This window comes from Strongylocentrotus purpuratus, unplaced genomic scaffold (genome assembly GCF_000002235.5).
Source record: "Strongylocentrotus purpuratus isolate Spur 01 unplaced genomic scaffold, Spur_5.0 spur5_scaffold_21, whole genome shotgun sequence".
Lineage (NCBI taxonomy): Eukaryota > Metazoa > Echinodermata > Echinoidea > Camarodonta > Strongylocentrotidae > Strongylocentrotus > Strongylocentrotus purpuratus.
Window position 1 is genome coordinate 21,213,836 of NW_022145607.1, and position 144,179 is coordinate 21,358,014.

At 37.8% G+C, this 144,179-nt stretch overlaps 5 protein-coding genes across 6 annotated transcripts; all 5 read right to left on the reverse strand.

Moving 5' to 3' along the window:
• Positions 1-6,995: 6,995 nt before the first annotated feature.
• LOC115928268 (2-oxoisovalerate dehydrogenase subunit beta, mitochondrial-like) lies at positions 6,996-57,965 on the reverse strand. The gene is given in 12 exon segments (XM_030995333.1): positions 6,996-9,996; positions 31,502-31,664; positions 40,333-40,419; positions 44,643-44,788; positions 49,754-49,816; positions 50,470-50,578; positions 51,954-52,109; positions 53,945-54,078; positions 54,691-54,728; positions 54,730-54,757; positions 55,160-55,237; positions 57,792-57,965. Coding segments are annotated over 11 exon segments (1,128 nt in total). The 5' UTR covers positions 57,940-57,965; the 3' UTR covers positions 6,996-9,996; positions 31,502-31,523.
• On the reverse strand, positions 27,334-31,109 carry LOC115928267. The gene is made up of 2 exons (XM_030995332.1): positions 30,395-31,109; positions 27,334-29,891 (listed from the first exon to the last, which is right to left on the reverse strand). The coding sequence occupies exons 1-2, from the start codon at positions 30,699-30,701 to the stop codon at positions 27,739-27,741; spliced, it is 2,460 nt and encodes an 819-aa protein (XP_030851192.1). The 5' UTR covers positions 30,702-31,109; the 3' UTR covers positions 27,334-27,738.
• A 6,692-nt stretch (positions 57,966-64,657) lies between the features above and the next one.
• LOC115928270 (coiled-coil domain-containing protein 60-like) lies at positions 64,658-67,849 on the reverse strand. Its single transcript, XM_030995336.1, has 4 exons — positions 67,686-67,849; positions 66,703-66,861; positions 65,354-65,543; positions 64,658-64,779 (listed from the first exon to the last, which is right to left on the reverse strand). Exons 1-4 carry the CDS (start codon positions 67,715-67,717, stop codon positions 64,669-64,671), a joined length of 492 nt encoding a protein of 163 aa, XP_030851196.1. The 5' UTR covers positions 67,718-67,849; the 3' UTR covers positions 64,658-64,668.
• A 465-nt stretch (positions 67,850-68,314) lies between these two features.
• On the reverse strand, positions 68,315-82,866 carry LOC115928269 (coiled-coil domain-containing protein 60-like). 2 transcript variants are annotated; one of them, XM_030995334.1, is made up of 13 exons: positions 82,077-82,866; positions 81,174-81,352; positions 80,633-80,702; positions 79,679-79,806; positions 79,080-79,130; positions 78,324-78,563; positions 76,742-76,852; positions 76,000-76,111; positions 74,863-74,886; positions 71,680-71,872; positions 70,749-70,827; positions 69,794-69,869; positions 68,315-68,443 (listed from the first exon to the last, which is right to left on the reverse strand). In XM_030995334.1, exons 1-13 carry the CDS (start codon positions 82,482-82,484, stop codon positions 68,339-68,341), a joined length of 1,776 nt encoding a protein of 591 aa, XP_030851194.1. In that variant the 5' UTR covers positions 82,485-82,866; the 3' UTR covers positions 68,315-68,338. The 2 variants fall into 2 exon arrangements, with proteins under 2 accessions (XP_030851194.1, XP_030851195.1); XM_030995335.1 differs by lacking the exon at positions 74,863-74,886.
• A 6,185-nt stretch (positions 82,867-89,051) lies between these two features.
• Positions 89,052-112,910, reverse strand: LOC100893184. The gene is made up of 2 exons (XM_003724179.3): positions 112,517-112,910; positions 89,052-92,935 (listed from the first exon to the last, which is right to left on the reverse strand). The coding sequence occupies exon 2, from the start codon at positions 92,920-92,922 to the stop codon at positions 90,478-90,480; it is 2,445 nt and encodes an 814-aa protein (XP_003724227.3). The 5' UTR covers positions 92,923-92,935; positions 112,517-112,910; the 3' UTR covers positions 89,052-90,477.
• Between the last annotated feature and the right edge of the window lie 31,269 nt (positions 112,911-144,179).

The following is a 144,179-nucleotide window of genomic DNA, read 5'->3' on the forward strand; positions in this document are numbered from 1 at the left end:
GAGGGAGCTATACCACATAAAGAGTGTATTATTTACAATTTCATAACTTTAGACTCGATTTCAACCCCGAAAACGATCAATTAATATTGTAGGATCGCATATGCTTCGAATATGTTCATTTGAACCAAATTGATGACCCCATACCAAAACTTTGTATTACCTTTAAGCCGTTCGATTCAGTCAGTTAGCTAAAAAGTGAAAAATAACCATCATAACATATGTATTGTTATCATGTTATATTTGATGCTTGTAGAGTATACCCGTTTATCTTGACTTCAATCAATCCTGATATGAATATAGCATTTTACGGGCATATCATTTACATTATTCCAAACTGAGGGGGGGGGGGGGGTTAGAAATTACTTCAAGTTGACCTTCTACCTAGAGTCACCAGACGGTGCGCTCTAAAGTAAAGGATAAGAAATATCTGTTTCCTCAAGATAGTCTTTCATATTTGCAACAAGACTGACTGATAATAGTGCTATAGTTTATAGGCTCATATAGACTCAAACTCAAAGTGCCCTTGTCACATTTCTCCCTTCTGCATACAAGGCTCTCTAGTAGTCTTTTATTTCATACTCATAATCACAAGTTATGTAGTTATACATGTAGGCCTAGATCTAAACTGAATGGGAGCAAGTAAAGCTATTACTTTTTGTTATTGTACAGCTTTGCCTGGTCATAAGTTATAGGAATTTAGAGTGTTGAAGCTCCGACGACAACAATACAAAATCCCTTTATTTGAATTAATGTGATCGATAAAACAGGTGTCAGAATTAGCAATTATTCCTTTTCTAAGAAATACGATCAATTGCAGACCATTTCTTTTAAAGCCAGGCAACCCTGTCTATTACTCCCCCCCCCCCAAGCATCCCTGATGGATTTAGGATGTGGAGGGAGGGAGGGAGGGGGGGGGGGGGGGGGCTTTTATGTGCTCCGTTAGGTACCTACCAAGTACAAATAGCTGCATTACTATCCTGGCTGTGTATTTTAAAACTGTTCTATTGATTCTCAAAATTTCAAACACCACTGTACAAAACTCAACTGACTTCACTCAAAATCGGTATTTTGGCTTTTAGTGACAATTATTGATGACAATTGAGTTTTTTAACTTACCGATGTTTAAAAGAATAATTTGAAAATTCAAATCGCGAGTCTACTGTCAAACTTGCCGATCAGCCACATCGTATTCATTGTGTGCATTTGTGTGTAATGTGTGTATTGACTATTCATGTGTGCAATTTCTGCCTCTTAGCACGTAGTACAACGCTAAACTTAAGGTCAATACGCATTAGCATTGACTCTCTATGCTTTGCTGGAGTGCCTTTATACCAAGTGGTAACCTTTCACCTTCTTCTTCTTTCTTTCTTTCTTTCTAATAATTTTATTTTTTCTTTCATTTTTGCCTGACAAGGATTTGTCGGACCCCCCTTAAACACACTTTTTTTAAATACAAAATTCGGGGCCGCCCCTGAAAAAGATTCTGCTCAACGCATATTATCTACCGACATAGCACCGCATCAACAAGTCTGAGTAGGCAGACTATGCTCGCATTAGACTGGTATCCGCGATTGATGAAGTAGTAACATATGTTGATATGGGCAAGTTCTGAATCAAGGTTAGCCCAGCAGGGGTTTGTGTGTTCCTGTTTACGGTGCTTTAGGGGGTCACCTTCTCACCACGTTAACCTGTAAACAGTCCCGGTCGCGGGTCCCACTGTGTAAAAACAGCTTGCTTTAGCAGCAACAGCGCCATAGTCTCAAGACACAGACGAAAGAATTTCTATGATCTGTTTCATTTTTAGAATAAAAACTTATTATGTAGCTAGCTATATAGCTAGGAGAGAGAAGGAAGAAAGTGGGTGAAACGGGAGGGAGAGGGAGGGAGGGGGAAGGACGGAGCGAGAGAGAGAGAGGGAGAGAGAGAGAGGGAGAGAGAGGGAGGGGGAGGGAAGAGAGAGAGAGAGAGAGAGACAGAGAAATACTAACATGACAGACAGAAAGAGAGAGAGGCAAGCAAACAGAGACAGTGATAAACAGAAAGACAGACAGAGAGAGTGGGGGAGGGAAGGGGAGACAGAGGGAGGGAGACAGAGACAGAGAGACATGACAGACAGAAAGAGAGACATACAAGCAAACATAGACAGTAATAGACAGAAAGACAGACAGTGTGTGTGTGTGAGAGAGAGAGAGAGAGAGAGAGAGAGAGAGAGAGAGAGAGAGAGAGCCTGAACTCGGAGACTAGATAGTTAATGAATGTAATATTTTGAAGAAATAAATATCACGCACTGTTTCATAGCGAAACTATACCTCATATTGACAAATTTAGGTTCATATTTCATACCTTTCCATGTTTTATGTCATGGTTTTGGGGAAAACAGATTAAGAATAGCCGTAGAAAATTCACATTCTATATCCTGTTACACTGAAAGAAATTTGGGCACAAAAATCACCTAACCCTTTTAACCACCCAGAGGAAATGCGATCTACCTTTTTCTTAATTATCCGCAGTAATTTTCTGATAATTTCGTCATATTTCTTGAATAAAAATCCCGGTTATTTTTGTTATCCGGCAGGTGGGATTTTAAAAATTCTAAATGTAGAAGTTCCAGATATCATGCGGTTTAATTATTGACTACAAGACCATTGCACCAAAAAACAATCACTTTGTGGTTATCTTTTTATGCTTTTTTTGTTATGATATATTTTTTTCACCAAAAATTTATAAATGAATTTCCTCGACACAAATATTCTGAACAACAGTTTGCTGTGTATCTAGACAATTAGACAGTAATCATCATCATGTGTTTAAGACGTCATAATCAAATCATTCCGCAGGAAATATTAAACCACATTTATGAAGGGTGGTTTCAAAATGATGATTTAAAGCCTATCTGCACTAGTTTGGCCAGGAGGGATTAGACCTCCCTACATGGTCACTGACAGGTGGTTATCTCATCAAATCAGCTCTCAATTAACATAAGAAAAAGGGGATTACGGGGGACCAACGGGTACCGCTTAGGCATTGTTTGCTATTATAGAGGGCGCAGCAACAAGTAGTGCAGTCCCGCTTTAAAAGAAATTGATATACTTATCTTTCAAACGGGATTAATACATTTGTCATTAATCTTTATTAGTAGATGAGGGGTAGGCGTGAGTCAATAGAGATATTAAATTTATTGGATGTTGTTATCATCAAAATAAAAAAATATGATATTAAAAGCAAATGCCATGATATACATGTACAGTATAGCCGAGATGGGCACAGCTGAATCAATAAATAATAGACGTGCTTATTACACCTAACAACAAGTGGAACTTTACAAGTCGATTAGATTCCAGCATTCCGGAACGATTTAGATTCCAAGCAACTTGAATAGTTGAATATACCCCCCCCAAAAAAAAAGAAGAACAAGAACACAGACAGGACACCACAGACCCTGAAATCTGTTCCCGGAAATAGGCTGACCCCTCCCCCCCCCCCCCCCCCCCCCCACCCCCGACAAGTAGCCCCAGACAACTACCCCTGTCAGGAAAGAAAAACATTCCCAAACTGTCCAAAAATGGTTAATCACATCGCCTCCCCCACACTTCTTGATAAAATGCTATCCCTATCCTATTAAAATTGTTACCATTAAAAAAACGAACTCATTATGTATTAGGGTCATTCGTAAGCCTAAATAGTTGTCATAATAACAAATAAACCCATAATATAGTGATTAGAGCATTTGTAACCCTGATATATAATTTCCATTACAAAAAAACAACCTTTGTACACCTGTCAAAATCATGATTATGTAATCATGGACCTACTCCATGATGTAATCATCGGGATCCTTCAAATGACATGGAAACAGTCAGGTAACTTCCACTCCATTTCATTTCAGACATTTTAGTAGCTATATGGAAAAACAACAACAACAGAAGAACATTATGATGCATTGAACTCGATTAAATTTCAGACTTTTCAATTTTTCACCCGCGAAATTAATGGAGGTAAAACAGCTTTAAAAATCAACTCTAAAGGAATTGAAGGCAGCACTTTATCCTCAAGATTACTGAACCAACTAAGAAGATTGAATATTTTCTTGGGGGAAAAAGAATCGGTGGTACACATTGACGTAGCAAGGGGTATCAAGGGGGCAATGCCATCCCCGTTCATAAACTTCATTCGCTAAAAAAAAAAAAAAAAAGAAGGGGGGGGGGGGGGGGCGATATTTGTGTGTGGACCTATATGTGACTGTGACGTTGTATCCCATTGAAAACCATGATGTCAAGGTTTTACCCAGTGTCGACATACTAGAATGTGCGGGGCTATTTCTTTTGTTGGAAAATTTCGGATAACCTGCCAGTCACTAATTTGGTCCCCCTTCTTCTTTTCCTTCTTCTATTGTACGGACATTCATTCCATCGATGGTGTCTGTTCGTACTGCTGCTCAACAGCGGGTTTTAAAAAGGGCTACATGTGTTATACTAAGCTGTGTGCACGTAAAAATGCCAGGTCAAACTATGGTCAAACAAAGCCCCCTCCCTTATAGCGCCGTCCTTGGTAACATACAGATCATGTTCAACCATTCAAGATCGCATCACTGGTATATTTCAGGGGCGCAAAAAACACAGCGCCCCTCCCTCACCGGCATTATCTATAAGCATGATAAGTATACACCGAAAGCAAAAATGTGCCCCTTATTGTGGTTTAAAACACCCTTTTCTTTAGCACTAAAAAGGGCATCTGAAAATGTAATGAATCCTTTCTTCTTTTGACAACTTTCGGAATTGCCCCCCCCCTTCAAAAACTTCCTGGATCAGCCTCTGGATAGGATGGTGGAAGGGTCTTAAGGTCTACCACATAGGTCAGACTGGTAACATGATCTCAAGCGATGTATCATCTATACTAACATCGGGTTTCATCCAAGACAGACTACTACAGAGAGGTCAGACTGGTAATATAATCAATCTCAGTGGTGTAGCTTTGGGGAACACGGGGGACGTGCCCCCTAATCTGCTGAAAATGAAATGAAATCATGAAAGAGAAAATGAGAGAAAAGGTTTACGGGGAAAGGGAGCAAAAATGTCTACGCCCACTCCCACGCTATGCCATTGATTCGTATTTCACCCACCGATTAAGTCCGTGCCCCCGCAGATGTGAACCGCCCCTCATTATGATACCGGTGCCCCCATCAATGTCTGGAACCCTGCTATACTAGTAATGGATACCATTATACTACCAATCTATTCCGTCCTCGGGTGGACTTTTGATACTCTGAAGGTAGAAAGTTTAAACAGATCAATGCTGAATACCAAATTAATATTCTTAGTTTGAATTTAATGCTTGCCCTTCTAAGGAGTTTATTTTGAAATCTTAACAATGCGATTCCTTTCCTAGAGTATTAAATGTTGTCATGTCAGTGGTATGCAGCTACCGGAGTGTACAGGCCGAGGGTACGTGTTCCCTCTCTCAGGGGCGGATGCCATGGATCCAGCCGGCGGCGAGGGAGGAGGCCCAATTCGTGAGAAAATATTTAGCGGCGACTCAGCCAGCAGGCCGAATAAGCAGGGAGGGGGGGGGGGGGTGGATTTTTAAATTTAGCTCAACGGGGGTCGGAGGTGGATTTTTTTTCTAACTAGGGAGGGGCCTGGATCCGCCCCTGCCCTGTCCCCCTTCATCCTAATGGAGAAGGGGGGGGTCGCTCTACAGATTAAAATCATGATTGTAAAGACTTAAAACTCAAGGGCAACTTATGTTCGGCTTACGTAATAAGTCATTGTAGTGATCACACATGTCAAAACATGATGTACGAGGCTATATTGATTGCGGGTTTTTTTTAATTGTTGAAAGGGAAAGACAGAGAAAGAAAGAGAGAGGGAGAGAGAGAGAGAGAGAGAGAGAGAGAGAGAGGGACAGAGAGAGAGAAAGAGAGGGAAAGAGAGGAGGGAAAAAAAAAGGGGGGGGGGTAATAACAAAGTCTATGAAATACACGATCGCATAGACTTTCTAAAAATCAACATGACTTGTCATCAGGCAATTTCAACAGCCGTGCTATCGCCTGTACTGAAATGTGTGAACAGAACCCGAGGACGATTTATATTGGAATCACATGGATACACCTCGGTGCTTTTACTTTGTTAGTTTAAAATTCAGTGAATAGCAGTGCGTGAAACATATTCTATGAGATCTGGTTCAGCAAAACAAAAACAAAAATAAGGGGAAAATGAGCTCCATACGACCAATGATGAAATAAATAACTGAAACACAAGTGTTAAGCTTGCCTTTTCAAGGTCAGGTTACAGAAACAACAGTACGCTAAGAAAATATACACATGTCAAGTAAAATGTTGTCAAATTCACTCATAAATTTGAATTAAAAAAAAAATATTTTGAATATTTGAAAGCCATTCATACTCTAGACAGATTTTATAAAACAATTTTTCTATGAACAAACTCATTTAGGCCTTCAAAAAACATACGTCACTTTCCATATGGCAAATTCGCAGATGAAGAATTTTCAATTAATCTCTGTTAATAAAAAAGTCAGGGGGTGTAAAATTTCATTCTATTTTGGACCGAGCCTTGCTTTTATTATTCTTCCTTCTTGCACAAAATGTATATAGTTAAGTTTTCTGCATCGAAAGACATGTCGGTTGCCCCAGAATATCTACCCAAACTGATGGATTCTTGCAATGTAAAGAAAGGACAGGATTTTTAGAATCTATACACACGTCTTCCATTTAATTTCTCCCATTATTTCTCACTCTGGGGCGTTTTAACTAGTAATTCTTGACAAAGTTCAAAGGTCGCATACTCTCTGTTTGCCTAAGTAGTAAGTTGAGCAGTACCAGTTTGATAAATTTTGTAAGCTTCTTCACTTGAGGTAGCACATTTTTATCAAATAATGATGCCTTCTGAAAAATATAATATTTTACATGCAGTAAATATCAAGCAATAACAATATAAAATGATAAATTCACAAACAAAGGAAACCGGAAAAGGCAATAATTTGTATTCATCATAATTTATTCCTAAATTACTAAAAAATACAAGGTAAACAATATATCCATTGTTCTGGCTTAGAGCAAGGAAATAACTTTATTCTAAATGAAGAAAGCACTTTCCAATTGCTTTTGGTGTTTTCCTTTTATTTCCTGATTCTTTGACTGACTTAAGGTATAAATAGTCAGTTTTGACAGAATTGCCTTAAAACATAATCTAACAACAACAACAACAACAACTGATAGACTTAACCTCTTTAATACCACTTGAAAAGTCCTCATAAAAGTTCAGCGATTCAAGTTTAATTGTTGATATCTCACGTTACTATAATGTTTATCATATTTGTTGTTGGTGTCATTGAAAAGCCTGTTTATTTCCTTTTATAATAATACCCCATTTGTAATGATTATGTAATCAAGGACTGTGTAATACACCTAAATATGGGTTCAAGTAAAAAGAGAAATGTTGCAAAATGCATTGTTAATCCTTCACGACACAATTCCTGAATAACTTACTATTGACAAGAACAAAATCAAACAAAAAAACACCATGATGTGAATGAAGATATTTTCTTTATTATTAACCATTCCAAAAAAAAAAACATGCCTTAAAGTTCAACATGTCTTCAAAGAAAGTGCACTGTATAATATCATTTAAACATGTACAAGTATGCCTTGCTTATCAGCAAAAAAATCTCAAATATAAATTCTAGGAAATGCTTGATTTTGTCATATGCACAATCTTTACACACCATGATATCCCAAAGTAAATCAACTCTCATATTTGCAGCATGTTAACATCCTCAATTCCCAATTTCCTACGTCATAACACACTTGTACAAACCGAACCTTGAATCCAAACGTAAATACATACCATTAAACTGAACCAGTGTGATGTCCCTGTATGTAAATTGACATAAATCAGTATGCGGGTCTAGTGTAAACATATAACCCTTTCAATTTCTGTCATCCATAGGCAAATATGCTTCGATTGCAGATGCATCATTCCGATAAGTTGACAATAGTCCTCATTTTTTTGTTCGTGTTTGTCTTTCAGCCCATTTTTCAGCCCATCTTTCAACTCCATTCCACTTAAATGCTTGACTGCTTCTTCACATTCATTTCTACTGAATACAACCAGCAATAATAATGATCGTATTTTGTGTACATATCAAAAAATATATTTGGATATATCAAACTTAAACTCTGTAGTTTTTCACTTCCACATATAAATATACAGTCTCATATTGTTAAAAAGTAGTTTTCTTAGTGTGAGAGTACCACCCAAAAAAAAGCATTTTAAAAGACCTTGATACCAAAGGGTTCGGATCTTGGATCTTGGATTATTTTCTCCTAAATACCCTGAAGAAGAATTTTGACTGGAGGTGGATGTACCTGGGCTAGCTAATTAAAATCCAGGGTCCATATTCATAAATCCTTCATGAGCTAGTTGTCAATTAATTACCAAGGCTATAGTACATAGCTAGTTGACAACTACCGGTAGGCTTAGAAAGGTTTTATGAATATGAGCCCAGAACCCTGTTTAAAAATAACAGTTTTCTATAACAACTATCATGGATCTATGACCAAACTGCTCATAGCCAATCATATGTGAGGATATCAGTTGTTTATCACTGTAATTTGTGTGCCTTGTATAACTCATTTGTAACAATATTCATGAAACAGGCCCCAGACTAGTCCAGAATCTGGCCTATTTAATTTGATCTCCACCACAGTGACCACACCAACGCAATATGCGACCTTTCTCCTACTTACTTGCTACCAGCCGGCGATGGCTTGATTCATTGTTAAATTAGCCCAAACTTGCAGGACTTGTACAGGTACACACAGCTCCCCCCCCCCCACACCCCCACACACAAATACAAATGTAAGAATCTGCCAAGATGCCCAACATATCATAATGTCAATACGGTATTGGTGCATATAGACCCTCACTATTTGTTTTGGACCCCTGCCATAAGTCTTGCCACTATCAACATCGTGGTTCACCAAACGTTATCAATTTGAAAAGCACTTACATACATGCATGTGGTGTAAATGACAACATAATTGATATTGTATATATTACATATTCACATATCAAACTAGATGTTCTCCACATAATGGTGTGACAGATTGCCTTTTATTATTCTACATGATAATGACAACCCTGTATCTAGGTTAAAGAGCTTGTTATAGGAGCATCTGTCTTTAAAATGAGCTATCGTCACTAACGACCTATCATCACTAACGACCCTTTGAATAAAGTTACTGGACCATCACAGGCTTCATCAATCTCAATCATGTTCTTAAATGAATTAGGAAAAGTGATAGACTCTTTAACATTACCCTGCTCTAAAGAACTTTCGGTCCAGATCATTGAAGATGAGAAGAATAAATAAATCTCACTCATGTTTCTACATAAATCAGGGAAATGATAGTCCCTTGACTATTCCCCTCTACTACTTCTACTACCCTTCTACTACCTGGTATAAAATTTGTGGGGGGGGGGGGGGGGGTGTTGGCAAACAAACACAAATTTGAGCCCACTTTTTTCTAGTATATATCGCATGACAGGTTGGGTTTTATATTGTGTCTTGGATCAACCAATATGCATTTACAAGTTGGTTTCTGTAAAAAAAAAAATATATGGTATCTTAAAGATTACAAGAAAACATAACAGCACACCAATACTAGACTGAAAAATCTGTCTGCTGGGAGGAGTTTAAAAAAAAAGTTTTGTCTTTTGAAACTCCTCCATGGAATTCAGGGAAGCCAGATGTAGTCCCAGACGAAATAGACCGATTTTTCGGTCTACACCTATACATGATCCATTCAAGGTTTGTGCACCATCAGATCCTTGAAACTTCCCTGGGAGTATGTTCACAAATGTCTTCACCCGCATGGAGAATACAAAGACAATATATCTTATTTACAGTCAGCAGAAATAGAATGGATGTGATCCATTCACAGGACAAACAGCGACGGCAGGAACCGACATCTCCGATCTGCATAAAAGAAAAAGAAAAAGAAAATACAGCTGATAATTGGAGAAAAGTCATCTTCCTTTAAAAAGACTGACGGACCAGAAGACCGAGAGCCCACAGCTCATGAGTTCAGGCCGAAAGACAGAAAACATATATCTCTTACACTGTATTTACAGTCAGAGAAAATAGAATGAATAAATCCATTCAATGGATGAACAGTGATAGCGGGAGCAGGCATCATTGATCTGAACTTTAAAAAAAAAATTAAAAAAAGAAAGATAGAAGAAAGAAAGAGAGAAAAGAAACAAAGAAACATATACAGAAAGAAAGATAGAGAGAGACAAAGAAGAAACAAAGAAAGAAAGAAAGAGAAATATACACCCACGAGCTAAACATTTGAGAAAATGTCAACTCATTTCAAATAGTAATTATATAATAAACATTTGTAATGCACCATACCTGTCCAAAATTACTCTCCTGGCACAGATGTGACAAAATAGTATAATTGTGGGCATATATCTGTACAAGTGAATGCAGTTTGCATTAAAAAAAACGTCAGTAATCTAGTAAGTATGAAAGACCTTCTGTATAAGTTTAGGACAGCTACAACTACATATACAACTAGATGTATATTTAGTCAAACTGGCCCCTTTAACCATCTGGGCTTCTATTACAGAGAGCAATTTATCAAAGAGATTCACAATTCAAGTTTAGAATAATATAAATCTCACTTCTTCTGGCTTGTGGATACAAAAATCTCATTGAATCTCTTTCTTGAAAATACTTTTCATAGTCAGAGGTCAACCAAAGAGGAGCATATACATGTAGGAGCCTATTTTGTAAACTGAATCTTTCTGAATGTTTTTAATATGGGTTTGTACAAGGTCCTTTAACCCTAATAAGGCCGGGGGGGGGGGGGGGGGGGCCATTATGGCCCCCCCCCCTCCACAATTTTTCAGATTGCTCGGGAACGCATATGGATGGCGCCCCGCCGCTCGCTGACTTTTTTCTATCGAGTCTTGCGCAACTTTTAAAATCATTTTTTTGAAAATCGGACCTACGGTTAAAAGGTCACGTGACCTTTTGCCCTTGCACGTCAACCCGAAAATCGCTCATTTTCGTGATTTGTGTACAAAACATATGGAAAAGTAATTTTTCCTAAAAACAGATCAAACATGGGTTATTGGGTCTTGTTTAAAGTTTAGGTGGTTGTTTTGGGAGTCAAAATAGTTGAATTGTAGTAAGAATTGAAATAAAACAACAAAAACAATGAAATACATAAGAAATTATCAAAACAAGGTATAATAAACATAAGGAGTAAGCTGGCTCTTCCAATTTTTTTTGTCGTAATATTATTCAGAATGGTCTAATGAATATATGTAGTGAAAAAGAATGCTTAAATATGAATAATAAATGATTTATGGGTAAAAATGTGATTTTTATGACTTTATTTGCATAAATTACCATAAATATGCAAATGAGTGAATTTTTCAAAAAATTGAAATTATCATATTATTCTATACACTTCACTTGACATGCGTGCAAATTTTCGCGGCGATCGGCCGAGATTTGCGGCCGAGATCTTAAGGGGGGGCCATAATGCCCCCCCCCCCCCCCCGGCCGTACTAAGACCTCAAATAGTCCGGCCTTTTTAGGGTTAAGTGTTAACAGGGTAACTGCAGGAAATCACCCAGTTTGATAACATTCTCAGAATATTGTGAAATAGAAAGTGTAAAGGGAAATCCCCTGGTAATTTGAAAGAAATCAATCATACGATCTTCTTCCTGTGCTACCTGAAGAAGAGAAGGGAGGGGCTGACAGCCAACTCTCTGGAGTTGTTTTCTCTGGAGTTCTCTGGAGTTGTTTTCAATGCAAATCTTTTCTCATGCCTGGCCTGCTGTATTAGGCCATGGTAATATGGATATGCTTCTGCGCCAGGTGTTCCATGGTCTATTTAGAAGATTACCATATCCATTAACAGAATTTCAACCCTGGACCCCAAACTATAACCTAGTAACCCCTAACCCTAACCTTATTATACCTACGGTATACCTAACCAGGGAGGTAACATAACTCCTTGACCTAACCCTGAATCTAAACCAAAACCCTATAGCAACCCTAACCCTTACCCTATACCTGTGATGAAATAAAGCCTGGAGCAATTGTCACCAGAGCAACTTTGGCTCAGTTTGATGGTTGGTTTTACCCGTCTGCTAGGAAAGCATGTGTATGCTTGTATTAGTATGCAACCAGGGGACAGACGGCTTTAAGTCCTCTCTGAGGAACTTGGAAATGAAGGCATTAATCCTCATTACCAGGTCCCTCGGAGAGGACCTAAAACCGTCGGCAGTCTGGTTGCTTACTTTAATAGAAGCGTTTATGCTTTGTTAGCAGTCAGGTAAAATAACCACCAATAACCAAGATTAATGCCTTACCAAAGGGCACTAGCGCATTGACTTGGTTTAGAATCTGGGACCACCTGGTTAGGAGACCACTGCTCTACCACTGAGCCATCGTGCCTCCTTTATATTTGTTCACCATGCAGGCATAACATATAAGTATGATAATACCCCTAATGACGCAAATCCACTCACTCACATCAAACGTTTGTTATAAAGTCTACAGGCATGCTGTTAAATAATACTGCGATAACAATGGAAAAACAGAGCTGAACTTTGTTCTGTAAATAGAACACTTGTTATTTCAATAAAAGAAACTATCATAATATTTGTTCTAACAGTATGATTTGATAAGTCAATACATATGCATATTGGTACATGACTTGGCAACTCCCAAAAGCCTTGCCTTGATTGTATTATTGCCATTTATCACGCAATGCAATTTCATGTCCACCCACCGTATATAAATCCATATTCTTGATCTTAACAATTGTGCAAGTTAAGAAAGGAGAGACTTTAAGGCCAAATAAAAAAAATTAAAAAAAATGTTTTAATAGCGTCCTGCTTTTTGAAAAATAGGAAGAGGAGGCCCCTTTTTTTTCTTTCTCAAAATGGCCGCTCGGTACATTTTCCCTGACAGTCGGGCTATTGTTCAAGATGGTCGCCAGCATTTTTTCTTTAAAAAAAAGAAGAAAACAAAAAATTTAATCAAAAAAAAAGAAGAAAAAAAGGAGGTGGCCCCCCAAAAGGAAGCGGGCGGGATGTTTAGCATGTATATATTTTTTTAATGGCATAAGAATATTGTTTTGAGTATTTGATAGTGATTGAACTGGAAGCCCGACTGCTGAGAACACAGCATTTTCCCAGAATCTTGGGTAAAGGTAAAGGTAGTTACGACCATAAAGCAGGATAAATAAATGTGAAATATAAAACTACTAAGTATTTCAAGGGAATAAAAGTTTCTTTCCCTTTTAAAAAGAATGTTATCTCTAGCTACGTCACTGTTGAATATCCAGTAGTATTATTTACATTTTTCATTCAAGTTACTTTGGAGACTCTTGTACAACAAAATAGCATCCTGATCTTGTGGTTAATTGCTTGTTTTCTTTAATAACAATACAGCTTTTTTCTTTTTACATCTAGTACAATTTCCATGTGTTATTTTACTTGACTTTATTTGCCTTAAACATATCTAGAAATATACTCCACTCTCTAGGGTTCATTAAAAAGTGCTTGCACTATTTCAAACTTTATAGGAGGAAATTGAAGTATCTGCATACGGTAGCTTAAAATATAAGAAAAAATAGTACAAGTATAGTAAAAGGATAGAAATATACAAATTTGCAATCTAATTTTATTTTTATAAATTTACTCAACCCCCCCCCCCCCCCCCGCAAAAAAAAGAGAAACGTCAAATTGAAATGAAATAGTGACAAAGAAATAGCCACAATCAAACAATGCATGGAACCGTATTCTACTTCTACAAGTAAAATGCACATATATGCAAGCTGTTCAAATTATTACACAATATAGATATTTTGTAAGGTGTATTCACAATCATGATAATTATGAAATATTCGTAGAAAAGGCACATGATTCTAAATGTCAATGGATTAAAATAAATACAAGAACCTGAAACTTAAAAGGGATTGCGTATCTTAACTATCTTTGCCTCAGACTCTTAAAAAAAATCCTAGATTTAGCTCATGCTGCAATTATAATTATAAACCTTTAGGTCAGTCAGGAGTCCCAAGAATTTTACAAGCCGTTCACCCGTCTGATTATCAAGATATTTATGATTGGAATTAGAAAATTTAAAAACCTTTTCCCCAACGTTTTGTTAACAATATACTATATTGGGAAAAATGAGTATGGTAAAACCGGTCACTCAAAGATTTTTTACATTTTTGAAGCATTTCATGATCATTTTGAAGTGCTTTTTAGGGCTTCAATATTACACCATATCACAGGCACTGATAACCAAAGGGCCATGCATCTCAGATTTGTAAAACTGGAAACATTGTTAAGCAATGCTTATCAAGCTGGGCAGCATTCCATAAAACCGTCAAAAGTACAAGTTCGCAGACAAATTTAACACATGTTTCAATGGGATGTCAGTGAACTTGTACATGTACTAATATGTATGACAGTTTCATGAAATGGTGCCCTGGTCTAAATCTAATTATGAAGAGGTTGGTATACATGGGCCACAGTCACCCTCCAATTAACTTCTGAATATATATATATATATATATATATATATATATATATATATATATATATAAATCTTCATGTGTGCTTGAAAATTGAAATGAATTTTTTTTAAGAGAAGGTCAGTAGTGGTATTTTGACCTGCTTACATTGAAAACTATGAGTTGAGCATCACAAGCAGGTGATATAGTATACAAATAATGAATGGTTATGAGTTCAATAGTGCAAATATTTTCATGAGTTGAAAGATTAACATTCTATTCAACGAGGCGTTAGCCGAGTTGAATAGAAATAATGTTAATCTTTCAACGAATGAAAATATTTGCACCATTGAACGAATGAAAAACATTCATTATTTGTTTTATACAACATCGAAGAAGATCTAATAGAACGTTAATCAACAAATTATGCTTTACTCTTTATATTAAAGATAAATTCAAGTTGGATTCAAGCCTTCTCGATTACATTCAGATTGCCTTCGCGTCGGATACACGCAGGGATACGCGCGTGCACGGCAGAGAGGTACGCAGTCTGCATATAACCAAAAATGCACGACCGTGCAATATACCATCTATTGAATATCATGTGACCAACAATCCTCCAATCAAATGACAGGGATCCACGTAGGTGTTGTATAAATTGACTTAATTAGGGGCTGGATAAAGAGATATATGTGTTATGGTTCTGTGAGCAACTGGTTATATCTAAAAACCATCTTTGGTCAGATGGAACCAAAAGATGACCATGTTCATACAATCCCTTTTTCTCCTCCTGCTCCCCTCCCCCTCCTTTCGTTCCTCCTCCACCACCTCCTCCTCCTCCTTTTCCTTCTTGTTCTCCTTCCTCTTTCCCTTCTCCTTCTCCTTCCTCTTCCCCTCTCCTCCTCCTCCTCCTCCTCTTTCTCTTCCTTTATTCCTTCTTCTTCTTCTTCCTCCTCCCCCTCTCCTCCTTTTCCTCCTCCTCCTCCTCCTCTTGTCTTTTCTCCCCTTCTTCTACAATTGATAGCATAAACTTGAAGAAAACATTTTATAACCCAGGATGGGCAAGAATGGGTTAGTTTTGTAGTAGGACTGAGCTTTTACTAGAGTCACCAGCAACCACCTGTGCAGAGGTATGCATGCCCTAGTGAGAGTGCTCGCCAGTGTGAAAATAGCTTTCCGTTTGCATCTTCTGTTTTAAGATTTGGTGATGTATATGTGTGATTTACTCACATTGATATTCAAGTTTGTTTTTCTTTACCAGAGCTCTTTTAGAGACACCACAGCTGATTCACTCACCGCTCCCTTGTATTTCTTTATTTCTTGACTGCTCTCAAGATTAATTCTTAGACTACTACATCAAAGATGCCAGTAAGAATTGATCAGAGGGCCTGAAAATCACCTAGAATGAGCTATTTTGTGCACAAAAAAGCCTAAACTATGGTCTGAAAATACCTTGCCAGGGCCTGAATTCAGGCTATTGCCTGGAAACTTGCATCCCTGACATGTATATCTCATCATATGCAGGTTGTAGACTACATTGCCTAACTTTTTCAACATCCACTTGACTTAAGTAGACAGTGACTAAAGACACCAAGTGGCAACTTATCAAAATTGAGCACAATTTTAACATAATTTTTCAACATTCATCAATCTAAGCTGACGTCAAACCGCAAGAGGAACGGAACCAGGCAGTGTGTGGATGCAGCGAGCAATTTGATTCCTATCTGGCTGTCGTCACAGTTACGATGAGAGCTAGTGGAGTGCGGTGGTATGAAGCCATCACTTCATCCAGAGCGGCCCGCATCATAACACCATCTGGTCCTGGCCTGTTTGACAGCTTGTTCAGATCACATACAAAAAACGTATTAAGAAACATTGTATTAAGAAACGTCATATAAAGAAACGTATAAAGAATAATCATATAATGAAAGGAGCATATAGACTAGAAAACAATGTCGTATAAAGAAACTGATATTGACGAAGTCAGTTGACACGACAGCTGGCCAATCATTAGTGCGTGCTCACGATAAGCCCCGCCCACTTGTACGATTTTCATATGTTACGACGTTGAGACTAGAGCGGTTCCTCGATTCTTTATCAATTTTTCATTTGAAATGACGCTCGAACAGACATTTTGCTATAGGATGTATGCAACGTTCAGACTCAGAATTTTGTTAGTACTCATCGTACAAGACTCGTATTGCTGCTATACTATGGACGCTGGAAGTCTGAACGCAAGGTGATACCGATGACATCCGGCAAGCAGATATCTACATTAACCCACAGTAGTTCAACCCCACCTTCAACGACGATTTTGCATTATGTTCTGATCCTGAATGCAATGAATTACACATAAAATGTGACTAGAAAGAGTTCAAAAGACAGACAATTTGAGTCCTTATTGGTTGCTGTTCATGAACTCTTTAATTTGGCAATATGAAGTGCGATTTCTAATCTACTACATGTGAGAATAGGCAATTATTTTGAAATATTTTGTTTTAATTCAATTGAAAACTAATTTAGTATACATGAACATTGTGTGAGTCTTAAAAGTAGTGAATGAGTGAAAGAAAAAGAAAATGGTGCCAATTCACGGATCTAAATCATTGAAACTTTTATAAGATTCTTATTCTCCATGGGCTTAAAGGTCACCCCAAACCCTGGCCTCTTTACAAATTTTCCAATGTCATCCATGATGAGGAACATGATTCATATTGGCGGAAAGACTATGTCAAGAGACCATGACCCATATTCACAAAAAAGCAGGCTTTTAAAGTTTAACCTGGTTAATGCTTGCAGTATGTTATTGGTAGAATTTTACTGATGCATGGAGGAAAAAGTTTATTGACATTTGGATTCTGCAACCACCATCTATCATTAGCGATGTTCGCACAGCACCGTGATACATTTGAACGTTAAGTTTGAGAAATCTCCAAGTTCACTCAAGGTTTGATGCTTTCAAAACGCTTTATAGGTGTTGTGGTCCACAGGGAAAAAAAAACTTTTCCCCTAACAATTTCGGAGGCCACTTTTTTTAAGCTTGCTTGCATGAAAATAACACTCTTTAATTTGTTTCGCATTGAACTCTATGCAATTTTGTTTGGGCTCTTTTATGACTTTCGGGGGCTCTTTTTAGCATTTTGAGGGTTACTACGCCCCGAGCCCCCGTGTATTTTTTCACTGGTGGTCCAGGGGATAAGTCACTGGACTGTAAATCACAAGTAACAGGGTTCAAATCCCAGACTGGCACTAATGTCCTTTAACAAGACATTGATCTACATGTGCCACTCTCCACCCAGGCATTAAATGGGTACCAGGTAGGATGGGAATGTTAATGAAGGTCGCTCAGCATTGTGAGCGTCTGTAAGATGGCACCTGGATGGAACCAGGATAGAATGCTCCTCAGGGAGTGGAGAATGTGCACAGGTATACATAGTGTGCGACCAAGCCTGAATCCAATGACGGGGGTAATAATATATCTGTAAAGCGCTTAGAGACAGCGTCGATGTATTAAGCGCTATATAAACGCGGAATATTATTTAAAAGTTTTTTAAAACATGTGTGTGTTCATATGGTCCTTACCTACTATGTACCCTCACAGTTTAAACCCACAAGCTAAACCTTAATGTTTATGGACTCTCATATGAACCTGGCCACATACATAAGACATGACAGATGGGTTCCAATTCAGAAAATGATAGAAGTGACTTCAATATGGTACTGGTAGTCTTCGAACACATACTCTTAATTTGACATTTATGAAAACTGAATGATGTAGATTCGAGCCTAAAGTTTAGCAAGTACAGTGGTAGGCATCATATAATCGGTCTTTCTAAAAAATAGCCACAACCCTAACCCTACCTGATGCATGTGGTAATGTATGAAAATTGTAAGCAAATGGATGCAAATTAGCTACCTCAACTACATTACGTTGTAGCTATCTTTTTAGAAACAGGCCTCTGCTACTGATAAAATAATGCCTGCCAGGTAGGGTGGATAAAATAGGAAGGGGTTGGTCTGCAAGAGGAGACAGTTCATAACTTGTGTTTTGAGTATGAAAGAGGAGGGTTTGTGCAGAAGAGATACCAACTTAAAGAGCAGAATGAGTATGTAATATAATTTGTAAGCTTTTTGTTTTTGTTTTCCCCATTATTTATTCATTGAATAATATTTACATAAAGAACACATACTTGTATTGATACCAAAGATTTTTAATTGTTTTTGTCATTGTGTATCAGATTGAAATAATATCATAGTAGAAATTTCCACTGAAAAGAATTCTAATTATGACTAGAAATAGCTCAAAAGTTTGAAACAGACTTTCATCATACATGCATGTGTAGTCCATATATGGTTCTATGTGCAGTCCATGTGACCGTCTGCAAGACTGTGTCAATTTCCTTTAATAAGCCAGTTCGTAAATAGCTTCGGAACGCATGACCCCAAAATATCCACAGATCTTTTACACGATGGATACATTCCACTTGTGCATTTTAGAATAATTACTGCCAAAGTGATCGAGGTGCTTCATGAATATCTTTTGTTTGCCTCTTCAGAAGAATACTTCTAGCTGTGTATTAGATAAGTGTATTGTCGGTGCATACTGATTACATAACTTTCATGAGCCCGATACCAGGATTTGTCTCAATGGGTTTACAATTTGAGAACGAATTACCTTTATCTGCCCATGCGCAAATCCTAATTACGATCTCATTTATTTTGACTAGGTATACAAAAACCTCAGTGTACATTGATTCTCACTTACTAAGTTGTCACCTTTTTCATAATTGCTTCCAGGCAATTTCTTTCACAATGGAATCTCATGACCAGAACTCTCTTTATCTGACTTTAGCGAGGTTTTCTCGACAGTCCGTTAACTTTAAGTTGAGGTCGTGGTTTTAAACTTCAAAGTGAACTTGTAGTTAGGGACCTTGAGGTTACAAACCTTGACAGCTACGCTATGTGCTATGCAGATGGAATTAACTTTGAGGTTAGGACAGCTTGTAGTTAAAAGAAAAACCAACCAAATAGACAACTACTCTATTTAAAACGAAAGCAGAAACATCAGAGTATCAACTGATGAAAGTTTCAATTAAATCTGAGTAAATGTAAGAAAGCTATACATTTTTGAAAGTTGTAATCACTATACGTCAATGTGAAGTAGTGCAGGACTACTTTCCCATCTGTTTCAACATATAAATTACTAAAATTTAAATTGTTCAAAAGTTCAGGGCTCAGGAGGGTCAATTCCTTTTAGAGGACCTACAATAATATGCTAGCAATAACGTATTTTGAGTAGTGCCCCAAGAGAGACGGAATTTACGAGAAAAACAGAAATTAGTGATATTTGTGTACACAGCAAACGGGAGATTTATTCACGTCCTACGTCATTCACAATCCACTACAAACCAAACTACCGTACCAATTTGAGATTCGCATATATTTCAAACATTCATAACTTCCTTACTATTGGTCCGATTCATTTCAAACTTTTGCCATTCTGTTTCTGTTATTTTTCTGCTTTCATACAAATCATCTAATTACAAGGGTTGGATTGCCCTTTAACATGAATGTTTCCCCACCTTGCGGTTAACTGAAAATACTTGACGTTTCAGTCCCTTTTTAATTTTAACCCTGGTGATCATCGTTTTACTTTGAGGTTTCGCAAATGTATAGTTTAAAGCTACTGGTACATGTGAATGTAGCTTTTATAAACAACTGGAAGCGCAAGCAAGCAGCGAGGATCACAGCTGTTACACTGTGTGGCCCACTTAAGAGGAAAGGGTTCATCGTATCTGTCAACAACCAATTTATTCTTCAAAACAACTTGCAATTTTTTTTTAGCCTTTTCCCTTCTTCAGCAGTGAGTGATAATAACTGATGCAGAGTTGGCCCTTTGACTTTGGTGACCTCTTACCTCCTTTTTCTACTTGATTTTTTCCTTTTTCCTCCTTCTTCTTCTCACCCTTCTCCTTTTCTTTTGTTCTTTTTTCGTCTCATTCTTCTTCTTTATGTTCTTTTCTTCTGAACTTCCTGCTTCTTCTGCTTTTTCCTCTTTTCCTTGTTTTAGTTCTTGTTCTTTTTCGCCTTCCTCCCCCCCTCTCCCTCCCTCCCTCCCTCCCTCCCTCCCTCCCTCCTCCTCCTCCTCCTTCTCTTTGTTTATTATTTAATTCATTTGTTTGTTCGTTGTTTTTTTCTTCTCCTTCACCTTCTTATTATGAAGTAATAAAGGAGAGAAAAACATGAGAAAAAAAAGAAGAACAAAATATGAAAGGGGACCAGGAATAAGGAGAGAGAGAGAGAGAGAGAGAGAGAGAATAAGAGAGCAGAGGATATATATATATATATATATATATATATATATATAGAGAGAGAGAGAGAGAGAGAGAGAGAGAGAGAGAGAGAGAGAGAGAGACAGACAGACAGACAGAAACAGACAGACAGACTGTATAAGTCCTTAAACATGTGTACAAGAGGTTAAGAGGAGGTCTATGATACAATAATTGCCTATAAAATAGTATAAGCAAGACAGATGCGGAAGAGTTTGAAGAACACTGGTGCAGACCACTCAAACCAAACTGAAACATGTTTTGATTACTGCACACTGCAATATTGCTTGCGAAGCAGCCGTTTGCGGGTCTAAGAGCAAACCGCTTGCCTGCTTCGCAAGCAAAATTGCAGTATGCTCTAAGAGTACTAAGACCAAAATATGAGTGTTCAAATACTTCAGTCAGCTAGTCACAAATACATGTAATACACTAAAAGAGCTCTGTTTACATAAAATTGCAATCTCAATACAATATTTGTGAGATACTACAGTCACACCAATCTTGCTTCCTTGTTTTTCTTTTGACAGCGATTCTGTTTGTATGGTGTCCTGTACAAATGAACGGATAAAGACAAATGTTGTACTTGAACAGTTTGCCAATCTTGCCCTTGAGAGAAAAACACTTCCTTGGTGACCCTTTTCCATGGTCCCTTTTCATAACCCCAAAGCACAAGAGATGTCCCGATGGCAATTTCTGAAATTATTTTCTCATGATACATGCATGAAGCCTCCACTCACAGAGTATGGTTAAGAAGTAATTGTCACTTCTTCTTCAGGCATAGTAGTTAACATTAACAAACAGAGAAAATAGTAATAGCCATTCCACACCGACTACTCTTAACATCTGGAAAACGGAACTGCAGAGATGACAAGATTTCCATTCCTTGTGTTGTCTGGGTAATGTGGACTCGGTGACACCAACTTGACCTCGATGCCAATAACTGTATACTTGTCTGATCTACTGATGAGTTTAACTCATTTAGGGCAAATTGGCAGCATTTTGTGGTGCAGCTCAATAACTTTGGTGTCACAATAAACAGAGCCGTATAATAAATATACATCACATGAAATGAATAGAAAGTGCTAACACTTCTATAAGCACCGTGTCCATATTTGTTCATGAAGAGTCAGATATAGGGTTCTTAACTCATGAATTTTCCAACAGAAAGCATTTAAATTCTCAAACTGGTCCCAGAAATGAAATGAAAAGATCAGAATGCCTGTTTTTCCTATAAGAATTGGTAGTCTCTTTACCTTTTCATGTATTCCTTTCTATTCCTTTCAATATACAGTGTTTTTTATTAGAAATATGTAACAACAAAAAAGAGAAAAATACCAGTACCGGTATTGCCAATTTGATATTAAAGGGAAAGGTGATCAATCCAGCTCTAAAAATGTCCTGCCTAGAGTGGGTTAAAACCTCTGGGGGCCGGACTTCATAATAACAAAAATCTTTTTGATTTCTATTGCCTTGTCATTTGGGTTGCTAAACTGGGTATCAAAGCAACTGGGCATAGTTTCACAAAACCGTTAATTACAAGTTTGCACAAATATTGTTTAAAACTTGAAATCATGTTAACTTTAATACACAACATTTGACAAGATGTTGGTGAACATGTACCTAGTTTTGCTGATCATACAAACCCTTCTAGGTTTGTCACTTGAGGTTAAAAAGTACAGCGTCTGTAGACTCTGCACTTGGTAGACTTTCAAGTAGGGTGACTTTTTTCATGCCACCAATGAATCTGTATGTCGCATCAAAATGACGCATCACAAACTTATGTAGCTACACACTATACACAAGGGTTCGAAAATCTGCGCCCGGTCTGTGTTGAGGGCTGTTGTTCAATATCGTCTGCTGTAACGATGCTCGCGATCGGTGTTGATGTTTTAAATGTAATTTCCCCTTTCACCAACCCCTAGAGAATGGAAAATTTTTGATTTCAAGTTCGGTGTTGGTGTTGCAGCATACGGCAGGTAACTATGCAGGCATCTGGCACGAATCTCACGATCATGCCAAGGTAGAATCCATTGTACAGTCAAAACAGCTGTAAATCATTGGAGCTATATATGTTTTTCAAGAAAATTATATTATCTCTATTGATTTCCCAATATGACTTTAGATTTTACATTCTGTATGATGAAATTTGAATGCTATATTTTACACTGATTTTACTTTCATCGTTGAGACTTTTTGCGTGAAGGTGTGACGTCCCTCAGTGTTCAGTATCGTCCTTCTAAACTGATCGCTGGTGTTGGAGCTAGGTTCAGCAGCTTTTCCAAGCTTTCAACACCAACACTGAATATTGAACTTGAACTTACCCACTGCGGTCAAACCAATATAAAAATCAGCTAACTACAGATATTGATTAATGGCTACCATTGTGATTGTTACTCTTCAAACAAACAATTGTGGTCAGCAATTTCCAGCTGTTCATGCTTGTCCAATTGATTTTTTTTTTCTCTCTTGCCTTTTATTAGAGGGCAAATCATTGATATTAAATTATCAAATTATCAGGTTTTTCTTGCTCACACTCTGACAGATGTCTGTTAGGCAATTGCATCTAATTGATATAATTTTGCCCATACTATCTGTTTATTATAGCTTTCAGAAGAGTTGAAACACTAGGAAAAGATTCCATCTGGTGATTAGCATTCAATGACAGATTGCCACCGAGGAAGTATATTCTATATGGATAAAAATGTTGGAGGATTATTCAACATCCCCTATGAGTATTGTAAAACGTGATGCTTTTGTACACACTCAAAGAATGGTCACCAGCTTTGAACCTGATTTGGATACATAATAATAATAATAATATGGTAGTAATAATTACATTTATAGGGCGCTTTACACAGGTGTAAAGCACACAGGTGGTACTTTCTACCTCAGTATAATTATTCAACATGTTCAATAGCTTAAAGATAAACTTGAGTACTGGTAATGCAATTGCATTGTGAAAGAAAAGGTGTGGAATGGATCAGAAAAGTTGATCATATAGCATGTAAGTAATGGTGTGTATGCAAGGTTCTAGAGTCATCAAAATCATCATAAATTTGGCAGAGTCTTGGTAAAGTAACAATCACTTACACAGATAGATGTATATGGGACAACACACATGGTGTCGGCCCTGTCGAGGCTAGTACCACCCTGATTTCCTTATCTTTCTATGCTCATTACTCAGCCAGTATACATTTTCTTCCAAAATTGTTTGGCACATGACATTTATTTGTAATCTTTAACATTCAGTGTAATTTTCGTTAGATTCTGTGAGAATTCAGTTGAATGGAATTAACTACTTGTATGTGCCTCCAGTATACTTTAACTGTTTCAAAATATGGGTTTTGAGAAGGGTTTTGAATGATTCAATGGATGGGGCATTTTGAATATGATTTTTTTTTTTTAATTCCACTCCTAGCAAAAGTTTAATCACAACAGACACCAAATTAAATTTTAACAATGCATAGAAGTTTCTTGCCTTGAGAGTGGCTGTCATTTATGATTCACAAAATTTTGATATCAAGAAAGTTTCTGCTTTTACTCAGATGAAGCCAAAATAAAATAATGACAGCTGAAATTTGAATAATCCGGGATAAAAATTTAAAAATTAGCCACATAAGCAATAATTTTCTGTATAGAGTTGTTATTCATTTTAGCCCAGGTGATTCCTCTATGCCAGACCTCTTCCCCAAAACTACATCCACCAGAAAAGTTGTTTTTATTTGTTGCGGCCAAATATTGCACATAGCAGAAATGTTCAGGATGGGGGGGGGGGGACGGGTATGACCTCCTGAATACACCCCTCTCCCTACCACCCTACCCTCTCACTTCGACCCTCATCTCTAGTAATGGCATTGCAGCTATGGAATTTTTTTCCACCCAACCCCCCCCCCCCTCCCTCCCTCCCCCATCTATTGTCAAAACTGAATAATACACGCCACTTCAAAACATACACCTACATGTACAGAGTGAAATCCAAACCTTTATGAAACCCACACTCACATAATAATTAAAAAAAATCTTTTATACTCTATGCACACATTTCAAAGCTTTTGTTTAACTTAAACAATCAAATATGAAATCCATATACCTGTTATTGTAATATATCCATGCACTTGAGCAATTCAAAACACTTACAGAAAGTAGTTTGTATTCAATTCTTAACAAAGAAATATAAATTCTCATTAATTGAAATGGAGCATCAACTATCCACTTGAAAAGTTTTAAACCTTAATTGAAATATGTATCCAAATGTCAATATGTGAGGAAGTACTTGAAACAAATAATATCAATGTATACCACACAGTTTAGCTTAGATTGAGGTCATACAAACGCTTTGAATTGTATCTCAATTATTGTAAGATAAGAAATATATTCAACCAAATGCAAAAATCAGATACCACTGTTTGAAAAAGTTTGTCAGCTGTTAACAGTTATTGTGATAAGGAAAGATTAATAGCAAAAACAAATCATAAACAAAAAAAATGAGTGAAAAAATTGATTCATTTTACCAAATGTTTCTGAGTATCTACATGTATGTTCAGTTTACTTGTTTGTTTTTATGTTATACACTGTAGAATTGGTGTACAAATTATATTTTGGTCAAGTTTAATATCTTTTATGTTGCTGTGCAGCCAAGGTTATTTTGTAATATTTTATTGTTTGAATATTTAGATGACTAGTCATGGAATAGTGCATGTATCGATCTTTTGTGAAAATGATTATGTTGATAATTAATAAAGAAACCCTGTGGAAGGCTAAATACATGCAGGAAAAAAAGAAAAGAGGTATACCACATACCAGATACCAGATACCACACATTTTCACAAGTTGGGTAGAAAGGATATTTCATTCCACACATTGCACTTTCCTTTCTCATTACATTCAAGTAGTTCAATTCTGTCAATTAAGTTGAAAGATCTTCATGCTTTTTAAATTAGTTGACAAAAGAAAGTTCAGAACAAGGAAACAAACTGTCTTGTAATTTAAGAAATGTTTATGTAACACTATACATGTATACATGTACGTGTATACACCGGAAAGGTTTTATGTTTCTTGTGTCCTGGAAAAGCAAAAAATCAACACGCAAAAACCAGGATATGTTTACTGCTTTAATTAATTGATGGTAGTTCCTAGTAGAAGAGGTTATATTGTCACTGTATGACCCCGTTCTCATTCACTTCGTTGGAGCGGTCTAACTAAGACCCGTTCCTCAGGAGCAGTTCTTAGGTGAGTGAGAACGGTCAAAGTGGTCCAGGAAGTGGACTTCTGGACCGCTCCAGAAGACCACCTCGGGAGGTGGTCTTGAGGAACGGGTCTTATTAAGAGCGGTTTGGACCGCTCTAACGTGCAATGTGAACGGAAGCGTACTTTGACCGGAAGTGAGCTAGTGACGTTCCGTGCGAAACATGTAGTACGGTACATACGGTTTGTATTCCGCGCACGGAAAACTGACCTGCTGACCTGAGCTGCCATAGCAACAAGACCACTTTGACTCGTGGAGCGGTTAGAGCCATAAAAAACTGCTCGGAGTGTGAACGCTCGCAAACCGTTCCTCAAGACCCGTTCCTCTGGAGCGGTCTAACTAAGACCACTTTCAAAGTGAGTGAGAACGGGGTCTAACTTACAATTTTAATCAAAGTGTACAAATTACCCAAAAGTAGTTGGCTCTGTATGTTGGAAGTTCCTTGTCACTATATACTGCAGTGCAAGTTTTCCCAATATGAGCTGCAAATGTTATTTCTATATTAAAGAGAGTACTGCAAGTTTAAATACTCTCTGAATTAACGTGACACGACTTGTTGTACACTAGTCATTCAATGCATCCTAATGGGCTTGCATCGAAAAGAACCCACTATAAGGGCCCACACAGAGCCAAAGTCGACTTGGGTTACGTGTGCAGTGTTTAACTTTTACATTTAAAAGTTCATTTCTTTATACTCCTTTTAGTGACTTTTAGCCCATAGATTGCTTGTTCACTTATTGTTGATTTCATACATTCTAGCTGGACACAAATAAAATTCACAGTTCCCATTCTACTAAAATCCAGTTAACCTTGACCCTTGGTCTACAATCACATACATGTACATAACGAAAGGAGAGCATTGACCTCTGACCTTTCAGTTCAGTTTATTTATTTAACCATAAAAATGAAAAACATGTACATACAAATGTGTAACATAGTAAACATAATACGGTAAAGGACACCCTTAGAAGCAAAAAAAGACCTTAAATTTTTAGTAAAATACCGGTCTTGGAGGCTTTTATTCCCACTTGCTCCTAGATCTAGTTCAGTAATCTAAAAGTTGATTTTATTAATTTTGAAGTGCTTGATATTGAATTAAATGAAAGGAAATGCTAGAACTGTCAAAATTGGGTTAATTCTCCTACAGGAAATCATGCAGCAAATGAGGAAAGAATCTAACATTCTGTAAAATACAGGGATGTGAGTGCAGCAAACTAAAAAAAGAGGAGATTTGCAAAGCGTAGCGAGCAGACTCATACCCAATGGCTGGGGGTCCAGGAACAAAGCCCCTAATGGGGGTCGAGGGGGCAAAGCCCCCCGAAACCAGAGGTTTTTGCATTTTAAAATGTAGAGAAAACACTATTTCATAGGGGTAAGATTATAATTTTACAATGTTTTAAACATTTAATTTTCCATATTATTTACAATATACATAATAGAGTACATAGAGCATCATTTACTAAATTTCTTCACCATTCCATATGATACCAAATCCAGAAACATCTTCTATTATGGTCTACAATAAAAAATGATTAACGTACCTAAAGTTAAGTATTTGATGCTCTAAGTATTTCTCATTTGCTAGTTCTTTACTCCAGTCATTTTTTTTTCAGTACTTTTTTGCTACTAGAAGGTAGTTCATGCATTTCAGATTTCCTTTTCTCCACTTTCTTCATCAGTTTATGTGTGTGCTCCACCCGTGCCTTGTCAGCATCTTCAATTGCTTTCTCCTTAGTTTGTTTCTTTGAAGGACAAGCAGACTTTCTGGGTACAGTTTGTGACATTCCAGACTTGTGTTCCTTTTCCTGTACATATGACTTGTATGCTGATCTCATATTCTTGCAGAGTTTGGGATTTACCTGATCTTTCAGGTAATTTTTTCTTCTGAAATATCTGATTCCTGATTTTCCACTTGCTGTTAACTCATACTTCACTGTTTGTATGGATGAAAATGTTTCAATGTGCAAGTTGGGCCTTTCAGTGTTTAGAACATTCCCCATTATACTGAAAGATGACTCCACCTGTGGTCCATGAAAGCAACTAACCAGTGCCAGTGCCACTCTTGTCATAACTGGATATTTCTCTCGTAATGAACTCCAGAATATGTCTATTCTCTCTTCTGTATTAACAATTTCTTTGTCTGTATTATACTGCCTTGCTTCCTTCTCATATTCATGAGTTTGCACATCTTTCAGAGCAAATGCCACTAATTGTGGTAGCTGGAGTAAGCGCTGGAGTGTGATTGTGTGGCCTCTACATGCTGGATCAATAGCTGAAGCACACCTCAGCAGTTTGTTGTTCACTGGCATCTTTCTCTGTAAGGTTTGACCACATTTCAGATATGCAGTCTTTAGCTTGTTCACTAGTTCACTTGCAGCAGGTCCCTGTAAATTCTCCTTGATGTACCTGACGAGGAACACCGCATTGTCAGGTAGTATGTTCTCCTCACTCACATTTACTTTATGCAAGGCTTGTGTGTTCAAGATTTCAGGTTTAATGAAACATACAAGAAAGTCCTTCAGTAAATCCTGCTGTTTGTCATTGAGTTTGTGGACAAGTGGTGTCACAGACTGAAAATACAGGACATACTTCTTGAGCATAGGAAGAATGGAGGTGTAAATGTGGAGAAGTACTTTGGTTTTACTCGGGGTATGGAACAGCTTCTTCACAATCCTCTTCTTACGGTCTTTTCCAGCCTGGGTCATTGTTTTTGTCTTATTTGACATTTTAGACTGATGTTTACAGATTTCCTTCTTTACTGATTCACTGATTGAATGTTTTTGATACATGCTATCAACAACTGGGAGATAAGTTGAACTGTCTGATCCAGACAAAAAGGGATAGTAAAAAAGTATCAGAGCATCTAGCAATCGAGATGTATCTACACAAACATCGTATACAGAAAGCCACCTATGGGGCACATATCGCTCTGGAATTGTTGCTTTGATGCCCAGTGCATCACAGATGAAACGCAAGACCTCTTTTTGGTCACTGGACCACTTGAAATCAGTATAGATGTCATTGAGAAGTCCCTCGATGTAGTTATCAAATCCATGGCAGAAGGCTTTTGCAGCATTATGTGCGTGGTGGCATGAGTCTCCATCTATGTCAAGCAACTGAGGAGCTTTCTTACTTCTAATGCGTGTTTCAAGTCCACTTTTTGAACCGCGCATGACGGCACAAGAGTCCATCAAAATAGAAACCAAGTTCTCCCATTTAAGGGAATACTTATCAAATAGAGCTACTAAATGATTGTACAGAGTCTCGCTGTTTACGGTCACTACTTTAAAAGATGACAGATGTTTTGTGACTACTTTGTTCTCCTTCTCTGAAAAATAACTGACTAGGACAGTTACAACGCGTTGATTTGTCTCACTTGTGCATTCATCAATATTCAGTGAGAAGTGAGAGGATTTCAAATCCTCAATGAGTTCTTCATGAAATGTTTTTGATAATCCATGGGTCATCTTATACGAAGCTGTAGTTCTGTCCATTGATAAATTTTCGAGCACTTGTTTATCTTTGGCAAGTTCTTGGTTAAGATGAATAAGATCATTCACGATTGAAAATGGCAGGGAATGTTCAGCTGTAAACGCAAGTATGGTTGCTTCTGCATATGCCTGTCTGTCGGGCAATGACACATTTGGCTCAGAGAGTCCACCTTTCAACTGTTGTTCATGCTTATCCAATTGTTTTTTGAACATGGGGTGAATTCCATATGTTGATGTAGTAGTCATTGGTTGTTTTTGACCTACAAGACAAACAAAAAAAAAATATATAAATAAATGAATAAATACAAAAAAGGCAAACTCATGAACAAGGTTACATTCATATACATGCACCTGCCCAAGTATCACTGTACTCACCCCAAATTCTTTGAAAATAAGTATGTTCTGTACGAAATAATGCATGACAATATATGCCAACATTTATATGTAGAAATGAACAAATCAAATTCCTGCCCACACACACACACACACACCCATCACATGAAAATTTGGGCAGCATAACACCCCCCTAGGCACTGGCCAGCAAAATCACTGATGCCATTCAAATGACATGATTTGACACATGTAACTTGAATGTACCAGTCTTATTAATAAAACTTTCCAGTATAATTATAAAAATGCATAGGCCTACAGCACAAACAAACAACAACAAAAAACACACACACACACAAGAAAACAATTTGATCAGTTAAAGGATTTTGAGGGGTCCGCGATTCTAATTTCTAAAATACAATTGTAAACTCACCTGGAAGTAAAGTATTTGCTGCTCTCAGTTTCAAAACTTTTTGGTGTGCAACAGAGTCCAAATGATCAGTCAATGAAACTCGTCCACGAGAACCATATTTGCACTCCTTATCACACACTACGCACACGGCGTAGCCAGCTTTTTTTACAAGACGGAAAGAGTGAGAAAGTTTTTGATCTTTGTGCGTGAAGTCCATCCAAGACCATTTCCATGGATTTTTAACCAGTGGATCCCGCTTATCTTCCTCCAATGATTCCGAGTCCAATTTCGTTCCTCGCTCAATAAAATTCCGATCTCGAGTTGCCATGTTGTCTCATATTTCACAGATTTTCTTTGAAAGTAATACATATTTCCAAAAGAGAACGCCGATTCTGATTGAAATATCGTAACAAAAATCAATAGCACACTGCACGAAGACATGTGAATCAATGCAAACACCGTACCGTAGATAGTATAGCGATCGAAATGCACGGTACGCCCGGCGCACGCGGCGCGCTGAGCTAGCAATACTCGATGCAGGCGCTGTACTATCTTTGAAGCAGGCGCGCGCGCGCGCTTTTGCTTTTGTATTAGTCTCGCATTCGCAGACCCTTAAAGTAATAAGTTGTCTTGGGGCAAAACGCGGATTTTTTCAATGGAGAAAATAAAAACGCGACGGGGCGATCTAAAAACGCGGAAATTCGCGGAAACGCGGAACTCTCACATCCCTGAAAATAATTGATTTTGGAAATGAGGCTGGAATGCTAATCCTAAATTTCTGCCCAGATGTTTCCTCCGGACTTGTGCCCTCCACATGCAAACCTTTGTATTGTGAACTTGAGAATAATTGATCGTACCGGAAACTATCGCACACTCTCTATTGGAGAGAAAAAAAGTGATAGTCGCAAGTTGCAAGTGACTGCCCTCAACCTATCATGCAGGGAGGACGTATGAGTGATTTTTATAACACATGCTGAATTAACAAACTCTGATTGAGGAAAGAGGATAAGGAACTGAGAGGGTGGGGGGGGGGGGTAAGAGATGAGAGGGGGAGGGGTGGGGATGAGTCTCATTTCACCTGGGAGACAAAATAAGAATATAGCATGTAGGCTAGACACCATTACTCACCATAAATATTGCGAGATTTTCTTCAGTAGTTGATCATCTTCTTAATGGCGTCCAGACACCTCCATTTGTCCGGGAGGTAGAAGGGCTCAAATATATGAGGGAAGGGCGAGTCCCAGCCGCAGACCCTCTGTATGGGGGCTTCTAGCTGCAGGAAGCACTCCTCCTGGAAAGGTAGAGCAAGGTAAAGAAAGTGGTGAGTTCTAGTGATGATGATTGTCAGACAAACCATCAAAAATATACCATGAATTTACACCCCCTTTTATGCCAAAGGGACTTTAACCCCCACCCGACCCCTCTCCCACCATTTGTTGGGGAGATACTACATCAGAGATGCCAACCTTCTTCAAAAAAAAAAAGTATTCTTAAGAGCAAAAATGTAGATGCATAACAGGCCTTAAATTTCAATATTTTTAGGGCAAGGCCACTTTTCTATAGGGCACTTTCCTATATTACAGCACAAATGGGAAGAATTTGAAAGGGCACAACAAATCTCCAAGGCCAATGAGAGGGGCATTGAGGCCAATCAAAGGGGCATCCACGGCCATGGCCTTGGTGGCCTTGGATTAATTTAAGCCCTGGCATAATACACTTACGACACAAAGCTCATGATCAGAAATTAAGAAAATCGTCACTAAAAAAAAAAAAAAAAAAAAAAAACTAAAAAACCGTAACAAAACATACAAAAAATGTACTGCCGTATTCATAGCAAAAAAACGGAACAAATACGGCAAAAACGGAACAGTTGGCATCTCTGCTACATGTAGAAGAGCACAAAGCCAGTCCCAGCCACAGACCCTCTGGATAGGGGCTTCTAGATGAAGGAAACACTCTTGGGGGTGTTTCACAAAGATCGTAAGTTGAACTTATCTCTAAGTTGGACTTAAACAATAATGGAAAGTCATCAGCATCAATGAAAATACTTTTTAAAAGTTATTATAAAAGGCATAAAATGTTGATTCAAATCATTCATATTTTTTTATATCACAGAGATTTCATGTTCTTGATGTGGAATTTATAAAAAGTCTAAAATATTTCATTTCTCGCTTTTGAATATATTTCATTTTAAGGCTACAAATGGCTCTCCATAATTTTTAAGTCCAACTAAGAGTCAAGTTCGACTTAGAATCTTTGTGAAACACCCCCTGAAAGATAAACAGCTACAGGAAGTGGTGAGTTCTAGTGATAACAATAAACAGAATTTTCCATGAAACAACCAAATTCAGAATAATAATATGCTGTTTCCTCCTGAAAAAAGTTATATGGACAAAAATAAGAACACTTTCAAAGACAACAGATACTGAACGTACAGTACTGTAGTTCTTCGTTATTAAAAACTTCAAAGAAGTAAATATGATAACAATAAACAGAATTTTCCATGAAACAACCAAAAGTCAGAATAAAAATTATATAAATAATGCTATTTTCGCCTGAAATACAGTTCCATTGACAACAATAAGAATACTTTCAAAGACAACAGTTAATAAACATACAGTACTGTTGTTCTTTGTTTTTTTTAAACCTGCAAGAAGTAAATGCCCAGCACTTAAACACTTTTTACAAAAGAGACAAAGATGCACCCAAAGCTGAGGATGCAGTATATCATAACACTACTTGTATAATATTCCAATATTCAGATTCACTGTTCTGCTGCATGTGCACAATCTCTAATACAGTCAAACCTGTCTATAGCGACCAGGCAAGGGAAACACAAAAAGTGGCCTTTGTAGACAGGTGGTCTTTGTAGACAGGTTCCTTTGGTACATGATTGAATGAGAAACCATTTTCAAGGGAAACAACAAATGTGGCCTTTGTAGACAGGTGGTCTTTGTAGACAGGTGGTCACTAAAGCAGGTTTGACTGTATTCCTAATGATTGTTTTTGACATCAGAGCTATAAATAATTTGATTCATTGTAAAAACTAAAGATGCAAATTTTAAAATAATAATAATAATATTATATGAGATTTGTAAGGCACCAAATCCGCTTGAAATAAAATGCTCACTACACACATTTTTTGCATCAACACCATGTTGCCATAGCAATCGTTCATGATAGGAACCAACTGAGTAGATATTTTTCTCATCTAGGTAGATAACGGCACAGGCAAATTAAAACAAAGCAAGATATAGGTCTGAAATTTGAACCATGAATTATTGATCCATTTTCCTTTTCCACTTAAACTGGACACCTATACGTGTAAATTTATGTAGTGCCATATGACTACAAAAGAAATCGATTTACATACGTACATGTACTTTGATGGAAAATTAGCTCAAGGTTCTGCTACAAAGCATTTACTAGATCAGCATGGTATTGTAGGGTCTGTACTGTATCTGACCCCCGGGCACACCTCTATGATACTCTTTTCACACTTGTTTTGCTTAGCCTCATACTTTGCTTAACCCCGGACTAAGCGCCTACCCCGGAATAAGAAAATTCATGCTGTTCTCACTGCAAATCTTTAGCCCCGTACTACATGTAGCTGTATAGCGTGAACGTTCATTAATTCGGTCCGTTGCATAGTACCGGACTATTTTTCGTTTCTGTTCTCATTCATTTGCTAAGCACCACAATTGCGGAGTTAGCACCACAGTTGCGAGGTGAGCCCTGCTTTTTTGCAGGGCCAGCTAACCCCGTACTATAGGTGGGGCTAGTCCACGTTGGTAATTACGTGTCTGAACAGAAATTGGAATAAGCTTAACCCTGGGACTATAGGTGGGGCTAAGGCCCACTTTAACCCTACCTCTAGTCCGGGGTTAAGCAAATTTGTGCCAGTGTGAAAACAGTATTAATGAGCTACATGTACACCACATTGACAACAGATTGGACAACAATTGATATTTATCCTGAATGGCTGAGGATTGGTTGGTTAAGGTTTGGCAGCCGGTGTGACTGAGGTTTCATCTAGATACACATTGGGTGCTTCTCCATTAGCCTGAAGAACATTGAGCTTGAGATATAAGTTCGTAGATACTGTCTGCACATGGGCAGATAAAGGCATTGAAGCAAAATTAATAAAGCGCACATACATGTAGATGAACATTGGATACTTGTTCATTAAAGTTATGTTACCATTATTCATGTATGCACTGACCGTACATTCTGTGATATACATGTACATATGTACAGGTGGATTCTTCTGAAACAAAAGTTATTCATGTAGCACCTCCATATTCTACTATGGCAGTGATTAATCACAAAGACACAAAATTAAAGTGGGACTTCTGGGCCTCGTTGCATAAAACTTACCATCGATGGTAACTTTGCCATCAATGGCAACTGCCATGGTAACAGGGCTCAACAGCCAATCAAAATCAAGGTTTCCATGGCAGTTACCCATGATGGCAAAGTTACCATCAATGGTAAGTTTTGTGCAACGGGGCCCAGGTCTGTGGATATGCGGGGTAATTTTTACCATGTCAACGCTTCCGAAGGAAATAGACGGAGTTGGGCAAGGCATATTTGATCTGAGAATTTACTTAAGCCTCAGAGAGCATTGTCACAATCCCAAGCGTGTCTTCATCAATAAGTTACGAAGAAACCCTAGCTTACTCGAGAGAAATAGCTCAAGCCCCTATTTAGAGCACAAACATAAAAAGTAGACTACTTCAGGTTAATGTAGATTTTTTTCTAACAATAGGCTACTTCAAATATTTGGCAAAATAAAGATGAGCTGAATGATAATTAGATACCAGGGTGCGCTAGTGTCATTGATGTATTAGTATATACTGTAAATGATGCATCTGTACACAAAGAACAAACAAAGGCATCGATAAACATCCCCTAATGTCAATTTACTCTTCCCTCCCATGTACATGTAACATTAGTGTATGCAGTATAAACATAAAAAGATGTCTGCCTTGACAAATACATGTCATACTGAGGAAGTGACATATATAGTGGGATAACATCAAGTTTAATTTCAGTTGAAACAAGTATAAAGCAGTTCTAGCTAATGATCGATAACAGTATAATTATCTATCATAGGTGCCTACAACACCAATAATATTTGGTCAAGAACTTAGGATAACATCAGGGTCAATTCCTAGAAATAATTTGATGGACAAGATGTGCATATTTTTTTATTATTTATCTATTTATTTATTTATTTATTTATTTATTTATTTATTTATTTATTTTTTTATTTATTTATTTTTTTTTTTTGGGGGGGGGGGGGGATTTTATCATATATTTTGTGAATGCTCTAACTGTATGTACACATATTCAAGGAAGATCAAAGTTTACATTTGCAGACTGAGATAGTTTCTTCCTAGCTAAATGCATGCTGTTAATTCTATTATTAAGGTAATCCTAACTTCCTCTGTTTTGATAATGAATTAATGATGGAAAATAAATTCTCAAGGTAAAAATCATACCAAAGTGAATGATTATACAAGCAGTCCCAAACATACAGTGAGTTGCACTTTTTAATGAAATTTGATTTCCTCTGTACGTATTCATTCAATTCATATTAATGTAATGGTAATGGTAATGCTTTTATTAAAAATTCATTTGCAGCCAGATGGCTGAATTGCAGAACTTTGTACATTGTAAAAACATAAATATTTATACAAACATAAATCGTATTAAGGCATATCACGCAATGAGTGCTCATGCATACATATACAGACTATAAAAAGTTAAATCAGAGCCCTGTGTCATAAACCTGTGATCAATAACAACTGCTCAATTTCAATGACAAACATGCTCGCAACCAATCAAATACCGTGATTTCAGTAGCTTATTGTAACTTGTTATTGATGACAAGTTTCATGATACGGGGACCTGGAGTCCCTTCCAAACAGGTTGGTGTGGAGCCCTGTCGGTGCCTAAGCATTTGCTCCGGCAACAACTGATTCAGACTTTAAGATTAGGGTTGCCATTAGGTTTAGGGTTAGGGTTAGGGTTAGTTAGTTATAGTGTTGGGTCCGGGTTGAAGTTACACATTCCATAGGTGTAGGAAATTACCACAGAACAATGATTGTCGTAGAGCCAGCCCTACAACGCAAATTTCAAACATTATGTTGCGTCAAAGTTGACGTCAACATGAAATAGTCCCTTGAATGTCGAGAGCCTCGCAAAAGCTTTTCAAAAGTGCACTCCCCTTTGTTCTTCTACTGCATGTTTTGTTACAGGGAAACATCCTCTTGTAATGCATTACGTGACGGACCTGGCAAGATGATTTCCTGAACATACTCCTTCCATCCACTTTACATGAGATATGTAAAGTCTGTAAGAGCTACTAGAAGAGCATTTAATGAAAGCCATTGATCCTATAGGCCTGTCTTCATTAGCTCAAGTTTACCAAATTACCCACTATTTTAACTATCCCGATTTCAAATTAACCAGTTGGTTTGAGTCTTCATAAGCCCGCAGTTGCAATTAGCGGGATATTTGGTCGAGAAAATATCCCGAGAGATCTTGGTCTTGTTTCCAAAATATCCCGCTATTTGGAAAATAGAGGGCTAATTTGCGCATGTCAGAACTAGTTTGTGATGAGCGTATCAGTCTGGTGAAGTCGTAATTTCGAGCTTCGGGATAATATCCAGAGTCTGAAAATGGTAGGTTACATGTATTTGGCAAACTCGAGCTGATGAGGACAGGCCTAAAGTTACACTGTCCTGGCTCTTGACAGATGATATCTTCCAAGTGTTTGGGGAAAACATGGTGCAATCATATCATGAGTGATGTCGAGTGTTGAAACAGAAAGGGGAAAACCACATTCAAGTGTTCCTTCTTCCTTCTCTACTTGTCTCCCAAGAATAAGTGTTAATTCTGCGTAGATTATCAATTTTCTGATACATGTTGATACAGATGCAGGGGGCATGATGGCTCAGTGGTAGAGCAATGGTCTCGTAACGGGTAGGTCCCGTGTTCAAAACCAGGCGATGCGCTAGTGCCCTTTGGTAAGGCATTTACCGAGCCTCTCGAAGAGGACTTACATGTAAAGCTTAAAGCAAACACATGCTTTCTTAACAGTCAGGTAAAACAAACAAACAGGTACCTGTATTTTTCTGGTGGAATTATAGTTTCCACTGTGATAAAATGACAGAATAACTCCACATTAAACTCACTTTTTTATGTTTAAAGGTGAAATTCAAAGAAGATCACAAATATGTCAACTAATGTATCACTAGAAACTGGTAGGCTAACAGATGGCCATCGTACAAGTTTTAGGTCAACTACATATCGGGTTATTTATAACAATACAAATATATACAACCACCTCCATAGCAGCTGGGATATACGAGAGATTCGCCGGAAAATAACGATGTCTTAATGACGTCACTATATGGACCAACACTGCCCAAGCAGACGACATCCCATAGAGAATGAACATAATTGCAAAGCTATTATTTCTCAAATTATAATGAGTTTAGTGTATATAAATGTAATGGCATGTCAAACTATTCAAAAGGGGATATGACCCGATTCTGATAACAAAAATCTTTTGCTTGTAAATACACAGGATAGGGATTAAATAACAATAAAAGAAACCAGACTTTCAAATTGAAAACCCCCCGGAATCATATCAAGGACGGCATTTGTTCCCTCTTGAAACGCCGAACATACCCCGGAGTGTGCACCTGAATATACAATGGCGTCTTATTTTGTTTACAATCGACAGATTCCCTTATTTTTGTATCGTTGCATTTGACATCAAAATGAAACCATGCGCGGGGTTTAGAGTGAGGCAATAGATTATAGATTTAGCCTGACGGTAGTGAAGTAAGAGAAAGAACTCAAGAGAAGATGAAAACACAGGCACTGAAAATGTGTGAGATGTCATGGGACATCGTCTGCTTGTGCAAGTCATGTCCATACTGTGATCTCACACATCTCAGCAGCGTTCGGAGAGCTCTTCAGGTGCTATGCCGGGGCTGTATTTAAGCGTTTCGTAAATTATAATAATCATTACTTCGAATGTTTCCAAGCATTGAATTTTGTTAACCTTGTTGAATCAAAGTTTCAACTTTGCAATAATGAAAATAAAGTTAGTTTTTAAAATCAATGAATATCTACTTTAAGAAAGTTTCTAAATAGCCATTTTAACAACGACAAATTGTGCATCCCTGAATTTCATGGGTACTGTATGCTAGCGGTAAGGGGATATCCTTTCAAGGACATAACATTTTCATATCCCCCCCTTCAATCACAGTATATTTCGTATTTATCTCTATTTTTATTTTTTGCAAAATGACAGAAACTGCTTCGGAGGTATCTCCTCGGAGGTATTTCCATTGTATTGTATACTTGTATCTACTAAACCTCACTATGTGACACTTTTGAGGTGATTAAACTTCACGATGTTACCCCCTTGTTTTTGTTCTCGTCATTTTGCATACAATGATAATATCAATTGTTTTAGAGACACAAAGGAGAAGAGAGAGAGAGAGAGAGAGAAAGAGAAAGAGAGAGAGGAAGAGAGAGAGAGAGAGAGGGAGAGAGAGAGAGATAGAGAGAGAGAGCGAGAGAGAGAGAGAGAGAGCGAAAGAGAGAGAGAGAGAGAGAGAGAGAATGAGCAATGTAGCGTCCTTTGAACTTGCTACTCTATCCAAACAATGTTATCGCTTCTCTGCGGTGGCTTCAAAATATTTCAAACCGGGAGATGAAACAAACTTGAAGGTTTTATAATTGTTAGGTTATCTTGTCGAAGTGACCTTTAAATAATATTTGTTTGATAGCAGTTCATTACCAAACAAACCATGAGGAAACCACAATGTAACTAGGAGTTCATGATTTTCAAAATACAGGGCTGATGTCAAATGTTTTTCAAAGCATGTGATGTTTTACTTGTAAATAGGTGATTAAAATAATTGCTGGGATTGCTGTTCTCATCACACGAGTGATTAAAAAAAAAGAGGGGTTAAAAAAAAATGAAAAGCTTTGGAACATGGAATATAGGCTCGAGGTTGCATGACGTCAACTCCCTGGTCACTGTTGTTGACATTTTTAATGTCTCCATTATGTCATACTACAGTCAAACCTGCTTTAGTGATCACCTGTCTACAAAGACCACACAACTTGGTAAAGGTTTGTATTGTAAGAAGTGGATGTGCAGTACTTTATCCACATTTCATAGCAAATATATTCAAATATATACCTCATTTTAAGATTCTTTACTAATCCTGTCTTCTGATTGGTTGAAAATGCAGTCATGTTCTTAACCATGCCCGCTAATTGAAATTCATAGTCATTTTTCCCGGCTCTACCGGTTTATATCCATTTTTCATAGCACTTTTTCCATGGCTGTGAAACGTGACGTCATTTTGCTGCGATCCCCATTTTGGTTTACGTGTTACCGTATAAGTTTCTTTTGTGCGATGACCGATGCGCAATACCGTTAACGGTGTTTGAGTGCAATTCGATTTTGGTCGCTGCATTCAGGCGACGAATCTACCAATCCACGCAGCGCAGACGACCGATCGCCATTTTGTGTACTAGTCTCGATCGCAAAATACTGGGTGAGTAAAATAAATGGGTGAGTCAACATTTTCCTTTTTTTCGGTATATAAAATATATATTGACTGCTTTTAATATTCGAGGCATAGTTGTTTCTATAGGGTCTCGGGAAACTCACAACCTGCTATGACCCCGCGGCGCAAGCGCCTTGGGGTCATAGCAGGTTGTGAGTTTCCCTTGACTCTATAGAAACCACTATGCCTCTCAAAGGAGTCAATATATCCTTAATATTGGCATGACCATGCTCCAATATTTGAGGCACACAATTGCCATTGATACTTAAGTGAAAGCAGATTATACAAGGATAATCTTTATGAATGAATCAATGAACACTTGGAATAACGTTGAAGGTTGGGATATTTTCTCACCTGTACACTGGAGGCAATCTCTGATGCAAACCCTCCTGTGATTGGTGCTTCGTGCGCAACCAGTAGTCTACCAGTCTTCTCTACCGACTGCAATACAAGATACCATAAACAATTGGATGAAAACATGATTATTTACCACTCTTTTTGTCATGACCTCACTAAAAAATAGCCCAAAGAGACCCCCCCCCCCCCCCCCCCCCCCCGAAAAAACAAAAAATCCAAAGCAAACAAACAAAAGAAATTTAAAAAAAATTATAAAAAAAAATTAAAGCTAAATTAAAAAAGAAAATATATCTAAAGATATATTGAGTGTTGTTTAGCGGTTGAGAATGAAAAGAGTGTTATTGTTAACTCTGTGTTAGAGGGTATGAGATCAGGTAACACCTTTCTTGCTCGATGCAGAAAATATCATAAGACCTTTTTAACAATAAAAGATAATTATAAAGAGTCGTTTGTACAGGCTTCATAGTAACATGAAGGTCAATGAAATAAGGTCGCATGAAGATTATTCAGCTGTCAATCGATGATGGCATATCCGATGAATGTTGACACTCTCTCGTTTGCTTAAATCAATAAAATTCAATTAATCTGAAGTGAAGAGAGGCATTGTGCACGAGACATTATATCAATTATCATTTCAAACAAATTAGAATCTTTATTTTATATGAAAATTTGATAAATTATTATGAGATGGATGAATGGATACCAATTCTCAACAATTTAAATATTTTGTTTGTTTGTTTTTTAGAAAATGTTTTATTGAATAATCTCTGCATTATTGAATCACAGTAATCAAAATCTAAGCGTGATATTGGGAAGGAACTATATATATATATATATATATATGCAATATGCATGTAAATGTACACAGTGCAAAATTACACATTTAAGAGAGAGAGAGGGGGGGAGGGAGGGAGGGAGGGAGGGAGGGAGAGAGAGAAAGAGAGAGAGAAAGGGAGAGAGATGGGAAGAGGTGGGAAGAGAGAGAGAGAGAGAGAGAGAGAGAGAGAGAGGGGAGAGGGGGGGGGGGGGGGGGGGGGGGGGGGAAAGAGGGGGAGATAGATAGAGGAGAGAGAGAGAGGAAGAGAGAGAATAAAAGAGAGAGATGTACAGAGAGAAATGTACTATGGAAACTATGGAAGACTGGGAAAGAGAAGTAACAAAGGTGTGGTCAGACCAATGTAATTAAAATACAGAAGCTAAAGGAGAGTGTTAAAAAACACTGAATTTCTACCAAATGTACAAGTGTACAAATAAAGCACAAAAGGGTACTTTTAAGAGGCGTTCATTGAATATATCCGTCTGTTCAGAGGGGATTTTCGGGGAGGGGGGGGGGGGGGGTAATTGTCCTTCGGCTGGTTGCCCGGAGGGGGGGGGGGGGGGGGGGGGGGTAATTGTCTTAGGTCTTAGGGGTGAATTTTTAAGGGGTTGGGGTAATTGTCCCTTGGGGGTAGTTTTCTGGGTGTTGATTGTCCACTGAGGGGGTAATTATCCTGATACATTTAATATCAATTTAATAATAATAATGATAATAATAATAATAGCCTAATAGTCCACTCCAAATTTTATTAAACCGAAACGGAAATTCTTTTTGCCCAATCGATCGTGAGCCCGGCAGCCACTGAGCAGCGCCAGAAGAAGAAGACCAATTTGATCTACTTGTTAATACATGAAGGTCTTGTATTATCTCATTCTGTAAATGTCAGCCAATATCAACAGTCCGCTTGAGGCTTCAAAACAACGAAAACTGTTTTTCTCACCATTCATCATTCACGTTCTTGGGCCCCATGCCAATAACGTCTTTATATAAAACAATGGTCTTCAATTGTTACCTCTAGGAGCACATTGTTTTGATGCCCATGTTTGTAAATTTGAGGCCTTCTAAGCTACTGGGTGTTGTGGAATGCACCTGCAATTGATTGTCTTTGGTAGTTGGGTATTAAATTGTCACTTTGCAGAACATAAAATTGGCAAATGGTGCAGTTTGTTTAAATACACGCATAGTGGATCTCTCAAGATTTTGCACATTCTTCCGATCATGATTTTTTTTTTTAAAGAGAGAGAGGGGAAAGAGAGAGAGAGGGGAAAGAGGGAGAAGAGAGAGAGAGAGAGAGAAATAGAGAGAGAAAGAAAGAGTGAAACAGATAGAGAGAAGGACATACATGTAGAGGGAAAGAAAGAGACAGCAATTTCAAGCTATTAACTAAATCAAAACAAAAACATATTTACATACCACAAAACCATTATAATTCTTATCACATCTCGATAAAACAAAGGAAGCCAGGGTCAACAGAATAAACAATAGAGAATCTATTTCAAGTAATGTAAATAGCGTCAATATCACTTTGAGGGCTGCCGGTAGGGTTTACTTTAACAGCGGCAATATAGAGAAATGTACACAGCATCAATATCACATTGAGGACTGCCTATAGGATTTACATGTCACATGCCCTGACCTCACTGCAATCTCATATCACATTAGTTAGGTTCACACGAAAGTCTGTTCACTTAAAGTTTAGCTCGTAGATTCAACACTGAGGCTATCATGTGGTTACGGACCGTGGAGACATACTCGCAGTTTCAAAAACTTGAAGTTTATTTAGAGTTTTAAACCCTGAGTGATCTTATGGTTGATAGGAAAACTAAGACCACTGGAGAATTCTCACTTGAGGATGTGTATGCAATTCATGTCATCGTGTTGCCAGCTTGTACCGTAGTCGCAATGACTGCTTTGCCCAGCTTACCCGGCTGGTAGTTTGAACCTTAGAGCCGTCATTTTGGTACCATGTAAATCAACGTCTTTGTTTAAAAGGGAGTTGTTAAATAAAATTGTTAAAAAGGGGAAAGAATGAAGGAGGAAGGAGGAAGTGGGAAGGGGAAAGGGGAAAGGAAGAAGGGGTGGAGTTGTTCACCTTGGATGAGGGGAGGGGGGAGAGGGCGAGCGGTAGGGAGAAGGGGAGGGGGGAGATGTGGGATGGGGTATTGGGAAGCAGGAAACAGAAAGGGAAGGAGGTAGCATTATTCACCTTGATTATAGTAGCCCTGTCCCAGGTTAAGATGGTGACAAGGTCAATTGGGGAGGGGGCAGGGTAATGAGGAAGGAGGGAAAGGGGGGGGGGCAGGTGGAATGGGGGTAGTGGGGAAAAGAGGGGGAAACAGAGAGGGAATGAGGTAGCATTGTTCACCTTGATTATAGTATCCTTGTCCCAGGGTAAGATGGTGACCATGTCATTGGGGAGGGGGCAGGGTAACGGGGGAAGGAGGGAGAAGGGAAGGGGAAGAGAGAAAACAGAAAGGAGAAGGAGGTAGCATTGTTCACCTTGATTATAGTATCTTTGTCCCATGGTAAGATGGTAACACTGTTGATGGGGGAGGGGGTAGGGTAACAGGGGAAGGAGAGAGAAGGGAAGGGGGAGAGGTAGAATGGAGGGAGAAGGGAAAAGAGGGGGAAACAGAAACGGAAAGGAGGTAGCATTGTTCACCTTGATTATAGTATCCTTGTCCCATGGTATTAAGATGGTGACAAGGTTAAAGGGGAAGTCCACCCTGAAATTAAGTTAGTTTTAATAGGAGTAGAAAAATGAGAGAAACAAGTCAGTGAAAGTTTGAGCAAATTCCGATTAAAAATAAGGAAGTTAGGATTTTTGAAGTTGTGATCAATCAAACACAAATTGGCAACTCTATGACGTATCATGCGAGCTCAACTTCCATTTGCTCAGTACTAAAAAAATCTAAAATTTTCATTTTCCCTCAAGAAAAATTTCAACCATACATGCACCCTAAATATAATAATTGCAAATATGTTTCTATACTCCCCCTGCAAGGAACAAATATATATTCTGTCATCAATAACGAAGAAAACATGATTTTATGGAATATTATGCACAAAGCAAATGAAGGAGAGCTCGTATAATAAGTCACAGAGTTGCCAATTTGTATTTGATTGATCACAACTTCAATAATTCATAACTTTCTTATTTTCATTCAGAATTTGCTCAAACTTTCACTCACCTGATTTTCTTATTATTCTGCCTCTATCGAAACAAACTTATTTTGGGGATGGACTTTCCCTTTAATAGGGGAGGGGGCAGGGTAATGGGGGAAGGAGGGAGAAGGGAAGGAGAAGAGGGGAAACAGAGAGGGAAGGGGAACATTTGTTCAGCTCAACTACCGGTATATTATGCTTGTCCCATGGTATTAAGATGGTAATAAGGTTGATGGGGAAGGGCAGGGTAACGGGGGTAGGAGGGAGAAGAGGGAGAGGGGGAACGGACAGGAGAGGGGGAAACAGGAAGGGGAAGGAGGTTTACCTTGATTATAGTATCTTTGTCCCAGGGTAAGATGGTGACCAGGTCGATGAGCTCACAGCTCACTCCAAGCTTCTCTTGGGCCATCTGAGCAACCTCCCTCAGGACATGTATCTGGGTACCCCATCCTACCAGGGTCACATCACTGCCTGCAAAAAGAAAATAACAATCACTTGAGACTTCGGTGGTAAGTGCTTTATAAGCACCGTTTTTATTATTATATTATTATTATTATCATATAATATGTAATGGCCTTCAGAAGGATACAAGGGTATTTCTCAGAAACCGAATGAAAAACATATTGCATAAGTCAGCATGAGTAAAATATTCTCAAAGCGAGAGCGATATACCCTAGTGTCTAACAAAAGAAAAGCCATTCAATATTATTATTATTAATTGTATAAAACCTACATGTAGTATCTCAATTCTTACCATAACATCCTTATGTTTTGTATTAACTTGCACACACACAGCAAATTTTTCTTGTTAGTCCTTATCCATATTTAGCAAAGGTTGCGCACATATATCCATTGTCTTAGCCTGAGCGTATTGCAAGCACATTCACCTTTTTTTAAACTCATTTACGCACACCAAATCATGGGATTTTGACAATCTACTGCACAATCATCCTGGTACTTCTGCTCAAAGAGCAAGATATCACAATTTTTCTGGTTGTCTCAAAACCTTTATACAACTAATAATCATATAATATTGAAGAGCCTTGACAGGGATTCAAGGGTACATCAAACAAGATTTTAACAATATCTTCAACATGATCTTCTCATACCTCTTGTAAGCCAAAGATTGCATGTTGACCTGAATCTATACGCCCAGTGAAAATAGCATTGAGCAAATGCATTGTGGATCAGGCCATCTTTGGTTTGCAGCAGGTAGGGGGAGATCCCGTAGTTGGAGAGGACATTAATATAAAATCTGCCAAATTCTGGACTAAGGGCGAGTTGGATCACTATGATGATCATATTATTCTCCATATAGGGTCATGATCAATTTTTAATAGATGTACATGAAGTTGCTTTTATGTCTTGCAATGCCACTTCTTTTCTCCAATATAAGTAAACACTTCCACATTCTTTAATTGTGTGATCCAATAATTTCTCATGTTAAATGTGTAAGAAATGTTTTGTTACTTTTGTTTTGAATGGATAAGTGAAACATAACATTATCTCAGCTGCAGCAAATGAATTTGATTTGCCTATTTGAGGCTCTCCTTACAGGGACTGCCAGTATGACTAGCTGTCAGCAATTATATGTTGATAGCTGAAGTGGCTATTGTTCGCAACTGCACAATATATACACAAAACAAAACAAAACAAAACAATCTTCCTGAAAATGACATACATGTAAGTGAAAGCACTTCATATATGTGGGTATATGGGACTAAGCATACACTTGTGCCATTATAAGTTGGTCCAAACTACACTTTAATCTGTTATGTTTGGAATATGAAGACACTTCACAGGTGATCCTCCTTTTCATTACTACTTTGATAAACTTCAAAATTTTGAGAGCTACACAATCATTCCAGGGGGTGTTTCACAAAGATCCTAAGTTGAACTTATCTCTAAGTTGGACTTAAAAATTATGGAAAGCCATTAGCATCTTTGAAAATAATTTGTAAAAGTTAGTTTGAAAGGCATTAATTGTTTATTCAAATCATTCATATTTTCTATCATCAAGGAGATTTCATGTTCTGGATGCAGAATTTATAAAAAGTCTAAAATACTTGAATTTCTGCTTTTGAATATATTTCATTTTAAGACTCCAATGGCTGTCCATAATTTTTAACTTAGTGTTAAGTTCTACTTGGGATCTTTGTGAAACACCCCCCAGGGCACCGTTGCATAAAATTTACCACTGATGGTAACTTTGCCATCAATATTAACAACTATGACAACATCAGTTAACAGCCAAACAAATCAAGGTTTTCATGGAAGCTACCATTAATGGCAAAGTTACCATCATCAATGTTAAATTTGCGCAATGGAACCCGGAACTCAAACTGCTCTTTAAAATGATAGTTTATAACTTCTCTATGTCATTTCTTTATCCTTTCATAACAAATCTCAACAAAACAGGGAAAAAAATTTGACTTAGATTTGTGTTTACACCTTTAATATGCAAGACACAAATGACATGTCAGTAAAGTTTGTAACACTCCAAATACATGTAGTTAAGACCCAGTCAAGGATATACCTGACAAAGTTTTGTACCTGCAATGTCAATATATACAATTACAGTGTACAAGGATATCATGTTTTGTCTTAATAACAATTACTACAGCAACAACAGTGGGTTTTTTGTACAGCACTCATGTCTGTTTACATTAGTCAATGTCAATTACGAAATAAGAAATATGCAACACTTCTTATGCAACACTTCATTTTCTAACCAAACATAATTTTCAAACAAAAAAGTGATTTGTGTCTGACAAGTGCTGAATTAGTCAAACACTTAATTTTTTAACTATGGTAAACATAATTTTTTTAATGAAAACGGTGTGTGTCGGACAAGTGCTAAATATATGCTTAATCTATTAACCAAACATGAGATATTATCATGTGAAAGAGCCACATGTTTGCATCTAATCTATAATGAATGACAGGGAATTGACTTAGCTGTATCTTTTCTGAAGCCTCGTTCACAATTTAAACAAGTTAAACCGCTGAGGCAAAATAATTTGCTTCATATTTCTGATTCTCTTAAAGGTACTACACTGTAGGTCCTACATGTATTTGCAGGCCAAAAAATGAAAAGGTTAAATTCCAACGGCATTTGAAAGATAATACTGATTTTAACAAAAGGGCTTGACAAAAAAAAATTGTGGGAAAATAAGAACCCCGGTACCATTAAATGTTGAATCAAATTTAACAAGCGTGCTCGTTTAATTAAATAGTCTAATTTTCAGACCCTTGTACCGAATGGTCATGAGTTTTGTGTCGCGTAAAGATTCAATCAGTTTAATTTTGGCTATTACAAGAAGTGGGTTATCGACGTTGACAAATGCTCATGTACATGTACTCTTTTAAGCTCATTTTATGTATATTATTACCAAGAAAAAAAGAAGTCAGTCAGTCACTCAATAGTGTCCGACAGTGAAGTCTAGAAAGTAAACGGGTTTCCTTGCATTATTTGAATACTAGGACACTGCTAACGTTTAAATTTCACAGATAGGGCATACGTGACATATTCATAATTCCTGCAAGTTATACAGAATTTGATGTTGGCTGCAAAAGGGATACACTACCTTTAAGATACATACATACATTTTGCGCAGCTACTTTAGAATTTGATGTTGGTTGCAAAAGGGACACACTACCTTTAAGATACATACATGTACGTACATTGTGCGCAGCTACTTTATTAACCAACACGCACCATTTAAACGTTTTTTTAAAACAGTTGTGATTTATCACATCGTGAGTGAACGAACCCTTGTGTTGGCTCTTGTGTCGATTTTTGTGATAGCGATTATTTTTTTGTATCAATGTCATTGCACACACCCTATCCCAATATATCAATTAGACATCACACCCACACTTACTGTACAAACACATCTTTAGTAGCACAGAGATAACAAACAAAATAATACCAAAAATGTCATATTTTGCTCATGTACCGTAAATGCTATTGTTATATTTTGACAGGAGCAATTATGTCGGAAAATCTTTGAAGTCGAAATCACTTATTTAATCTTTCTATCTGTAATTGTAGTTCACATATATTCTCTCAGTGATTATGTAGCAAAGTTCACTTGATGACATAAAACCTATGACATTGCTGGAGCCTTGTTACAGGTACTACACTCAAACCTACTGTAGTGACAACCTGTCTACAAAGACCACCTGTTTACAAAGACCACATTTTTGTTTCCCTTGAAAATGGTTTCTCTTTGAAACATGTACTAAAGGATCCTGTCTACAAAAACCACATTTTTGTTCCCCTTGAAAATGGTTTCTCATTGAAACATGTACTGATAAAAGGAACCTGTCTACAAAGACCACTTTTTGTGTTTCCCTCGGCGGTCGCTATAGACAGGTTTGACAGTGGGCAGGTCCAAGCTACATGTATTTGGAATGTGACGTACGGGACATTTAGAGACTTTAAACAAGAAATAACAACAGATGAAATTATTTATATGGCTATCTTTTGGTATGAGTCTGTGGCTATTATGGGCTAGTTCATTTATGGAAAGTTTTAGTTCTGACCAATTTTTTAATTACATTTAAAATTAATTAAAAAATTGGTCAGAACTAAAACTTTCCACAAATGAACTAGCCCATAATAGCCACAGACTCATACCAAAAGATAGCCATATAAATAATTTCATCTGTTGTTATTTCTTGTTTAAAGTCTCTAAATGTCCCGTACGTCACAATCCAAATAGCTTAGACCTGCCCCAGTACATGTACATACTAAACCTTTAGAACAGTCTTTAGATCATATATGTCTTCATTGTGAGCTTAATATGTTAGGAACAAAATGATTTTTTTTTTTAATCAGGTAAAATGGCCACTGTTATTGAGCTACAAGAATTTGAAATCCATTTATTTATACAATAAATGTTTTTTTAATTCATACTGAAGAAATAATAATCCTATGATTTGTCTGTTCCGAGCAAGAAGGGCATTAATTCATATCCTTCTATTAAAAGTTATCACCATACCGGCTCCAAACATATGAGGAGATGCAATTCAAGCAGAGTTTTGTACTCTTGCCACCACCCATATAATCTAGCTTCCTATCATCGTTTAAACTATTTTGTAGATAAGATGATAGCAAGTTTTGAATCATACTTCACGAGAAATGCTTTGAAGTAATAAAGGTCAATCTACTCTTCATCTAAGCAAAATTGGGAAGACCGTAATCTGAGAAAAACATTGATGAAAAAAAGATAGGTGACAAAACCAATCCTAACCAACTCGAATGAAATTGGACAACGAAAAAGAAAAATGCTTTTACGGTAAAGCTATGGATGTGTTCTGTAAATTTTGGGGTCAAGGGTTAAAGTTCATCATATTAACCTGTTACTGGGTTTTCCCTGTATTAAGCCTGTGGGAATTAGAGAATTCAGTAGTCGATGGGTTAAGACTTACCTTCTTGTAGTACTTCTGCTTTTGACAATGGAATCATGTAATCCTTGACTGGGACTTGCTCAACTGTAACACATCAAGAGAGAAGCAGAGAGAGAAAGAGAGAGAGAGAGAGAAAGAGGGAGAGAGAGAAGAGAGAGAGAGAAGAGAGAGAGAGACAGACAGACAGACAGAGAGAGTGACAGAGAGAGAGAGAGAGAGAGAGAGAGAGACAGAGACAGACAGACAGAGACAGGGAGAATGAAAGAATTTAAATTGGGAAAGAAATGACAAAAATATCAAAATAATATATAGTATATGATGGATATATAACACATATGTGTCACTGATACCTACGCCCAGGTGGAGATCGATAGCAAATGTAGATTAAGCACACATATTGTGGGCTCTCATGAGGAATTCGACACCATTCGGGTGTGTACCCAATAACAGGTGCTGTCAATCCTCAAGATTAGCCTTCAGTTTGTTTACCAACAGGTCTGATGTAATGCTCTGAATGTTCCACCAATCGCCGCATATGGTAAAGTCATTATCTTACATTTCCCTTATCGAAGACCATATGGGAGACTATGGGTTATATCTTGATGGGATCACAGGTTTGCTGCGTGCGAGAATTGTACACCCATTAGTTTTATTTCCACCAAGTCTGGTGTCAGCGAATTATGACCTACTGCACATGGAAACTGACGACCCTTTCCCTTTAAGATAGGGATACTCACCAGCTGCACGATAGAGTACTTTAGGTTCAAAGAAGATACATGGATTTGGGTCTCGTATGCAAGACAGTAACAGGCCCTTGGCTTGGATGGGACTACGTGGGATTACAACCTGAATGGAAGAGTGATAGAAAGAGAGCGTGAGCGCAAGAGAGAAGGAGAGAGGGGGACAGAGAGAGAGAGAGAGAGAGAGAGAGGACAAAAGAGTGAGAGAGAGATACAGAGATACAGAGAGAAAGAGAGCGTGAGAGCAAGAGATAAAGAGAAAGGGGGACAGAGAGAGAGAGAGAGAGTAACAGCGAAAGAAAAGAGAGAGAGAGAGAGAGAGAGAGAGAGAGCAAGATGGTGAAATATGGAGATAGAGAGATTAGAGAAAGGGGGACAGAGAGAGAGAGAGAGTAACAGAGAAAGAAAAGAGAGAGAGAGAGAGAGCAAGATGGTGAAATATGGAGATAGAGAGATTAGAGAAAGGGGGACAGAGAGAGAGAGAGAGTAACAGAGAAAGAAAAGAGAGAGAGAGAGAGAGAGCAAGATGGTGAAATATGGAGATAGAGAGATTAGAGAAAGGGGGACAGAGAGAGAGAGAGAGAGAGTAACAGAGAAAGAAAAGAGAGAGAGAGAGAGCAAGATGGTGAAATATGGAGATAGAGATTAGAGAAAGGGGGACACAGAGAGAGAGAGAGTAACAGAGAAAGAAAAGAGAGAGAGAGAGAGAGAGAGAGAGCAAGATGGTGAAATATGGAGATAGAGAGATTAGAAAAAGGATAAGAGACAGACAGACAGGCAGAGAGAAAGAAATGAAGTAATGAAAATCACTACAAATCAGTATATCCTAAGTTGATGGCAAAGCAGGTACCAAGATGGTGAACACCCAGCATATAGCAGGGTGGGGAAGCAGCAATGTAGCTGGGTCAGTTTATGAAAAATATGCTTTGCAACAAAAGGTGGGTTTGAAATCAAACTTGGACAGATGCTGACTGGGCAAATGGAGATTTTTGTTTTTGCAGCACCCTGTACAGTACATTGTCTTTCCTTTCTGTTCAATTTTTTTATCACACTAATCTAAGATGAATTCCTGTGTGGAACAGCTGGATCAATAAACTATAAATTATGAATTACAAAGGGTTAGGAAGCTATATTTAGCGCAGGAATTATTTCTTAAGGCTTGTTCAGATATGACTAGTCAGACAGCCGCAAAAAGCTAGATCCTCCGTTTTTTACGTGCAAATTAATTACATCAGTGTGAGCAACATAGGTCCTGCGTGCACTCAATGAGCTCTGTCTTATATGCTACAAAAACATAACGTGTATTACACTCTACGTCAGCACAAAAATCCATCACATTTTTTAGCCGTGTGATACCTGAACGGGCCCTTAGAGAGAAAAAGCGTGAAAATTATCAATTTGTTGCTTTCTGCTTGAACGTCTTTTCAGACTTTTAAGTGAGTGTGAATGGAGTCTTAGTCAGTGGCACAGTCAATGTTTACCTTGACTCCTGGGATATGTGCAAAGAAGGCCTCTGGACTCTGTGAATGATAGAGGGCGCCGTGCCCGACCGCTCCCCACGGAGCTCTGATGGTGAGACCTCCGACGTCAAACATGTTGCCTGACCTGTACCGGAACTTTGCTGCCTCGTTGATGATCTGAAAGAAATCAGGAGTTCAGGAAAATTATATATTTGAAAATTGTCTGCAGTAACAAACCAAGCGAAATATTACAGGTTGTATTTTAATTATGGAAGAATAAAAGAAACCAAATAGTTACTTTGGAGGAAAATCCTGATATACAAATGGAAATTAATTTTTGTTTTAATTGCTATTGATCAATGTGTTTGAAATATGACTCCAAGGTACATTGTGCAAATTTCAAATGACGACATACAGTGTATTATAAAGTGATATCAACTCAAGAAAACAACAGCCAAAACCAATCACGTAATAATTAATTTTGAAAAAGGGAAAGAAAAATAATTGTAAGGAAAAACATCCCTAGCAAATAGCAAGTCTTTTATCACCTCATACCAAGAATTAAAAAAAAATCTGTAATATGCTCATCCAAGAATCCAAGTTCATTAAACAAAACTCCCAGATTTTTCTCTGATTTTGTTTAAAATTCTATTGTTAATAAACAGGGGGCATTTCATACACTGAAAAACCCAGTTAAGCTTATCTTCAGTAGACCACTGTTTGAACATGATATGTAGGAGACTGACATAGGGACACTGATTTTCCGTTTCAAAAAATGGCCTTTTTCCGTTTCAGAAAATCTTGAATTCCGTTTCAGATGGGCTGAAAAATGGAAATTCCGTTTTGCCATAGACTTTGTACACATGAAAAAACTAAAATTCCGTTTACATAAGATTTTCATTAAACATGAACTTGTAGGGTACAAAAGTTCTATTAAAGCCGCCACCTTTGACAAGCCACTGATAACCACTCAAAACATACGGACGGGACTGGATAAACTTGATGCAAAATACTAGTGAAAATATAGACCCCTACGGGCCCTAGAGTCTAGGCTAGACCTACAAAAAATTATCAAATGTTTAGATTTACCAACTTCAAATTCGAACTTAGACTAGCAGACTAAAGTCAGCTGAATGTATCAGAACACAACATATTCTTGACGGAAATGCTGAGTAGTACCGACGTCAACGAAAACATTTTCAGTCTTGGCTGTCATGTCCGCGATCGATCGATTTTAGGCGCACATGCCAGCCCCTTTTTCGAACTGTACAACAGCGTGTGTACAATCTCGCCGCACGTAGCGCCCGCTACTGGCGTGTGTGTGCCTAGTATTACGTCTACGTAATACTAGGCGCCTAGCTGGCATATTCAGATTGTTTCGCTGCTATTTGTACCGTGTTTTACGCCATGATCTCTATTGGTCGAGCGAAACAAAATGGCAGCGCCCGGTCTCCTAAGAATCTGACGAATATTGCTAAATATTCGGAATTATTAACCATGATTTGAGGCCCAATATTTTTTAACTGCATAACGGGTCACAAAATAGTGTAAGTTTTACGATTTTCTTCTTGAAAAATGAAAAGTTTTGGGGTAAAAGGGGTTTTCCGCGATTTTCCGTTCGAAATTGCATTTTCCGTTTCAAATGGTCAATTCCATGAATTCCGTCCGTTTTCCGTGATCGCGGAAAATCAGTGTCCCTAGACTGACTACTTTTTTTGGGGGGGGGGGGGGGGGGGCAATGAAATTTCCTGATTTTTCAAATGACTGATAGATATTTTTCTCAAACTCCAAGACCTATCCCAAACTAGAGGAGAGGAAACATATTTTCCAGTACCCCCCCCCCCTGATTTCACGGAATATGGTAGCACTGGGACCCCTGTGAGTTACTTTTCAACTCTAAATGACCTGTGTTGCTTTTGTAAACTAATTAACCCTTGCCTAAAACTTAAAGACCCGTGTAGTCCCTCTATCAGGCCGATGAGAATGAGAACATTTTGTAGTCAATGGCTTACTTGATCAAAGGCTGGGTAGATATAATCAGCAAACTGTATTTCAGCGATAGCGGTTGCTCCCACGGCCGCCATGCCGATGCCGAAGCCAACGATACCTTGTTCACAGAGTGGTGTGTTGAATACCCTATCTTTACCTGTCAAAAGATGGTGATATCAAAGATATGAATCAAAAGCACCACCTGATATTTGGTTCCACTCAAAATTAGACAACAGAAGGACAATTCCAAGGTATTTTGACATCTAGGATTTAAGATGCATAAAATCGATTCTATCTTTTCATTTCATTTAAATTTGATACAAGCTCTAGTAGGGTTATACATACTTAAATACAACAATCAAGTAAATCAAAATTAGAAGCGGTCAGTAAGATATGTTATAAAATAGCTTGGACTTGCTTTCAACATAAAAAGGTTAAGATATTCATTTACAATTTTACCAAAGACCATCCTGCTTGCATACAAAAGCAAAAAGAAAATTAATGTACACAAATCTTTTGTGGGGGGGGGGGATATATACTTGAATGCTTGAGTAGGTAATATTATTGCAGATCCCTCAAAGAAAACACTTTTAGCACTTATAAGGCTATACTGGGTACAGAAGACATTTTTTACCCAGTATGATTAATCCTCCTCCTCCTCCTCCTCCCCCACCCCTCCCCATAAAATCAGTCTAAAAGTATCCCTAAATGTTTGCACAAATTAGAACATACATTGTACATGTATATAAACATGTAATCCCCTACTCACCATGTTTATCCGCTAATCCAACAGTACATCTGAAACACACCAAAGGCAACATCCTCACCAAATATGACTGGATGAAAAAATAAACAAAACATTTCAAAGTAAAGAAGTAGCAGGGATGTGCTTGAAAACTGTATTTAACTTTTGAGCTCACTTCTGTCTTCTTCAACACTGTCAACCCAGAAACCTTCTGGCGGATGAAATGTTTGCAAAATGAATTTTGTGGTGATTCTGATTCAGAATTGCTTAATTTTTATGAAATTCAATGAATCACATCTAACAAAACTCAATTTCTTGCAATTTGCTTGTTTACTGTAGTGAAAATCACTCTCATCAATTATGAAATCATAAAAGCTTTATTTCACAGAAGTTTCTGGTTTCTGGAAGTTACTTTCAATTACTGTTTATGATACACGGACTTAAAATACAATGACTTGACAAAGAATCGATGAGAATATAAGACAAAAATCACCTGCTGTAGAGTCTGAAGTCAAGGCTACATCCATGGCATTGTTAAGAGCCTGGAATAGATTCATCTTTGTTGTTTCTCCTGCAGAACAAAACAGTTAACAAAGAAAATAAAGAAATGTAAGAAGAAGAACCGATAGCCAGGGACCACTCACAATTATACATGACAGGTTATCACAGGCGAGAGAATGTTCTCAAATTTACAAGGTCGTTTCAAAGAAACAAAATCACCAGCCAAAAAGAGCATAAAAATTATATTTTGATCAAAGTGATAAATTAAAGAATGTATTGACATCAGACATACAATATTTCATCATCCTTATTCAAAAATTCCGTCTTACACGTAAAATTGTCCAGGTGAGAGAGAGAAGGAAAACAAAACATCTGGGCCTCATCAGGATCCATAAGCTACAACTGTATGCACCTCTCAAATATGTGCAGTGTGACACATTAATTGTGCCAAACTAAGCTCTTATTAACTAACAACTTACCGTAACAAGAATATCAATATACTGATTGAGGTTCGCCCCCCAATAAGGCAAAACATTTGTATAGATTTCATTTCATATTGCTAGTCGAGGTGAAATTTATAAAAGTCTCAACTCGACTCGTACTACTACTACTAGAATCTAGATCGTACTAGTGTTTCGCTGAGCGAAATTTATTTTGTGGTTTTTCAGCAAGTCGAAAATCTTAGAAGAGATTTTTAGAGTTCAGATTCTTTGTTTCATAAGATAAGAAAAAAGGTTCATTTTGTTAATTATAATATCAGAAAAGCTAGATATTCATTCTCTTTCAGCCTAAATGAAGCATTTAGGTATTTTATAGAAGGTGAATTGGCAATTTAAATATTTACAATATCTGTTGTATTTATGATCGATGTTTTTTATAGTAGGATTTGAAATGGCCTTTTCTTTGAGTATTTGTTTTTGAAGGACACCTTACTTTCGACTTCGATAATAAGCGAAGCCATTTTAGACACTTGTTCGTGTAGTCTGTCGAGCGTCAAGTCACTGGAGATGAGCTCTCCAGTTTTCCCAGTTTTCTCCGTTTTGTCCTGTTTTTACAGTGACACCAGTGAGCCCAGTGTTTCGGCAGTAAATTGCTTAGTTCCGGCCAAAGAAGTGAGTTTCTGATATTTAGATAAAGTTATGTTAAATGTGTAAATGATAAGTTGAATTTAATTCGTTCAACTTCAGTAAACATTGAATCGCACGTGTGAAAGGGAATCTTATACGTGTGGTGCTATGCCAGGGACATTACTGTATAATTTGTTGCCGTTTTGACGAAGAGTAAAAGTGGATATATGTAAAGGGGAATAAGAGAAAATGTCAATTTAGGTGAGATTTTGTCAATTATAATGACCTGCATTGTGTTTATTTAGTCATTGCAAGTGAAGTTTTGCTTTGAAATATTCATGTAGATTTCTGGATAATGTAATTTACAAGCAAGTGGTTTGTACTGTGCAGGGTGTAAATGTCACCTACTTATTATGCGCACAGCTACAGCCAAGCTTTATACATGGGGCTTTGCATATGTTTTGAGTTATCTTTGTAACATTAACAGAGAGTTATGTATCGTAGGTTTGTGAAGACTTATTGAGTATAGTTCTGATAAAGGTATTTAGTCACAATTGTAATGTGGATTATTAGGAACAAATGTTGATTTTCAGATTGGGTTGATATTTTGGAAAGATGTGATTTAAACACGTATAATGAGATAGGCTTTTGGATTTCAGCTGTGGCATTTATTTTCGTTAGGCATTTATAAAGATGTTTATGAAAGTATACATTTGTAGTCACAAATGTTGAGTTAGTTGCCTTTATTAATTATGCAAATACAAATGCATGTTTATGTATGGCTACCAAATCACAAGGTTCATGTTTAGAACAGTTTGGGTAATTGATATACAAGTGGTGTATATTTATGAGTACAAGTTCATTAAGTTGTATTAGAGGCACTCAGAAATAAGAAAACAAAGGAAACTTTTTCGTGCAATACTTATTAATTTATTGTATTTTCTGTGCATCTGATTCTCATTACAGATTGAATTTTGAGTCTGTGTTGTCTTCGACTCTTCATACAACTCTTCGTTTGAGGAAGCTAATAAAGACTTCATAATCCCATTTCGAGTTTGGAACTTTTGCAATTTGTTTCATGGTCAGCGTACCAACTAGTCTGCCATAAAATCAAGATTGGTAACCATTTATTACCTGTGAGCTGTGCGTACTAGTACTACATAGCTCAAGGAACCTTTCATTCAGTGAAACAAGTATTACCAGGCATTAAATTGATCATGACAGATCACACAGATAGACCTACAAAATAATTTGATATTTTGCGTTAATTAATGTCGTTTGACGGTCATGTTGATCCTGATTTTTCATGTCATCTTCATTCAAAATATGCAGAACCAAGATCATGCCAATCAACAAATAACTAAATCATCATCAACACTGAATTAGAGCATACTTAGGCGATTTAGCCTATGAAAACAAAGTGCTCAGCTTATGCCCCCCCCCCCCCCCCCCCCCTCCCCACAACTATTATCAAGGTCCCACCTATTGAAAAGAGTGTCAAGTTTTAAAGATTTCATTTGGACTCCACGCACACACACACACACACAGTTTACTTACCATCCGATGGCGAGGCTGCATCAGGAACAAATTTAAATGCTGAAGCGAACCGTCTGGATCCATTTATAATCGGAGCTGATTGAGATGCAGATAATTCCTGCAATGACATGGAAGTCAGCCTTCCAGCAATTTGCCTGAGCAGCGCCATGTTTACGGACTTGGGATCTAGACGAATCGACCCGTTGAAGTGCAAACTTGCGGAGGTAGCTTTGTCTTCAAACTCGCCCTTATTTTACAGCCACTCGTCTTGTTTTGCTTTTTTTTTAAACCTTAAAAATAAAACCCTTAACCCCCCCCCCCTCCCCAAGGGGGTGGGGGGAATAAGAAGAAGAACAACAACAACAACCAAACAAACACAATTTTTTAAAGAGAATGGAAACTGGGATAGAGAAATATTGAGGAAAATCTCACTGCCATACTTCTTTCATTAACGGAAAGAAAAAAAAGAGAGAATGAAGTAAGAATGAACCATAATGGAGAGTCATACCAGAGAATGACGAATGACAAATGAATAGGTCCATACTGATGATGACGATGGAATTAAGGATGATGGAGAGAACACTAATAACAAGAAAGGTGAATGATAATGATGATATTGATGAATAAGGATAAAATATAGTGATGAAGAGAAAGAGAATAATTATGGATGAAGGGCAGACTTGATGTAAAATGAAGAAGAGAGGGGGTGGGGGGGGGGAGAGAGAGAGAGAGAGAGAGAGAGAGAGAGAGAGAGAGAGAGAGAGAGGAAAGGAGGGACAGAGAGAGAATGAGAGAGAGGGAGAGAGAGAGAGAGAGAGAGAGAGGAGGGACAGAGAGAATGAGAGAGAGAGAGAGAGAGAGGAGGGACAGAGAGAATGAGAGAGAGAGAGAGAGAGAGAGAGGGGGGGGGGGAGAGAGCGAGCAATATATAGAATAATTGAGAGAACAGTGGCCAGGACAGAATGGATGAAAAGAGATAGGAGAGAATCAATGATATATGATTACAAATTAAAATGAAGGGAGTATATATTATGCATGGTGGAATAAATGATATTATGGGAAGAAAAGAAGCCTGGTCAATAATTCAAAGGAGGAATTGTGGATAAGGATCAAAGAAAAGGAAAGAATCATGATGAAGAGGAGAATTGTTGAAAGAAGAAAAAACGAAGGAGGAAAGGAAAAATCATTATAGAGATTCTGTCAATATAATGCAATTGGAGCCATGCGCCTTTGTATGCTTGGAAGTATATTCTGGTTGATTATTATCATAGAATGATGGAAAGAACGAAGGAGAGTTGATGATCAGAAAAATGACAGGAGATATAATCGTTTGATAACTAGATGATAGAGAAAATGCTGGAGACAATAATTATGATCAGAGATAATGGATAGAATGATGGAGAAAATAATGGATAGAATGATGGAGAAAATAATGGAGAGAATGATGGAGAAAATAATGGATAGAATGATGGAGAAAATAATGGAGAGAATGATGGAGAAAATAATGGAGAGAATGATGGAGAAAATAATGGAGAGAATATTAAAAGAAATTGAAGGAGAGATCGAGTGACGCATAGAGAAAGGAGAAAATCACGGAGAAATTAAAAACTATTGAGAGGATGATTATCTGAGAAAATGGAGATATGGCTGTTGGAAGAGAGACAAAGACAATGATGATCAGAGAAAATTAAAGGAAAGATTGAATGAAAGATATAATGATCGAGTGAAGAGACTAATGATCTAAACATTTGAAGGAGAGATTGAATGATGAAGAGAGAACGGACAGAGCCGATGGAAAAGTGGAGAGAATGATGAAGAGAGAATGAAATGAATGCTGGGGAGAATGATGAAGAGAGGGAATAAATTGAATGGTGGAGAGAAAGAAAATGAAGGAGAGAAAGAAAATGAAGGAGAGAAAGAAAATGAAGGAGAGATCAAATGATGAAGACAGAATGATGGAGAAAACTATTTAACTATTCTAGAGAATTGATTCTACAAGGTTCTTAAAAGTAAGCTATCCTGTTGATCTTAATAACAAGGGGCATGGTCTAAAGGGAATAGAAATACACACAAAATGATAATTACGTCAAGGAAATAGTGATAATGAATTCAAATGATAAAAGACATGTGTAATATGTTTCCTTGCAAAAGTATTTATTTGTGTTTGGTGGTGTCCGAAGAAGTGATATATCAAACAGTGAAATCAAATTACACACATGTACAAGACAAAATCAAGAACTGCAAAAATAATGTATCATATTACAATACTTGCATAAACATTTGTGTCTCAGAATCTAAACATTTACTGTCAATTTACATATTAACCAAAGTGGTTTAAACATAAATAAGGAAACATAAGAAGAACAGCATCTTATACTGATATAAGAATCACATGCATAACCATTTGTTATGTTCCACATTAAACAAAAAATTATGATACAATGATTCAAATCCTAATGCCATCTTATTAGGATTATTTGAGTGTAAGTTTTGAGAATTACTTCAAATGTCACAGACAAAAACACAGAAAAATAGAAATAATGATATTATTGAGTTATACTGAAGCAAATTCCTCTTTATATAGAGACCCTGTTTTTATTTCAGCCACTGTAAGCAAAAAAGACCACTTGGTTGATTATTACAATTTACATGTACAAGTACAACATTTTCCTAAATGATCATTTATCAAAACAAAGATTAAAAAAACTACATGTACATTGATTGTTCAACTATACTTACTCTGATACAATTTGATACACATTGATTACAGAATTTAACAAAAATTGGAGACTTTAGATACAGAAAGGTCATTATTTTCGTGATAGCTGTCCAACTTATCATTCTGGGATGAAAAATATAAGAATGATGTATGAACAAAACAATTAAGATTCCTTGTATAGAACATCAAAGGAAGAACACAGAAATTACAGCGAAAGATCAAGCCACATAATGTACATTTTAATGACTTACAAAATATACTTTTTTTTTTTACTATGGAATATCTTTTCTAGCAATATAGTTTCTTCTTATAAGCTGTTATTGATACAATATTTGAAAGACTGTTACATAATTACATATTGACAAAAAAAAAAAAGATAAAAATATGTAATTTTTATTTACACAATTACTCAAACTCTGTGCAGCATTTTGATCACAACAAACGTGATTTCACATCAACTCCAAACTGTAATTATTATATTGCAAAGAATTATGGAGATTGAGTTACCTACAAAACTGACATTGATTCATTTGTTATCTCAAGAATAGAATATTGGTGGAAGTGAACATTAACATCCCTCCCCCCCCCCCCCCCCCCCCTCTCAAGAAAAAAAAATTAAGTAGTTGCAAATTAACTCTAGTATGTACTATATCTCTGCTGAGAAAAAACCCTAACCCATAATCAGATATTTTTAATTCCAGCTCTAAAATAACGTACAAAATATGACCATACAATTTTTTTTAGGACGTTGCTTTGTCATCATATTCATAATATTCAGGGAAAATATCTATGGAGAGTTCAATTTTGTGTAAAATGTTCAGAATACTGTACATGTACTGAACACTGAGACTGAATTCACTGAATTAAATTTCATTTTGTATGTATTTCATCATTTTCTAAATCATAAGCATTTTTAGTACAGTAAGCATGATGGTCCTAAAATCAACTTGAAACGAAGCATTCTCTGCTCCTGATTCCTACAACTATAATCATAGCAGCTCAAATTGAGAGGCCCGACATTATCCTTCAGAGGTTAAATATTCAAAGATTTACAAGTGCAGGCACACTCTCCGCAATCAATCAGTGATAAGTTCACACTTATTGCATAGAAGGTGCACATCTGTACATTCCTGGAGAAAAAACTCTTTGATTTGGTCAACTAGATTCTTTTCTTGGAAGCCATTTCAAAATGAACAAATATATATACACACATGCATTTACTTCTTTGATATAGGTACTCAAACTATAGCTGCCACACTTTAAAATATAATCCGTACATACATGTACAGGTGTACATATACATCTTCAATCACTACCAGTTAACTCTATATTAGCTAGCTTCGACAACTAATGAAACACATAGTGGACCTCCACAACTCTCCCTACTGCATGTACATGTAGCTGAAACAAGCCAACGTAAGTGGCGCTCTATTTCTTACCAAAAGAGACAATGTAGTTTTGCCTAAATTGTCTTTTGTCACATATACATATCATTCCAATAATGTGGCAGTCAAGGACTTCAATCCGTTAGCAGATGAAGAGAGTTAAGAGGAAGAATATCCCTCACATTCAATTCCAACGGGGAGAACGTCATCTCACCTTGATATAAGATACATTTGAGTTGCACAGTGAACAGTAAATTATCTTATTTCCCCTGTTACAAGACAAAAAACGGAAAGTAGCTTAATTGATATTTTAACAAAATTTGTATGACTACTCAATATGTATCTTAAACTGCATAAATATTTGATCTTTAAAACTGTAAAAAGTAAAACAATGGTACTAGTAGTTGCATTAGTATAAAAAATATTTGTACAGGTATACTTTCTCTTTTTTTTTTAAATGTAACAGAAAATAGTACATACATGTAGTGTATGTTGATTGAGAACAATAAGGCTATTATAATGCCCTTCTGGCTCTAAACAGACAAGATATTCATTTGTTCTTTGTTTTAATAGCTCTGTTCCTTTATTATATAAGAAAAAAATGTTTCGATAAAAGTAGAAAAAAAATTGCATTTCAAAATGGAAGGCATGATTAAATTCTTATTAAAACCAACTTCAAGGTGCCAAGCATTGCAAAAATTGATTTATTACCACAGAAAAATCCTAAGAAATTGCTTCTAAGAGCAGCAAATCTTTTCCATATCATTGCATATATTTATACTGGAAAGCATGTGGTAAACTTGTTAATGTTTCCTTATACCAATGCCAAAGTATTGTGTATAGGTAGCAAGTATAAAATCAACCTATAACCCCTTACACCAAGAGCAAATCTGTCTCTCTTTACTCGACTACTACTCAGTTTTTCAGCTTGCATAATTGTCTTATATTCAGCGTAAACCCTGTTTGGAAGTATATCATATAGAAAACTAGCTTACAGTAAACATTATGAGACAGACTCTTGTACTGCACTCTTAAAAGTGCCTTAGCACATGTTTCAAATCAGCATAGAGCTTTTCAATCCTTGGACCTTTCACATATGGTGATATATAAATTTTTAATGAAAGATGTTTCTTTTTAGCATGATGAACTCTTGTATACAAAAAAGACATGATAAAATATAACTTTTACTCACAAAAAGAATCTACATGTAAGGTGCATCATTTATAACATACTATACCCTGTTTTAACTTCAGCATTATAAAAAAGATCTCTTTTAATATTAGTTCTTTAGTTACCATTATTATCAAAACACATGTAATAATAAACTCTCTTCTGTCATTAAAGATGAAGTTGAGTTCTGGTCATGCGATTGCATCGTGAACGAAACGGTGTGGAACCGACCAGAAAAGGTTGATCATCTGGCATATAAGAATTTGTGTGTATTGCAAGGTTCTGGAATCATCAAAATGATAAAAAAAATTGCCAAGTCTTGGTAAAGTTACAAACATTTGCACACAGAAAGATGTATATGGGACTACATGAACACGTGGCGTAAAAAGCCGCCCCCCCCCATTTTTACGATGTTACATGCATATTTAGAATATTAAGGCGTTTGAAGAGCCATGCTTTTCAGGGAACATGTCTTAACTGATGTTCTTCCACACTTGCATAATAAGAATGAGTAATGCTCACAAATTATTTTTCACCTCTTCCCAGAACTCAACCTTCTCTTTAATACTTTGGTCAATCATCAAGAAAAGAAACGCTTCTCTTTGCAGTGTTTTCATACAAAGAGGTACTTTCTAGTCTACATTTATATGAAATGTTACATTTTGATTGAAAATTCGCATAATGCACCATCATTCGCAAATTCACACATTTCAGTTTTCAATTTTCAGTTTAGATAACACGATTATTTCTTCTTCTGTTTTTGCTACAAGTTGAATTAAAGGTGAAATTTCATACCATTAAGGTTTGTGCATCAGTAAGAATATTTACTGTCACATGATCTTTCTACTTCACATGATTCTTGTTCATGTATGAAACAGTACATATTTCATATACACGCACATTGAATTCTTAAGACATAATGAGATCAATAACACTTTTCTGGTCCTCACTATATCATTGCACAATGGAAGAACAAGGGATTTTTTTCACCCCTCATCTTAGAAGTTCAAACAGAAGAAGGATATTTCCAAAGGCACTCTTTGATTCTCAAATACTTCCTGGTGTCCCCACACTGCAGATACAAAATGGCTGAATATCCATTTCTAGAATTCTCTACTTTGTTGCTTCTCAATTGGAAGTCCGGCAAATACTATTTCTCCTTCTAAATACTGTAAAACTAGAAACTTAGATGAATTCTAAAAGTGGTCCAGATTTTGCAATTTTTTCTGATTTCTCAAAATGCAGATAAATAATTACATAATTTCCTTTTACAGAAATCTATCTTTGTTTTCCATTCCATTTCCAGTTGGGCAGTAGTGTCTATCCTTTTGAATCCGCTTCTGATTACTGTAAAAACTAAAAATTTGCATCAATTTGGAGAATGGTCAAGATTCTCAGAAGTTCCATGCTGTAAATTATGAATCACAGTACTGAATTCTTCAATTATTATGAAGTTTCTTGCCATGACGAGGATCATCTTTTACGATTGATGATCAAAGTGTAAAGTCACAAGAGTTTCTAGTTTTATATTGAATGCCAATGAGACAAACTTCATGCTTGGAATCTGCTCCAAGGAGGGAAGGAGGGGGGGGGCAAATCTTTACCCTTTTGGTGCTGGATAGGATCATGTCGTAGCTGGTGGGGCGCTCTTGGACCGAGCGATGTTTGGCATCTCTGCCTGGTACCAGGCTTCAAACTCCTCCACCGCCATCCCAACAACCTTCTCTCGAACAAACTGTGAAAGAGATGACAGAGAATAAAGATTACTACAAACTGTATGTGTAAATCATGGAGGATACTAGATACAGTATGTATATAAATAGTAAAAAAGGAATAGGGAAGCTGAAGTTGAATTTGCTTTACCCCCACTGCCCACCCTGCCTTCCCTCCTCCTTCTCATATCATTTTGGGATTAAAAAAACAACAACTAAACATTCTCATTTCATCATTTAAAAGAGAAAGTTCACTCTTGAAGGAAGCAAACATTATAATGAGGCCTATAATTCTTTGGACATGCTATCTAATGGATAAGGTGATCTAACATTTGGTCCTGAAAAGCGCTATGTAAGAACTAGCTATTATTATTATTATTATTATTATTATTTGCTCTAGCAACAATTGCCCCAGGATTTATGTCATCAATAGTATACTATTAGGGTTTTAGTTTAGGCTAGGTCTAGGGATAGGGTTAGGTATAGTTTGGTACAGAGTTGAAGCTATTAATTGGTTAGTGTAGGAAATTTACAGTGGAGCAATTGTTGCATAAGAAAACAAATATATGTTGTACAACTCAATCCATTGATATTTACCTCTATGGCTGCACTTATATCTGGTGAACAGATCTCCCAATGTCTCAGACCAGCTAAGACATTGAGGAACTTCTGAGGTGTTGCTTTCCTACTCTCAATCTTCCCAAGGCTCTGTAGCTTGTCCAGTATGGCCATGCAAGGTCTGTCATTGCTGATATCAGCTGGAAGGTTCCGCACCAACTCTTGGTACCTGCGGGCATGGTTAAAGAGAAAGGAGTGTTTAGCATTTTCCTTTCAGTGCTCACTTAAAGAGGGTGTAGCATGGCAAATACTGATAAACGCCATCTACGACTTCTATTGGACAACTACACATAAATGAATGGACTTGATTAATGATCAGCACACGCTAGCGTTCGCGAAACAGCCCAAAGTTCTCCTCATGCTTTATTTTTGCGTATGTTGCACGCACGTGAATACTGGGGTCGCATCGTTCGTAGTCGTATTATACCCGATTAGCCCCGAGTCAGGCCACGGAAAAGACACAGAGGCTCGTCATGCTACACCCCCTTTAATAACCAGGATTTTCAAGCCCAAGCTGCAAGCATCTCTACCTTGCCAAAGATCACAGGACTCAGTTTGCAGACGTCACTGATCAGACCAAGCACTCCTGCTTCATAAGATAGAACTAGAAGCCATGGAAAAGTTAGGAACGGCCAATTCCTACACCTCCTTCTGTTTTACTCTAAATTGTTATGTTCTTGACCCTGTTTTCATATTCAACCTACGAACAGCAACTTCAGTATGAAATGAATTCAAATGTTGAAAGAATCAAACCCATTAGAACCCTTAATTTAAAGTGTACACGCATCTTAACTCATATCCTGCCATGAGACTGCTAACGCGCTACTGTTATAGTGCTCTGTGCACGCGAGCGCGCTATCGATTGATTGCTACGTTCATGCTAGCGAGCTACGTCTCGTCTGCTTTGTGCACGCTAGCAAGCATATGTAATAACAGTCATTGTTCATGCCCATTGCACCGTGCTGAGTGCTTTTGCAGCGCTACCATCGCGTGCATCAGATTATCGGCTTTGGATTACGTGTCTTTGTATACAACAGTCAGATTGGATTTTCTCAAGTAATTTAGCGATTTTTTTTTTGTAAAGATTTAAATAACACGCACTTGAACCAACCCTAAAATTAACTTGGCACACAGGAGATTTGTGGCTGGCACAAAAGGGATTAGCACTGTGGCACTGGGTGCATTGTATGGGTGGCAGCTTATAAGTTACGTTGAATTGTACATGTAGCTATTTGCTGCAAGATTTGAAACAAAAGTCATCGTAAAGAAACCAACATAATCATAACATTAAATACACTGATTTAACCAAGAGAGCTCATTCGACTCACCATTTGCTCTCATCTTCCAGTTTCTTCTTTCGTTTATTTTCTTCTGCTAGCAATTCATCTTTGTCCTGTCCGGCTTCCTTGAGTAAAGCCAGCTGAGAGCTGATGTGAACGTTGGTGCGGATCGATTGGAACTTGTTCTCACTCCTTTCAAGTCGCTTCCTGAAAAGGGCAGACAAGAGAAGGAATTCATAAGAAGCTGTACTTTACAGTTAACAATCAGCTGAGTAAAACTGAATTCTTTTCAACTGCCCAACAGTTGCACAGAGCCTTTCACAGAAACATAATTTAGCTTCATGATTGCAGAAGGGCAAGTAAGTTTTATTGTTAAGCCAACTTTAAAAGGTATGATTAACAGATAAAAGACAAAATAAAGAAAAGATGAACAAATAGGATTTGAGATTAGAAGAGATACTTCTAAAGAAAGAAGACCGTACTGATGAGGAAAGAAATGTACTTTGAAACTAGAAAAAAAAAGGGTACATAATAAGTTGACACAAAAAATTAAATATAATGAAAACCATTAATAAACATTGCCTATAATAATAATATTTAATTTTTATATAGTGCTTAATACAAATGTCTCTAAGCGCATAGATTGTGGCGTATCCAGAAAATTGTTAACAAGGAAGCAAAACCCTAGGGATGTGGTGTGGTGGGAGGAATCGAGGGGGGGGGGGGGGGTCCCCCTTTAATAGCACTGTGAAAGTTCACCGTTTCTCTTATTCTATGCGCCTTCAAAAGGGCAATGTGAAATGGAGGAGGATAGCCAAAATTATGGTGTGCATGTGCATGAACACATACGGACAAGATATGAAGAATCTCACAAAGAGTCAGAGAGAAATATTTAAAAGAAAAAGAAGCTGGAGAAGTAAAACAAAACAGGGGGGGGGGGGGGGAGGGCAAGAATATAAACACTATAAGCAGAGGAAGAAAAGCGGTGTAGGAACAGATATGACAAAGAGCAAGAAGTGTCTGTTACTAACTTTTCCATAGCTTCTAGCTTATCATGAAGCATGAGTGCTTGGTCTTCAGTGACGTCTGCAAACTGAGTCCTGAGCTCTTTGGCTAGGTAGAGATGCTTCCGGCTTGGAAAGACGGGCTTGAACTCCTGGTTTCTTACCGGAGCACTGAAAGGGGAAATGTCAAAGGTCAAATATGAAAACACTGAATTGTTCAAAATATAAAATATTCTGTTTCCATCAAGAAGAGGTACAGTCAAAAAGGCACTTTTCCCCTTCTATATCACAGTTCTTAAATTACAACTAGCTCAATTACTCAATTAAAATCAGATGGAAATACTGAAACAGTCTGAAAATTTTCATCTTCATTTAACAGAATATGGTATTTGCATCATATTACTATAACTGTAAGTATTGATACCAGTAATAAAGATGTTTTCACACCAATTTAGTTTTTTTTTTTTTTTCCTTTTGATAATTTGACATGAGCCTGTACAAACTGTAAAGATAAGACAAATCAATCAGACTCCTTGATCTCCAATCCAGGTCACTAAACTAGCAACTTTAGATAAAAAGGACATTTTGTATATCTTTACTTCATTCTCTCCTCTACATTTTTATCATGTGGAATTGTGGATGGTTGATTAGGGTTAGGAATGTTCATTAAAACTGTTCCCTTACCTTTGTGATCTATGGAGTTTTCTGTTGGTTGTGGCCACCCATGTGCTAACCTGTCTCTCCCTTGGTCTCTCTTGCTTGTCCTTCTCCTCTAAGTCATGTTTCTATAAATAAAAAAATATGAATATTAATAAAAATTTCCAATGGATCCCTTTGAATTCAAGTAAAATGATCAATATGTAATTGGTCCGTTAACAAATATCTAAACTCTCTTTTGTTTAGGGTCATCAAATCATTGCATGCACAAATGCTAAAAAGCATGCCCGAAGTATTTGGCATAAAACAAGAGATTTTTTGTGCAAGAAATGTTCATACATTTTGCCAAACGCCCTGATTCACTAAAGATTCATACTACAAAAGAATTTCATACTGCCTTTAAATACATTAATTAAATGTCCATATCAATAAACTTGCAAAATCAGAAAAGTTTCTTGTAGCAAAAGTGCCATCATTCACAAGTTGCAAAAGTTGCATTAAAGGTAAAGACCAGTATTGGAAACGCCCAAATTTAAAAAAATGAAATGGAAGCTCTTATTACCAATCGTGTAAAAAAGAATATGTTTTGAATAATAAATGATGATAAAAATGTTGACGGGAAACCGCCTACTAATTGATATATTTGGTAAATTAGTGTATCTCTTGCCTGTTGAGAGATACAAATGCACGTGTCACGCACGTGTGTGTAGTCCCATATACATCTTTCTGAGTACAGTGATTCTAACTTTATGAAGACTTGGCCAAATTTCTTATCATTTTGATGATTCCAGAACCTTGCAGTACATATATGCTAGATGATCAACCTTTTCTGATCGATTTCACAATGTTTCTTTCACAATGCAATCGCATGACCATAACTGGTCTTTAGCTTTAATGGTTAATATCCCACCGCTGCCACCCCTTATGCAGCTCTTCTTCAGTAAATTGGAAGCACTTCCTTTGATCTTTTCTCTACAAAAACTCATACAATGTGCAAATGTGTCTGGAAAATCAGTTAATAGAAAGTTTCCCAAGTGTTGCCAATTTGCAGATTTTAAGGCTTATTTTCCATTTTCAAAATTCATTGTATCAAGTGACATTTGCTTTGGCAACCATTATTGACACATGTTGTGCATAAATTTGCTCTTTGTCTGTGCTGATAGGAATTAATCAAAAGATAACTTGCCAAACAATAAAGCATTGGATTCTGTCTTTAATGGGCTACAGGGATATTATGAGTAAACTTTCCTCAAGACCCAAGTCAGAAACCAAGGAGAAAGAGCACTACCAATAGAAGGCTAAACATTTATAACAGCACAAGAAACAGAAATAGGCAAGTAAGTAATTATACAACAGTGAATTATTTACATGCAATCCTGAAGGGGTCAAAACAGAGAGTTTCATAACCTAATCATTCTGTATCAGCCAAGTGAGAAACACAAAGCAACGTCATTGATGAGGTAAGGTTTGATACTTACAGATAGTTTATTCACAATTGATCCACTTCTCTTTGATGAGGGAGTTGCTGTTCTGTCACTCAAAACAGAGGGAGACCTAAATGATGCAACAGATGAATATTTCAATTATAAGAGTTATGAGGGAAAAAATATGTTTCTCTTCATTTGCTGGATATATAATATAGATATTTTTCACAGATCTTGAAAAATGTGTAAATATTAACAGGGATACTAAAACACAGGGAAAGTTGTATAATACATGTATGTACAGCAAACAGGAGATGAATATTATTAGCACACTTCATCTGCTTATCACTGTACTCAAGAGTAACTAATACATGTATGTCCAGATGCTTGAAAAATCCTGAAGTGTTTTCTGACAATCAGATATACATGTACATAAATGTATCCATACAATTAGCTAGTAACATACCATCAAATTAATCAGTGATTACAATTAAAAGTACAATCCTGAAGTTAGTAGATATTATCAGAGCATAGAAACTATAGATTACATGTAATATTTTCTGATAAGTGAAAAAGCAATTGGATAAATAAATACAGTTCCAACGCTGCATAAAGGCCGAAACTTGAAAATAGAAGGAAATGTTTGGGGCATTCAGTGCAATTTTAAGAATTACAACTTTTATGTTATTTCTCAATAACATAAACTCATTGCTGAGGACTCTGTGGAGGTGACAGCCTGTAAACAGAAAGCACATATCGAGGGGTCAGTGACACAAAGACATTTTGAGAAAAAGTCTTCATGTGTCACTGAGCACCTAGGCCTTAAGGAGTTTAGTCTATGTTTCACTAGCCATTGACTTCAATAGGGTGTTGGGGAAGTTAAGTCTTTGTGTATCCTGGAAAGTCCACATTTTTCTGAACATTATGATATCAAATACTCATTTTGGGAAAATATGGAGTTACGTCTTGGTCTCGCTGAACCCTCAATATGCTAAGCTCAATCTCTCACCTTTGCAGTTTCCCTGGTGTGTCCCCTCTACCGTCCTCATGTTTGCCCTGTATTGAAACACTGTCTTGAATATCAGCCACTGTGTGTGAAGAGAGCAAGCAAAATGATGAAAATCAGACACTGCAGAGTAATGTTATCACAAGGATTTTATAGCCATCATGGTATATAAAATGTTACTGCTCACCTAACCAAAAGTTCACTTTATAATCCAGCCCCTTCTTTTATTTCTTCTCATCTTCATCCCTCTTCAACTACACATACTGGGGAGTGTTTCACGAAGACTAAGATCGACTTTAAGTTGGACTCAACTATGGCAGGCCATTCATGCCACTGGTTGCTCTCACCATTATCATCTTTAGATACATTTTTCCTACAATAATGAACTATCAAAAAATGTAAGTTCTGTAGATTTGTGACCTTGATTTGTAAGTCCCTTGAAAGACAAATGCCAGTAAATGGTGAGAGAAAACAATGGCATGAATGGCCTGCCATAGTTAAGTCCAACTTAAAGTCAATCTTAGTCTTTATGAAACACCCCCAGGTCTCTGTTCTTCTGTTTCCACAAAGCTTAAAGAACCCAGAACAAAGAGCAGTTGGAGTGACAGAGAATGCACTGCTGCTGTACCCTGACTTTGGAACCCCTTCCCCACTTATCGCTATTATGCTGATGCTCAAGGCCACCTTAATATTATTACCACGGTTATAGTCGAGCCATCAGAGTAACTGCACAATTAGAATACTAAAAACTGTCAGGTACAGATCTGGATGGACTGTGGCAAATGTAGATGAAACATCAAGCCAGAAGGAATCATTGCCGGGTCTGGATTTTAGCCCCAAACCTTGTGATCTACTACAGTCTGGTGATGTATCCACAAAACCACAGCACCTCTGTGCTACAACAAACTTCAAAATGTCCGTCGTTATTTCTTACATTTATCAGCAGCCTCTAAGAACGAACTGGCGGAATCCTCGGCCTTAGGTGACAAAGGACTTTGGTCAACTGAACTGTGACCCATCGCCGACGCCGCTCGGTTGACGGTGCTGTTTGCCGACAGACGACGCAGCGTTCTCGTAAATCCTGAGTTTTGAGTGGAAAGCAGACCCCTTGCAGGAGAGCGAGATTTCTGAGAAAAAAAATACAACATAAATAGAATGAATTAAATGTTGTAGAATAATGAGTTTTAAAGCCCCACTGCACTACTTATAGCTACTTGCGCCCTCTATATAACAAACAATTCCTAATCGGTGACCATTGGTCCCCCATAGTCCCCTTTTTCTTACATGTATGTTAATTGAGAGCTGATTTGATGAGATTACTACCTGTCAGTGACCATGCAGGGAGGTCTAATTCCTCCTGGCCAAAATAGTGCAGAGGGGCTTTAATGTTAATGGAGAAAATGATATGGGTCTTTGTCAGGGTGGCGAACCAATTACCTTTGTTATTGAGATCCTTACTAATAACTAAACTCATGGGTCAGTATTCATAATTATGACTTTTACAAAGGTTAAAGGTGAACTTCAAAGAAAATCACAAATATGTCAACTAATGTATCACTAGAAACTGGTAAGCTAACAGATAGCCATCGTACAAGTTTTAGGTCAACTACATATCGGGTGATTTATAAAAATACAAATACAACCACCTCCAGTAGCAGCTGGGATATGCGAGAGATTCGCCGGAAAAATAACGATGTTTTTAATGACGTCACTATATGGACCAACACTGCCCAAGCAGACGACATTCCATAGAGAATGAACATAATTGCAAAGCTATTATTTCTCAAATTATAATGAGTTTAGTGTATATAAATGTAATGGCATGTCAAACCATTCAAAGGGGGATATGACCCGATTCCGATAACTAAAATCTTTTGCTTGTAAATACGAAGGATATGTGTTAATTAACGATCAAAGAAACCAGACTTTCGAATTGAAAACCCCCCGGAATGATATCAGGACGGCATTTGTTCCCTCTTGAAACGCCGAACATACCGCGCTGTGTGCAGCTGAATATTCAATACCGTCTTATTTTGTTTACAAGCGACAAATTCCTTTATTTTTGTATCGCTGCATTTGTCATCAAAATAAAACCGTGTGCGGGGTTTAGAGTGAGGCAATAGATTATAATTTTAGCCTGACGGTAGTGAAGTAAGAGAAAGAACTCAAGAGAAGATGTAAACACAGGCACTGAAAATGTGTGTGATGTCATGGGACATCGTCTGCTTGTGCAAATCGTGTCCATACAGTGATCTCACACATCTCAGGAGCGTTCGGAGAGCTCTTCAGGTGCTATGCCGGGGCTGTATTTAAGCGTTTTATAATTTATAATAATAATCACCTCAAATGTTTCCAAGCATTGAAGTTTGATAACCTTGTCGAATCACAGTTTCAACTTTGCAATAATGAAATTAAGTTAGTTTTTAAAATCAATGAACATCAACTTTAAAACGGATTGAATTATAGTCCTTTGATTTACAATATCAGCAAAAGATTTCACCGTAACTAAATACATTTTTAGGGTAAAATTTTTTCTTAGAATAAATAACATTATCAACAATTCTACAGACAAAAGTTTTATGTGCAATGTCTTAAGACATTAACTGTAAGCAGAAAGACATTCATCACAAGTGAGTTAATATTAGTGATCGCATTAACAAAAAATAAACAAGAACTGTTCGAAAAATAGGAAACTGCTTTTGAGATTAAGGGACATTTTTTTCTAACAATTGTTTAAGCAAAAAATGTAATGTGAAATGTCAGAGAAAAATACCCCTAAAAGAAACATTGAACACAATTCAGTTAATATAAGTGATAAGGTTAAAACACAAATAACAAGAGTTCTTAGATGAAAGGGTGCATGCAAGCAAACAAATTAAAGATAAACTTGAGTTCTGGTAAAAAAGAAAATGAATTTTCACAGAATCTAATAAAACTTACACCGAATGTTCAAGATTACAAATAAATGTCATGTGCCAAACAATTTTGGAAGAAATGTAACTGGCTGAGTAATGAGCATAGAAAGATAAGGAAATCAGGTATAGTACTAGCCCCGACACCATGTGTGTTGTCCCATATACATCTTTCTGTGTAAGTGATTGTTACTTTACCAAGACATTGCCAAATTTATGATGATTTTGATGACTCCAGAACCTTGCATTACACACCATTACTTACATGCTATATGATCAACTTTTCTGATCCATTCCACACCTTTTCTTTCACAATGCAATCGCATTACCAGAACTCAAGTTTAGCTTTAAGAGAAATTTCAGACCAAGACTATTTGACTGATCACGTATAAATCACCATAATCATCATAAATCCAACCCATTAGCAATTTAATGTTGTCAGATGCATGCAATAAAAACTAATCTTAAAAAGAAAAGGATGTGTTTTCCCAACCGCAAGAAGCACACAATAAAACATTTATTGGTAGACATGCTAAAGAGAAGTGTACATATAATGTGCAAAGTCCTGCATTTATGGTCTAACAGATCATCAAAACAAAGACAACATGTACATGTTACAACCCAACACACACTTTTTTGCACTTGGCACACTTGTTTTCTTTGTTTCCCTTTTCAGAGTTTGAAACAAAACACAATGTCAATCAAAATGGCCGGCCTTCTCATAATCATAGGAAGTTGTGACCATGAATGAAATTGTACGCACTTGAATAACCTAAAAATATGCTTTTTTTCCTTCTAAATCTTGCCAAATGCAACATATTTATTTCCAAACTAGCTGAATGATGGTTAATCAAGTGTAACAATTCCTTTGCATTGTAATTTTCTCAACCTACCATAACAAACCATCAATTCTTAGCAAGCGAAAGAGGTTTCACATGCAAGAAATTGACAGTCTTGATTTTTTTTCCACACATCCTATACCACATATTCAATTGACAGGAAAACAAAGAACATCTAAATGAAAAAGATGACACAATTCTTAGCAAACAAAAGATGTTTTACATGCAAGAAATTGACAGTCTTTAATTTTTTCTAGAGAAAACATGCACACAAACAACGTGATAGTATTAGTTTCATGCGAATGACACACTAAATGTACTCTAGTTAGTACGAACACATTCACAGCATTTAAAACATGTTTTTACCTGGAATACACTAGGCAAGCCAGCCTGAGGAGGGGGCAGCAGGGGAGAGGGGTGGAGAAGGGAATGAGGTATAGTAATAATAATGACAATACTGTAAACATATAGTATGAGGGGAAAGTACATGCCACAAATATATATCACTAAAAAGGGAATGTTGTATAATGGTGACGAGAAATATATTATGATGGAGGATCAACATGCCACAGATATGACATTATATATTTATAGACTTGAAGCATTACATAAATGAGCAATGCATGCATGCACATGCTATCAAAACAAAACAAACTGAAGTCTTAACTTTTCATATATTTGAATTTGTAAGCGCTCTGGTACTTCTTGTTTTTAGCACTTCTAAATATTTAACATTATTATTATTGATATTAACTAGGACTCAATTTGTTGATCCATGATTCAGGCCGTGCAATTGAAGAACAATACAATGAGGAATAGGCAATGAAATATTACAAACATGCTAATAATCACGCAAGCTTTGCTTTAAGATATAAACTACTTATGCATTTATTCAACCTTTTAAAAAAGCTATCAACTGGAGGGAGACAAGATAGCTTGGTCAGTAGAAGCGCCGATGACCGAAGCCTTTGTTTTGTGTTAAAATGCTCCTCCCATGTGTCATACATGCAGGCTACATTACTTTAGAAAACACTCCGTCCACTCCCCGGCCCCCCCACTCAGGTTTCAAAATGACCGCATGCGTGTTGCCAAAATGTCCTTTTCGTAACAAAAGAAAAAGGTCGAGCCGTATTGACTTTACACACCGGACTTTTGCTGAAAAGGGGGGGTCCGGAAAAAGGCTCGTATACAAAAGAAAAAGGTCGAGCCGTATTGACTTTACACACCGGACTTTTGCTGAAAAGGGGGGGGGGGGGGGTCGGTTGGAACACGCATATGCGTACCCTAAATAACACTGAGTGGGGGGGGGGGCCGGGGTCCACTCCGTCTCTCGGAGAGGACATTAAATATCTATCAGCTGTGGCGCTAATATACATGTATTACACGTACTAAAGCAACATCGGCAAATATTGTAGATGGTCTAATTGACTACAAGAGGAAAGCGTGGGGCACTATAAGGAAGAGCAACATGATCATATGTGAACACAACATAATGATTCTTACCAGATGACCCGCACCCTCAGCTGATATGAACGCATTCCATCTCGTGTCCAATGCCTTATCTTTCCTCAGCCTCTGAATGGTGGTCTTACAAAATGATCTGTTCTCCATATCCCTACATAAGATATTAAGAACATACAATATGATAAAAATTGTAGAAATAAGTGAAATGCTAAGTTGCTATCAAACTCACAGTTTAACTGGATACTTTGCGCATACAAACATATAATTGGAATATGGTGCTTCTGTATATTTATGCTCCGGCAACTTTTCCTTCAGACTTTCATAACAGATTTTGGGGTTAGGTTAGGATTGCTTGGGTTTAGAGTATAGGGCTATGATTAGGTGCATTGTTTGGTCCAGGGTTGAAGATACTCGTAATAACATGGTGTATAATGGATGAACAGAGGGAGGAGAGGGAGGAGAGAGAGAAGATGAGAGAAGATGAGAGGGAGAGAGAGAGAGAAAGAGAGAGAAGATGAGAGAGAGAAGATGAGAGAGAGAGATAATATGAGAGAGAGAGAGAAGATGAGAGAGAGAGAGAAGATGAGAGAGAGAGAGAGAAGATGTGACAGAGAGAGTGTTGCTTTGTGGCCATTAAGGGCATAGTTGCCTTCTTGCACCTCCATCTGTTAACACACATAAAATGTTTTTCATACTGAAACGGTACTTTTTAGAGGTGACTTAGAAGTGATGCAGCCAATCATGTGTAAACAAGGCTTTAATAAAGAAGATTGGCTCCTACCTGTATTTGATCTTCCAGCATTTACTGATGGCTTCCATGGCGGCAGGGGGCTCTATCATCATGGCCTCCAAGATCCAATTCACTGCACACATCTGACGAAATATGGCTTTCCTGTATCGATCAAAACAAGATGGTCTTCCGTTAAAGACTTCTCATGTTAATGTCATCAGAACAAAACAAATGCCTGGATTGTACCTTATACAGTATTTATTCATCCTTGAAACTGATACAAGGATTTCGTCCAAGCACTGTAAAATTGTTCGACTGAACTTGCAGCACAACAGTGGCAATTTTCTTGCACAATACATCGATTTCTTTATCTTTTCCTGTGTCAACGAAAAGATAAGGATCTTCTGTTTAATGGCTACTGATATTAATGCCATCAGAACAACAAATATCTTCAATCAAACTTTATAAAATATTAATTTATGCCTAATTACCGCGACACATATTCTGTCTAAGCAAACCTATTAACCTTGTACATTAGATAGAAACTAGATGGAATTTTGACTGCGCGCAGTCGAAAATGATGCCTCCGCCATAGAGCAATTTAAACAAGTTTGGAGTTTAAATCTCCAGTGGTTCTTGAGATATCATGATAACAATCTCAATGTATGGAATTTCATAAGTTGACCTCTGTGACCCTTGACCTTTGACCTACGTGCTCCAAAATCTAATCAGATTGTCTTCCTATGGTGATACACACTATTATTAAGTTTGAAGTTTATTTCTCCAGTGGTTCTTGAGATATTATGATATGGTGATACATACTATCATTAAGTTTGAAGTGAAAATTCTCCAGTGGTTCTTGAGATATCACGATAACGATCTCAATGTATGGAATTTCATAAGTTGACCTCTGTGACCCTTGACCTTTGACCTACGTGCTCCAAAATCTAATCAGATTGTCTTCCTATGGTGATACACACTATCATTAAGTTTGAAGTTTAAATCTCCAGTGGTTCTTGAGATATTATGATAACAATCTCAATGTATGGAATTTCATAAGTTGACCTCTGTGACCCTTGACCTTTGACCTACGTGCTCCAAAATCTAATCAGATCGTCTTCCTATGGTGATACATACTATCCTTAAGTTTGAAGTTTTTACATCTCCAGTGGTTCTTGAGATATCATGATAACAATCTCAATGTATGGAATTTCATAAGTTGACCTCTGTGACCCTTGACCTTTGACATACGTGCTCCAAAATCTAATCAGATCGTCTTTCTATGGTGATACATACTATCCTTAAGTTTGAAGTTTAAATCTCAAATGGTTCTTGAGATATCGCGCTAACAAACTCAATACAAGGAATTTCATAAGTTGACCTCTGTGACCTGTGACCTTTGACCTACGTACTCCAAAATCTAATCAGATCGTCTTCCTATGGTGATAAATACTATTAACGAGTCTTAAGTTTAAATCTTAAATGGTTCTTGAGATATTGTGATAACGGTCAAACGGGACGGACGTACGGACGGACAACCCGAAAACATGATGCCTCCGGCACCACCTCCGGTGGCGGAGGCATAAAAAAGACCATATTATCATCATTATTGATCATCATTAACAAGCCTTACTTGTCCGTTTCATCTCCTTCCGGATCAATATTGATGTTGGTATGGCAGGGAGTGTAAGGGCGTGCCGGCTCCACCAGTCGCTTGTTCCGCCTCCTCTTGGTGGGTGACGATGCCCCGCTCAGGATGGACTTGGATGGTGTCGTTGCCATGGCAGTGGTCGTCATGGCAGCAGTGGAAAGACGAGTTGCATCACCCTGCTCTGTTGTCAGGTTGTCAGGGACTGTAGTACTTGCTGCATCGCTGTGTAGAGAATAAATGTTGGAAGCATTTGATACCTGGATAACTTACATTGTGTATCTACGATTTAATATGTATATGATATGAGTACAAACTTGTAATCAAAAGTTTTACCAATTTTCTGCTATTTACTCCCGAGCTGAGGCTTATAATATTTAAAAATTTATATCAATTTGTTGAGTGCATATTGTATATCAAATGCAGAGAGTGAATAAAAAGAAGGGGAGTGTAAAAGTTTGCTGATATAAAGAGGGCAAGTACCAAGGACGTCCAAAATAAATTTAGCAACATATACATCTTAACCTGAACCCTCAGGAAATAATTTGCAAATTGGCAACAACAAAAGAAATTTATAATGATAATATCTGAAATATCTAGTATATTATAAAACTGAATGAGATGCCTTGCTTCTTGGATATGAAGTCATCATAGCCCTTACATTGCGACTGCAAAATTCTTGAGGGGAGGGGGACACTATGTCACACCACCTTGTTTACCTACGATAATGACTATACTTACAATGCAAAAGACACCTCTTTTCTGCTCTCTGCCCCCTGAGCCATATAAACACTGAAATACAAACATAGAAACACATTAAACATGACAAACATACTTATCATCTTTAATGAACGATATTCACATTATAAAGTGAATGGTTAGAAGACAGGATTGTTAACTTGTTTCATTTTACTTCACAAAATTCAAATGTACATCAAGATACCATTAAGCTGAATAGCAAACATCTATTTCCAAATGACAATGACACAAGACAATTGTGCATGTTCAGAGGCTATGTTTACAGTACATGGTTGCACATGCATTGCAAGCTATTTTCATGTTATTGCTGGTGTAAGATTAGTGACCCTGCAACAATTCAACAACTTTGCAAACTCAAATCCTTGCAAAATTAAAGGCTTTAAAGCCTGTCTGCACTAGTTTGGCCAGGAGGGTCCAGACCTCCCTGCATGGTCACTGACAGGTGGTTATCTCATCAAATTAGCTCTCATTTAATATGAGAAAAAGGGGACCATGGGGGACCAACGGTCACCGCTTAGGCATTGTTTGCTATATAGAGGGCACAAGTAGCTATAAGTAGTGCAGTGTGGCTTTAAGCATACCTAAGACTTTCTTCTTTCTCCAGCTCTTCATCTGTCTCCTCTCCATCTGAGACCACGACAACAGCTGGTTGCCATTCTGTCTTCCTTTGTTCTTCTTTTCTCCTTCTCTCATTGTGTTCTGCATTCACCTATATCGGGAACAATCATTCAAAATTAAAATATAATCTATGAGAAATGTTGTGCAGGAACAATGTATGGTAAACGTTGGATAGGAATTATCATTAAAAATCAAAATAATATTGTCTATGAGAAATGTTGTACAGGAGCAATGTATGATAAATGTTGTACAGGAACAATCATTTGAAATCAAGATACCATCTACGGTACAAGAAATGTTGTATGGGAACAATGTATGATAAATGTTGTACTGGAACAATTGTTTGAAGAAAAAAATATATCATCTATGAGAAATGTTGTACGGAAACAATGCATAATAAATGTTGTACTGGAACAATATTAAAAATGAAAATAATATCATCTATGAGAAATGTTGTACAGGAACAATGATTTGAAATTAAAATATCATCTAGGAGAAATGTTGTACAAAAACAATCATTAAGAATCAAAATAATATCATCTATGAGAAATGTTGTACAGGAACAATCTATGAGAAATGTTATATGGGAACAATCATTCAAAATCAAAATAATATCATCTATGAGAAATGTATGTACTAAAATATGGCCTTGAGGACAGACGCAACTTCTACATTTAAACAATGATACTATATAAAATTCAAATAGAATATATATATTTTTTTTAATTAAAGAAATCATATCATCAGTTTGGAGCCTGAAGAGCATTAACTTTGCGTAAAATGATATGATTTTAATGCATCCTGGCTTTAAACAGACAGTATTGTTGGTCAAAATTAAGTACATATATATCAAACAATTTTTGTTTTAACTTTCTGGATGCAAATTAAATTTTTATGACAAAAAAGGAGAAACTTACCCTTAATTCCTCTTGCTCTCTGATCATTGTGAAGACCCCATGACCCAGTTTAGCACATTTTACCATCACTCTGGTAACAGAATAGGAAAAAAAATACTATTAGCTAAAGTCTCCATTTGCTTCAAGATTGCTTCGATATCATTGCCCAAGATCATGGTTAGGTATTGTGTTGCGCTAGCTGGGTCCTAATATAAGTTAGAAGTATTAATTTGGTTAGTGCAAGAAAAGTAACAAAGCATATAAATTAATAATAATTATTATAACAATGGCGGCTTCTTGTTAATGCACATGTCCATCATGCTGTGATGCTCCTGAAGCTACAACATTATTAACCCAATTATAGCCGAAGGGGCGAAATATGTACCGCACAAGCATATCTGGTACCCATTAACACCTGGGTGGAGAGTGGCAAATGCCGAGTGTCTTGCCAAAAGTTGTTAACGCCAGGCTGGGATTCAAACCCTCAACCCTTTGAGAGTCAGTCAAGTGAATGACCTACTATATACTACCACACTTCCATGTGCTGTACAACGGTACTCACCTGCCAGTAGACACCTCCTTATGAAGAGACTTATGGCTGTTGTTGTTCCTCCTGACCACAAACTTATACGGCTTGACCGCAGCAGGGTTCTCCTCCGCCCCATCTCCACCTTGACCATCTTTGCTCTGGTCATCCTCCTTCTCACTGGACACACCCTTTGACTTGGATGCAGATGAGTTCTGGAAAGAAACATAAAAATTTATTACAGGCAATTATTTAATTTATATATTATCAATTAACATGACATGATGATTCTATATGATTGAACAACCATCCTCTGAGAACGCTAAATAATTTTTTGTTAACTGCCCAAAAATAGCTAATGTTTACCATGACTAGTGTTTTGTTTGCTGAAATCCAGCTTGCTTCCCTTTGCACCAGAAACTGACAAACAATATATGCATTATGCATAATAATCATAATGAATATATATTTATAAAAGTGTGGTAACTTTACTACGATACAATTATTAACAAGTAGTGTACTCGCATTAAATAGGAGAAAAGAAAGGAGTTGAAAAAACCTCATCTTCAGGAGTAAGCCTCTTGTTCCAACTGATCTATGAACATTGTAAGCCACTGCTGGCTGGGTGACTTTAGTGGAGCTTTATATAGGTAAAATGATGACCACTGGGACCACTGATTTAAGGTTTTATTACTCATTTTGGTTCGTCCTTTAATATATAAAAACTGTAATTCATTAGAATCCTGCAAGGAGTAAACTTTGAAAAATCATATTTTCGCTGTTCCTTCATTTTCAGTATCAATTGCATGTGTCTGTTAGATTAAATATAAATTATACTCATTCATTTTGACCTGTTTCACTATTTATTAGAGAACAAACTAAGCGTATATTTATTTCAAGAGAGAATATGGATTAAGGGGGAAAGTTGATAGTACTTACATTCTGTTTGAGTTGACCTAGCGCCGAGAGAATTAGCTGTTTTTCATCCAGAACAACTGGTCCTCCTAAAACCTGATAAGGTTTATGATTTACAGAATTATAACCTTGTTCATTCAGCTGTTTTGTTCTTCGGGCATAATTATCATGAAAAACATCTTCCCTCGCCGGTGAGGCGCAGTTATAATGGCTGCCTGATCGTGCAAGAATTTGTAGACCTTGATGCGACTTCAGCGGCAGGGGCTTGGTATGGAGTACGCCATCCTCTTTCACCGCCAGAACTCCGGGGAAGTGTCCGCCCGCCGCCGCGGTACGGTAAATATCGTTGACGGCTTCATGCGACTTGACTGGAGCTGATTTCGACTGGGCGTACGAGTGCCCCTTCACAGGCATCGTTTTCGCGAAAACCATCAATCTGTCCCGACTATTTTATTTATTCCTTAATAAAGTATTACATGGTTATGTATTCATGATATCAATTTGAGATCCAACTTGAGTGGATGAGTTTCAAACAAACCTCGAAACCAGCTCCGAAAACGTCATAGACCGCGACCGGACGAGCGTTCGCTTGTTCGTCGCAGCTACAAATCTGTTGTTTCGTTGAAGAAATTATTGCTTGTTTTGATGATTCAGTTAATCTGGCTCACACTATATTCTTTCCAGTTTCTCCAAGGTTGATTAATTCCAAAATTAAGTTAGAATGACGATTGGTAGTTGATATAACGTCTTCTACGGATAATTAAATCATGACGAGTATCCCTTGAATTCCTCATTGAGCAGAATGAGGGGTAATACTTCTTCACGCTTGCCTACACATCACGGATGGGATAGGGTCTTTACCGTCTGTGTATTGTGATCTCTTCTAACTTTTCACCTCCCTCTCCTAGCATTAAACATACTCATAAATAGGTTACAAATCTTATAAAAATCACTTTCCAATACATTAGATTGCTTTCTTTAATATGTTTACATATTATTTCATCATAAGTAAGGAAGAATTTCGTAAAAATATATGTTTTGATATCAAATATTAACCTTGCGAGACCAGGGTTAAGGGAGGGTGAGCACTAGAAATACCAGCCGATTACCTGCCCGCTCTGTAGTTGCTATGTAACGCAGGTAAACTATTGTGCTGTTAACGTGTCTCGCACTGGTAATTTTTGGTGCTACAAACGGGTGCTACTGTGTAGGACCTCGGTTAATTGTTTACCTGGCTCACAAAGGGATGAAACGAGAAAGACACTTGCTTCTGTTGAGCACCTGTGGCCATTGTTGACGTATATAATAACACTTTAAGTAACTGTTTCTATTTATAGCGAGGAAAAGAATAGGAGAACGCTTTGCGGTCCGAGTATGTTAGAATAATCTGCGACATGAAATATATTATATCTTTCTTTGTTTTTTTTCCTTCTTTTTCTTCGTCTTCTTCTTCTTCTCCTCCTTCTTCTCCTCCTCCTCCTCCTCCTCCTCTTCTTCTTCTTCTTCTTCTTCTCCTTCTTCTTCTTCTTCTTCTTCTTCTTCTTTTTATTTTCTTCTTCTCCTTTTTACTTTCTTTCCCTTTCTCTCCGTTTTCTTTTTTTTCTTTCTTTCTCTCTTTTTGTCTTCTTGATAGTGTTTGGGGTAGATTTGGTTTACATGGGGCACATGACACCGGAGAATGAAATATAAAATCAAGTTATTATAGGCCTAGTTATCTTTTTTCAGAATCAAATCATCCGGATAAAGGCATTTCCAGTCGGGCCATGATCATCATGAACTGTGCGTTATTTTGATATTTACCCCTACCCTTGCTTTTTAAGGTTCTCTGTTCAAAATGCCCTGCCAAATGCTCCTAGGATTTCGCTTTGGATCGTTCACTTTAGGTCCGTAAAATGTATTATTTTGATGAGATAGATAAGCTGTATTAAAAAGTCATGGCATCTCACAAAGGTTTCGAAGGGGGGGGGGGGGGGGGGGGGGGGGGGTGTGAGTGTGCGAGGTATTGCGCGCATGATCGGAAATCTTTATTTTTCTTCAATCGTCCGAAATTCTCTGACAAGCCTCTAAATAAACATCCCTTCCTCCAAACAAACAAACGAACAGAGGTAATCTTCTTTTTACGTGAACGCTTTTTCTGACAAACAAGTAAAGATAAAAAATATAAATAAATACAAACATGTTCGCATGCACGCTTGTACCAGTCAAATTGTCTGACAATTCTTCCCCCCCCCCCCCCCCCCCACATCTTACGAGCCTGGCAAACCAGCGATGAACTTGACTTTGACTAAAGGGGAATTATAGAACTCCGCCATCAACGTTTAAAACGTGACCTAACGGGGCATTTAGATTTCAATGAGACACCTCCCCCCCCCCCCCCTCACATCGCCCCTATGGATGCATCCCTATCTCTTTCTCATTCTGTCATTCATTCTCTCTCTCTCTCTTTCTCTCTCTCTCTCCCTCTCAGAGCATATAAAACACTACATTTAAGAGTAGAAGATTTACCTATCACCCTCTCGGCTTATTTTTCTCTCGGTTTACCAATCATTATCATCCCTCGTCATTTCTATTATCCCGACTCCCTACCTTTCCTCCTCTTCTTCTTTCTCCTTCACCTCCTCTTCCTCCCTCCACCCCCTCTTCCTATGCTATCTTACCCCCCCCCCCCTCATTACTGTTCATCATCGCACGACTCTCGTTTAAGATACACCCCCCCCCCCGCCCCAACCTCAGTCGGATTCAGGTAACAGTCACCCCATTTTCTGGCAGCTCAGTAGTCTCTTTGCATATTCCTTACCGAATCTAGTTTTGATAAAATTAAATCGAAAGGGCTATTTGAAAAGAATGCTACATTACGCACTCTGTCACTAAAATAAAAAATAATGTAACAAATTGTCCTCGTATGCTTCATTCGCGTGGGAAACTCATGAACCCAAGTTTATATTCTGACAAGAGGCGTCAACCATCTTGGAAAATCGTGACTATACGCCTGTGGTTACCCGTCAGATAACAATCTCCATTTTCAATGTTGGATGTAAATGTTTAAACCTCGAACAAACCAAGGAGGTAGGAAGCTTATTGTGCGTGTGAAAGTCTCGATTCAAGGCTACGTCATACGCATCATTAGTGTCATGAGTCCTCTTCTTGTCTCCGAGCGAAGTGTCATGAAAAAAACATCTGCCCATTTTTTTCCCACACCATCGTGAACACTGGGTGCTTTGTTTCTGTCCCCTAAACATGAAAATTAGATCAAGCAGACGATAAACATTAAGTGACAAAATGGTAACAAGGTTTCCCGCCAAAATAATCATAAATGAAGAGGAAACGGGTAGATTTAGCTAGCGAGGACACAGCCATCATGGATGACAAAAATGACTTTGGCAATCATGAACACAAGCTTGGAATAATCTTCCCATAGCGGGCACACTACACTTGGATAGGCCGAAATAATAGATGTAGGTAACATCCTTATGTAGGGTAATAACATGCACCCGCCCCCTTGCCCTTTAGTTGCCAAAACGTAGATCGGTCGGCCGGAATTTTTTTCTCTCGCCCTCTTTGGGATGATATTTTCCAGTTTTGAATGCTTGGATATTTTTCTCTCTAAAAACGGTAAACAATTGATGAAGAAACACTAAGGAGAAACAGACCAGTGAAAATTTGGGCAAAGTCCGATTCAAAATCAGAAAATTTTGGATCGAAGTTGCATTCGATCAAACACATTATGGCAACTCTGTGACGTATCTTCCGAGTCCTCTCCCGTTTGCTCTCGACTAAAAGAAATTATAAATTTGTATGTTCTCAAGCCTTTTTCAATCACCCATGCACCTTATTATCATTGCACACATATGTTTTTACACGACCCCTGTATAATATATGACACAAATCTATTCCTTTATTGATTGATTGATTGATTTTTATTCGCCAAGCTTCCAACATACAACAATACACAAGAATAACAGATCAAAATTAAGTCAGCTTGAACAGGATAACCCACGAAAGCTCAAGAGCTTATTTTCAGTGGATATTTCAGTGGACATGAAATTCAGAGCAGAGGATTTAGTAAGAGAAAGGGACTGTCACAGTAAAGCAGGGGGTCGTGTAAAGGGATCAGTCATTAATTAAAAACGTTAATTCGAAGTTGAGAACAAATTAATTTTCAAAGCCAAGCATCGTCCATATGGTCATCACTGTCACGTCCTATGGCAGCTGTTTAAAGGTATCGGTCCAAACCTTTGTCAGTGCCAAATAGGATCCTCTTCCCAACCCCCTCTCCAGTCGTAAAGTTTTATGATACATTGTTGATTCATACTAATGACAGATAGAAATAAGGCTGGATACAGCCCACGGACCGGTATCCCACGGAACCGACGATGCCGAACTGTCTCTCTCGTGGGCTTTCTCGCCTCTTTTTTTGAGGGTTTACGAAACAGATTTTTTAAATTCATATATTCTATTTATCTATTTATTTGTTTATTTATTTATTCAAAATGCTCTATTGATGATTAAAAGATGATCGGGGCTGGTGGGCCGATTTAGATACTTGTATGCAATGGATAAATACATGTAACATCAGTAATGTGATATATTTCCCTTATGTATTTCTCTTTCTTTTCGGTCTCGTGTGATATCAGTCTTGTGGATCTCTTGGAACCGTCTTCTTTCTACATTTTCTTAATGCATTCCTGTGTTTCGACGGTCTCATGGGATTTCGGTGTTGTTGATTGTTGGTCTTTTGGGATATTTCCAATAAGGATGCGACTTAATTAATCTTGAGGTAACGAGAGTCACGATCGCCTTCCGTCGCCCCCCCCCCCCCCTCTCTCTCTCTCTCTCTCTCTCTCTCTCTCTCCCTCTCATTCTCTCTCTCTCTCTCTCTCTCTCTCTCTCTCCTACTCATATAATCTGGTTTTTTTTCTCTCTACCTATCTCTTATTTACATCCTCCTATTTGTTTTTATTTCTGTGATTGTTTGTGCTTGTTTTATACCCATTTCCAGCCATTATAAACGTTATTCCTGATGATTTGATGGAAGTATAATCAGTAAACCTCTATTGTGAATTTTTTCTCTCTCTTTTTCTTAACTTTTGCAACATCTTTCATAATATTGGGCATACACTGCAAGGCACAATACCATAAAGTGTTATTCAATCAATTTCTTAAACTGCTATACAACAACATTATAGAATAAATAGATTATAATAGTTCTGTATTTTACCTGTTTTATATGTTATTTTTTGACATTTCGTTTAATAATCATTAAACCTATATTTCAGTTAAGTTTCATAAAACAATCATCAACTGTTTGACGCAAGACTGAAAAGAAAAATATCAGGACGCCTTGAATTGCGTATAAAAACATTTTATTTCAATCATACAGCAGTATCATAACAGTATCATATCATCTCATAATAAACAAAACGACCATTCTCCGCATAATATTAATACATAATTATAATTATAAAAAATAAAATTCCATTTGAAATGGATAGAGCACCATATTGATAATGTTACGGACAATCATACAAGTATTTGAAACAAACCGAAACAAAAACACAAAGGGTTGGTGCTGATGTCCTAATAAAATGGCAATTAAATTAAACAAAAACGCGTACTTTTTAAGACGTCCATGACTATAAAAATAATGAAACATAAACTCATTCAATTCATGCATGAAAGGCATCATCTTTTGAAATATGTCTATTTTAAATTTACCTATTGCATAACCCGATAATCCGAACATTATTTTCTAAGAACATTACAGTCTGCCGGTAGGATATGAAATTTGCCCGCATTTCTTTTCTTTTTCGGGGGGGGGGGGGATTGGCATGATTTATCCGATAAGCATAATAATTTCTTCGTGTTTCTCAAGCAAGCATATGCTGCGTAATGTCAAAATGATTGCTTATCGCCAAGAAGTATACATGGAAGTGCTGACATCCGTCTACTTTTGGCGAGGATTCAACAGAGAATCTCTAGTATTGTAGACAGGGGCGCATCCTGAATGTCAGAATTATGTGGGAGGGGGTGAAATAATTTCCCCCGGTACGACATTTCCCCCTATAATATGCCTTTCCGAAGTACATTTCTACCCCAGAGACTATGTGACGTAGGAAGGGTGACGAAATTTGTAGTTTCAACCAGCCACCTTATTTTTAACTTGGAAATGGGGAGATAATGGTCGAAATCAAAACATTAAAAGTAACGTAGACCCCCCCCCCCTCCCTTAAGCCCATGTCTGCAAATCAGTACCCAGGTTATTTTAGCAACCCCCATACTTATCTTCTAGTCCTTCACGACACGAATCTCCCACAAAGTAGTGCAGGGGGTGGGGGGGGGGGGGGGGCTCTTACCCAAATTGAATGACGAACATTGAAAGGGAACGTGGGAATATAAACCCTTCTCTTATATTACCCCCGGACGTTTAGCCCCATAGCATTTTCATCTTTCCATCCACCTACACGCACCTCTCCACCCCACTGCAACGACGATCAGCGCCCCTCTCCCATCGGGCCATCATTTAACCTACGATACGCTACGCCATACACTGACTACACACGCCAAACGTGACAGACATGCAGTTAATCCGTGTCTGTGCATCATTCTTGGAAAGATTTGCGCAAATCAAAGTCTAGACAAAGTGCATCATTGATTCTTATCACATCAAAGACCTTTATCATTTAACCAGCTGGATGACACTCTCAAAAAGAAGGATGGAGATAAGAGGATGCGTCATTCGTTTGGAACCAAGATAAAAACGGTTCATCGCTAACCAAGTTTAAATTACATCTAAAGCATAACCGCCTTAAATGTTAACCTATATTGTGTACTCAGGTTTACATCATAATATCTGTAGATGTTCAATAGATTATTATATGCGTATCCCATGTACAATTGAATAAAAGCAGTTTTATCTTGACCTCGTTCTCAAACATTGATTATTCTGTTTTGCTTAGTTGCTCAGTGATCTCAATTAAATATCTAAGCACTTTTGCCAGTTCGTACTCAGTTTCAATTTTTTTTTCTTTAGTGAAACAATCTTCAGTTGTTGTTTAAAATATGTGTATATGCATTTATATTATTCATCTTCTAAGAAACTTCAAAAGAGTTTAACAAAACTCATTGCCATTTAATGATAAAGTTGCAGTTACTTTTAAATTTAAATTACTAACACGGGGAAAACTCAAATCCGTTGCATTGTAAATTTCAATGCATTGATGTCAATGTCATCACAAACTCGTAACCTTCTATTTGGTATAACGTGAAGGGATCCGAATGTATCTAGTATTGATGTGAATCCCGGATTCAAAATTACGATGTCCTTTAAGATTAATAATTCTTGGAACCTATCATCAGAATCATGATTATGATTTGATTTAAAGAAGAAAATGAAGCGAACTTATCAAACTCGCAGAAGGTCTACGATTGTCTATCTCTCGAGCTGCATTCGACAGCTAAATTCCACCCCTCCTCCCCCTACCCGATGGCCCCACCGGAAGTGATTCCTCCCCCATATTGACTCACTTTTCTCTGGATACGCCGCCGCTCTGCAATGTCACGCTGATGTTCCTGTCATTTAAAAGATAGCGAGCCACGCCCACACCGATTACATGTATTATGTAATGCAATATCCAGGTTAACTAACACGCGATCTTATTTTAATACACTGGCATGAGCAAACGTAGGCCCTATTCTACTTACAAAATGATAACTGCGATAAGATAATGAAAGCCCATTGATAGATTCACAGAATCAACTAGGATAAGATCCTCACATCCGGGATACTATTTAATTTAATTCAAATTAGGTTTCATTCAATCTCGTCAAATTAATAGTCCAAAGACTAAAAATTGCGAGTTTACATCAAACATAAAACCATATAAAAAGCATTCATTACTAGAGAGTGAGAGACCTTCAATTTCTTTCCAACTTCTATTTATTAAAAAAAGATATTGCATGTTAGGACGCCCTAAGACAAATTTTTCACTGCTGGAAAAAACAAAAACATTCAGTCCATGTTGCACTCTTTTTTTTTTGTACAGTATTTACTTCACATGGCGCGCCAAAGGCCTTGCCAATCACTGACACAGTCCTACGTCCCAAAAAATGACGTCCCATTCTTTGCGACAGGCATTATGACTTCGCACTCGGTCGTCACATAGGTCCTTCTAATGTACATGTAAACATTTTCAAAATATACAATAAAATAACTACATAAAGTACCATGTTAAAATGTAAGCTCCGTCGTCATTTTCAGAAACTCGTCCATTTATATACGATATGAAAATATCAGATGATTCATGGATTCCGCTAATGGACAGTCTTTGACGATCTTAATCATCGTCCCGTACCGATCATCGTCTGTTATTTACCGTATAGTTCTATATGCGACATCACAGTTTTAGTCACTGACATGGAAAATATTCTAGCAAGCAACCTCACTCAGAACATCATTGTCATCATCAATGTTTTTGTCTACTACCTGCGTTCCGCGTGTTCTTTTAATTTTTGCATAAACTGGAATCTTCTTTGGCGCTTCTGTCTCGTTGTTCGACTTTGTTTCCGCTAGAGTCTGCTCGGGTAAAGACGTTTGATCCTTCTGTTCAAGGACGTCTATGGTCGCGTACGGCGACGACATGTCGCAATCCATGACATCGTCACTGCTTGCGGCATCGTACCCGCTCTCGTAGCTACTGGCGAGAGACAGGGCGAAGTCTTTCATGCCTTGGTTGCCAGTCTCATGCAAGGTATGTTGATAGTTCGGTCGGGAGCAGTCGGAACTCGTTGGTGAAGCTGCTCTCGGCGGAGAATCAATCTCGGCGTATTCATCACCAGCAGGTGAGAAGGCTGCAGTCACCTGGGATCTCCTGTACCCACCATAAGGCATCGTATCTGACATGACACGCCGTATACCTGACATCGTTACACTGTCTCCGCTACTCTCGGTTGCGCTAGATCCCTTCGTAAACGAGTCTCTTGGAATGCTGTAATGGCTTCTGTTCATGATCGCTTCGATGGGTGCAGCGGGTAAAGGCCTTAGACAGCTCTTGCTCCTTCTCAGAGACGACGTCCCACTTCCGAGGGTCACATCCGTAATAGCATACGCTGCGACAGTACTCATGTCTCCGTCACCTGTGGAAATTTGCGAATCAGGTCGCACATAGTCATTCATTTGAACTCCAGCTGGTGTCCTCAAGCTTGCATCCCTGCGCAGGACATTGTATTCTGAACTAGAGTCGTTCATGATCATATGACTGCAGGTGCGCTCAAGACGACGTACTTTTCGTTTTCCAGGTTCTAAGGTAAAATATTTAGGTCCTAAACACTCTTCGTCGTCACATTCCATCTCGGTGCTCTCGCTATTCAGTGTTCTGTTGGCAGGTGACACATCCGAGCCGGGATGTCGAAGGTCATCCATTGGAATGTCGCCTCTGCGGGAGTCGTCTTTGTCCGTCGTACTGCCATGAGCGACGCGATTTTGTCGAACAAGAAAGAGCAAGAGAACGGCGATGACGCAAACAAGCAGGACAGCAATGACCGATCCGATGGCTACTACTGGAACCATCATGTTAGACCACTTGTTGACACCAGTGCTTCCAATGCCCGATGGAAGGTCATTACTATCAACAGCCACATTAGCCGGAGCAATTGAAGATCGAGAGATTTCATTCTTAAGGGTTGTAGTTTCTGCTGGTTGATTCGTAACCGTTTGGTTTTGTGCAATAGTCGGTTTTACAGGCCCTGAAGGCGGCACACCATGAGAGTTTGATGTGGTTGTTTGCGGAACGCTTGTCAGTGTATCTGTGTTAGGTTGCCTTGTCAATCCTTGATCTACGTTGATCATTTGAGTGCCCACTGGCACGCTAGATGAATCTTGCGATTCTTCAACTACCGCCGCTGTGGTCACGGACAAAGTGTTCTTGGGGTAAACTTGCAGAATGGAGCTAGCATTTCCGGTCATTTCCGCGATGTCATCACGCGTCCTGCATTCAACCACGGTGTTGTTATGAGCCAAAGTGACAGGGGAGAAGAGATACTTATCCTTTCTCGCATTGTAATCCCTGATGCCATTGATATACCATTCATATTTCAAGGGGTTTTTACTTGCTATGATGCATCTGAATGAAGCATCCTGACCTTGCACTGCCTGCATCTTCTTCGGAAAAAGAATCACAGGAACATTCGAATCGAGAGGGGTAACGGTACACCCCTTGCGGAAACTAGGCTCTCCTACCGATGCTTCTTTGCACATGTAACTTTCACCAAAGTCGGTCGGTCGGAGCGTGATATTCAATTGGCTATAGCGAGTGTTTCCTGTCTGATTGATGTTTGTTGAGCCAAAGATTACTTGTTCTGGTTGCGCAGGTCTGTGCCACGATAGGCTCACATCGAGACCCTGATTATGTGAAACGCAAGAGAGTGTAACAGTCACGCCTGGTGCCGGCGGCTCTGAAGACGAAACGCCACATGTTGGTGGTTCAACAACGACCAAAGACACCGGAGTCGACATGACCGGTTGCTTGGTTAGAGTTGAAAGCACACCGCACGCGTATGTACCATTGTCGGCCCTGGTCACCTGCCGAAAGACCAGATGGTATTCCCCTAATGCTACGTTGCCTTCGATCCTCAGACGCCTCCTGAGGGCACGTTTGATGATCTTACCGTCGGTACTGAGGATGACATTTGTGTCAATCCGGAACCATCGGACGGACTCGCTTCCTTGGTCTGCCACTCGACAGGTCAGCCTGGCGTAGGTTCCTAGGTTACTAACAGTACTGGTTGGACCTTCTAAGATAGTTATTGAAGTTGCGACACCTGCCCAGAGACCGATGAGCACGAGAGGGAGGAGGGACATCTGAGCTCGAGACATGATGACTGGAAATCTGTGGAAAGAACAGAATACAAGGACAATGTTAAATACGGAATAAACGAATATCGTAAACATTATCATATGAAAGTGAACGGGGTAGTAGAGGGGCAGATAGATAGGAGCTTAAGAGAGGAGCAGGGAGAGAGGAAAGCAAGAGAAAAGGTAGGGGAGTACGACTAGATGGCATATCTTTACCTTTTTTAATTTGTTCATAGACATTTTATCAATTAAAATCAGAAGCCATTTGAATGTTGTTTACGATTTTCACAAAAGATTCCAGAAAAAGCACACAATAAGAAGACTCAAGGACTTGATGAACTTTTTAAAAAGTTTTTGACTGCGACGCATTTTTCTAAATGCTCCTAAAATTTCACGATTTAAACAAGGTCATGTCTGGGTAAGCTCTATAGCAATGCTCATCTACCCCACTCGGGTTTACTCTCAAAACAAATGCATGTGACGCAAAACCGTTTAAGCTTTGAAGAAAGATTTTTTTGAGAGAGAGAGCGGAATTGAAGTTCATTGGCACGTTTTGGTTTGAGTCATAGAAGGGTGCGAAACTTAGTCTCAATCGACAGACGCCGGTTTAACGAAAGTACATTAGCTCCTAGAGTTAGGGGCGGGTTCAAGCTCTCATGTCTGGTGAAATAGATGGTTCATGGGTAACCCTAATATACTCAGATACTATAGGGCTATGCCGCTCACTTTCCCATTTCCAGTTGAATCATAACATCATATAAATACGTATTTCTGTTTTCGTGTTTTAGTTTGCTCGTTTTTCTTTTCAAACATTGCCTTTTCGTCACCAAAGCTACATGGAGATGTTTTTTTCTATTTTCAATATTTCCCTAAATTTTCTTATCCTCTTTATTCTCTTTCCTGTTTTTCCTTCTTTAATATGTTAATACTTTTTTGTTCACACTTCAACCCCTCCCTCTCTTTCTCTTTCTCTCTCTTTAAGTTTTCGACCCCATCTTTAAATTTCTCGACTGTCTCTTCTCTTATCTTTTTTCTCTCGCTCCCCCATACCTTAAAGATAAACTCCAGTTCTGGTAAAAAAAAAAGAAAATTAATTCTCACAGAATCAAACAAAATTTACACTGAATGTTCAAGATTACAAATAAATGACATGTGCCAAACAATTTTGGAAGAAAATGTATACTGGCTGAGTAATGAGCATAGAAAGACAAGGAAATCAAGGTAGTACTAGCCCCGACACCATGTGTGTTGTCCCATATATAGCTTTCTGTGTACAGTGCTTGTTACTTTACCAAGACTCGGTCAAATTTATTATGATTTTGATGACTCCAGAACCTTGCAGTGCACATCAATACTTACATGCTACATGATCAACTGTTTCTGATCCTTTCCACACCTTTTCTTTTACAATGTAATCGCATTACCAGTACTAAAGTTTATCTTTAAATACTCTCTTCATGCCCTTCTCCGCTCACTCTCGCTCTATCCTTGTCTTTCTTGTGAATTTGACAGGCCTATGTTAAATGGTGAGTATAGTGGAACGTAAAGTGTGGAAAGTGGAAAGTACTGAATATCATTTTTACCTCTAATAGATGGAGAACGAGTGATTCATGCAGTAATTAACCATTTAACCAGTGTTTTCTAAAGACTATAATACCACTGCGTGCCAGTAAACAGACGGAACCATCTTTGGTGATACATTTAGCAATGGTCAAGGGATCTCTATACAGGATGTGGGGGAGGACGGCCAACTCAGAGAGGTCGTTAAGATTTCCTCTTTTAATATCAACTTACAAATCAACACCACTGCATAACCACAGCGAAGAGACTTCATACATTGGTATACATGCACATTTGTTTCAGAAGATGTATTGACATCTTTTTTACAGAATTTCGTGAACTCTTGATACATGCGGATGTTTTGGAAATTGTGGGAAATCCCAGACACAACTAGATATCTAAGATCTACATCGCAATTATGTATTCATCCCGTGGTGCTGTTCTATCAAATAATTATGTTAATGACGACTCAAACCAAATTATTCGTTGCCATTATAAGAATATACAAATCATTTATATATTATACATAATGATATACTGCTAGTGAACATAGAAAAAAAAACGAATTTCACCTTGACAACAAATATGTTTCTTAGTTTGATTATTTAAGAAAACGTCTATGTAGCGAATAGACTGTAGTCGTTAGTAACCATGGTTACGATAACATAATAACCAGTACAAACTTAGCATTTTCATACGCTCCCCAAACTAAATGATCTCTTCAAACTTTAAGGACACCCTACGATTTGATACACTTTGTTTGTATTTGATCATAACAATACTTTGTGTTGTACGTGTTTGGGTGAAAAACAAAATTATGTAAAATTAATATCCTCGTTAGCGCCGGTCAATTACCCCGACACCCGGCCGGCTGCCGTGACCCGAATAAGCTTAACATCTGTTTCAAGACACTTTTGATACAATTGGGGAGACTGTCTGGATGTTTAGCCCCCAAAACAGGAACATTATGACTATGTGATTACACTCCCGTCACACTAAGGAGAACGACACCGTCAAAACGAGACCAACAACAGATTGAACAAAGAGTTCACTGCTTCTATATAGGGGCCAAGAATCGGTCGCTTTGGGATCAGTTCATATTGATATTTTATTATTATTTATATCATTATTATCATTATTTTCTGTATTATCATTATTATTATTCATTTATTTATTAATTTTACCAATTATAACCAGCATAAATACGAGAAAAAGGAGAATACATAATAAGTATATAAAGAATAAAAAGAGAGGGAGCAGCAAGTGGGTCAGGGTGTACAGAAGTGAAATGGAATACTGTTGCCTGGAGGCATGTGCCCCCACACTCGCTACTCCCAGTACTCCTATTTACATTATTATATCTACATTCAATATTGCACATGAGTGAGCATTTACATCAAACAATTTCTAAAAATAATAGAAGGTTTAACAAGTTATAACTGTTTGAAAGTGTGACTGAGGCATTAGTAATTCGATCGGTTTAGTGTCGGTTTAGCGGTGTGACTGTGGTTATAGGAAGTACAGCTTCCTTCCAAAAAGGGGCCAGTTAGACGTTGTTATGAATATCGTATTTTGTTTACAGTTGTAGTAAACAAAACTCAATAATAGTTATAGTTTTTGGTAAGAAACTTTAAACAGTGTCTCATTGAAGATCTAGGTATACATGGTGTTTGGGTATCACTGGATAAAATGGGAGAAATCTAAGATTTTCGTCCAATATTGCAATAAGGAATGCCTTAAATTACATATCCTTTAGGAAGGGGGACGCTTGATGCGAAGGGGATAAATGGATACCATTAACGATTACAATTACTGTGATCTTGCCAAATCATACACCTTTCTGCCTCTCGCCCCCCTCCCCCTCTTCCCCATATCCCCTCGCCCCCCTCTCTCTCTCTCTCTCTCTCTCTTTCTGTTTCTCTCTCGTTCTCTCTCTCTCTTCAACCCTACCTCACTCGATAATGGGAAAACGTTGTATGGTCAGTTATTGAAAGATTCTGAAATATAGCAAAAGGCGGAAAAAATAGTAATGACGGAGGCTTTCAATCCACATCTCTTCAAATCTCCCGATTTAAACTATTCTAAGGAAAATATACATTACTTACAAAAAGCATTTTCATGACAATTTTTTGATTTAAGGCTCTGCTCACAATTACGGTATGAGTTCTTGATCCCCGTTTCAAGCGGAATACTAGAAGTAGGTCACTAATCGCCTGACATAGATATCAAATGTTACTCGTATGATTCATATTGTCGGAAGACTTTCTCCTCCTCTCGGCTTGGATAATAATTCTTTTCTGTAATTTTCAAAGAGGGGCGTTTCAAGTAATCCGATATCCCTATCCCCCTCGCTGTAACTGACATAATATTTCAAGCATAATCCTGGCAGTAAGTCAGTTATCGGTTGATACGTATATATATATATATATATATATATATATATATATATATACATATATTAGTCATCTGATTTATGTATTGCCCGTTCGCAATATCGTCAGAATACTTTGTATTCCTCCCCGTCAATTCTTTTAATAATCTTCGAAAAGGGGCACTTCAAGGGAATGATATAATACAATTTGAGATCACCCCCTTTCTCTCTCTCTCTCTCTCTCTCTCTCTATCTCTATCTTTCTCTCTCTCTATCTGTGTCTTTCTTTCCCTTGTGCTGATCCCCCCTCTCTCTCTCTCTCTCTTTTCCCCTCTCTCTGTCTCTTTCCAATTTCCTCCTCCTAAACTTTTGATATATAGAATTATGAATGGACAGAGAGGATATGTCAGGAAAAGTTATGTGGGCATAACTTTTTGTCGGATGTTGGCAAAAGGTTGTCAAACTAACCCAAAGAAATGGCTCATTGTTCTGGAATTCTTCCATTATAAAAAAATATATAATCGCAATACTCTATAGGAATGACAATATTTTACAAGATATAAAGAATGTGAATACAATATAAAATAGATAAATGAAAAAATCCGACTGGAGATTCTGGAGACTGAAGTTCTTGATATTTCTACTGTAATGATATCATCATTTAAAATGACTCTTAAATGACTACTGACAGATCTTGTTAACATCGGCAAATCATGCATCACGATATCTTAATTTCTGCTACGATGTAAAGAAGGTTACCCCCAAATAATGAATATGAATTGAATTCTCAGTCTGTTAACTATAAGCTTACACCGCGGAAATGTACTTATTTTGAGAAGGGCAGACCATCCGGCCAGCAATGAGTCACACTACCCCCAAACTCTCTCCGCGATTCCCACAGTCATGGCCCAGGCACACCGCCAAGCCGATTCGGAACCGACTCTAAACTGATCGTTTTTTTTCATTCTGGGAAGTGTAAATTGGTCATTCGGTTTATTATCGGTATCGAAGGTGTGACCGGGCTGTCAGTATTTTTTTAAAAAGTAATAAAGTGCAACTGAAGGAGAAGAGGGATACGGGAAAAACATTGGGAGAGAGAGAGAGAGAGAGAGAGAGAAAGAGAGCGGAGAGAGAGAGAGAGAGAGGGGGGGGGGGGGGGGGGGGGGGGGGGGGGGGGAGAGGAGAGTGGGGTAGAAAAGAGAGACAGAGAGACAGAGGGGAAAATATTGAGAGAGGGGGGAGAGAAGGGAGGGGAATAAGAAAGACGGGGGAGGGGGCAGCACGAGGTAGAAAAAACCATAACAGCGGAGATGAGACACATTGGAATAAAGTGAGAGAAAGATGGAGAGGGGAAATTGTGTAGAATGGACCAGAAGAAAGAAAAATAGTATAAATACATCAATTTAACGCAGGATAGGATTACGAGGTAAATGCAATAATGTTGAAAGTCATGTACACAATGAGTAATCTGGGAACGAGGTGAACTATCATAAAAACACAATAGACCAATAACCATAACAGAATGAGAAAGGTCACAACATTAACATTTCCACCTTGTATATAACTCAGCCTTCCCTTTAAGTCGGACTGTACGAAGCCAAGTCCAATATCATTCGCCAGATGGTAGAGTAATCTATCGAAACTCTCGTGAGCTGAACAGTTATAAATGCCAAAGGCATATGAGTATGAAACCTTCAAAAACAAATTTTTCAAAAATTCATTAGACCGACTGGACATAAAACCATTGTATTAAACCAAAATCATACGTCCTTACGTATACATGAGCCATAGAAGGGGTTTTACTTTAAAATGCACAACGATAGAGCTGAGGATTGAGCTAAAAAATTAGCTAGACGTGAGAGCTCAATCACTTAGTCTTTTTCTTCACAGATTTCCATGCTGACTGTAACATTTACATGTACATGACTGTATAAGAGCCAGATTAAATGTTGTGTTAACCTTTATATTAATTATGAAAATGAAAGCTAATGCGTTTTAGGAATACTTATAATTATAGTCTACTTTCTGAAATAGCTTTCGTGTTTCCAAAACAATTTAGAAATGGTGTGAATAATTATAGCGATTTTGTTCAAGATACAATACTGTAGACACATATTGAAAATGGATGCAAGAACCCCAAGCCCCCCCCCCCCCCATTTATTCTTTTAAAACCAATCCCGATATAAACAAAGGAGCTTCATCAAAGAAAATGCTAAGTTCTGATAAAGATGGTAAAAATATATATACTTGTGATCCTTATGTTCATGTACCTCATAATCAAGCTTTCCAAGTTACTTCCCGACATTATTTTAAACAATGTAATCGCATGCATGAGCCAGAAATCAACTCTAACTTTAGAATCTGGGCCCCGTTGCACAAAACTTACCATTGATAGTAACTTAGCCATCAATGGTAACTACCATGGAAACCTTGATTTTGATTGGCTGTTGAGCCCTGTTACCATGGTAGTTGCCATTGATGGCAAAGTTACCATCAATGGTAAGTTTTATGCAACGGGGCCTAGGTCATATTTTATCTCTTAGCACACCATCCCTTCATTCAGCTCGGGTACGTGTTAATCCATCAATCAGCTCGAATTGCTGGGAGATATTGGAAAGTACAAACTGCAGCTGATTAATAACCGAGTGATGACACCATGATCCTGCGGTCTAGGACCCCTTTCACACTCGAAAAATAAGAATGCGTTCTGAAAACACGATCGCAATTTTTGTGTGAAATCAACGCTGGGGTAATTTCAATACTCAATTTGAATTGCTTGTTGAAATCATGGTCAGATTTTTGTAATTCGTCACTGCAACGTGCATTCATTTGAAATGGTGATAGACAAGGATCTTTAGGTGGTTTTCCGAAAGTCTTTGCAACCGTGTTGAGAGTAGGATTGTCCTGCGTGCCCTCTGGGGCTTCATTGTTTTAACGTACGACTGCGTCTGCGACTGTTGACACGCCAATTTAGAGTGAAATCTATGAACACAAACATGAAAGCCATTGAACATGCAGGGCAAACATCATGTTGTGTTATTGGCGTGTGCGTTAAATGCCCTTACAACCTTGATTGGCGTAGGAAATGACACAATCATAACGCAATTATTATAATGGCACATGATGCGTCGATAACACTGCGCCAATCATCAGGTAGATAATGCATGGTGGACACGAGGCAGCATTTTCCTGACGCAAGGCTGCGTTGCTGGCACATGCACCACTATCTTTCATAGGCTTGATTAGCGTAGGTAATAAAGCAATACAAATGACATCTTGTGTGCAAGAAACATGCTCGTGATGATGAAGCGCACGATCCATTATCACAGGCAATGATAGGGATGTGCTTTGCGACCAGGGACCCCGTCTTATAAAGAACTGAACTTTGTAGATAAGAGATAGGAGACTGCAAAATTGCGATTGATTTGAGGACTTGAGATTGATTTGGATCAATCGCAACTCTTTATAAGACGGGAACTAGGTATAGGTATTGTGACTCCAGTGATGAAAGGTTATCTAAAGCATGGTATGTGCCGAATGTGAAGCATTCTCCTTGAATGTTCTTCCTAAAAAAACGGTCATACTCCGGGGTGTGATTTGGGCCAGGACGCGATGAAATGAGAGTCTAACTTGTCGGAAGAGTGATTAGCGGCCGGTAGACCGTTTCTCAGCCAGAGCTCTTCCTACCTAGGAGACTGCTTGAAGGTCATATCGGCCAATTATAACGCACCCCTTTCATGCCTTTCACCTTCTTTCTCTCTGACCTATGGCTTTGTCCTAGGCCCACTGCTGAATCACACTAATGCCCTTGATGATTATTTAAAGTATACAGGGCCCCGTTTCATAAAACTTAACATTGATGGTAAATTTGCCATCAATATCATGGTAAGTTTTATGCAAAGGAGTGGAAATCTACTCTTTTCGTAGTCATAGGTATGACTTTGTTTTGGAGTGGATATTTATTCACGCTAAAAATAGTGTGGATTTAACTCTCACAATAGAAATTCGAACCACTGATGTACAGTTGATTATAATGAGGAGACGATCCAACTTAGGGAAGTGATCCTTAATATCACTCCCAAAAGAGAGGATTTCTTCGTTTCTGCATTGAGAGAGCAACATGCATTCAAACCCTCCGCTGAGTTCATGCCTGTTTTGAATCGCTTTAAAACTGAAGGAAGTTAGACCTATAATGATAATGATGAAAATAATAACAAAACCAGCTAAATCAATGTTAGTTTAACATTTAGTTTCATCGTCATCGAAGTCATGATGACGAGTTAAAACCAGTAGCGCAAATCCTCTACGTCACACGTCTGTGCATCGTCATAATAGTTACGCGACTTTCCTCTAGTGTAGTTTGCATTTACGGACCCCTGTAAGTCTTAATTCATAACAGAGGGTCCAATCATGGACCATGGTCTAATCTGTGAGATTATGTAGACCACACGGTCTACTGTACACCATATGCCGTGTAATATAGTTGCTCCTGGGAAGCCAGAGACTGACAGAGTTTGGTCAGGTCCAGGGCTAAATGAACTTGTGTTTTGAGTTACAAATTGGGTCTGTGCTTGCAGCCTAACTGTCCCCCGCAAACCCCGGATGTAAAGGAAATGATATCCCACTCCTGCCTCCGTCTCAACCTTCTGACATTTCATCCATCTGAAGTTCATGCTCTCCCCTGACATTCAACGAAGCATAAACTTCCATAGAAACACAGCATGAATGACATGCAATGCTTGTTGCACAACACGCATTATTTGCCTGATGTAGTTCTGCGTCAGTGACGTGTGCAAGTCTTTGACGCGCCGCGTGAAAGTAATTTCGTACAGAAAGTGAATGCAACATGAATAGCGCAGACGCGACGGTGACTTACTTCCGTACTGGGATTAATACTTCCACGTGCTTCACTGGCGCAATTAATAACGCAATCGAAATCGAAAATATCCTGTTGAACACGGGGCGTCGATTCGCTCGCGTCAGTACCTACGCTAATCAAGTCTATGGAGGCATTAGTGCAGGCGCCAGAATTTAAAAGTTGTAACATTTTAAAGTTATACACACGGTTCTTATTAGAAATAAATTAAAAGTGCGTAAGAATGAGAGAATGCGAGTGGATCGAGGTATCATTTTTATTGCGTCATTAGCGACTCGAATCAAGCCGGAGGAAATGGCTTCGATCCAGAAATTATCAATCGAAGCTGCCAGAAGAAACCACCTGTATTCCATCACGTAATCAAAGAAAGTTGTAGGCCCGCGAATTCGCAATGAAATCATCCGACAGGAAAGACCATCGTCCTATGCTGAACGAAAAATCGCCATTTCCTCCGGCGACAATATCCTATTTTCATAATGTAACCGAATTTAATGCATAGGTCTTTGTGAAGTTCCTCGATACAAATGATTTCATTCACCAGTTACAAAAAGTTGTCTTTAAAAGTCAGAACGCGAATTGCATACAGTATTTAGTGCTAGATAGGACAAAAGTTATGGCTTTCCCTACCTGGCAACACATTATATATTCAGTTAGAATTTTGAATATTGAAATACACTGTACAATATTATTATCATTAACAGGTCAATGAACAAGATTGGGATTCGATTAAAGGGATCGTTTAACAATGTTAAATCTGAAATACACGGCCCTACGTGTTATCAGTGTCTGTGATGGTGCAATATTGAAGCCCTGAAAAAATTGCGCTTCAAAATGATCAAGAAGTGCCTCAAAAAAGTAAATATCTTTGAGTGACTGGTTTTACCATACTCGTTTTCCCCGATAGACTGTAGTGTTATGAAAACCGTTCGGCGAACGTTTTTCAAAATTTGTAATTTCAATCATAAATATCTTGATAATCAGACAGACGATGGGCTTGTAAAAGTCATGAGCTAAATCCAGAATTTTATTTCAGAATCTGGGACAAAGTTACCGGATCCCTTTAAGGGCTAGGTATAGTGTTGGGTCAAGTGTTGAAGGTAAAGTGTACAAACATAGTTCACCAAAAACTTGTTTCGCTCTTAAAGGGATCCGATAACTTTGTTTCAGATTCTGAACACTACAGTCTATTGGGGAAAACGAGTATGGTGAAACCGGTCACTCAAAGATTTTTACTTTTTTGAGGCACTTCTTGATCATTTTGAAGCGCAATTTTTTTTAGGGCTTCAAAATTGCACCATCACAGACACTGATAACACGTAGGGCCGTGTATCTCAGATTTAACATTGTTAAACGATCCCTTTAATGTAAAGGGTTCCACGTGGCCATACTGTATTTATAATATTAGCTTCAAATATTATTTCTGCAAATTGATATCGCAATTTAAATACAAATTCCTCAGTGAACAGAAAAACATCATGCTCCGAGTACACCAAAATAATAACGCACGAGACTCCAGAACGCGGGGTTTTATGTTATCCTTTATTTTGTGCATACCCTCAACCGTTTACCTCAAGATTCCAAGGTAAAAGTTTTTGAGGTTGATTTTATACATTCTATCTATCTACATTTTTTCTTCTTCAGGTGATTGGTACACTTTAAGACTTGGGTTAGTGTAGGAAGCTGACGCAGGGCTATTGTCTAAGAGCATGAGTCGTAAACCACATCTACGACGTCACAGCAAGTTACAGGGAACATGGCGGTAGCAAACATGTTACAAACGAGACTGAAATATGCCTTGAAAGGTGCGAAAATTGTTATACTTCCTCGGATAAACCAATCATAATCTATGTTGGCAAATCATTGTTAATTGAATTTCCTTTTGGAGGAAATGTGTAATGTGTTGGAAATGTTAGCGAACCGCACTGAACCCAGGTGGCAGGGTAGGTAAAGCAAGAGTGACATGGTTTATCGAAATAACACTCCACTTTATTAATTTCCTCCCCTCTCAGACTAGCGAAACTCATCGAATAGTGATAAAAAAAAACTTATAGCTATTTTATCAATGTTACTGGTAGTAGTACACAGTCATGTAGCAGTAGAAGTAGAGGTAGTAGTAGTAGTAGTAGTAGTAGTAGTAGTAGTAGTAGAAGTAGTAGTAGTAGTAGTAGTAGTAGTAGTAGCAGTAGTAATGGTGGTGACAGTAGTCATAGTCGTGGTAGCAGTAGTAAAGGTAGTAGTGGTAACAGTAGTAGTAGTAGTAGTAGTAGTAGTAGTAGTAGTAGTACAGGTGTAGTATGAGTAATAGTTGTAGTAGTAGTAGTAGTAGTAGTAGTAGTATAGTAATATTAGTAGCAGTAGCAGTAGTAGTCGTCGGCGTCGTCGCAGTAGTCATAGTATTAGTAGTATCATTATTTTGTCTGAACGCCTTTAACGAAACATCTTATACCAAAAACTGATGCATGAGATGTACATCGTTTCAAACGAAAACTCGAAAAAAAATTAAAAAATCAAGGCCCATCGTTAGTGCAAACTGTTGATTTGCTCACAGTCTGACCTCTTTAAAAAAAAATCTTCATGCGGTATTCCTTATAACACTCTTTGATTTGTACGTCCTTTTCGCTATACGATGAATTTTTATTGTACTTTTCTTTACAATATTTTCATATATTTCATGTAGTGTGAACGAATCTTAAAGTGACCCGGTAACATTGTTGAAGGTTGATGAAAAAACTGTGTAATTTGTGTATGAAATATTACTTATTATGTTCCTTCTACTGTACTAACCCTCTAACATGAAGAAAATCCTGAAAAAAAACCCTCAAACCACAAAGATATTTATGCTTTTCTTTGAAGGCCTCCAGGGAGGTGTATGGTGGCCCTGAAGGGACATTGCGAATAGACCAAGCCGCGAATTATTCACGACGAAATTGGTGACGAAATTATCGTCAATTACGTCGTGAATAATTGGCGATAAAATTCACGACGTCGTCAATTTCGTCGTGAATAATTGGCGATAAAATTCACGACGAGATTCACGCCTGGCTCGTTTCGTCGTCAATTACGTCGTAATTTTTTTTGTCCTTGCTTTCGTATATTGACGACGTTGTGAATTTTATCGCCAATTATTCACGACGAAATTGACGATATCGTGAATTTCGTCGCCAATATTGTCTTGAATAATTCGCGATTTGGTCTTTTCGCGATGTCCCTTCAGGACCACCATAGAGCACCAGTTTCTCTCATCTGAACAATGTTACCAAGTCCCTTTAAGTTTAGATGACTGTGCATACCACTCTCATGAGAACACCGCAAACGTCTCTTCCAATCTGGGAACATCACGGAGAAGTCACAAAGGACTCATTCAACCTCGCAACTTTCGGGGCTAGATTGTAAATCAGGTATCCATCTTCATGAGCTTTGATTGTTCCCATGATAATCAAGGGTGTCAATGTAAGATTTTTTTCGGGGGGGGGGGGGACAAAGTTGCAAACAAAGTCCCCCCCCCCAACACACATCTTCAAACAATGATTAAAACCCAAACAAGCAGACGGACGAACAGAGGACTTAATGGTAACTATCTTATGGTGCACCCGCAAACCTACTGTATGATAACTATCTTGCAGGAAAGAATTGCAGGGTAAAGTCCTCAAATTGCTGTATTTGACCATACCGGGTCTAAAACATTTCCCAACATGAGAACAAGCCTTTCCAGAATTTCAAACTACTACCGTGAACTTCAGACAGGGAAGAGAGAATGATGGAGAGAGAGAGAGGGGGGGGGGGGGCAGTGGGAGAGAGAGAGAAAGAGAGATAGAGAGATAGAGAGAGAGAGAGAGAGAGAGAGAGAGAGAGAGGGGCAGTGGGAGAGAGAGGAGGGGGAAACGTAAATTATGGGAGACGTGGGGAACCCATCAGTGACGAATTGATAATGTCACATGGAGTGAACTGTCGTCAAGGAAGGATGAGGGTACCCAAATTTGACATTTTCACGGAATGATCAGCTCTTGTGGGAATTTGTTATGAGAATATTGTGTTTTGTGCACGTATTAAAACTTCGGGGGCGAATTGACTTCAGAGAGAAAGATGCATTGGAAATACTCTGTTACCGATACAGTTGGAATAAACTTTTTTATACCCTTTTTTCATGAAATGATTGAGACAATGTGATTTATTCTTGATAGATAAAGTTTATATCTCCGCAGAACTGATCAATCTCTATTTATCGGATTTTATCATTTGTATTGATCAGTAAATTTCTGAGAAGGCCCAAACTTTGTATTTCAAGAATAAATCATAAATGTCACAATCATTTCATGAAAAGGGGTAAGACAACGCTTATTCAAACTTCATGGGAAACAGTGTACTTGGAATACCGTAAACATTGCAGAGTGAAAATGAGTGGAAAACGAAGCCTTCATTAATGTTGTACAGTGTTTGTTGCGTGGCGTTGCTACGGAGGGATGTGGTAGTCTACCATGAGATCGTTAATAAAAAAAAATGAAATAAAAAATAATGAAGGAGGTCGAGAAACGTATTCAATTGAAATGAGCCCCTACAGACCCAGTTGGCTCGGTCTAAGTTTACTGTTGTGTCTTATCAAGCTCAGACCAGTGCGCACCCCCTGGAATCTGCCCGACACCGCAATGGTTTGACTTCAACCATAGTCAGAGGTGGTTCAGTTTTAAATATTTAATGGAGTTATTAATAGCCAATTTGAAGAAGCCCTGTACGAAAGCTTGAAAAAGATCATACTTAACAAATATTAATAATACGAGACAACAATCCTGAAAATATTAAAAAAAGGATCGGAGCGTTACAATTTTTAAAATCCTCATTATCGTTAATTCATCATCCACAGTGCTTTATACTTATCATTTATTTCTCACTTTCTAGATTGAGAATCTGTCCTCGTTGTCGTGAGCATGGTCTATAAAGTCATCGGAAAGACCGCTCATGAACTTGGCACAGCACAATTTATGCTTGATTTGCATAAGGCATTGCTCAATTTGTACTTCAAGTGCTTGAAATATAGTTATGTAAAAGTGTAAATCGACAGATCCAGGATTATTTAGTGGGGAAAAGAAGGAATGAGGAGTCAAATGTCTGACGGCCAAAGTGAATTCGTTTAAAAATAAATACATAAATAAATGAATAAATAAATAGATACACAAATAAAAAACAAAAACAATCAACAAGCTCAAACACCCAAATAAATATGAATTCGCTGGGCCGAGGGGGAGGGGGGGGGGGTAGAACTAAGCCTAGCTTACTCTGCATAGAGGTGGCTCCATGATCTTGTTTTAAAAAATGGGGGGTGGGGGGGGGGTAGAACTTAGCCTATCTTACTCTGAAAAGAAAATATGTAATGAACCGAACATGAGAAAAGCGATGGATGTTTACCGGGAAAAGACAAATTTCTAACTAGACCCTGAATAAAATAACACTGAAACAAAACCAAAACAATATTTGTCGGGAGGGAGGGGGAAAATGAATTCAACAACATACGGAAATGTGTGATTAAGCGAATATGATTAGAAATAAAACAAAATTATTATTGTAATTATTATTAAAAAAAATAGCAGATCAAGTGTTGTTTTACTTTTTACTGGAGAGAGAGGAGAGAGAGAGAGAGAGAGAGAGAGAGAGAGAGGGGGGGGGGGGGCAATTATAAAAAAAACTCGCTCCTTTAATATATTCATAGACTAGATCCACTCCAGTCTGCAGATGATCTTGAGTATTCTTTGACCTTTCCGTCGACTTCCTCAGACACAGGTACATCCCCAAAATACTCATTATCGGATTATAGAGCTCTTCCTGAACATTTCTCCTTGGCCTTGGTGTCTTGTGAAGATAAACGATACACAGGGGCGGTTCAAGGAGGGGGGGGGGGGGGTGTGTAACGGAGATCCGGACCCTCTTTTATTGTGTGCGTGCATCACGAGTTTCAATACAGGCATATAATTATATAAGCTGGTTGACAAGCAAAAAATGTTCAATTCTACCATTTTATAAACGCTGTCACAAACCGGCCCTTTTGGCGATGATTTTTTATTTCTTCAGCTTTTCGAATTAACAAGTTCGATGTTGCCCCCAATTTGGAAATATTATGATTATGCATTTTTAAATCATTGAAGAGTCCATACGAAAATGACAGACACAACTATATCAAGAAGAACCTGACCCAATATACATCTAAACATCGGGCCTCCGCCCCCTCATCCCATCCCGCCCCCTTCCCCTTGCTCTTTAATTGTCAGACACCCCTTCTCTCCCGTTACCCCCCATCCTTTCGCGACTAAATGCATCACTTTGTCTAAGGAAGTGCACACCCTCGCTTACTGAAACTTTCCGGAGTTTGGGACCTGATTAGATTTTTGTTGAGGGATCTCCGAGGGGCCAAGAGAAGGGATAGTCTACTGTCCCTTAGCCTTAACTCAAGAGGGAAAAGGGACAGTCTGCCCCCCCCCCCCCTCTCCTCTAAGTCTCGACTGAAGAACAGAATTACTATTGAAGTTTATAGCTCGGAGAATGAGTTGAAGGGATATCATACGAAATTTAGATTTTTATTCTGTTCACATTTCATCGCCGCCTTTTCGAAAAACTGCGCTTTTTAACAGATTATATAATATCGAATATCATCAAAAAACGGTAGAATCTACATTCAGTAATTTCAGTAGTACCTTTTTCCAATTTCCATCTTAGCCACTGTTAGCTGTGGTCATGAAATAAAACCACCTTTATGTTTTTGTGGGTTTTCAGTTGGTATCTGTCATTGGTGCAGTATAGAACACACCATTCCATGACTGATTATAAGCTATAATTCAATACAAATCAACCCAAATATTTTTTTGTTTTTTGTTTTACGATTTAACATCTTTAAAGACATGACATTCAAAACGTTGATTTCAAGGAATAATTTTCCACTTAAATGCATTTTCCTGGAGAATACTGAACATCTTTTCATCAAAGAGTTTAGAGAAATAAACTGATAATAGGAGATGCCTTCTTGGGAGACTAATGCCCGTGAGTTAAACTAGGCGTTGTGGCGTGCGCCTGTAATCCAGCTATAAGTGGAAGTTACAAATTGATTCAGCCGAGGACGCAGGTTCGAAGCTGAATCACGTCTTTCGGATGGTGACGTTTAAAGGTCGGTCCCCAGACGTAAATAATCATATCTGATTGATACACGTCTGTTAAAACCCAATACACACACACACACACACACACACACACAAATTGGCAGGATTAGACAAAATCCGTCCAATAAGTTGATATTTAGGGAGCAACACATCCAAATGCAGCGCTAGTTATAATGGCCGTAATTGGGGGCCAATTGCTTGGAGGCCACCCTTCAAGATTCTACTAAGAATTTGAGCGGGAAGTTTTTGTGTCATATATTACCAGAAAGGATATTGAACATTCGAAGAAGCGACGTTCTGCAGGCTTGCATACTTATGATCAACAAGCAGAATTAGTAGTTTGGGCTCGTCCAAAATTACATGTACATGCACTTTACTTTATACTTTACTTTGAACACAAAGCGATGGAGCAAAGCATGCATGTTTGAGATGTTCAGCGCAAGCAACCTACTACATAATCTTTGTCTAATCAACATTAAAGTAAGTGAGCAATGCGATCAAGCGACGGAGATTGTTTGTAATTATACGATGTTTTAAAAAAACTGGAATTGGGGATTAACAAAATCCTAAAAATGTATACGTGAGCCGATAATAACAAAGTTTTCTCAGTATTCTTAATTTTTCTTTTTTTTTATAAACATTATACAAACAAAGTGGTATTTAAGGTATATTAAGGTACAAATAAGTGACAGGTGCATTGATTATTATTATATCAATTTTCTCGGTGTTTTTTTTTTTAGTTGGAGGAACTTTATTACATAAACGAAATTAAATGAACAAAACGCTATCACAAATATCCTTACATCTATCAATTTATATGGATAGAGTCCTCAATTGATATTTATTTCTGAATTACAGCACTTCGACGAGGTAATTCAATCTGGGGATTGAATTTTCAAATGTCCCTGTTATATTTTAACATCAATCCTAAATAACTCGTACCAGGCATGGTGATATGACTGATATGATAATACAGAAATTAGGCCCTGGAACGTTTATGATGAGAGAAAGTGAGAGGGGCAGTTGAGGATTGAATTGTTATTTATGCATCCACCTCCGAAAATGAATGAATGGAAAAAAGAGAGAAATGTATGAATAATGAACACATAAATGAACGAATTAACTAACTAACTGACAAACTAAAACAACTGAAAGTAAATAATAAAATATTCCCCAGTATTCAACTAAGGTAAATATCCTCGGTCACCATGAATAATAAATACATACGTTATTATAAATATGATGACTAATATGGTCAAAATCCCAGGGGAGGGGGGCGGGGGATGTTGGCGAGAATTTTGGCTAGGGTCTTGGAATATTTCAACCTTGACGTCTGTACAAGGTATGCCGACACACACAGCCGCGTGTAAAATCATCCTTTACTGCCCAATTACTCTTTTGGGCAGCCCCCAATGTCAATTTTGGTGATGTATTTTCGGATGATAAAATCGCCTACCCTCCAACTACTCACGTCATATGCATCACGATTTCACAGCTTACCTAAAACAGACATACTAATCCCCGTGGTAACTATACAGGCCAATAGTGTCGCCATAGTAATTGATTTGTTCCAGGCTTAAATATATCACCAACAGGTCCAGGCTCCTATAGGAATATAGAACTATAGATTCATAAGATATGACATGAATAACAAACAGATCAACAGATGCTTTTTTTTGGTCAATAGGCCCTCCCTAAGTTATAAAAAATTGTTTCCCCCTTTTCAGCGGCCACGTCTAATTTATGAAGCTATTCAACGCCATACCAAGGTATCAATATTGTGTGTTGCCAATTAATTATAGTGGTAATGCACTTTTTTATAAATAAATGTTTAGGCTTAAAGTATTATGCAGATCAACGGCTTTGGTATAACGATCCGAAAAAGAATTAAGTTGCGGTGTAAAAGCGAGAGGAAAGGGATCGCATGAATTACAGAGAGAATGTTACGTTCATGGACCGTAATCACAAAAAAAAATAGGCCGAAAGCCGAGAAATAGCCTTTTCTAGACTGTTCAGTATTCCAACCGAAGAAACAGCTATTCCCCAGGTAGCAAAATAGGGCTTGGAATAAGTTTATAAAATAGATTCCATGTGTGAAAAGGGGAATACGAACTAATCCATCAAAAATGATAACAATTTTTTTTTCCATTCAAATTCTTGCACGAATAATGTCGATTTTCATGTATTATTGTTCATGTAAGAGTTCAGATATTAGGGTCGTGTATTGGGTTTTACATGCTAAAAACGGCAGCTTTATACTGAGATTGTGTCAATCTTTTATGATTAATCATAATGGAACAGAAAACTTTTACACATGAAAATCATGTCAATGTCACCTATTTTAACAATTTAATAGAACACAAAATTCATAAATATATTGTTTGCTCAATGATCTCGTTATGAATACAAGTTTTAAATAATCACAACGACCACCCTTCACGAAATCAAGCTTAAAAAGGTGATTTGCGTCACCTTCGTAAAATATGCGAATATGACAAAGATGTATTACGTAACCCGAAGATGACTCCAAATTCAAAATAAATTACTGAGTACTAACATTATAATTGTTAAGTTGATTTCTTGACATTCATTGCAATCGCGTTGCATGCATACATTCTTGGTTAAGGTATACTCGAATTATACTGTTCATTACAGTAATACTTTAGTTGAAATAACTATTTTAGGCCTATATATCTGATGGGCATACAGATCCTCCGACTGACAAGAAAATAACTCCAAAAATTGTCGAAAGTGAAACATGATTGCGACCTGGAAAATAAAGGTGGATCAGTAAGTTGTGATTTCAAGAATGGACGGATGTATTAACGAGATTCTTGATAAAATTGTTTCTGATCCTTCAGAAAGTTTTTGACACTTTTCTGGCAATCCTTCCTCAAAACGATCCATAAAAAACAATCGAATCTTATGCATGCCTCTAGAGGGGTTTCGTTGTGAGTGCGTTGATATCATGATTTATAATTAACACAGAAAGATCATTCATTTGATATACTCCCAAAATAACATACACGACAAATAAGTTGTGATTCAATCATAGCGCGCACATAATGCAGAGCTGTCTCTTTATGCGTGTTAAAAGTGATGATAATACAGATTCTTGAAGTGTGATCAACCTACGACAAAAGAATAATAAAATGTTCGCAAAGTAAAGGAAATACATATATTGACCTTCCAATATAATGTGTATCCGTTTGTTGACTTTCCAAGCTACTAATTCAATTTGAACTCCACACTGTAGACAGTGATGGGATGTTCAAAATCCATGAAATTCGACGCATGCACAGGATACAACCAATATTCTCAACGTCTATTCCATGTTTGATGACGCAAAACGGTCTATACAGTTTGATCCCGTTAACAGGTGAAACAACTATTAACAATAAGACAAAGATGACCATTATTCTCTTTCTCTCTCTCTCTCTCTCCCTCTCTTGCTCTCTCTCCCATCTTCCTCTCCCATCTTTCTTTCTCTATATCCATTTTTAACTTCAGTAATGTAGCCTTGATTAATTTAAGTGCAGAAGCTATTGCCAAACAGGTGTCACTGAAGTCAGGTGACATCTTAGATTTTGTAATCAATATTAGAACAGTTTTGACGACAATGACTCTCGAAACACAAATAAACAAATACACAAAAGTAGGTTAACTTACCTTTGAGCCAAGCTCTAATAAGAAAGAAAGTCTCCAGTTTTCAGTAATCACAGAATTCCATTTGACAAGCTATCGACACGCCGCTTAAAGACCCGTAAAATCCAGAGCAAGTGATGGTTAATACAGCAAGATAACGGTTCCTCGCAAAACACTGGTCAAACTTCGGCACTCTGCAAGTGTCTTTTTCTCACAACTGATCACAAATAACGGTACTACCAGAACCCAAATGGCCACGTTAACCTTGTAATTAGATACAAATGTCTCTATGTATTAAAATAAGAAACATGTTAGAAAATCGATGATAACGGTGGTTGTGTTCCCCGCCTGTAAACTGTCCGTGGGTTGTCTTAGCATTGGAAGTGAAACCTGGCGCTCGGTTAATTCTTGATCACGGCTTTGAAGAGCGCGCGGCGCGGCTGCCAAATTGTCGTCTGTCGTCAGGAGCTTAACGCGCGGGAACCATACGGTTTTTCGCTCGCAATCTAGCGGCCTGAGTCACGTGTCTCATCGCCTTGTTATGTTTCATAATGTTCTGTTGGAGTTTCTTTCTTCATCTTCAGAAGATGAGTATCTGACTTGGTGAGATGGATATGAGTGAAGGATAAAAGTATGTCTGACTCACTGCAGGTGACGAAGGCACAGAAGAGCAAGTTACGCAAAAATTTAAAGACATGACTTTCATTCGGTCCCATATTAACTGCACATAACGCATGTAAAGTGAAGGCTGTCTTTAATTGTTTTCCTTCAAATGTTAACTTCTTTATCATTTACAACATAACCACGGCAAAGGTTGTAAAATGAAGTGGTATATCCATACAGGCTCTATTGAAATTAGGGGGCAGGGGTTAGTCTTTTTTACGTTACATTGGCTCACTAAGGGGCCTCAGTCTTCGTTATCCTACACCAAATGTTCAAATGGGGCACCGCCCTCAACTAAAATAGTGTTCTGAAGTAGCCTTATTGGGTAGTTTTGTACTTATTCCTTGTCCTTATATTTTCCCCAGGATTTAGTTAAAAGCAGGGTTTTAGAGTACTAGATTGAACACACGCTTACTTTTTATAATTAGGTAATAACTGTCGGTTTCTTTGTCATCCGTTGCAACACAATTATCTCGCCTATACTCAGTGCAAAATTACGTGTTAATTCAATATGGCCCTTTTTCTCTTTTCGTCTACTACTAATGTTTATAAATAATACTGCCTTGTAAGATATAGTAATTGAATAACCATCCAGTTTCTTCAAGTTATCTTAAGCGTATAGTCTGTCAAAGATCCTCCTAAATTTAGCCATCGACTGCACGGCTTAAGCCTGAAAATGAAGTTACACGCCCGCTACTCCCACTAACGACCGCAATTAACTTCATCGGCCGAGAACAAAAGCGGCAGTCAGTTTGTGGTAATAACCTTCCAGACTCTATGTCATTTTAATTGACCTCATCATCACGTATTTATTAGATTGAGACAACCTATCAACTAATTACACGCATCGTTAAGAGGACAGTCTTAGCTTCTTTGTGACGTTGACCTTGGCTCAAGGCTCAATGAGTGAAATAATATTGTAGCAAGAGCGGAGGTTTGAAACTTGACCCCATCTAAATAAATATAATAATTATTGTGCCATCAATGTTTAATCGAAATCATTAATTAAGTTACATATTACGAAATTGTTGTTGCGAATACTTGAATGCGCATGTGCACGGTAAGTTTCAATAACCTATCATTAAATGTCTATATTAGATGGAAACTGAGGGAGCTACATGTAAATTCTATCACAAAGGTCATGAATTTGATTTTTTTCCCCATCGTACTCATGCACGTTCTTCACATGGGTATAGAGTGGCAAATGCAGATTGCGAAGAGCCGAAAAGGGGAAACATTAAAACTGGATTCCTGAAAATTCTTAATCCTAATCGGTGATCTTGTTAATTCGCATTAATATGGCACTCTTGTTAGATCATTGTTCTCCGACACCCCCCCCCCCTGTGATTCCCATGCGCCCCACCCACTCCTGTGTCTAAACTACTCAATGTTATAAACGGAGACTAGCGTTGTCCATAGATGGCTCTTCTTCTCGTGTAGTGTTACACTGCTAATCCACCGTCTCTCTGCGAAGATCCTAAAGGAATATGAGGGACTACCGCTTCAAATCATCGCAGATATCCATTCAACACAACACTTCCCATATACGATGGAAGTTACTTAGATGGAAATAGCTTTCAACATAGACAGAGCGTTAACACTATCTGAAAAAATATATGTAGCAATGTTTCGCCCAATGTTATACAACTGTCTTTGCTCGAAGATCCTAAACGAATATGAGGGACCTTCCGCTTCAAATCATCGCAGCTAGATATCCCTTCAACACAAGACTTCCCATATACGATCAAAGTTACTTACACCCCATTCACAGTGGCCTCAAACACCGCGACAGCAGCGGGACTGTCCCGCTGCTGTCGCGGTGTTGTCTTCAGTGTGAAGGCTCGGACCCGTTATAAACTATCGCGGGATAACACCGCCTCGCGATAACGCCGCGACAAACTATCGCTAGGCTCGCCTAGCTACAGCAGCGGGACAGTCCCGCTGCTGTCGCGGTGTTTACTCAGTGTGAAGGCTCTCCGCTATAACACCGCGACAAACACGTGTGATTTGTTTACTTACCTATCACTGACCTCTTTTCTCCAGCAATGGGGAACATAAAGTGAAATAGAAATAAAGTAACCAGTGGATTCAAATTGATTTTATTATTATGTAGATTTATAATTATCCAAATAAAAATATTTCACACTTCAAAAAATTAAAATATTCTGACTGGAAGCAATAAAAATGCTAGTTTTTTAAAAAGTAATATGATCGAGGATACAAAAAGCAACTTGACATGTTTACCCTAAAACCCCGCGCTGAAGTATTTCCGGTCATATCGGGGTCACTCGCGGGTCATGAGCCATGCATACACGTGTTTGTTACGGAGGTAATAAAAATCACCCGCTGCAGCGTGAATGGGTACATGATATTTATCCCGCTGCTGCAGCGGGATAATTTTTCTACTGTGAATGCATTTGTAGCGGTGTTATGGCGGTGTCGCCGCTCCGCTACAACGCCGCTACAAATTTCAAAACCACTGTGAATGGGGTATTAGATGGAAACAGCTTTCAACATAGACAGAGCGTTTACATTAGCTTAAAATAGCTTTCAACATAGACAGAGCGTTTACACTATCTGATATGTTTCGCCCAATGTGACACTGTCTATGCTCGAAGATCGTAAACGACTATCATGGGCCGCCGCTTCAAATCATCGCAGATATCAATTCAACACCAGATTTCCCACCCATGATGAAAATTACTTAGATGAAATCAGCTTTCAACATAGAACATTGACACTGTCCAAATTTAGTATAATAATTATTTTGATAAGGTCGTGCTTTTATTTCTTACTTGATTTTAAGAGGGTTAAGGGGGGGGGGGTATTAAGGTGTGATATTAAAAGCTCATTACAATATTCGTGCATTTATTTTAGAGCTTGACGAAATTAAACCAGAACAACGTTGATCCGTACTGCATACGTACGAGCATGGCGAGTACGTTGTCTTAAAATTTCTTCCCATATAATTTGAGGAAAAAATGTTTAGCGACGGGACACCCTCTAAAACATCAGCTCCGAAGAGACTGATTTTCTCTCAAAAAAGCGCTTCATATTGAAATGTACATTGTGCCTTATTTGTATATGTTATTCTTGTTCAATATAAGTTAAGGTGAATTCAATAGCTAATTCCTTGAATGAATTGTGTTCAAGGCCTATGAAAGTGAATTTGATACAAAATTGGCACGTCTTTTAACAACTTGTTATAAAACACGTCATGTTCCGTGCATACAGCGGAAGGAAGTCGCTTGTGACCGCATAGAACATAATTATGTTACTTTAAGTGTGACTAAACGGGTCTTTAATTATATATATCTGTCTGTCTATGCATCCACCTACCCAAATATTTCGTCTGTCTATCTACCTGCCAACATATCTATTTTTTTATTCATTCATCTATCTATCTATCTATCTATATAATTATCCATATATACACTGTACATCTAATATATTTGTCTATCAATGCACTCATTTACCCATCTATTTATATACGAATCTATTTAAGCGATCTATCTATTTCCCATCCTATCTATATCTATAAATCTATCTACTTATCTATCTATCTATAACAGAAAACTGAAAAGGGGGTAGTGGATGGCCCCTATCCCTAATGTCAATTTTCTTGTGCATTATTTCCATTTAATGTATTATCTGGATGTCCTTGTTGATCTTGTAGTTTCATGATGACGTATTGAGGAGAGGGGGCATCATGAGAGAGACATACATGTAGATGGGAAATTATGATGGAAAAAGAAAAAAAAGATGCCTACATGTGTAATGCCTGTTTTTTGACACCCTTAATGTAACCAGTGTGACCTTTACATAAGTAGGCTCATTTGCAATGCCATCTGCTGACATTAGTAAACAACACATCATCTTTCAGTGAAGAAGGATCAACTTAAAACTTAAAACTTAACATCCGACTTTGTCCAATTAGACTCGGGGCGTGTAAAGTGCCGATCCGTCATTCCCCTAAACTGGGATATTTGCCAAACTGTTTTGAAAATTAAATAGAGATGAGCAGAGAAGCTAAAATAAGATTGCATCCTCTTCCTAATTCCAAAGTCAAAGTAGCTGCCCCTAAAATGTCTTTCTTTCTTTTTCATATCATACGTCATAACATCACTGCATTTACGCCGGTTTGCAAAACAAGCGAAAATGAAATAACCAGGGGGATAATATGAACAGTGTCCAGGAACATGAAGAGTGTAAACACACCCTAATTAGTATTAGTCATCTATCTGATCCTCACACCTGTGATAAAGTCATTATCCATATGAACGCAAATCGACGATGACTGAGGAAAGGAAGATGGTATCATTTTCATGTTGCAAATTGCATCACTTTACCGGCTTCCTATCCTGCTGCTCATGTGTGCAAGTACATGTAATTTGGTTTTAATCGTCTTTGTGAGATCTGGGGGGTGTTTCACAAAGATCCTAAGTTGAACTTATCTCTAAGTTGGACTTCACAATTTTGAAAAGCCGTTAGCATCTTGAAAATATTTTGTCAAAGTTATTTAAAAAAAGCATAAAATGTTGATTCAAATCATTAAAATTTTATATTATCATGGGAGATTTTATGTTTTTGAAGGGGAATTTATAAAAAGTCTAAAATACTTAAATGTTCGCTTTTGAATATATTTCATTTGAATGCTACAAATGGCTCTCCATAACTTTTAAGTCCAACTTAGAGTTAAGTTCGATTTAAAATCTTTGTGTAACACCCACCTGGGGATGTATTAGTAGTAGCAGAGACGTTACTCCCTGGTAGTAGTACATAATGATAAATATAATGGCATATGGTCTAATGATTTGGCATTATGTTTAGAGTTCCCAAAATGGAACATAACTTCAGTTGATTTTTTCCAGAATGATCATAATCATATCGGAAAGTTAAAGGAGGAAGATTAACTCGCATAAGTGGTGAGGATAATAGAAGAAAAAAAGAAAACTAGATGGAATTTTGACTGCGCGCAGTCGAAAATGATGCCTCCGCCATAGAGCAATTTAAACAAGTTTGGAGTTTAAATCTCCAGTGGTTCTTGAGATATCATGATAACAATCTCAATGTATGGAATTTCGTAAGTTGACCTCTGTGACCCTTGACCTTTGACCTACGTGCTCCAAAATCTAATCAGATTGTCTTCCTATGGTGATACACACTATCATTAAGTTTGAAGTTTAAATCTCCAGTGGTTCTTGAGATATTATGATATGGTGATACATACTATCATTAAGTTTGAAGTGAAAATTCTCCAGTGGTTCTTGAGATATCGCAATAACGATCTCAATGTATAGAATTTCATAAGTTGACCTCTGTGACCCTTGACCTTTGACCTACGTGCTCCAAAATCTAATCAGATCGTCTTCCTATGGTGATACATACTATCCTTAAGTTTGAAGTTTAAATCTCAAATGGTTCTTGAGATATCATGATAACAATCTCAATGTATGGAATTTCATAAGTTGACCTCTGTGACCCTTGACCTTTGACCTACGTGCTCCAAAATGTAATCAGATTGTTTTCCTATAGTGATACACACTATCACTAAGTTTGAAGTTTAAATCTCCAGTGGTTCTTGAGATATCATGATAACAATCTCAATGTATGGAATTTCATAAGTTGACCTCTGTGACCCTTGACCTTTGACATACGTGCTCCAAAATCTAATCAGATTGTTTTCCTATAGTGATACACACTATCACTAAGTTTGAAGTTTAAATCTCCTGTGGTTCTTGAGATATCATGATAACAATCTCAATGTATGGAATTTCATAAGTTGACCTCTGTGACCCTTGACCTTTGACATACGTGCTCCAAAATCTAATCAGATCGTCTTCCTATGGTGATACATACTATCCTTAAGTTTGAAGTTTAAATCTCAAATGGTTCTTGAGATATCGCGCTAACAAACTCAATACAAGGAATTTCATAAGTTGACCTCTGTGACCTGTGACCTTTGACCTACGTACTCCAAAATCTAATCAGATCGTCTTCCTATGGTGATAAATACTATTCCCGAGTCTTAAGTTTAAATCTTAAATGGTTCTTGAGATATTGTGATAACGGTCAAACGGGACGGACGGACGGACGTACGGACGGACGGACGTACGGACGGACGTACGGACGGACGTACGGACGGACGTACGGACGGACAACCCGAAAACATGATGCCTCCGGCACCACCTTCGGTGGCGGAGGCATAAAAAGTAGGAAACAATAACAACAGTATGATAAGGGAAAAGGTGTTTAAGATTCCCTTATAAAGAGAGAGCTACACAGAGAGAAGTGGGTGGGGGGAGGGTAGAGGTGAGAGGCAGTTTTTATTAAAGCTTGGAACTAAGATTTCCTGATCTGAGAGTCTTGTTCATGATTAATCTAAAGATTTTTTTAAAATTCCTCATATTAAAAAAGGCATTATTAGGAAACAGGATTAATGTGCCATTTTAGTACGTGCTGCAGCAAGTATTGTGAAAGTCGCTTTTCAGGTCCTGCCTCAGACAATCCTTACTTTTGGTCTGTGGGACTGGGAATAATATCTAGATCTGTTATTACCATAACTTACACCGGGAAAACATTCCTTTTTCCTGTCTATAGGCTCGAAAGGTGTTGATTTTAGCCTGATCGCAAATCTCTTGGTGCGCCCTATTTAGACCTTCACATGGAAAACGGACAGGGGCATAGTCATCGATAGTCGATCACTGGGGGTGGAGAGATAGGGGCGAGGTAATGCACAGACAAACACAATCAACATGCCTACTTTTTCATGAGCAACCTCGAAATCCTATAGATTACGAGGCTGTAATCAAAGGAATGGAAATAAAAGGTTCGAGTGTATAATTCAGATTCACATATTATTGTGGTCATTAAATATCGTCTGCTCAAAAACATAAAAAAATAGCGTTATCATATAAGCGTATAAATTACACAGAAAAAATGAGGAACGTAATGCATTATGGCCAATTGATAAACAGTTTATTGTTTGTCTATTCGGAACGTAAACTCGTTCCTTATTCAGGAGGTATATTAAAGCGTGATAAACTGTTTATCTATTGGCAGTAATGCATTACGGTCGTTATTTTTATCCGTTTTATCTAACGCCAATAAGGGGACATTAACCTATACGTAAATGTCAAATGATATAAACATTTTACATGTATTATGGTCATAAATTAATTAATCCTTGCCCAAAACAATAACCGCTAAAAATAAAAAGATTAACCAATAGGTGAATGTACTAAACTCTCCTTCCTATCCATGATAATTTGATGATGTTTGTTACTAAATGTAATAAAACAAATAAATTTATTCAGAAAAGAGAAGGAATTTCGATTAGAATATGGCTAATTGCGAAAACCTTGTAGGATAATCTTTGACTATTATCATTCTGTTAATAAACAAAGAATCTAACTAAATCGACCTTGTTCTCTTTAGACTAATCTGTAAATCAATAACACACAACTAGTATTGTTGATTTGATCTAGATGCATCTATCCATGTAGGAATTAAAGACAATATTGATGAAAGGGCAATTGAGCTATGGTCAATGAGAGAAGTGCTGTTTTTACTGGATCGGGGGCAGATACTGGACTTTGTAAAAAGGAGGTCACGACTCGACAAATTTTTGACAAGCAAAGAAGCATTGAGAAAAACCGTTGCATCACAGGTCTTGTGGTCTCGTGGATAAGCCTGTGAACCACAAGGTAGGGGGTTCGAATCCCTGCCGGAGCATCAACGTCCTTTGGCAAGACAATAATCTACATTTGCCACACTAGACCCACGTGTAGTAAGTGGGTACCTAGTAGGATGTATTCATTATGCAATGACACTATACGGTTGCCAGAGTTAAAGCCGGGGTAACAATTTCCCAAATACCTTTGTAATCGCATATGAGATATTATATAGTGACGTTCTATCATAATTAGTTATGCGATATACGAGAACAAAATACTGCTTTGATTTGGGGGTCCTTTTTATTCACTCCAAAAGGAAAAAAAGAGGACAGAACGAGGGGTTCAGACCCCATGACCCCCTCTGAATCCGGCCTACATCCCCTACATACAGACTTTCACATAAGCATTACAAGGCTGGCAGGAAACCGTTGTTATTTTGTCTGCAGCTATACCTTTCTGCCGACATAGCCGATGAAAAGTAGGGGGCACTCGACGTACTCCAGAAGGTTCGTTTTTTTCCGAAGGTCATAATTCAGAAAATGAACTAGAGTTATATTTTGTCTGAGATAGGATGGGCCTATAGAATAATGGGGTCATTATTGCGAAGGTTAGTCTAATTCGATTAATGGTGTGATCACGGAACGACGATCGAACCCAGGGCGTCTCGGGCGAGAGTCAAGAGCCTTCGCTAATATACCACCAGTGTATCCGTGCAGTAACTCGTCTAACTCTCTTATCCAAGCGCATAGCCAGGATTTGATTTTAGGGGGGGGGGGCGGTAGTGAGCACGCGAAGCGCGCTCCCTAGGGGGGGGGGGGATGGGTGCAGGAAGGGGGGAGTTTCCCCTCCCGCGCGAAGCTCGGAAGCTTTGAAAGAAGACGATTCGTTGTACCTTTTTCGACTCATAATCCTTGTCTGAATTCAGTCCGCCCCTCCTGCGCGAAGCGCGGAAGCTTTGACGTATTATTAGACAAAGAAAACGATTCGTTGTACCTTTCCCGACTCTTAATCCTTATCTGTATTCAGTCCCCCTCCCGCGCAAAGCGCGGAAGCTTTGACGTTTCATTAATTTATTAGAGAAAGAAGACGATTCGATGTACCATTCTCGACTCTTAATCCTTATCTGAATTCAGTTTCCTCCTCTCCCGCGCAAAGCGCGGAGACTTTGAACTTGCATTACATTATTAGAGAAAGCTAGACGACTCAAAGTACCATTCTCGACTCTTAATCCTTGTCTGAATTCCGCCCCTCCCCCTCTCGCGCTAAACTCTGACGTTTCATTAAATTATTAGAGGAGAAGACGATTGGTTGTACATTTCTCGACTCTTAATCCTTGTCTGAATTCAGTCCCCTCGCCCTCCTCCTGCGCGAAGCTTTGACGTATTGTTAGACAAAGAAGACGATTCGTTGTACCTTTCCCGACTCTTAATCCATATCTGTATTTAGTTTCCCCCTTTCCGCGCGAAGCTCGGAAGCTTTGACGTTTCATTAAATTATTAGAGAAAGAAGACGATTTGTTGTAGCGTTCTCGACTCCTTTTTCCTTTTTCTTCCAACGTCCTTTTTACTTTTTTCTTCTCTTTCTCTCTCTTTTTTTTTGGGGGGGGGGGGGCGACCGCCCCACCGCCCCCCTGGCTACGCGCCTGCTCTTATCTCTTCCTGTCTCTCGTAAAGTGTCTCTGCTTTCTTTCATCGCTCCCTTTTTCTTTCTTTTGACCATCTCTCTATTCATCATGTCCTCCCTCTCTTAATCTCTTCTCTCCGATTACAACCTTTTCCTATTTCTCCATTTCGTAATAATCAATATAGTATCGTTGTTTTTTTATTTCTCTCTATTCCATTTTTATCATATTTCTCAACCCTTCGAAAAACATTTTTTTTAAATCTCTCTATGATTCTTTTCAGATATCCCCGTCTTTTCATAAATCACTCTTTTCATCCATGCCATATTTTTAAAGTTGTTTTCACTCATTCGTCTCGAAAATAGTACATTTCTTTCAACTCTCCCATTCCGAGTTTCTGCTTGTGAACAACAATTCAGAGGATTTCGGTATCTGATACTCGCTTCCGTGGTATTAAACATGAACTCTAAGAAGAGAGAGAGAGAGAGAGAGAGAGAGAGAGAGAGAGAGAGAGAGGGGGGGGGGGGGGGGGGGGGGGGGGGAGGCCTACATTCGATCAACACATTGCTGGTGACGTATGGTAGAATAGAGACAATGAAAGAAACGAAAACTTTTCGTTTTCCCTTGATCCAAATCTTGTGACCTTCTGTTTCGATTTTAGAAGTAAAAGTGCGGTTTTAGGCCACCTGCTTTATTTTGTGCTCATACAGCTGAATCGCTTCGCGACCAGTTTCCTATACTAACCGCATTGCTAACATTAACCTAGACCAAATGTACATATATAATACCTTAATCCCAACCCTAAACCTAACATCCAACCCAATTGTTATCCTATCTCTAAACCTCTATTGCAGCCCTTATCCCTAAACCTATATAGGCCTATTTGACGAATAGAGCCCGGAGTAATACCTGGACAAAATGTTGGATCACCTGTATTTTAGATTGGGTTGGGGGATCTTAAAGTTCAGAAAGAAAAAAGTGGCCTAGGGGAAAAAGTAGACCTAAAGCTGAAATTAATTAAGTTAAATAGGTAATCTCGTTTTTTTGTTTTTCATTCCAATGTGAAACGACTTCCAACATGTGAAGATTTGCTCTTGAAATGCTCTTTCAAATCGTTCAACATTTAACAAAAATAAAATTCTTTCACAGAAAAAGGCCGATCAAGGCTGTCGCCGGTACATTACTTTCAGAATGTTTAATCAAGTTTAGATTTGAGAACACAGTTTCCTTTCTTAATGTTTGAATCACTGCCAAGACAATTCCAAGAATTCCGTGAGTAACATTTCTAACTCACATGTGGACACAGGTTATCTATAAATAGGTCAGAAAAATAACAACCATTATCATCTTACGGATGAGAAAATGTACATACAGGCATACATCCTCATATAGGATACAGTTTCAAAAATAGAGAGGTTTGTTTTTCTTTAAAAGTTGAATGTAAGTGTCATTTAAAGCCCCATTGCACTACTTATAGCTACTTGCACCCTCTATACCGTGTGAGTAAAAAAAAAAGTTTACACCTAGAAAATTGCTAATTATTTTAAAAATCATCTATAAAGAGTAAATTATTATACATCATATGAACGAGTGTTTTATCCCAAATCATTTGGTATGATAATATGATACATATATTATATGTGTGGTATGTGTTCACGCTTGGATGAACAGGGGGCATCGTTTGCGAGAGTGCAAAAATCGACTTTCACCAAAGTGATGCCTACAGCATGTATTACGTTGGGATTAACGGAGTGAGAGAATGAATTGAATGTATCAAATGAAATGCATTGGATATGATTTTTGCAGAAGCAAAGTCACCACTTATGGATGTTATTTGGATCTGCCGCAAAGACCGAATTAATACCCAAAACCCTATTGTTTTATTCAAACATCACATAAGCAACTTTGGCGCAAGTCGGTTTTTGCAATCTCGCAAACAATGCCTCCTGTTCATCCAAGCGTGAACACATACCACACAAAAATGATACCAAATGATTTGGGATAAACCACTCTTTAATAAGATGTATAATAGTTTACTGTTCAGAGATGATTTTTATAATAATTAGCAATTTTCTAAGCGTATACTTTTTTTGGACTCACACAAACGATGCCTCAGCGGTGACCATTGGTCCCCCATGGTCCCCTTTTTTCTAGTGTTAATTGAGAGCTGATTTGTCAGTGACCATGCAGGGAAGTCTAACTCTATAATCCCTCCTGACCTAACTAGTGCAGATAGTTTTTAATAAACCGTCTACAGATTAAAGTCACCAATGTATACATATATGGCTAAGCTACCAGGGGCGGGGTAGGGAGAGGGTACGTGCCCCCACACGTTTTTTTTTTTTTGTCGACAGGTTATTCATCTGGACAGATACAAACAGTAATAACAAGAAGATAACATACAACATGTCATTAATATTTTAAGACTTATTTTGGATAATGTTATAAAGTACAGATATTTATTATGATTAGTGATTTTTGTATGCATATTTTTTATTCAATCCCAAGGCAAATCTGAAAGCTCTATACGTGTCCGAAACACCCCAGCCCCCCCCCCCCCCCCACCCCATCATACCAAATCGTGATGAACAGCGGGGCAATAAACTTTATAAAGTAAATAACAGACGAAAACAAAAACAATTCACTAATTTGTCTATTTATACATAAAATAAACTCACCCTATTATTGTCTAATTGTGAGATAAAATCCAATTTATATCCAATACAAATCCAAGGAGCTGTGGCGAAAAAGGAAGCAACATTCTTTCCTAAGCATCAAATCGTAGATTATTATTGGCATTTTGTGTAATTTAGTAAATTATCCCGTGTTGTCATAGAAATGTTACGCGTTTCAAAGATATGCGCGCGCATCATCTTTTTTTTATATCTTTGTTGCGTCATAACGCACAAGGGAACGGTAATGATTAAACAGTTAAAAAATTGTTTCACAGCTGAGTTTCAAGGGGGAGGGGGGGGGAAGAGATAGAGAGAGAGAGAGAGAGAGAGAGAGAGAGAGAGAGAGAGAGAGAGAGAGAGAGAGAGAGAGAATGGAATCAACACGATTGTATGCAACTTATTGAGCGCTGTATTGCAACAATGAATATTTTTCATTAAATTCTGGCAGAAGAAAGAGAATTAAATAATGGAAATAGAGAGACGAAAATTCCTGCACTATTGCCTATCGCAAGTTTCTGAAAATTGATTTATTCGACAAGGACTACATAACTATAGAAAGTGCATTGGAATGAATATATCTAAAATAACCTTTTTCTCTTTCAAAATAAAAAAAATGCATTAAGATTACGGGAGCATTCGACCTCTCAAAGCCCCCGATATTGTCGATCATACCAGTTAAAAATCATCCACCTGATGTGTGTTATGACCGAAAAGGATGAACGAAAACCCGAATATACATTAATAGTGTCTGATTCACTTTAAAATAACAGAAAGGATAGCTTATATGTGGTTGTAATTATGCTACTGTTCTAGATCCCCAGGGCTAAGTGATATCCGCTGATAAGGTAGAACGATCCTTATGAAAATATATCCGGCCTCTCACACAAATATGGAACTGATTTTTCATTAAACACGATAATTTTAAACGTCGTAAACTATTAAGCGAGCGATAAAAAAGGGAGGAGAAAAAGAAAAAGAAGATGAAGAAGATGATGATGATGATGAAGAATTAACAACAAAAAAAAAGAAACCTTCGTATGGTCTTCTCTCAAACAGTACACAATCATGCCCGTAGAAAGTAAGTTCAGGCAGACTAAAATATATGGGGAGAATATTTCCCTGGAATGCTATGATATACTTCAAGTTCATTACACATACGTGGGGGGGGGGGGCATCCTCCTCACCTTTTATACCGAAGCCTACATAATAATTCTTCTTTCTTCACAAGTTTAAATTCGACTTGAACTCTCTTCTCTTGAATTACCGGTGCCACAAGTCTTGCCCATTGGCATGTCTTCATGACAATCAGAAGAATCATTATATTAATGCATTCTACGTAAGGTATTGTTTGTTATTGCCATGGCTATGAGGCTTCCTCTCTCGATAAAGCACGCGATAGGAACAGACAGGAAACAGCACCATTCTCAAATAAATACCAAATGTACAATTCTAGTCCAAGCTTGCCCATGACCCGTCAATCCTTCCGCCAAACCACCGGGGTTTATCTGGTCTCATGGCTGTGAGAAAGTGTGTTCAATTTAGTAGCGCTTTTGGAGGAGTTTTTTTGGGCTCAACCCCCCCCCCCCCCCCCCCCCCCCCCACTGAGCGACTTTTTGGCCAGCGCGATTTTCAAATTTTCGGGAGCAAAAAAAAAAAAAAAAAAAAAAATTGGGCCCCCTCCCCTGAGAAATCCTGGATCCGCGCCTGCCTTTGGTAAGGTATTAAACTCCATAACCCAGTCCCTCGGAGAGGACTTAAAGCCGTCGGTCCCCTTGTTGCTTACTTACAAGAATAAGTATACATGCTTTCTTAGCAGTCAGGTAAAACAATAGTCATCCTTCAACCTTTCATTTCGTTCAGTGAAGCATGTTGGGCAACGAGGTGCCCGAATATCCTTATATTTACCTTATTCTAATACCTTTTGTACCAATAGATTTTCATATTTTATTTTAGAGAAGGCGAGATGGCTCAGTGGTAGAGCAGTGATCTAGTAACCAAGAGGTAATGGGTTCGAAACCAAGTCGATGCGATAGTGCCCTTTGATAAGGTACTAATCCTCATAAAGAAGTCCGTCGACAGTCCGCTGGTTTCTTTCTTACAAGCGTACACATGCTATATTAGCAGTCAGGTAAAACCGTCTTTAAACAATCATCATAGACCACGTTCGTTCGCTTCATTCGCTCGTAACATTTAGAAGCGGGATAGTTGTGGGCACCGAGGTCCCTGAACATCCTCATATTCGTATCAAGGTGACCGAATATATCATTTTTGCATTCATGGTGGCAAGGTACCCGCATACGTTTCTACACATCTTAATTACTGTGTTGATTAACAAATAATCGCCAATTGAGAAACAATTTTGCCCATACATGGCACTTGACGAATACGTGCCAAAGTGATGCAAAATGAACCTTTTGTGATGGATTCGGGCCTTTTTTTAGGAGTGCCGTGACTACAAAAAGGTTGAGAGAAAAAAAGCTCGTCTGTAGAATGGTAAGTAGTAACATTCTATGAACTGAACAAATTGTGTTGATTTTATTCTCCCCGAAAACAGGAGCCCGAGCCTTGCCACCGATGAGGACGAGGAAACCAGGCTTTAATATATAATTTGATTTTGAAATGCGAACTTGGGATAATAATACACAAATATGATTTATCGTACACATTTCCATTTTAAACGATGACGCAAAGTATCTAAAACTGTGTTTTTCATGTTTTTAATAAACCGTGTTTAACACATAATCTCCGTTTTCATGAGTAACCAGTACGGTAGGCCTAAATATCATTAGAGTTTCATTACTATAAACATGATATTTATTAGAGAAGTCGGTCAATATTCATCATTCTAGTTGAAATGGGATTTAACAGGAAGTCGCTTGCAGCCTAAATAGATGTGTCACAAAATACCGCCTTTCATCGCGCCAAAATTTGACACGAAATTGAAAAAGGGGTGAAGCCTCTAAAATGGAAAAATGGTTTGGTCACTCGGGTTTCGAAGGACTTTTTTCTGCAAACCCAAAACCAGAGGTGGAAATTTAAAAATTGAATCACTAGAATTTGTTAGATGAGTATAAAATAAAACATTTAATTTGGGTTTTTCGATGATTCCCTCATCAACAAGTTGGAAAACTGAATGACTGCTTAAGTTTATTGGTAACACAGAACAAATGTATGCGTGTTTCATATTCATAAATCATGCGCTAGTTTCGTGCAAGCACATTCCTTTATTTGAATTGTGACATTTTCCATACTGCTAGCTAAACATGGGGACGAGGACACTACTGTTTTCAGGATATAATAATTTTTTATCGCTCCCGAAAGAGTAGCGAAAATTTTACCAGCCCTCTAAACATGTCATGTGTTTATTTTGTATTTTAAAAAAAAAAATCATTTATGTTTATCTATATATTCTATTCAGTTATGACTCATGTGCAGGGGTCCATTTTCAATCGAGAAGTTAAAGTGGTGCTCTTACTGTTTTTACATTACTAATGATTAGTGATTTCCTAATTTCTAACGGTAAGTTGTTCCACAGTTTATAATAATAATATATTAATAATACAAACCGGTTAAAGAAAGTAATAGTGAATATAAAATGCTAACCCTGAGGCTCAATGATGCAAACGATATGAACCGTTACTTTGAAGAAAAAATGTAATTTCTATCGCGGCTAAGAAGGTGGGAAATTGAGCCATATTTCAATATTGCAATCGTAATGTTATACAGAACGCGGGGACTGAGCACCTGGGAGCAATTTGCAAGGCAGGATATTAGTATCCCCACACCAGAAGAGTGATGTTTTCATATCACTATGCTCTAAATCTAAAGGAGTAATTGCGATAAATCTGTGTCAATCTAGCAGGGATTAAGAGAGGCGCTCTCACATCATGATATTGATCAGGGGATAAATTTGATGTAAATTAGCCAAATCTCTACAGGGGCTACCCTCATTATATGGATGAAAACAAAAGAGGGCAAGTTTAGAAGGAGATGTAATAATTAGAGAGAGGGTATGTGAGACAGGCAGAGGAACAGTTTAAATAGGGATAGTGAGAGGAAGGGGAGGAGAGAGAGAGAGGGAGATATATAGAGAGAGTAAGAGGGAGAGAGAGGGAGGGAGAGAGAGATAGAGAGAGAGAGAGAGAAAGAGAGAGAGAGAAAGAGAGAGAGAGATAGAGAGAGAGAGAGATGGCGAAAGAGAAGAGACAGCGATTTTTAAGGGCTGGGCAAAATTGCTCAGTATTTCCAAACAGGTGTTTAATGTTTTCATTTTTTTGGAAAGGAAAATACTATGTTCATATATTAACTAGCTTCCATTGTGAAACGAGACCAACATGCAGGAATAGTGGGACGGGATAGGGGGCAGTTCTGCATCCCTCCATCCGCTCTTCAATTGTATTAAGGGTTCCTTTCATAACACATTAATATCTATTTTAATACAGGCGAGGCCTTAAGCTCTGCGTCACTGTGAATCCATCTGGATGAAATGCTCGTTTCCCCTCGTCGCTTCTCCCTCTTGGCCAGAATCATCCGAGGAAAATAAAACCCTCTGATAGACATAAACAACATATTAGGAAGTAATGAATCGCTTCTGCTTAAAATATCTTATTGACGTGAATGGATGATTCGTGACATTATTTCAAACAGGAGTATTCTCTCTTCGAATTGTGAGGACGTTCTACATATGACAATTGCTATAAAAACGAATAATCACACTGTGCCACATTGTATGTACCTTGGCACCATGAAGTTGTATGATCTAATGCAAGTTAACATTTAATATTTCTTTAATCTAAAGTATGTTGAATATTAATTTAAATTATTTATATGCACCTTGAGCATCTCTAGAGATGGATATGTTGTGCTTTATAAATATTGTTATTGTTATTATTATTATTATTATTATAATGAGGAGGATGGCGGGCTCTATTTCACATAGTTTTCATTTTCCTTGATTCAGAAGAAGGTGGTGGCAAGCTAAGGACACCGACGCGTGGTTTCAACATATTCCGTCTGTATGTGCATAACCAGCCATACCTTGGTGAAAAGACAACTGCAAGTCTGCAACGAACAAAAGCAACAAACAATATTTAGGGATAACCTTATGGGGCAATTCCACGGTAACGGAAGGACACTCAGACAAGATTTTTGAACTTCAGGTTCATACTAAAAGAACTGTTTTATTAGTATAAGATGTGAAACAGTGCAGATATAATACCTATATAAGTGCCTTTAATTCTCCCAAAAAAAATTGTCATTATAGTTAAGTAGTTTAAGAATGTGCATATTAATTATCTCGGTAACGGAAGGACATAAAAATGGACATGGTTTTTCCAGTTAATTAGTGTTTATCCAAACTTTGTGAAGTTGATGAAGCTTTCCACTTGACTGAAACACATTTTGTTCCCCATAGTTTAATACATACTAATAAAACATTTCTTTTAGTATGAACCTGAAGTTCAAAAATCTTGTCTGAGTGTCCTTCCGTTACCGTGGAATTGCCCTATGGACAACTTATGCAATATATAAAGAAAGGTCAATTTGAGTAGCTGATAATAGAAAACACAAACAAAAAACGGACAAACAAACAAACAAATCTAAACATACAGCACACACAATGGATATGATTTTTAGAGGTATGATATAAAGGGGAATGTAATAAAAACGATCGCAAAGATTCTCGAGAAATCATCTTTAGGAAACATCTGCCGTGTCCATCACCTTTTGAAGTGGACGAAACAATTGAGATTACAATTATGTAATCCGAATATTTTCTATTGCAATACAACAGAGGATATTGAAATTGCTCTTTAGAAGATTTATCGAAAGTCTTTGCGATTACGTTGAATTTTATCTTTCTTCTTTGGTTGGACACGACATCATCATCATCGTCATCATCATCATCATCATCATCATCATCATCATCATCATCTTTCAAGGACTTGCTTCTAACCTTCATATGACAGAAGACCCTATAGGTGATTCCTTGAAAGACTTTACGATCACATTGTTCTACCTTTTTAATATATTTCGGATCTGCATCATCCTCATCATCATCATCATCATCATCATCATCATCATCATCATCATCATCATCATCATCATCATCATCATCATTATCATCATCTCTCAAGGAGTTGCTCCTCACCTACATATGACAGTAGACCTTATAGGTGATTCCTTGAAAGACTTTACGATCACATTGTTCTACCTTTTTAATATATTTCGGATCTGCATCATCCTCATCCTCATCCTCATCATCATCATCATCATCATCATCATCATCATCATCATCGTCATCGTCATTATCATCATCATCTCTCAAGGACTTGCTTCTAACCTTCATATGACAGGAGACCCTATAGGTGATTCCTTCAAAGACTTTGCGATCACATTATTCTACCTTTTTAATATATTTCAGATCTGCATCATTCTCATCCTCATCATAATCATCATCACCAGCATCACCATCATCATCATCATCATTATCATCATCTCTTAAGGAGTTGCTTCTAACCTACATATGACAAGTAGACCCTATAAGTGATTCCTTGAAAGACTTTATGATCACATTGTTCTACCTTTTTAATATATTTCGGATCTGCATCATCCTCATCCTCATCATCATCATCATCATCATCATCATCATCATCATCATCTCTCAAGGAGTTGCTTCTAACCTTCATATGACAGTAGACCCTATAGGTGATTCCTTGAAAGACCTTGCGATCACATTGTTCTACCTTTTAAAATATATTTCGGGTCTGCATTATCCTCATCCTCATCATCAACTCCATCATCATCATCTCGCAAGGGGTTGCTCTTAACCTTCATATTATGACAGGAGACCCTAAAGGTGATTCGTTGAAAGACTTTGAGATAACATTGTTTTACCTTTTTAATAGATCGGGTCGGCATCATCATCATCATCATCATCATCATCATCATCATAATCATCATCATCATTATCATCATCTCTCAAGGAGTTGCTCCTCACTTTCATATGACAGTAGACCCTATAGGTGATTCCTTGAAAGACTATGCGATCACATTGTTTTACTTTTTAATTCATGTACATGTACATGTAGTTCGGGTCGGCATCATCATCATCATCTTTCAAGGAGTTGCTTCTAACCTTCACACAAGAAATAACACGGATATTGAATCACAGCCTAGAGGGTAGACCTGACACAGCTCAAAGGCCCCTTCACACTGCCCTACAATCCTCTACCACAGAGATTAATATCCAATCAAAAAAAAAAGAGAGAAAAAAAAAACCGAACCAAAATTGACAATGATAGCAACTATAAAAGCCCAGAAAAACAAAACAAAAAAATTTAATGAAACAAAACCTAAAATCAATACTATACCGTTTCATCATCGTTTTTTATATTCATGCGTCTAGTACCTGAAGGTTTATTCCTACAAACTGGATTTACACATATTCATTTGTATTTTATTATTTTCTCTCAACACTTAAGATGTTGTCCCCTATTGACATTAGTCCTGTATACTTATTTTCTTGAAAAGTAATCCACGAAAGAAAATAGAAGCACCCGGCCCGATAATGGATCTTTATTCAAGTTGTCTTCAGGGAAAATTGCTTTTTACCTCAATTATGTCACAAAAACTTCAATATCATCGACATCATGTGTAGTGTATACAGGCAAAAGTATATATTGTTCCAAATGTTTCGTGTTTTGTTGTTTTCGTGGGTTTTTACTTAAAAACATAAGCGAAACATGGCGCATAAACTCAGGACTGGCGAAACTTCGCGAAGCCGCCAAATTTTCGCCAGTGAGAAAATCCCCTGTAATGGGTCGGAAATCGCTTCACTTGGTTGCCATGGAAACAGGATAAACTAGAACGCGCCCTAGTGTGGATCATTCTTGAACTTGTCAATTTCCCATCGTCTTCTGGGGAAAGGGAACGATGGAAATGCCAAAAAAGTGCAGCATCTTGCTGGTGTTTTTCGTGAGAAGTGACGTCATGATTCTTTTCCTCTGGTCAAAGTCGGATCATGACGTGTCTTCGGCAATTTTGAGATTAATCCTTGGGAAACTTCTTTCTCTCTCTCTCTCTCTCTCTCTCTCTCTCTCTATCTCTCCCTCTCTCTCTTTCTCTCTCTTCCCCCACCTCTCTCTCTCTCTCTCTCTCTCTCTCTCCCACATCGTTTTTTAGCTTAAGTTTGTTTCCATAACTATAATGTTGGGAGATTTAGAAAACTATGTGGGCCTGAAGAAATGTAACAACTGTCGAACTGATAGTAATGCGGAAGTTTTCAGTAGAGCGTTTTCTGTGTGTTGGGTTGTAGTCCGGCAGCCATCTCGATATACCTTGTTTTAGGGTCTATAGTTTTTTTTCTTCGGATTATAGTTCCTTAGACCATCAATTTGAAGAATTCGATTGCTGACACTCTGTCAGCATTGAGCAATTTGAGATATGTGACGTCATACAAAATGGCCGCCAAAATCCCCTTTTTAACCAAAATTAATGATATAAAAAGTTTTAACAGCATTTTACTACATTAAATGGCAGTCAAATATCTTAATTTTTTTCTAGAATCATCACTAAATAAAAATTGCGATGCTGTATGATCACAAATGATATGCAAATTTGCATAATTCGGAATGGCGCCCTCTATAGACACATTAACTTGAATAGTTCAAAATGATGGCCAAATACCAATTTCTAACATGAGATTATCATATGTCATGAGTCAGATGCACTGGATACAGTGAGTAAAAATTGTGCTGCACATTTATTTTTATTTTGTAATTTTATACTCGAAGAAAACATGGTTGAATTTTATGCTCTCTGTCCCATAGATATGAGGTGGCATATGGTGATTAAAGCCCATTTTCAGTGACAGCGTTAAGAAACTAGATTTGTATTCTAAGGTACTAGATTCTTTTAAATTAACCTAAAAATTACGAACTACCGATACGATACAGGACTATATCCGTTTATAAGTTTGCTTCAAAATCTTGATGAAAAGCCCTCTAAAGTGTTGGGAGCCCTAAAATATTCCATGCGGAAGAGGGAGTTATTTAATACTTAATTCTGCAAAGTGAGGTCGTGACTGTAATGCGTGCTTCCACACGCATGTTTGCAAATGAGCTCTCTTTTAATAACATTTTCTACAAACGCTTGAGGTAGTTTGAGGTAGTGAGGCAAGGTTTGGGGGTATTTGGAGCTCCTAGTCTTCGGACCCTTGATAGCCACACGTTGATACGAGCCTCTGACATTCAGTTGGTTGTTGACTGTCCATAACATGAAGCAAAGCATTGAGTAGGTTGAGTGATGACATATGACCATGCTGCATCAACATTGCCAACTGAGTCCTAAGGGAGTCGAATCTTCTGCTTCATCACTTTCAGCATTGTACCCTATCCAATGCCAAAGTATGCCCCAAGAGTGTCGCATCCCGTCAACGCATGTCCTGCCAACATCGATGGAATGATATCTCCTAACTTGTCTACATTAGCAGGAACATCAATAACAGTTCAATTTGTGAAGGGGCGTCTCCATGGTCATTGGCGTTTTATAAGTCCGTCATGTAGATAATGATCGATGCAAAAGTAGTACGTAGACGTCTGTGTCATCCACTAGGACCCTAACATACATCTTCTCATTAGCATCAATTCAAATCGCTTGCTGTACTTCGATGTTGCCTGCTTCATCATAACTTTGTTGTGGACAGACCTTTCCTTGCCATGACATCACTGCCTGGAATCACTTCAACAGGAACCTCATCTTGACGGTAAAGGCCTGCTTGTGCTTTTGCCTATTTCTGAGCACCCAATCATCCTGCAGACTCGCGCATATAATTACGATGTCGATCAACTGTAGTTTGTTGTCATGAAAAGATAGTGAAGTTAGCAACACTAGAGACACGTTTCAACAACTTCTCTCCCTAGCTTTATTGTTTTTTCCAAAGCTTTTGACTGCGTACAACATAAACGCCTATGGAAGATTATGAGCTGGATGGGCTTTCCAGCATATATAATTCAACTCATCCAGTCGCTCTACCAATACCTAGAAGCAACAGTAAGAACAGAGAATGGCTACACCGAAAGGTTCACTATTGGTCAAGTTGTCCGTCAAGGCTGCATCCTATCACCATCTATGCTGTATTCATTATGAGAAAGGCATTTTATGGTCAAGTTTCTGTTGGTGGACGAACGATCACCAACCTAAGATACGCCGACAATACAACACTCTCTGGCGTATTGATGGGGAAGGGTTGGGGGGGGGGGGGTTGGGGGGTTGGGGACAGTTAAACCCCCAAACAAAATTCAAACTGTTTTTTCTATATATTCGATACCAGTGATTTACAAATGTTGCTGAAATGACATGATTTTCTTGGGTTTTTTCTCACTTTTTAGTAAATTATTATTTGTTAAGCGTATGTTGGAAAATGACAAATCCTAAATTCACAGTCAAGCAAAAAATATGCTTATTTAAAAGCCTACATGTCAGGGTCCGCAGAACAGCGGGGCTCAGGGGACTCGAGCCCCCTCACTTTTTGTATAAAGTATGTTGAAGAGAACTAGAAAGAAAGAAAGAAAGTGACCCGAGGTGAAATGAAGTATCAAAATATGTTCATCTTACAGTTAATAAATGCCTGAAACCCTTGAGCTTCCAGGGGCTGTGCCCCTTGAACACCACGCCAATTTGCGCTCCTCTCTTCCTGATCGTAAATACTTCACCCCCCACCCCGATTTTAAAAAAGTTCTGCAGGGCCTGCATGTAACATGTATGAGTGGTGGTGATGCAGATTGTTTTTCTGCCCCTCTAAGTGTTTTTGCTCAGTATGCCACTGACAACACTTATAACAAGAACATCAGAAGAACTACTAGAACTCTTTAAAAAAGAGTGAAGGATGCAAGTGAATAATTTGGACCCTACCTCAATGGGAAAAAGACCTAGATCATGATTGGTGGAAATTAACTACATGCAACAGAGCATGGTGGTTGATGGAGAAGAAGTTGATCAAGTGGACAAGTTTATATAATGTTCTTGGGTCAATGATTGTCAAGGAGGGTGGAAGCTCGGAAATATCTGCCTTTGAAATGTGGTGTTGGAGGAAGCTACTTGGGATATCATGAAGAGATAACAACACCAATGGACACAATTAATGTCCATCATCGGAGATCAACCGCCACTTGCTACCAGGATTGACGGTACAAGCTACAATAGTTTGGTCACGTTAGCAGAAGATCAGGAGACAACCTTGACAAATTATCATTCAAGGTACCTTTGAAGGAACACGTAACAAAGGAAGACTCAAGCTCAGATGGACTGACGACCTTTGGGAAATCACTAGCCACCCTCTAAATACTAAAGACACTCTACCGGATTGCAGGAGACAGATGCCGATCAAAAGGTCTCATCAAACGGGTCACAATGGTGAGCCATGATCTATATGACGACGACGACGACGAATAGTAAGAGATAGTTTCTTGGAGGGCAGCAGTGACGCGGGACTCAGTTGGAAGACTCTCGACCCGTTATGACCTCTAGATACTCTCGGATCTGTCAAACACCAAGCAAAAATCATCAGATTTTCATCCACAGCAGAGCACAACCATCAATGACTGTACAAGGTTGTTCCAGTGTCTCATGCCTGGCTGACATCTCAACTTTTGTCAAATTCTATAAGTCCGTCTTTGACATGGGAGTGCTCGTTTCCAGAATCATCAAAAAGTGCTATTGGGACTGGTGAAAGCTCTTATGACAAAATGTCCTTGATATTGACCTCTCTTGAACTTGTCTGCAGTCCTATTACTCTGGAGTAGATCAACTTTTCATAGATTTTCGTATCCCAATATTGACTTCTTCATGGCAGCCATGGTTTGAACTTTCTTGGAAATTGTGTCATAGAATCCACGAGGTAATATCTTTTGAAATTCATGCATCTGTCTAGTATAGATGTCAACTGCTTTATCCACATTCACTGACGTTGGAGCAATGCTGGTCTAAATAAAGCCTATCAATTGAATAATAATGTGTGCCGTAAAACCACTTCTCACCGATTTGATGAAAAATGAATTCTTTCATAGCCATTTTTTTTCTTGACATATGTAGGGTAGGTGTAGGGAATTGGAGACCACCAAGCTTGAACCCATCACTGTCTGTCCGTGTTGGCTCCAATATTGATATAGCGACATATGTGGCCTTAAACAACACGTCTGCATATATCCAATTCATTTCGAAGACTACAATGCGTTCTCTCTCCGAGAAAATTGGCAAAATTGACCAAGATATTAGCAATTTTGATCGTAAAAATTTGCTCTGATATAAAAACACAATTTTCACTGAATGTTGTGGTGTATGCAGATATTTAGGGGTGGCTCTTAAAAATTAGTTTTAAAAGGAAGTTTATGAAATGTGCCAACCATCACAGAAAGCTTATGGCCATTGTATGTTGTGAATGGGTGTTGCAATTCACATTATGAATGGTGTCTGATCAGAAATGTGTAGGTAATTGGGGACACCAGGTCCAAGATGGGGGCCTACTTCTCCCCAGTTGTCCATTTCATGTTGAAAGGCACTATCATGAAACATATTTGGTCGTACGTGTCACCATTCTAATTTGAATGCATTCAATTTTAAGAAGTTGTTTCTATGCTGTGAGTTTGATCAATGTAAAAGTCATATTGCCAGAATATTATTTTCAAAGTATTTTAACATAATTGAGAACACCTTTATTACTGTAAACAAAAACTACAGAAATATTTTGGGCCACATTGTTTTAAAATCGTTTCAAAATTTCAGTAAGTTCATTGGCTCCATATATCTCTTTCAAAAAATGTTTGATCTAACTATAACAATCCCATTTTCATTCAAATTGTATTTAAAATGTCTTGATTTGTAACTGTCCCTTATTACCTACACATGTAGGTAATAAGAGACCTTTGGTGATGACGTCATTAATCATTGTTATCTTATTAATCAGTTACATCATGACCACAATTTCGTTACAAAATAAAGAGAAAAAATACTAAAGGGAATACAAAAATGTCTGTATGTGTAACATTGTTCATGTTTATGTAAATTATGCAAATGTGCTTAAGGGTCTTCCATTCCCCACACCTACCCTATCTAAATTTGTACCAAACACGATGAAAGATTATGCAGCACAACTGCAATTGTTGCCCCCAAAAAGCATTTAATATGATTTCAACGTGACATAGATTTAAGAAATTGGCATTTGGCTGGCACATATATTTTATTCAAATTAATATGTTTATAGAGGGCGCTATTTCAAAATATGCAAATAAGCTGGTCATCTATGGCCATGCAACATCATAAAACATTTTGTTAGTGATGGTCCTAGAGAGATACAGACATTTGGCTGCCAAAAATTGTAGAAAAAATCCTTATTATATATTTATTATTCATTTTTAAAGGAAAATCATGTACTTTGGCGGCCATTTTGTATGACGTCATATATCTTAAATTGCTCAAGGCTGACAGAGTGTCAGCAATCGGATTCTTGAAGTAGAAGGTCTAGGCAATCAAAATCCATTGAAAAAAAAACTATAGACCCTAAAACAAGGTTAGGCCAATAATCTGCATTTGGCTGCCGGACTATTGGCTTTTCGGCGTGAATGATCTGAATCGCCAACCGAGAAAATTATATCGAGTTGTTGCCGCAAGAGGGAGCCAAACAGACTAAATTTTGAATTCGGTTTGGGACAAACCCCGACCGTTGAAGAAATCGATGTTTATTTTGCTTTTTTCTCTGCAATTACACAACTTCATTCAAATACCTTCAGCAAGAGTCATTAATTTGTATTGCTTAACAATTGGTGTGAATTTGAATAGAAACTGTTTCATTTTTTTTTCTTCACCATTACCAGAACTGGAGATTATGAATTAGAGATGCTTCTTCACAATGTGATCTTCATTTGCAGCCGTATGATGAATTCTTGATCACTTTCGTCGTAATAAAAGATCATTCTCGATGAAATTTGAGGAACATTATATACGATCCGGCAATTTATAATCTCTTCTTAGAGCGGAGCGTACAATTTTTACATTCAGTCGTAGTCATAGTAGAATTTTTTATTAGAAGAACTGCAAAATGGTAGCCCGAGAGCAAAATTACATTACAAGTTTTACAAGCTCAGATTAAAAAACGTTTGAACAAAACTTTAAAATAGACAAGCTCTACTATCTCGAAATCGTAATGGACATCTATTGATTTCTGTATTTGTTGCTCTGTTCGATTCTTTTATAATATTGTATGTTCTTAATCGGGACCATGAAGGGGAAACATGCTTCGTTAATTATGTATATATCCTCTATAAATATGTTTCAATAAATGAATATTTGACTCAATATCTGTTCTCTTCCTAATGTGGTATAAATAAAGGGGAGGGCACATCAAAACCCCTCCCTCATAAAATTGCAATACTTATCAGGTAAAAAAATGGGAGAAGGAAAAAAGGAAGATCGATTTGACCCCTCCAACAACACACCCCTTTTGCTGAATAAATTTGCTTCCTTGCATTATTTTCATCTATCTTTTAAGAACCCGTATATTATTATACCGCCCCTATCGTGACCAGTGGTCTTTAGTGGCAGCATCCATGCTGCAGCACTCCCCGAAGGATTGAAGCCAACTTTAAAATGTGTTGAAAAAGTGATACACTCTAGATCAACTTCATAACATTATGCCTTCAAAATAAATTTATGATAGAGAAAAATAAACTCGTTAGCTATAATGAGTGGTATCTACCTGTAGCTTTTATGAAAGCTAACAGAGTGTGCAGATGATCTTCATTCCCCAGTAAATTCTTTAAACTCTTATCTTTAATTTTCAATAAATAATCAAAGTCTAATTGCTTGTGACCTACCCTATCATCGCATTTACATTTTAAAACATGGTGACGTTTCCTTAATACTTCTAAGTATATTCATGAATAGAAATTTGATCTATAACATGAGTAATAGCTTTTTGATGAATCGAGCTTCCTCGTTGCCTCGTTGAAAAAATAGTAAACGAAAAATGATGAAGTGACGTCGTCAACTGTGAATGCCATTTTCTTCTTTCTTTCTTTCTTTGCATTTTGACATATTGGCCTCGAATGGCGGAAATTGTTTTTTGAATAATTAATAAACATCACTATGCTTACATTTTCATTTGCTTGAGCTATCTCAAATCTGCGTTCATCCATTTATGATCATCTAATTATCCTAGTCATAGTAGAATTAAACTCGGTTTTTAACAATAAACTAATCGAGGTGTTCATGTCATGGCTCATTCATTGGATAATGATGATATGTGTATGTCGTGCACGATGCATTGCTCTTCAGGTTGCGATGGCGATCATTCTTCTCATCTCACTTCCATTGTTACCGATGCCTGGAAATAATCGTTTTATTTTGGCAGGTTTTGCAGTTCAGTAAACAAAAAAATATGGGTATTTTATGTCTTTCCTTTTTTCTTTTCTTGTGGGAGGGGTAGCCGTAAGTAAAACGAGATTAATTATATTATTGTGTACGATAGTGGATTCAGTGGAAATTATCACAAACCCGATACTTTGGTGGTCAAACAATATTTAGATATGCACTATTTGCCTAAATAGATGAATTCCCCGGACATAATGTCGATAATCATTGGTACATTTATGAGCATTAACCGTCTCGCGCTATGGATTTTTTGGTTGTATTTAGGGTGTATTTTCGGTATTTAACTTACAATATTTCTTCACAGAAAAACATTAAAAGTTCATCGAATATATTATACAGCAATGAACCCATAAACATACAGATCAAAGTACTGTTTGGAAATCGTTCCTCCTTGCTAACCTTTTTCAAACCGCATCGCATGATTTGGTTTCATAACATAATGCACACTCATCACTGGCTCGAGATTGCCAAATATCCCGTTATTTGAACTATCCCGATCGCAAACTATCCAGCTAATTTGCGTTTTCATCACCCCGGAGTTGCAATTTTAATTTCATCTCACAGCAAGCAACAGCAAAGTAGGAGTAAAAGCTATCATGTAACCTTTTGCAACCAAATGCACACATTTAAAATCCTAAACATTTATATTTCTAAATGTAATGGAGCCTGACCAATGTTGAGCACATAAAGGTCTTTAGGCAACTCACTCCCAGATCCTAATCAAATGATTGGCCATGCGCGGTCACGTGTGATTCATTCACTAACCCTATTGCACTCGTTTCCATGAAAAGGAGTGCAATATTTTCCAGTACTATTGAACTCGTTTTCAGAGCGCAGTTGTGCGCGTAGAGGTTAGAGCGCTTAATACTGCGTGAGCGTGAGCCTATTCTTGCGCAGCGCTATGCGTAAATGGGTATAGAGGTAATTAGTGCGCTTGCTATATCTATACCTATGAGGGCGCACTAAATCAAGCCTTATTAAACTTGAGATTTATTTGTTAGCCATATACTGTCACGAAACAATCTTGAATGAATTCTTTTAACATCAAATGATGCCGTGTGTATCTATCGCACTCAGCCTAACGGCTTCGTGCAATAGATACACACATCCTCAACTCGAGTGCGGATAGATCGTATAATGAAGTCATACGCAAGCTTCATTTGTATAATAATATCACCACGATAACAGTATAACATGACCAATTATATATGTACTATCAGAAGACTAGGAATCCATTTCTGTTCATTATGATTAAATACATATTTCAAATACAGATACATATTTCGCGCTCTACAGGATACATACGTGTATAATATACACTGTCGCTCATAAAGGTGGATTTTTTTTTTTATCCCAATTTATGGAATTATTTTAAAAAATAATTTAAAAATAATAGATCTAGATAATAGTATACATTCTCCTATGTTATTGAATAATAATTTGCCAATGTGTGTTTTGCGTGACTGCTAAAGCATGTGCATGCTACTATGCTTATCAACTAGGGGATTTATGCCCTTAAGTCATAAATGACAGTAATGAGGATTAATGCCCCACAAAAGGGCACTAATGTAACACATCGACACGGGTTTGATCCTGGGGCCTTACAGTTACGAGGCGATTGCTTTGTCACTGAACCATGACTGGACGCAGCGGGGGCTAGGGTAGGGGGCAGTTTCCAAAAAAAAAAAAAAAAAACAAAAAACAGAAACTGCAATAAATTTTCAATAATTTATTGCATTTTTCCCCGGTTCCCAACATAAAAAAAATCTTCTGTGTGCCCATGCCTCGAGCCATAACGCATGGCCGTCCAGAATGAATTGTACTGACCTAAATGCAAAGCCCTAAGTTCTGGCGATCTCAAAAGTATTACCAAATGAATTGGCATCCCCAAGTTAGTTGAAAATGACACCTTAAACGTTTTTCTGGACTATTTGGTTCAAAAGTTACCGAGTTAGTACATTATACCACGCGGACTGGCGGCCATTTTGGATTTGACCTCTCAGGGTCATCCGAGGTCAAATCAAACTGTGAAATATACTAACTGAAAGGGATTAAGGTTGGGGACTATACAGGGGAACCATTCCTAAAGAAATTTGAGAACATAGGGGAGAACAAATGACTAATAAATGAGATTTAACCTTTTTTAACCATTCAAAACTCGCTATTTTTAGTCAATTTTGACCTTGACCTTGACCTAAATGCAACACCCTGAGTTCTGGCGATCTCAAAAGTATTACCAAATGAATTGGCATCCCCAATTTAGTTGGAAATGAAACCTTAAACGTTTTTTCTGGACTATTTGGTTCAAAAGTTAAGCGTGTTTGTACATTAGACCATGTGGACCGGCGGCCATTTTGAATTTGACCTCTCAGGGTCATCAGAGATCAAATCTGACTTCCCTCCACATCTAAAAATAAATTTTATGGTGAAAGCAAACTATGCTAGAAGTTTCATGATTTTCTCAAAAAGTGCACATTTTTCTTGCTAAGCCGCTGCACTATACGGTCCACTTACCAGACAGCTACTATTCACCCCGTGCCTGGGCCAATTTCAACACCAAAACAAAAATTACATGATGAAAATATCGACTAATAGCACATCGTTGGCATGTATATGTCATATTTTTTAAAAGGGGAATTGATATTAATACTATGAAATATTAGGGGAAGGTAAAGAATTGTACATAGAATTATGATTTATTAGACTTTTCAGCCTTTGAAACAAAAATAAGCAGAAAATCGTATCTCTGCACATGCTTTCTATGGAACATCCGGGTACGTGAATAAACTCTTTCTCGGACGTGATTTCATATTATAGTAGACCAGCGCCGTGACTGATTTTCTTTGCAAAGAGAGGCGGATATTTTCGACATTTCAATTAAGGATATCGAGTAGCCTGAATTTTTTTGTGATTTACTATGTTATTGAAAAACTTATAAATAACATATGCTTGCCGTAGGTACTAAATTAAGGGGCATTTATTTGCTTAGAATATCAGCTTTAACGAGATAGTTTATCTACTTGGTTCCTCTACATTTTCAAGTTAACGTAATCTTGTCTTGTGTTATCAGACTTTGATTTTTAATCCACATTGATTGCTGTGTGTTTCGTCATGTTTTTTTTCTTCAACTAATTATTAAGTTCTTGAGAAGAATATTTTTTCGTTTCCTTGTGAAATTTGCTTATTTTCTATGTTTTGGCAGGAGATCCCCGACGTATATTTTTCTGTGACTCTAATGCGGAACGAAGTTTCTACAAGGACTTAAACCAAACTCTCACAATGGCTCACGAGCTCACAGGCTACATGAATGACACTGACATCGATGACGATGAAGAGCGAAAATACCTGCATGATATAGGCTACTTCAATGACACCCTCTACTGGACGAAGCAAGACAGTCCCAAAGGAATCGCTGTCATGACTAATTATGATCAAACCAGACCATCATTCGACATCAAAGAAATCATTGAGATTGACATACCCCGGAGATTGGTCATCACTAATGTAGATCCATGATCACTATTTGAAAAACAGAGCCCGGGGTCTATTGTGAATTTGATTCAACGCAGTCAACATTGTCATGTCAGATATGACTTGGAAAACTACCTAAGAAAAACCGTTTTTTCCCG

Excerpts from the sequence above, each read along its gene's own strand:
- LOC115928269 (XM_030995334.1), bottom strand. The coding sequence starts at position 82,484 with ATGGTTTTCGCGAAAACGATGCCTGTGAAGGGGCACTCGTACGCCCAG. Across the intron at positions 81,353-82,076 it reads TAGGTCAACTCAAACAGAAT|AACTCATCTGCATCCAAGTC; the intron begins GTAAGTACTATC and ends GTTTCTTTCCAG. Across the intron at positions 79,807-80,632 it reads GAGAGCAAGAGGAATTAAGG|GTGAATGCAGAACACAATGA; the intron begins GTAAGTTTCTCC and ends TTCCCGATATAG.
- LOC115928270 (XM_030995336.1), bottom strand. The coding sequence starts at position 67,717 with ATGCTTCATGATAAGCTAGAAGCTATGGAAAA. Across the intron at positions 66,862-67,685 it reads AAGCTAGAAGCTATGGAAAA|GAAGCGACTTGAAAGGAGTG; the intron begins GTTAGTAACAGA and ends TGCCCTTTTCAG. Across the intron at positions 64,780-65,353 it reads ATATAAGTGCAGCCATAGAG|TTTGTTCGAGAGAAGGTTGT; the intron begins GTAAATATCAAT and ends TCTCTTTCACAG.
- LOC100893184 (XM_003724179.3), bottom strand. The coding sequence starts at position 92,922 with ATGTCTCGAGCTCAGATGTCCCTCCTCCCTCTCGTGCTCATCGGTCTC.
- LOC115928267 (XM_030995332.1), bottom strand. The coding sequence starts at position 30,701 with ATGGCAACTCGAGATCGGAATTTTATTGAGCGAGGAACGAAATTGGAC. Across the intron at positions 29,892-30,394 it reads AGCAAATACTTTACTTCCAG|GTCAAAAACAACCAATGACT; the intron begins GTGAGTTTACAA and ends TTTGTCTTGTAG.